Consider the following 139,562-nt stretch of genomic DNA (forward strand, 5'->3'; position numbering starts at 1 on the left):
GCAGGATAAAGTATTGGACACTGAAGTCTTTTTCCAACACTGCCAAGTGTTCAAATTCTGTAGCATAACTACACATAATGAATATCAATATTAATGAAATTTACTAGCAGATTCACCTCCAAGTGTTAAATTGTACATATTCATTCATTAAATATATAATTTTATATTCTTTTTTCTCTCTTTTCCTATTTTTCTTTTCTTTCCTTCCTTTTTTTTTCCGACAGTCAGTAGCTTACTAAACACTTGTGAGCATGCCTTCTGTGCTAAAGGGCTATTTTCCTTTTCTTCCACCTGTTCCCATTTAAATGAAACTATATCATCTTTTCAACCTGTTTTTGCCAACTTTTGATGTCATTAAATTTATTAACAGGCAGCCTAATAAACTTTAATTGTATTTAATAGTATTTTTAATTTATTAAAAAGATCCCAAATGTTGTTTAAGGTTTTATTCAGTGCACCCACTCTGCAAAATCCAGTGAGCTGGCCATATTGTTGAATGCCAAGTGAACCCTTGCCTAAAAGACTATTTTACTGAGAGCTCATACAAGGCAAGAATCCATACTGTATCTGAAGAAGAGATAGAAGGACACTTTTAAGGTGTCTCTGAAGAACTTTGGAATCAATTGTGTAACTTGGGAGAGGCTGGCAAAGGACCACCCAGAATGGCTTGCTGTATCAAAAAAGATGCTGCGTTCTGTGAGTGAAGCAGAATTGTAGTCGTTCAAAAGAAACATGATGTGTAGATCTAAAAACTTCTCTGCTCTAAATGCACATTTGGGATCTTTTTAATAAATTAAAATACTGTTAAATACAATTAAAGTTTATTAGAGAGTAAAAAAAAAGCAGAGGGAAATGTCTTAGGCCCTTTTGAGCCCCTGTTTCTTACTTTCAGACCAGAGTGAAGCAAAAGGGTAGAAGGAGAGGATCGGGTGGGGGTAGGGGATGCATTTCTCATTTTCCATCTCTGGCTCTCCACTCTCAGAAGTAACGATAATTTGTAAGAAAAACCTGTGAAAAGGGAATTTCCTGGACTTCCACTTCTTGCTCACATTCTTCCTTTCTGTTTTCTTCTCTGAGATCATGTCAGAGACAAGAATTCTTGAGATCAGATCTTCCATACCTTATTGGATTACCTCTTGGGAAATCCCAAATCCCTGCATTCCTCAGCTCCTGAGAAATTTCAGCCTCTAGTTGGCTCCAGGCCAACTAGGGGAAGATTTCTTCCATCAAAAATCTTCAATCAATCAAACAAAAAATCCTGCCTAAAAGCAGGAGGAAAGTTGCTGTGGGGATGAGAGAGGGAGTACCTGAAGCTGGAAGACCAGAACTCTATCCTATAGGGCCTGGAGGTGGAACAAGGAGTTAGGAAAGTCGGATCTTCTCAGAAAGATCCCCACCAGTTGCTTAGACTAACTGATGGTAAGGGGAGTGATGGTTCAATATTCACCCAAAAGTGGGTTTGTTTCTGTATTTAGTCATGGGCTCTGGGAAGCTTTTGTATCTTAGTTACAAAATAAGTTAAATAAAGGTTATCCCATGATGCTTTGTAGAGTCCTTGTGAAAGAATTGAAAAACCCTGTTATTCGAATTTTGGGTAACCTAGACGTGAGCCACACCTTTTATTCAGAAGATTTCACCAAAATAAAGTTCCCGGATAGGGAAGTAATATGAGTCAAAGAAGCTGAACGTTTGGGGTCAGTTCCCAGAATCACACTTAGTCTATGAGAACCTCAGTGGAACCTGGGCTAAAAATGATACCTATCGAGTATCTTCTTATTAATAAACATTTTATATTAGTGTTTACTATAGTACATGCTAAGCAAGGTGGGGTCCAAAGACAGAAAACATACAGCTTCTCTGTATCCAAGCCCCCTAACAAATGACTAAGGATACAGAAGATAGGTACAGTATAGGGTAAATGGAAGGTAACCTCAGAGGGAAGGCACCAGATGTGGGGGAGAGGGAGAGGAAATTTGGAAGGCTTCCTGCAGAAGGTAAGATTTAAACTGAAGTTGAAGAACACGGATTGGTGGAGATGAGGAGGAAGAGGATGACAAAACATAGAGCCTGGCTGGTAAAAATCCTCGGAGATGGGAGGTGCTGTGTTCTGGGTGGGAAATAGCACTTTGTGTCTTAAAAGTATAGAGAAGGAAGGAAACTGTAAGAACACTGGAAAGGTAGAAAGAGCTGGCTCATGGCTTTAAGTGCCAGAGAATTTTATATTTGATTTTGGAGGTAATAGAAAGGTATTAGAGTTTCTTAAATTGGGAACTGGGGATGGTGTTTGACATGGCCAGACCTGCCCTTTAGGAAACTCACTTTGGCTTCTAAGTGGAGGATCTATTAGAATGGGGAAAGACTTGAAGTAGGGAGAGGGAGGTCAACCAGGAAGCTAATGAGGTGATGAGCGACTCTACTATCATGGTGGCTGTGGGAGTGAAGAGAAGGGCACGTATACCAGAGACTAAGAAGGTAGAAATGACGAAATTTTGTGAAATATAGAAGGATATAGAGGATGACATCAAGGTTGTGAACACAGGCTAACAAGGGGAATGGTGATGCTCTAACAGTAGTGAGAAAGTTGGGTAAGGAAGAAAGGTTTTTTGGGGGGAGAGATAAAGACATGTTGAGTTTGAGATGTCCAGAGACCTTCCAATGTGATGTTCAAGCAGCAGCCAGTGATGGGGGAGTGGAGCTCAGCAGATATGGGAAGGAAATTTATAGAGATGATAACTGAGTCCGCAGGAGCTGACGAGATCATCAAGAGAGTATATATATATATATATATATGAAGGGGGGGCAAAGTGATTTCTGAGGTCTCAGGGATATCCAGAGGGCACTGGGGAAGGCAGACTGTGTTAAGGGAGGAACCATAAGACAGAGTTAAACAAAAAATAAAGGCAGAGGATGAAGATTGCCATAGGAAGAAGTGAGCAAAGGAGATAAGGCTTCATAAGGGATGCCAGAGTACAGATACAGGTACCTGAGATTGATTCTAGCTGTACCTGAGGGGAGGTGATTTCCTCTCTGGGGATCTGTTTTCTTACCTGTAAATGGGCATAATAACTCTTGCCTCATCATTATGGGATTTCTAGGTGTGACAACCCTTTCTTATTATATGGTACTATTCTTAGGGTGGCCCTAGGTCATATTTGAGGTTAAACACTGTGGTCCTAGCTTGTTAGATACTCGTTGGATTGGACTGACCAGGATGTTGTGGAGGAGACAGAACTTGGTTGGTCCTTGGATGGCAGGCAGAATCTGTAGGGGTGGAAGGAGGTATTTCTTCCTTAGGAGACAGTTGGAAAAAAAGGAGCCCCCCTAAAATAGGACTGCTCAGCCTTGTGTGAAGATGGAGGACGGCCGGAGTGGGCTTGGAGCTTGTAACGTCTTATCATTAAGTATTAATGATACTGATGGCCTGCTCATCCAAGGCCCTTGGGAGCCCTTGGATCCTGCCCTGATCTCTGTTCATCCAGGGGCCCCTAAAGAATTCTTCCCCAGTTTTTTGAGGTGTCCAGGCAGTTCTAAGCCTTTCTAAGCTGATTTGGGAAAGGGGGAAGGAGGCTGGCCCTCACTTCCTTGTCCTGGCACTATGGGGAAACTGGATACTCCAGGGTGGAGCCATCCCATTTCCCTTCGGATAACATTCATACCTTCTCAGTTCTGGAGCTGGGGGTGGGGTGTGATGTTGCTGGGTGTTCTCGGGGGTGGGAAAACTGAGTTAGAAAGCCGTACTAATTCCCATAACTCATTCCTTTCCCAAGGAGAAGCCACAGGTGGGGAGAGAGTTAGATCAAATCTTCCAGGGGAGCAGAATTGAGAGGGAATCTGAGGAATCAGCTAGTCCTGGGATTCTCAGCCTGAGTCTACTAAAAACAGTTTTTGATAATTATGTCAATATAATTGGTTTTCTTTGCAATCCTGTGTATTTTATGCATTAAAAATTATGCTAGATGGCATCAGAAGAGACTCTTTCTTTCCCCATCTCCTTCTCCTTTGCTTTCTTTGTCTCTCTTCTTCTCCCCTTCTCTTCTCCCTGTCTCCTTTCTGCTGTCTCTCCCCCACCCGCTTTCTTCTCTTATACCATAACACACCAAAAAATGTTAAGATCCCCTGTAATCTTTTGACTCCCGGGGCGCATGCCCTTTCCATTGCATCATGCTACACTTGGCTCTCTCCCAAGGCTTGTGGCCGTTCCCGGGCTCTGCTTGTTGGATGCTCAGGTGACCATCCTCCGTGGCAAAGCCTCTAAGCATCACTGGGCCTCCTCTCCGGCTCTTGGGCCACCGACCTTTTCCAGCTGATTCCCCTCCTCTCCCACCCTCCTTCCCTTCCCTGTCCACTCCCAGGACCCGGGGCAAACTATGTGCTTGCTGAGGAAAGGTTCAGGGGGGCTTTCAGCTCTCTCAACCCCGCCCCCTTCCCAGTTCCCTGTTGAAGCTAGAAGCAGAACAGGTCCAGCCTGGTCCTGCATGCCTGGGGCTCTTGCCATGTTCTGAGAGACCAGCTTGTCTGGGCTTGATGGAGCCCGAGGCTCTTGCAGCTGCACACCCAGCCACCTGGCCCTGCAGGTTTCACCAGCTTAAGACCCAGAGCCCTGGATCCCTTCCCCCACAAGCAGCCCTGGTGGGGCTGGAGCTAGGGACTGGGAGGCCCTTTAGCTCCTTGGAACATGAATGCCTCCACCCCTTCCCTCCCTGGTCCTGCCCCTGCCTCTCTCGTAAGAGTTTAGGATTGTATATTTGGAAGAGATCTTAAAAATCAATTAATGCATCCAACGGATTTTGTGGATAAGGAAGCTGAGTCCCAGACTGTAAACCATCTCACTCAGGGTCATACTTACAGCAAACCAGGGAACTGGTTTCCACTGAGCTCCAGAGCAGCCCCTCTTCCCACCACCCGACACCGCCTCTCACCTCTGGCCCTGCCCTGTCTCTGTTCCTGTTTCTGTCTGTCACCCTGTTCCTGTGCCCCTTATCCTGTCACAGGATCAAAGGATTATGGTATTTTAAGGTTGGAAGGGACCTTGGAAATCATCTGTTTCCTCCTTTGGAAAATGAGTGGGCTGAACTGAAAAGTCTCTGAGTCCCCTTCTGGTTCTTCATTCTATGCTCTACATTAGCCCCCATAATTTATAAATGGGAGAAATAAACTTCCAGAGGAATAAGGAAGCAATCAGCTTTCAGCCCCAACACTGCCCCATTCTCCCTCTCCTCTTGTCTCTGGTTCCGACCCTCCCCTCTTCCTCTCCCCTAAGGACCTGGCCTTCTACTTAATGAAGAATATCAAAGCTCCCTCCTTTTCCTCTGCTCCACATCTTCAAATCCTCACTACATTGTCCCCTCCATCCCCACCCTCATTTTCTCTTCCTTTCCTCCAGTTTTTGAGAAAAAGCTGACTCCCTTTTTGGGGGGAGGAGGACAAGACAAATCTCCTTTCTTTGTGCCCTTGATCCCAGTCTCTTCCTTTGAGTTTGTGCCTTAGACTCTTTTCTCTGTCTGTCTAACTATTTCTGTTTCTGGTTTTTTTTTCTTTCTCATATCTCTTCATCTCTCTCTCTCTCTTCATCTCTCTCTCTCTCTTCTCTCTCTCTCTCTCTTTCCCTTTCGCCTCTTTTTCTTTCTCTCTTTTCTCCTTTCATCTCTCACTCTCTCCATCTCTCTCCCCTGTCCCCTTCTCATTTTCTTGTTTACTATGTGTATAAACAGGCCCAGATCTCTATCCCCTTTCACTTGGCCCAGATACCTTCCTCAAGGAATCATCCTTTATGTATTCTTTTCATAGCCAAACTAGTAGAAGTTTTCTATACTTATTTCCCCTATTTCCTCCCCTCCCACTCCTCAGATTTTTGTAATCTGGTTTATGATTCCATTATTTGATTGTAACTGCTCTTGAAAAGGTTCCCGGTGATCTTTCTCAGTGATCTTTTCACTGCTAGACCTGATGGCTGATTTGTAGTCCTCATGCTACAGAACCCCTCTCCAGTCCCATCCTCCTTTGGCTTCCCTAGGACGGCTCTCTCCGGTTCTCCTCCTACATGTCTGTCTGCTCCTTTTCATACTCCCTTGTTACATCATCCAGCAAGCCCCAACCCTCATGTGTGGGTGTAACCCTGCTCTGGGGTCTCATTTATTTTCTCTACATTCTCATCAGCTCCCATGGGTCCAATTATCTTCTTAAATAGATGATTCCCAAATTTCTATAACAAGTTGGAATCTTTTTCCTAAACATCCGAACCCACATTGCCAATTGCCAATCTCTACCTTGGATTCGCCAAATCAACTCTCTCCCAGAGAAAACTCTTATTTTCATTCCCATATCTCCAAGCCAGACCCCTTCATTCTAACTTTTTTTGTTTTTTACTCTTTTTCTTGAGGGTACCTCTTCTATCCAATTGTTCAGATTTAGAACTTTAAAATCATCCTTGGCTATTCCCTATCCCTTGTATTCCATATACAATCAGCAGCTAAATCCTCCACTCCCACGTCCACGTTATAGCTCTTTTCAGATTATTTTTCCAAACCAGTGTATACTTCTTTCTTCCTCATATCCACTTCACAGACTCTTCTAGTTTCAGGAATGAACTAAAGGCAAGTCTTCCTTGGCACTTTACATCCCCCAGTTATATTCACACTCTTTTCTTTCTTAAATTATCACATTTATTTATCTGTGTATGATAGTATTACCTAATATTGTCCCTAGTGGAATGCAAACTCCTTGAGGACAGGGTCTACTTCATTTTTGCTTTTGTGTAACTTTTGGTCCAAAACAGAAGCATTGAATTTTCATAGACTAGATTCAATCTAAGTGGCTTCTCACACAATTTTTTTTTTTGGCCCTTTAGAATATCAGAATTTGTCTCATTTTGTCCTCACTTAGTGTTTCCTATGGGAATATCAAAATATGGCTTATGTCTAGCCCTCAACAACAAAAGATATTGAGAAAATAGTCCTCATCTCCTAATCAAGTACTTGGAATATTGTGGAAGATGGGCCTGCTTCTTTTTTTTTAACACATTTTTTTTCAATTGTTGACCTTTTTTTCTCTCCTTTTCCTTCTTCTCACTGGGAAAAAAAAAAACCAAATAGAAAACCTTTATAGCAAATAAACGTAAAGCAAAATCAATCCTTATATTAGCTATGCCTAAAAATATGTGCTTCATGCATCATGAGTATATTCCTTCTCTATTAGGAAGTGATTAGAATGTTTCTTCATATATTCTCAGGAATCATGATTGATCATTGTGTTGATTAAAGCCCTTGAGTTTTAAAAATTGTTCATTTTTATAATGTTGATGTTATAGGATAAATTGCTTTCCTGTTTCTTCTCACTCTACTTTGTAGGTTTCTCTGAAACCTTCTCTTTCTTTGTATCTTAAAGCCCAAGAATATTTTATTACATTCATATACCATTCTTTGTTTAGCCATTCCCCAATTAATGACTAATCCTTTACTTTCCAGTTCTTTGGATATACAAAAAGAGCTGCTATAAATATTTTTACACATACAGGACCTTTTCTTCTTTCTTTTATGTCTTTGGATTTAATAGTGATATTGCTGGTTCAAAGGACTACACTACACAGTTTATTAATTTTGGGTGCATAGCTCCAAATGGCTTTCCAGAATAAATGGACTAATTCACAACTCCACCAGCAGCGTATCACAGTGACTTTTTCTCTCACAGCCCTTCCAGCATTTGTCATTTTTTTTTGTTAGTCAACATTTTGTCAGTGGCAACAATTCTGAGATTCTGTGAGTTAGAACCTCAGAGTTTCTTTAATTTAATTTCTCTAATTATTAATGATTTGGAACATTCTAAAAATAGGGCTATAGAAAAAGGCAGATTTTTTTTTTACAACCCAACCAAAGAAAAAATTCCCAGAAGCTGAGCCTATAACATTCAAAGCATTTCCCCTTTTCTCTCTGATGAGTCTTTTTTTATCCCAGGGACCTTTACAATCATCCAGCAGCTCATATAGCATCTAATAAGTCAGGGCTAAGTAAATGTTTGTTGAATTCATTTGATTAAATTTAATTCATTTTCTTTCTGTTTCTGTTCCTATTTTCCAGGTTCTCTCCCTGAACTTGTCATGATATTGGAAAGGGCAAAAAGTGTATAGGAGACATCCTGATTGAGTTTCAGAGATCTCCTAAGTATTGACTAATTGATCTGTCAAAGACAGATTTTATTGTAGAAGGGAAGGGGCAATCCTTAATTCTTCAATACTTTCATTTTTTATCACTATTTTCCTCTGAGATTAAAGGGAAAAATAATATAAATAGCTTAGAGAGCAGCATAAGCGCAGTTACATACCTTCTCTCAAGCAAAGATTCTGCATCCTCTTCAAAGTTATATACTTACACATTTGCAAAAAAAATCATAAATATCATAAAATCTATTCAGATTTATTATCCTAACATTACAGATAATTTTTCAATGTTATTGTTTAAACCACAATCACATTAACATTACATGTACTAGATATAGCAAAATTCAAGCATCTTTTGGCATGTTGTATTATCAAAGAGTAGTTGTCCAAAGTATATGCATAATATATCACATGCATATATATTAATGGTACATAGTAATGGTACATACATGTTAATGATAGATACAAAAATAAATAAGCACAAAATATCTAAAAATGTATGGCCAATAGCAAAACAAACCATAGGCAGCAGATCTATATAAAAATAACACATGCATAATATCACTATATAAGCAAATAAAGACAAAAAAAATGGAGAGCTAACTGGAACATCTAACAATGTTACCTGTAGAACACCAACATATGAGCAAATAAATATAAATAGCCAAAAAATCTCAAAACATGCAATAATAATCGGCATATACATCAACATAGAAGTTTTATTCCAAGTATATATAGAAGATTAATCTTTATTTCCCACATTCACTGACACAGATTGATGAAATCAGAGAACAGTAACCTAGAGACAAAAATGTTAATATTTTAAAACAAAGTGCAATGATAGTGGCTGTTATCACCTACCCATCACAGATACCAACTCTACAGGAGAACAGTGTGAGCTTACCATGAGAACAGAAAAGGTCAGTGTACCTCAAAGTACCAAAAGTGTGAGTTGTCTTTGTTTCTTATGTATGTTACTCAATACAAGTATTTATCACAGAATATATTCCAGGTTTTGAAGCCACTTTTTTTTATTATGCTGTCTTAGTAAATGGTTCTGCTTTTAATGGTGTCTACTGGTTGAATATTAAAGATAAGTGTACTGATGGGGACTTGTAAGCTATAATTTTAGGAGTCTAGAATCATAGAATGCCTTAAAATTTAGGAATACTCAACTGTAATCCTTGTATATGTATAACTATATCAGATTGCTTGCTGTCTTGGGAAAGAGAAAAATAAAGGAGAGAAAGAGAAAACATTTGAAACTCAAAATCTTTCAAAAATGAATGTTGAAAACTTTCTTTACGTGTGATTAAAAAAATAAAATACTATTTAGAAAAAAAATAATCCTGTAATCCTAAAGTGTACGGTACATATATGTGTGTGGGGGGGTAGTTCCCAGAGGGAGTTATGTTACATGTAATAATCTGGCAGTAAGTGTAACCAATTCTACGGTGACATGTTATAAATTTTTCTGTTCGTTAGTCAAATGGGATTTTAGGGTGGAAAAAGACCTTAAAATTAACAGGGATATTAGAAGTCACTGAATACATCTTCATTTCATGGATAAGGGAAACTACAGGTAAATAAATGATATTTATGCTAAGTCAAAAAATCAGCAAGCTGCAATTAGGATTCAAAGTGAAATTCAATCTCCTTTGCATTTTCTCTGCTATCTACTCGCCTGCAAGAAGTTTGTTCCTGCCTTTGTTTCTCATGACTTTTGTCCTAGGCTATCCCTGGTCATTTTTCTCCTACTGCTGTCTCAGCCCTGGCCCTGTCTCTACTTTTGCCTTTCCTCTGCTCTTCTTTGTCCCTCTTCTTGTCTTTCTCCCTTTGCCTGCCCTGCTGCTGCCCTGCGCCAAATTGTTCCCGTCCTCGTCCCTGCCCGGCTCCTATTCCTGCTTCTGCCCAGTCACTGCCCTTGCTCTTCCTGGTCCTTGACAACCCCATCCTCCTGCCTTCCTTAGGCAGTCTGAGCCCGGAGTGTTTCCTAAGGATGGGTGGGAAGCTGGGTGAGGAGGATGGGAATTACTCGGAGGAGGCAATCCTGGGATCCAACTTTCTTAGGTTTCCTGTGGGGTCCCCCAGTAAGAGGGACCCCCAGGGCCTGGTTCAGGCTGCTGATTGGGAGCTGTGGGGTCAGACTGCCTAACCAGCCCTTTAAGGCTTCACTTGGAAAAGTTGAGCTCAGCCTCTGGCTGAGGGCCCCAAATTGAATGTTAGCATTAAACCAAGCCCACAGTAAGAGGGTTGGGTTGGGAGAAATTTGAGGAAGGGGAGTGGAGATCAGCCCCTGAAAAGGGCTGACTCAGCACTTTAGGAGTTAGGGGAAGGAATTTTTCTAGCCATTTCCAAGCTGGAATAGAGATGAGAGAGTTAGGAAATTAAGGAAGAGGGTGAAAGAGCCCCAGGGGCCAACTTTATAGACTCCAAGGCTGTGTTTGCAGGGGGACCTTCTTCTGGCCAGCCCAGGTCATCCCTACAATCCTGGAGCTGACCCTGGATGGACCCGCTCATGGCGGGAGGACCCCCAGGGAGAGAACTTCACACATTCAAGTCGTCCCCAAATATGTCCACCTTTCTGAAAGTCCCTTTACATATCTGATGGTGGCAAATCCATTCAATTCCTTCAGTGATTACTTCTTTTACTTGGGTTTATTAACCAAAAAGAAATTTTCTATTCATATTTTCTGTGTACTTACAGCCTGTTCTAGACCCTTTCTTAGACAATTCTTTAGTTTCCCCTTATCTTCAGTCCTTGTCTCACAGGGCTGTTACTAACGATTGAATAAAGAAATGTGGGAAAGTGCTTGGCAAAGCAACTGGCCACATGAATGGCCCAGAATTTCCCTCTCTGCTCAAGACTCTGGGGGTTTGGAGTAAAAGGGTCAGTTCTCTTTCTTTGGCTCTCGCTTTCTTCTGGAGCAGCCTCAAAAATAAGTTGGTGGTAGGGTTTGTGTCTGTTTCACCAAATGGCAGTGATGGGGTCTCCCACTTCTACATTGGCAACTCAGTGTGCCAAACGGGCCACAATAAACTCCAGTGGCTTCTCATTGCCTGTAAGAGCAAATGCAAAATATTCTGAATTTGGCATCTGAAGCCCTTCATAACCTACCCTCCTCCTAGCTCTCTTATTCCTCGCTCCCCAACATATTTTCTCCAATCTAGTAACACGATATTCCTGACTTTTCCACAGACATCTCTCTCCCTCCTCCCCTTTACTGACCTCCTGGATTCTTTTTAAGTCTCAACTAAAATTACAACTTCTACAGGAAGCCTTTCTTCAAAACCCTTAATTCCTGTGCAATCCCTCTTTTTTCCCCCTGAGGCAATTGGGGTTAAGTGACTTGCCCAGGGTCACACAGCCAGGAAGTGAGGTCATATTTGAACTCAGATCCTCCTGGCTTCAGGACTAGTGCTCTGTCCACTGCCCGGCCTAGCTGCCCCTGTAGTCCCTCTTTTAATTATTTCCTATATATCCTGTATATAGCTCGCTTTGTATATATTTGTTTGCATGTTGTCTCCTCCATTCCACTGTAAGCTCCTTGAGGGTAAGGACTGTTTTTTGCTTCTTTTTATATCCTTAGAGCTTACCACAACACCTGCACATAATAGGTACTTAATAAAAATTGACTGAGTCTTTATTTCACACACATAGATGAAGAAAAAACAAAACCCATAAAATAGAAGCTACTCACAGGAGGAACCTATGAACAAATACAGAAACCTAAAGAATTCCAAAGCAGCCCCTCAGACTCTCCCTGGAAGGGAAAGATACTCTTTTTTCCCATCCACAGTCTGAATGACTCATGATCAGGGAGGAATGACAAGAGCCAGCTCAGGGCTGGAGTCCTCCATAAGCTGAGCCCTATTGGCCATCCTCTTCCTTCTTACCTCCTTCCCACCAGCTTCCCTCTCTTCACATCTGCAGCTCCTTCCTCCTAGAAACTGGTAAGTTCCTCCTTGGAACCTCCTTTTGAGGAAGTGCTCAGCCCAACTCTTGATTCTCTGGACTGCTTTTCATCTTTTGACCCCAGGAGAGTCCCTTCAACTCCTTCCCCCTCCCCATTTACAGATCCCTTTTATCCATTATCTCTTCATTAGAAAGTAAGCTCTTTAATGTCAGGAACTATCTTTTTTTTTTTTTGCTTATATTTGTATTTTTAGAGTTTAATACAGTGCCTAGGCCATGATAAAATTTTAATAATGGTTTTATCTGATTCAATTTTACCTCCCTTCTTAGGTGAGAAGGATAGATTCTGAGATCCTACTCCCCAAGGCATTAAAAGGGTTGGGGAACACAAAGGTTTGCAAGGGTGAATGTTGAAAACTGTCTTTGCCTGTATTTTGAAAATAAAAAGCAATTATTATGGAAAAAAACAAAAGATCTTTACTGTGAATTTGAACCCCCTCACCTCTACATCCTCTCAAAACTGCCTCCTCTGCCTCCCAGTTCTTCCCTTTCTCATTCCAAACACAACCTTCTTTTCCAACACTTATCATTCCACCAAAGACCCCCACATTTTCTGTGATTACACTGCTTCAGGAGTAATTACATTTGATGCAAGACAAAGTGCTCTTTTTGGAACACATAAGGAAAGTAATTATGTCCTATTGGCAATATCCCATCTTCCTTGGTAACCTCATTCCCTTCCACTCTAAGCACACCCAAGGAATCAGGGATGAGGGACACTTAAGACAAACAGCAAATGTTTAGTGTGTATTTTCCCCAGGGACATTTCACAAAGGGGTTATATAAAAGGACTCATAAAATCATGGATATTTGATTAGAAAAGATCTCAGGGTTCACTTAGTTCCACCCTCTTAGGTCCACAGAGGGAGCATCGATCTGCTCAAAGTCCATTAGTTCAGTTTGGTCAGAAAACAGAGTAAATCAAGTTAAATGAAGCTGGAGCTAAAGATTTGAAAGACAGTTTAACACGAAGAAAGCATTTAAAGGTTTTCAAAGCACTCTCCATGTGCGATCTCATTTGATCCTCATAACAACCCTGACAAGTAAGTGCCATTATTAGATGCATTTTACAGAGGAGGAAACTTAGGTTAAATGAAACACTTACATGGCTAATAAGTGTCTGAAGTAGGATTTGAACTCAAGTCTTCTTGAGTCTATGATACCTATGTGCCAAAGTGAAGAAAATGCTGTATCTCAAGTCAGAAAATGTCTGCCTTCAAACACTCATCCTGGAAATAACTAGCCATTTCATCGTAGGTAAGTCACTTAATCTTAGAGTATATACCTTTCAAGGGGATGTTGTAAAGATAACCTGATAAAAGAGAGTTCAAAGTATCTTTGTCTTTTGTCCCCCCACAAAACAAACAATCTGATCCTCCTCCTTACTCTCTCCAGTTCCAAGTTTTCCTTTTCTTTTTCCAAGGTTGGAAACTTGAGAATTTTCTCCAATTCCACTCTCTCCCTTAACTCCACACATAGGTTCAGGCCAAACCATCTATTCAACAAGCATGTATTAAATATCTCCTAGATACTATGCAAAGCCCATATTAAGCACAATCATGAAACACTACTTATTCTTAAGGAGTTTACATATTTCCTATAAAGTCCTATTGGCAACATCCCCCCTTCCTTGGTAACCTCATTTCATCCCACTCTCAATTTTGCCTAGGATCAAGTCTCTTGCCTGGAGTTTTTATTGCAAGAATTACTTCCTTGTTGACCTTCAGTATCTCTCTGGGTCATCCATCCTGCCCAGCTCCCTCATTAATGGGTGGTACAACAGAATATAAACAAATTTATTAAACACCTACTGTGCAGCAGTGATAAGCACTAGGGGAGATGCAAAGTTCATAGAAGTCTCATAGAAGGCAGAGGCAACCACTGCTGGGACTCAGAGTGGCCCAATATATCTACCCCTCCCTCCTCTGTACCTCACCATTCTGTTGTGTCCCTGGTTCAATGCTGAGAGAGCCTGACATCTCCAGAGAAAGTAGATCCTCCAATTCTCACATTATTGGCTCATCAACAACCCCCTCTCCCCCATTCCTATCCAGGCTACTCCAGGAGCATTCTATTTGGGGCGCCAGTCTAGAGTTTCCACAGAAAAAAAGTTAACCAGATACAAACATAACATCAGTATTGACAGAACCTTTATTCCCATATATTAAAAAAGGAATGCTGAGCACAAAAGAACAATCGTGTGCATTACAGAGTGATTAGAATAGAATTTAGCAGCTTATTACTACTAGCAGAGTCAGGCTAGCATAATGGTTAAGCCTAATGGGAAATAAAATAATTTTTGAAATGCTGCTCATTAGCCAGTCCACATTTCATCCCCACTGGGCACATCTCCATCAAACGCCAAGCTCTGTCTTCTCTCTAGTGGCCAAAAAATCCCCTTGGTTTCAGCCCACGTTTTAGACCAATAGTTCTCAAAGTGTGGTCCAGAAAATCCTGGGGTCTCTGAAACCCTTTCAGAAGATCTATAAATTTAAAATTTGTTTTTATTTCTAATATGATAAATATACAGAAATATAATTCATAGAAACAAAAACTTTTGGACAGACCTTCAATAATGTTTAATAGTATAAAGATACTGAGAACAAAAGTTTGAGAACCACTGTTTTAGACATTCTCCCCTGGAGATCACTGAAGCACCAGGCACAGGCTTTCCCTCCCTTCCATCAGCCACTGCCAAATCCTGGCTGGTGAGGGATGTTTGCAGGTGTTGTGAGTTCCCCCAAGGCCCTGTCCCAGAGGAAAGACACAAAAGAGAGGGCTCTCCATCTCAGGTACCACTTACCTTATATGTGTTCATAGCTTTCAGCTAGCACCCTCCCACTCACCCTCAGGGTCTCTACACTACACTACTCCCCACCAGAGGTCATCTCCAGTTGTCCTGATCCAAATCTTGCCACTGGACCCAGATGGTTCTGGAGGAGAAAGGGAGACCGGGGACTTTGCTCAACCCTGACTCACTTTAATCCAATGCACTCGCATGGCATGACCTTCCCTTCCTGATGCCATAGTCTTTTTATGGGAAGGAAGGACACCAACAATGCATTAGTATTAGTTGTGGTGTATGAAGGTAATGGAATGTTATTGTTCTATTAAAAATAAACAGAATCATTTAAGAAAACCCTAGAAAGATTTACATGCACTGATGAGTGAAACAAGCAGAACTAGGAATACAGTGTACACAGCAACAAGAAGAATGTGGGAGGATCGACTATGAAAGACTCGGTTCTCAGTGATCCAAAGCAATCCCAGTAGATTTTGGATAGAAAATACCACCTACAACCAGAAAAAAGAACTAGAGAGATTGAATGTAAATCAGTACATCCTCTGTGCACTTTTTCTGCTTTTTTTTTCTCCCATAGTTTTTTCCTCTTGTTGCTTTTTTCTTCCAACATGATTCATAAAACAATGTTTATTAAAAATAACTAATTAATTAGTTTAAAAAGTATGAACAAATTGCTCCCCCAGGAACCCAACTTTCAATTGGACAGTGCAAATCTCCTCCTTCTCCCTCTCTTCGACATTTCTGATCAGCAGTTAATAACAGGACTTAAGTCATTGATGAGTTATACATGATCAGGAGTAGCCCCTCCTCCCCAAGTAAGAATAATGACTGAACATGCTCCAGAATGTGTGTGTGTGGGCACCTACTCTGTAAAACATCACCCCGGTCCTTATGGACTTCCCAGACTAGTAGGAGGACAGGATGCCCAGGCAGGTAATAACACACATTGCAAAACACATTGCAGCCGAGTTGCAAAAGAGAATACTTGGGTTGGGGGGGGGAGGGGTGATAATGATAATGATGGCTTACATTTATATCCTTTCATCATTATAATCATATGACAACAGTTTGTTTACATGATACAAACTCCCCTCCCCCCCCCTTTTTTTTGCAGATTAGGAAACTAAGGCTCAGAGAATTTAAGGTACTTGACCAATAATGTCCAGGACAGAATTTGAACCCAAATCTTTTTTGCCTCAAAGGTCAGGGTTCTTCTGCTCGTAGCAAAGGTCTCGCACGGTAACCACATCATGGAAGTGGTATCTGAATTGGGTTTGAAAGGATGGGGAGGAATTTACTGGATAAAAGGTCGCTTCCCTTCTCTTCTATAAATAGACAAAACAAAAATAAGCAGATCCTTCCACTCCTCCACAGTAAATAGGGAATAACTTCCAAGCTCATGAGTGGGGCATTCAAGGCCCTGCACACTGACAGCCTCCCCATCTTATCCCACACTCCTCCTGAACCTTCCGCTCCTGCCAGATTGGTCTTCCCAGAGTCCCCACCACAGGACTTTTGCGGGGAGGAGAGCTGCCGGCTGCGATGATTCATTTTGCTGTCTGCCTCCAGCTCCTGGGAGATGTTATCCCCTTGACTTGGGATGCCCCATCATTCCCTTCCACCTTACTCACCTTCCTCCTCCAGCAAGTTTCCAGGGCAGCCCTGAACGCTCAGTCCAGTTATCTACACTCCGCTGTGTTCAGTGGGAGCCAATGATTGAGGCCAGGCCAGCTGCTCTTAGAATGGAGAGTGTTGGGTCTGCAATAGAGGCAAGATTCCAAATCTAGCCTCAAGCACTTACTGGCCATGTGAGCTTAGGGAGGTTTCGCCTTCATTTTTCCCATCTGTAAAATGGGAATGATCACAGCATCTACCTCCCAGGGTTGTTGTGAGGATTAAGTGAGAAAAAAATTTTTTTCACTCTCCCTGTCCTCATAGTAGAGGGGGCAGATTCCCCCCACCCCACCCCACCCCGAGGAAATTGGGGTTAAGTGACTTGCCCAGGGTCACACAGCTGGGAAGAACTCAGGTCCTGCTGACTTCAGGGATGATGCTCTATCCATTGGGCCACCTACCTGCCGCAAGGGGGAAACTTATTTTTAACTTTTTATCCTTTTTCAAACTTAAAGACAAAATGAGAAAAGAAAAAGAAAACTTTTCATCTACACAGCAGAACATAAGATTCAATATAAACAATAAATTTCCATTTCAAGAAAAATCTATGTAATACATTGTTTTCAAAACCACTCAGCTTTTCTGTTCTTCCTTTTAAAAATTTTCCCCAGTTACACATAAAAAACAACATTGGGGGGGAGTTAAATGTGTAAAATCATTTTTATATATTTCCTTGTGAATCATGTTGGGAAAGAAAAATCAGAACAAAAGGGAAAAACCCCAAGGTGGGGGGGAACAAAAGAAAAAGAAAAAGTGAATATGTGTTCACTTGTAGCATGTGTTGATTTATATTCAATCTCCCTAGTTTTCTCTCTGGAAGTGGATAGTGTTTTCCATCTGAAGTTTATTGGGATTGCCTTGGATCACTGAATTGCTGAGAAAAACCAAATTTATCATAGTTAATCATCACAGTTTTAGTGCTACTGTGCACAATATTTTCCTGGTTCTGCTCACTTTACTCAGCATCAGTTCTTCTAAGTCTTTCCAGGCCTTTCTAAAATCAGTCTTTTCATCATCTTTTATAGAATAACAATCTTCCATTACTTTCATGTACTATAACTTATTCAGTCATTTTCCAATTGATGGGCATGTACTCATTTTCCAATTCTTTGATGTCACAAAAAGGGGTGCTACAAACATTTTTGCCCATGTGGATCCCTTTGCCTCCTTTATGATCTCCTTGAGATACAGACCCAGCAGAGACACTGCTGGATCAAAGGGCATGCAGTTTGATAGCTCTTTGGGCATAGTTCCAAATTGCTCTTGAAAATAGTTGGATTTCACAACTCCACCAACAATACGTCGATGTCTCATTTTTCCCACATCCCCTCCAACATTAATCATTATCTTTTCCTGTCATCTTAGCCAATCTGAGAGGTCTGAGGTAGTCCCTGAGTTATTTTAATTTGCATTTCTCTGATCAATAGTGATTTAGAGCATTTTTTTTTTCCAGATCACTATAGATGGCTTTAATTTCTTCTGTTCTGCAATGGCTACCAGATAGTAGGTGCTTACTGTATGTTTTCATCCTTCCTTCATCCTCTTCTGACTGTCCAATGAGATTGTGAACTCCCAGGAGATAGGGTATAAGGCAAGGGATTCACAGTCTATGGGGAGCCCTAAAGTTATTTCCACGTTTCCTTGAGCCGAGATTTAGGTAAGCACCCCCCGTTTGATAGTGTGGGCAAATTAGACAGGATATCTTAGCATCATAAAAAAAGCAAGTAAATTTTTTGTCTCACACATAGTTATGATTTTTCAAATCCAGATAATGGATTTGATTGATATAGGCAGATTCACCTTAAAGCATTTCTAAACTCAACACAACTTTTTTTAACCATCTTGTATTTTCTGAATCAGTTAATACCGAGACTGCAATTACTACTATGTGGAGCTCTGCAAATTTAATATGTGGTTTGGTAGGAGGTGAAGAGCCCTATACTGATCACTGTGATGACATTTCATTCGATGTGTATAAGTCAAGAACAAAGTGACCTGTTCCCATTCCATCTTGTATCAGGATAGCTGTACTTGTAAGTCTAGCAATTCAATTAGCAAACAGTAATTGGGCACCTGCTACATGTGTTGGACCAGGAATCAGAAAGACCACAGTACCAGAAATTTACTAACTCTGACCCAGCTGCCTCAATTTCCTCATTTGTAAAGTGAAGACAGGAATAGTAACTACCTTCTCAAGCTGTTTTGAGAAGCGAGCAAGACATTTGAAAAACACTCTTTGCCCACCTTATTGCTGTTGTATAAATGCTAGTTTTGCAAAGGAGGGAATATGGCATTGTGGGAGGAGCCAGGCAGTCCCGAGTTCTGCCTCTCTGACATACACATACTAGCTCTTGGATGCCAGGAGAGAAACCCAACTTTTCAGAATCTCAGGTAAACTCTCTCTGCTTATACACTGCAGAGGAGTTTCCCCTCCACCTTTACCAGGGGAGTTTCTCTTCCAATTTCAGGTTACAGGATGAAATCATAGATCTAGATCAGAAAAAAATTCACAGGCACTATGCCAGCTCCTGGGGGGAAAAAAAAACAATCCAAACAATCCTTGTCTTTAGGGAGCTTGCTATTTGGATGGGGGAGCAAGACATGTACATAAACAAACAAGTATAAGATCCTTTGAAGATGGAGCTAATGCTAACTAATTAGCACTAACAGTCAGGGAAGGTTTGGGGGAGGAGATGGTCCCTGAGCAGAGCCTTGAAGGAAACTCAGAGATTTAGAGAGGGATGCCTCTTCCCTACCAGCCTCCTCCCCATTTTGCAGATGAGGAAACTGAGGCTCGATTTATTTACGACACCGAGCTAGGAAGTGTCAGAAGTAAGATCTGAACTTTCCTCTTCCTGATGCTTATTTGCTGTGCCAGAAAGGCAAGATTGAGGAGAGGGCATTCTGGGCATGGAGGACAGATTGCTTTTGTACAAAGGCAAAGAGGTGGGAAATGGCTTTAGAGCCTGGGATTCAGCTAGGTATCTAGTTCTGCTGGAATGTAGGGAACTGAAGAGGAGGTGAAATTCATCTGGAAAGGTAAGTTGGAGCCACCTTGTGGGAAGCAGTTAGTTTTACCCTACAAGCAATAGGGAGCCACTGAACATTTTTGAGCAAGGAAATTGGTAAAACTTGTGTTTCCAGAGGTTACTTTGGCAGCTGGGTGGGGGATTTCTTCATAGAAGATCCTGCTCTGCTGAGTCATCATGTTATAGAGATAATTGGGCTCTTGAACTTTATGCCAGAAGAGACCGTTTGGGTAGTTTTCTATCTTGTTGAAAGGGAAGAGGAAGGGAATAAACATTTATATATCTCCTACTATGTGGCAGGTCATGTGCTAATTCGAATTTTATCCATTTGGAAATGTTCAAATGTTCTCATTTGATTCTCATAGGTTATTGAGATGTATTATTCCCATTTTACAGCTGAGGAACTGAGCAGACAAAGGTGTATGATTGGTCCATGATCACAGAGTTTATGTTTGAAGCTGGATTTGAATTCAGGAGTTTCGTCTCCAGCAGGTCCAGCACTATCCAATGTGCCACCTGGATACTTATTGGAAAAGCTTTGAGTGTGGTTCTCATTTGTACATCTAAAGTTAGGCAACTACGTGGCAGAGTGAATAGAGTATTGGGTCTAAAATTTGAACAAATCTTCTTCCTAAGTTCAAATCTGGTCTCAGATATTTATTAGCTGCGTGACTTAGGGCAAATCAATTAGCCCTGTTTCCTTCAGTTTCCTCATCTGTGAAATGAATGGAAGCAGGAAGTAGCAGCCCATTTCAGTATCTTTGCCAAGAAAACTGCCAAATGGGGGATTTTGATGATGAAGAGTTGAACATGACTGGAAAAATGACTAAACAACGGTAAATATATCTGGGGCAAGCATTCATCACCCATGAATTAGACCTAAAATCCAATAAGAGTAATGGAAGATCTGTTTGAGAAATTTCTGAATTTTAAGGATACTAACTGATCAACACAAAAGTTTCATTCCTTTTTGTATTGTATTACATACAAACATCCTCTCATTGACATCACATGACAGCCACAGTTTCCAAAGAATCAGTTGCTGCTGACCCAAAGGACCATTGAGAACTACATGGCAGGCGCATTCAGATGGGTGCATTTCCAAGAATGACCTAACCAGGAGGAGCAGAGTAAGAGATATAATAGGTTAGGAAAGGAAGTTTATGACTGGAAAGAAGCCAGTCTCTAATTCAGGTAAACAGATTGCTGTTCATCCTTTGTTCTGGAAAATCAGTGACATCACGAGGGTGATGTCTTGACTTGCAAGACATTGATCTCACTCTCTCCTACGGAGTCACAGGAGTATGTATGGTGGTAAGACATGGGGAAGGACCACTAGCGATGGCCCCCCCAGGAAAATGAATAGAGGAAGGCCTTTGAGATACTGAGTGGCCTTATGGGAAAATATGGATGGGAAGGTATGGGTGGGCTCTGTTTATTGCCCTGAAGAAGCCCACACTGGAGAGAATGCAGATTCCATTTGGTTTGAAGCAATGAAAAATGGAAATGTCAGAAGGCCATTACAGAAAAGTTCAGTGTAAGAAGGGTTATGGCCAGGTAAGTGAGAGAAGGGGGTGCAATTGATATGGTGCTTTTAGGCAAGGCAGTACAATGGAAAGAACACTGACTTGTGAGTGTCCTGGATTCAAATCTGGTCTCTGTCACTATAAATACTGAAATCTTTAGATTTCAGGCTCCTCCACTATAAAATGGGAGAGGAGGGAAGGTTGAACTAAGTGACCACTAAAGTAAAGGTGTCTTTGTCTCTATATCAAAGATCCTAAAGTTACAAAGCACTTTACCTAGTTATCATTTTGTTCTCAAAAACTCTGTTACCTAAAGGCATTTGGCAAACTTTAGAGTAATATGGTAGTTTGAATAGGCCGTAGGGATAGGACCCGAGATGCAACTCAGTCCCCTCTCTGTTATCGTGTGCCCTGAGAAGTTCCGCCCAGGGCCAGTAGGGGTCAGAGGAGGAAGCTGAAGCTGAGGTTTCCCACGGTGGGTCTTTAACAGATGTTAGTTGAAAGATTCCAAGGGACTGGAAACATTGCGATGGCTTCCCAAGTTAAGATGCTTGGATTTTATTCTGTGGGCAATGTGGGGCTCCTGAAGGTTCTGGAGCAGTGAGAGGAGCACACTGTCCTTGAGGAAGGGTTATTCATCTCCCTGCACGGGGTAGTTCAGCAGGGGAGAGAACACGGGCTCTCTGAGGCAGGTTAGGAGGAAGTTGAAATTGTCCCGATTAAGGGTAGGAAGGGCTGGCCTGGGGGAAGTGGGAACGGAGAGGACTCTGGGACGGTAGAAAATGAAGGGGCGAAGCCGCCGGGACTGGCTCGTCTCACACTCCAAGAGCGCCCCCTGCCCAGGACCGGCGCTATCCACCCCTAACGGCTTTCAGACTCTCGGGCTTTAGTTCCTGGGCGAGATTTGGCCTTGGACCCGCCCCGAGCTATCCCGGGTCCGACGGATATGTCCCTGACTCCGCTGGAGTCGGCTCCGGTGCCCGCGAGCACCAGGTCCGAGCCCGGGTCGGGGCTGGGTGCGTTGGAGCGGGACCAGGCTCTGGGGGCGCCGCGCCTGGGTTAGCTGGGTCCCCTGCTCTGGACCACTACGATATCCGGAATGAGCCCAGGTTGCCGGGCTCAGGTCCGGCCTTGGGACCCCCTAACTCGCACGGTTCCAGCACCGACCCGGGCCACAGTCCCTGATCCTCTCTTAATGTTCCCCTCCGTCTCGCAGAGACTTCCATTGACTCCAGGGTGGCACTTCAGAGCCCAGCCCCGCTCCAGCTCCGCCCCGCCTCCAGTTCGTCCCCCCCACCCGTCAGCAGCTGCTTCGCACCGAAGCCCGGCCTAGCTTCAGCTCCTCCAGACCTAGCTCCAACCTCTCCCCGCCCCCGGCCTCGCCCCGGCTCCCCTTGGCCTTGGCCCCGCTTGGGCTCCCCTTGACCTTAGTCCCAGCCCCTGAGAGTGGCCCAAGTTCCGCTTGACTCAGGTCCGCGCCCGGGGCACGGCCAAGCACGGAGCCAAGCCAGAGCCCCGCCTCGCCGCAGACTACAACGCCCCGGGGAGTCCCCAATCGCGGCCTGCCCCTCCCACCGCACTCCCAGTCGGCGGGTCAGCGGCCGGGGCAGGGCCCGGGGCGGGGCCTCGCAGGACCCGGCCTTCCGGGAGCCGAGCGGCGGCCGCTAAGATGGCGCTGGCGAGCGCAGCCGGAGCCGCCGAAGCCCCCGGAGCCAGGCCCCCCACGAGAGCCAGAGCCAGGCGCGGGGCTGCAGCGGCGGCCGGGCTGGGCTCCGAGTCCGAGTGAGCCGCGGCCGCTTCTTCCCGCTCCTGCCCCTACCGGGGCATGAGCGCCCAGGTAGAGGGGGCGGGGCGGAGCAGGCCAGCGAGGGCGGGGGAGAGCGGAGGAGGAGGGACCCCGGGACCCCGGGAATGCCCGGCAGCCCTCGGCCCCATGTCCCGGCCCTCGGCCCAGCCCCGGCTCTCCCGCCCACAGCCCTGCGGCAGCTGGGCAGAGCCGGAGCCCGAGCCGGAGCCGGACCGAGGCCCATGAATTCCGTGTCGCCCGCCGCCGTGCAGTACAGGAGCGGGAGCCAGGACGAGGTGTGCCGCCCCGAGGCCAGGAAGCCGCCGCGGGCCCCCGGAGCTCGGGGTCTGGCGCCGGCCGGAGGAGGGTCCGGGTCCGGAGGTGGTGGCGGAGGCGGAGGAGGAGGAGGTAGAGGAGGTGAAGGAGGCCACAATGGCCTAGTGGCAGCAGCCGGAGCAGCTGCTTCGGCCCCCCCAGGTCCTGCTCCCCCCAGTGAGCCGGACGAGGTGGACAAGTTCAAGAGCAAATTCCTCTCGGCCTGGAACAATATCAAGTATGGTGAGGACGGGGCTTGGGGGGCGAGGGCTTCGGCGCCCGAGAAGCAAGCGCGGGCCCCTGGGGTGAGCACGTTAGTGGGGCGGCACTAGGAGAGCTGGAGGGGGGGCGCCGTGCCCAGTGCACTGGGGGCATGCGGAGGCTGAGTCCGGGAAGGTGAGGACTGAATGGGTTGGGAGGGAGAGGTAAGGCTCCCTGGCCCCCTGAGGGCAGTCCTGCTAAGTGCTGAGACTCTGAGGGGGAGGCCCCCAGCTTTCAGGGTACCCTGCCTGCCCAGGGAGGGGGTCCACAGGCCGGCTGTCCCTCTGGGTCTCTGCTTCCCACATTTCCCCTGCAACCCGCCTATCCTTCCTTGAGGCTGGACGGTTCGAACCAAGACCAGCTTTAGCAAGCTGTCTACTGTGCACCTGTGTGGCCGCCGGTATCGCTTTGAGGGGGAAGGTGAGCATGGCAGGGCCGGGGAGGGAGCCGTCCAGACCGGTTCCCTTTGGGCAGGGATCAGGGTCCTCCGTGGCTCCTGCAAGTCGAGCTTCTCCCTAGGGGACATCCAGCGGTTTCAGAGGGACTTTGTCTCCCGCCTGTGGCTCACATACAGGAGGGACTTCCCTCCACTGGAGGGGGGCAGCTTGACCTCAGACTGTGGCTGGGGCTGTATGCTGCGCAGTGGGCAGATGCTGCTAGCCCAGGGCCTGCTTCTGCACTTCTTCTCCAGGGGTGAGTCTTAGTGGGAGATTCCGAGGGGGAAGAGAGGGATGGCCATGAGGGCTCTCGGCTGGCCTGACCCGCTGCCCTCTGACAGATTGGACTTGGTCAGAAGCTATTCTACACCCCGGCCCCAGGGAGTCTGAGCTCCTCAGAACCATGTCTCCTTCTCGGGCCGGAGCAAGCTGGCAGCGGGTTCCCTCGCCAGCCTTGGGCCTAAGTCGGGCCACCTGGACCAGCGGCGGGGCCCTGAGCCCCAGGGAGTTTGAGCAGGAGGAGCAGCACAGGCGCATTGTTTCCTGGTTTGCCGATCAGCCCGGGGCTCCCTTTGGCTTGCACCGGCTGGTAGAGTTGGGCCGAAGCTCGGGCAAGAGGGCAGGAGACTGGTATGGTCCCTCCGTGGTGGCTCACATCCTCAGGTGAAGTAGTCACTGGTCTGGGAGGCAGCGGTGGGAGCTGGGGTCGCTGCTGGAGCTCAGGGCTGCTCTCTCGTCCTCAGGAAAGCCGTGGAGAGCAGCTCAGAGGTGGCCCAGCTGGAGGTGTACGTTTCTCAGGATTGTACAGGTGAGGGGCCCCCGGAGGCCCAGGCAGACACTTCACCTATTTTCCCATTGCTCACAACCTCTCGTGGTAGGAAGAGTATGATGGTGAGAGTCAGGGACTAAGGTTTCTAGAGCTGAGGCCCTAGTCATCTTTCTGGGCCTGAACTTGCCCATCTTTAAAATAAAAATGATTTAATTCAGTTCTTTAAGCCTGATACAAGGTGCTGAGGATCCAAAGATGGAGAACAGTATTCCAGATTTGAGAGGTGATGAGGGCCTGAGCTAGGCCTGTGGAATTGTCAGGGCAAGGCCGGATAGAAGGAAGATTGGATAGGATTCAAGGGATAGGAGCTGATTGGATTCGACAAGTCAGTTTTCCAGGTTGGGCCACTGAGGAGAATGGAGCCATCCATGAGCAAAGAGGCAAGGAAGTTGTAGGGAGAGTGAAAATCTTAGAATCCCAACAATCTTAGAAGCGAGCACATTCCAGGATTGTGGTGAAAGAGGGCAGGAAATTCTTCCAAGAATCAAAAGTTCTTGGGCCTTTACCAGGACCCTGGAGGGAGCATGTCTGCGTAGGGAAACTAGAGAGCCAAGGAGATAAAACTGTCCCTTCTTCTCAGAAGAGGCCCTGACTCAGAACCTGTTATTCTCACTTTATGCACAGTCAGAGCAAGCTTGGTTATCTGGTTCCCCAGCTTCAGGCTGATTAGAAAGGGCAGGGGACATGGAGAAGGGAGGCCTGATAAGGAGGAAGGAGACAGAAAAGTCAGTCAGGGTAAGGAAGGACTGCTTACAAAACAGGGCAGCTAAAGGCTGTTCATTTGCCAGAAGCACACTCTTAGTAGTACAGAGATCTACTTTGCATACGTAATAAAACCCTAGAAATTAGCTGGACCCATCCCCTCATTTTACAGAGGAGAAAAATCTATCCAGATTCACACAGGTAAGAATGACAGAACTGACATTTGCCTGAGCTCCCATCCTGCCCCTTCCCTCATACCCCATTACTCTTGCTTCTCTAATGGTGTTCATGTTTTCTCAGTCTATAAGGCAGACGTGGCCCAGCTAGTGGCCCAGCCGGACCCGAGCACTGAATGGAAGTCCATCGTCATCCTGGTGCCAGTGAGGCTGGGTGGGGAGACTCTCAACCCTGTGTACGTGCCCTGTGTCAAGGTAGGAGTCCTTGGTAACCCTTTTAAGTGGTTTGGGAGAAGGGTACTTGGGGCTCTGGGGATCCCGCACCCTTCCAGACTCTGCTCTGTTCCTCGAGGAAAGCTGTCTCTCATTTTCTTATTTGGATTTTTTGGGAGGCAACTAGGGTTAAATGACTTGCACAGCTAATGAGTATCAGAGACTGGATTTGAACTTGGGTCCTCCCTATTTTTTTAAAACAACAAAACTGTTTCAGTACCCATCACCTGGCTTTGGATCCTCTCTCCTGGGCCATTGCATTCACCCTTGAGTCCTGATGTCCCATTTTTATTAGCATGAGACAGTGGGGCAATGGAGATAGCCAGGGGCTAAATGCGCAGCTGCCCTATTGGCTACTAGAGTGACTTTTTGGTTCTTGGTCCTTTTTCCTGCCCCATAAAAGGAGGGGACTAAAGGAGGCAATTTCTGAAGTCCCTTCCAGCTCCCAGTCTGACTCAGAGCAGCAGGAGCAGCCAGGTAGTGAAGCGGCTGGAGCACCCGGCCTGGGACACTTGTTGGCTGCCGGACATTGGGCAACTTATTTAACCCCAGTTGTCGTAAGCGTGTAGAGTTAGATCTGGAAAGGGCCTAGAGGCCGTCTCTGGAGGAATGAGAGTACTTGCTCAAGGTGAACTGACACCGCTTGCTTTTCCTGTTGCCCGTGTGCTCTCCCAGTCCCCTCTCCCGAGCTCTGAGGGGGCCACCGCCGGAGGAAGGCCGGCCCTGAGCCCCGTCTCTTCCCCTTTCCCCTTTCCCCAGGAACTCCTGCGGCTAGAACTCTGCATCGGAATCATCGGCGGGAAGCCCCGGCACTCGCTTTACTTCATTGGCTATCAGGGTGAGTGCCGCCTCCCCTCCCCGCCCTTGTCCCCTCCCCGCCCCCTACCTCACTGCCTGCTTCCTCCACAGATGACTTTCTGCTCTACCTCGACCCCCACTACTGCCAGCCCTTCGTGGATACCTCCCAAGAGAGCTTCCCCCTGGAGGTCAGTGAGGTGCTGGGCCGGGCCGGGGAGGGGCCGGGAGGTCGGGAAGCGCGGCCCAAAGGCCCAAACCCTCCCTCTGGCTTGCAGTCCTTCCACTGCACGTCTCCCCGCAAGATGGCCTTCAGTCGGATGGACCCCAGCTGCACCATTGGCTTTTATGCTGGCAACAGAAAGGAGTTTGAGCTGCTGTGCCTGGAGCTGACCCGGGTGAGCTGGCCCGGCTGGGGCTGGGGCGGGGGGTGGCGGACGCCTGCAGCCCTTCTGACCGTGGCTCTCCTGCAGGTTCTCAACTCTTCCTCGGCCACGGAGCGGTACCCCATGTTCACGCTGTCCGAGGGCCATGCCCAGGAGTACGGTCTGGAGGAGGTCTGCTCCCAGCTCACCCAGCAGAGCCTCCGGCTGCCCCAAGCCGGGAAGCTGGGCAAGGCCAAAAGGCCCAGCTCAGAGGACTTCGTGTTTTTATAGCAGGGACAAGGGGAAGCGGCGTCTGTAATATATACGTACATACATATATATATTTTTTATTTATATACATGTGATAGAGCTGCCCTGCAGATGGAGGGGGTAGCAATATTCTCAGGCTCACTGGGGGTTGGGGCTGATTACTGATCCCCAACACCTTTAAAGCACTCCGGCCCCCTCCCTCACCCCCCACCCCCCCAGTGCATGGGGGTGACCGGAGCGCAAAACTGTGATTCTGCTGTAGCAACATGTTTCCACTGGAAATCAGCCTGGGCTGGAGAGGGGGAAGTGGGGGGGCTGGGCTCTCCCTTCCCTTTGGCTGGGTTGTGGCCCAAGGATGAAATTAAAGCTCTACTTGATAAGTGTCTGAGCGCATTGAGCTGCTTCCTAGGGCAGGCTGTGGGCAGAGGGCAGGAAGTCTGCTGACAGTTGTGCCTTTTGGAGCCAGGAGAAGGAGGAAGCCTGTCCCCAAAAAGGTGACCCAGCCCCACTACCTCCCAGGCCTAGAAAACAGCATCACAGAGACTTGAGAATTTAGATCTTCGAGGCCATTTACCTCAGAATCAAGTACGAAAAGATCCTTGGAGGTCATTTAGAATGGGGCCCCCCCAAAAGAAAGGTCACACAGGGAGAAAGTGCTTGGCCCAGACTTGCTCAGCAAGTGCCCCTCAGTAGCAGTGTTATATATAAACCTACTTTTATTTGACATTCCTAGCCCTCCCCTCACCCTAAAGGCAGCTGAGGGGACAGGAAAGCTGGGAGAGTCAGGCCTGGGCCTGGGGCTGGGCTCGGGCTCGGGCCCGCTTCTTCCGTTCCCGGCCCAGCTGCCGGTAGTGCAGCCGCTTTGCATTTAGCCCATAGGCCTGCAATCTCTGGTGGCTGAACTCGAAGCCTCCCAACTTCACCCGGGGTCCCAGAAGTCTCCCTTTCTTGCTCCGAAGACTCTTCTTGGGTCTTGGAGGTGGGGCCACCTGTGGCCCAGATGATGGCCCAGTCCCATCTGGCTTCTCCTGGGTCTCTGCAGCAGCAAGAGGGGCCATGCTTTTGGCTTTGGGTACCAGGAAGTCCTCTTCCTCCTCCTCCTCAGAGGTGCCCTCCAGCTTGGGCTTCTTCCGGCTCTCATCTAGGGCCTCCGGTCCTTGGCGTTTCCTGAGTGGGTGTGCTGGATCAGAAGTCTCCTCAGTCCTGCAGAGAGCAAGAAGCCCAAGGTTGCTCTGTGGCCCTTGATCAGGAATGGGCCCACTCTGCTGGATCCCCCAAACCCATGTGACTCACAGTTGGGCAAGAGACTGCAGGATCTGCTGCTTCTTCCGAATGTTCTTTGCCTTCAGGTTGTACTGCTTCTGCTCCCGCAACTCCTCCTGCTCGGATCTGCAGAGCCCAGACCCATTGGGCCCCATCAGCCAGGGCTCCGACAGCCCCCCAGGCCTGAAGGGCTTTCAGTAATCTGCCCCCGCCCCCTCATAAGACCTATTCTCAAGCAGCTTACAATCTATTTTAGGAGGTGGCCAGCTCGTTCATAGGAGCTTCAGTCCAGGGTTTCTTAGCCCATCTCAAAATAATTTTTCTGAATGTGTAAAGCACAATACACAGAATTACAAGGGATGCTTATCCAAATGTGTTAAAGGTTCACAAACCTTAGGCTAAGAAACTGGCTCTGGACCTCAAGCACAATCAGAGAGCTAAGAGGGGGCTGGGGGGCTCGCTTTCAGCCAGGAGGCTCGTGGAAGGCTCCCTCCTCAGAAGTGGGCTTTAGAAGGTAGGATTGACTTTAGAGAGGGCTGGGGGCCCGGAGGAGTTACTCCAGCTGAGGAGAGAACCCAGCGTGAACAAAGGCCAAAGAATGAGAGCCAGACGGCGAGGCTGAAGGGCCATCCGTGCAGGGCTGGGGGCATCCCCCAGACTTCTGATGAGGGGTGTGCATGAGAGGTGGCGAGCCAAGAGACAGGACTGGTGGACAATCATGGCGGTAATCCAGGGGAGAAGAGTGGAGCCCGGCCCTGGGCTGGTCACAGGGCACAGAGGGGAGGCAAAAGTGAGGGGTGCAGCAAAGGGCTCAAAGTGGGGCGGAGGGAAGAGGAAAAAGAGCAGGAGGGGTCCACAGCCACCCCCCCCCACCAAGCGTCAGCGCCCCCGTGCGGCGGCCTCACCTGTACATGCAGGTCTTCTTGAGGGAACACCAGCGATTGAGCTCCTTGTCATCCGAGGCCAGGATCTGCACGGGCAGAAAGGAACACTCGGTGTCCCACGGCCTCCCGGAGGGTCCCATAGCCTCCCGGAGGGTCCCACGGCCTCCCTGAGGGTCCCACGGCCTCCCTGGGCCCAGGCGGATGGAGGGAGAAGGGGGTGGGCCGGGGAGCTTGGCTACCTCCTCTGTGGTCAGGCCAAAGTCGCAGGGCACGACGGAGCGATACTTGAAGCGACAGGGCAGGTCGTCGATGATGTCCTCGTAGTCCAGCCTGTAGTACTCGTCCAGGTACTCTTCAAAGGTCTTGTTCTCTAGCCAGACAGAGCAGGGGCCCTTTCAGAGGTTCGGGCCGCCTCCCCCGGAGTGGGGGATGGACAGGAGGCCTGGCCCAGGGCCCAGCTCCTCTCACTAAGCACCGGAGGCAGGTGCGGAGAGCTGGCCTCTGGGAGCTCAGGGCGGTGGGGGCTAAGCCCTCCGCCAGTGACTCTGCCGCCCAACATCAGACAATTATAGGGAAAAATTACTCTGGGTCTCACCAGGGTCAAAGACAGGCCTGTCCTGGCTGACAACTTCGGCAAAGTGGGACTTCCGCCGCCTCTTCTTGCCAGTCAGCGGTACATCCCACTTTTTTTTTTTCTTCTTCCCACTCCTGACAGATGGTTGACTGGGGTCATAATCTGCGTCCATCTGCCAGAAAGGTTCTTGTGGGTCACAAGAGGCTTGGGGGGTGGGGAGGGCCCAGACAAGCTCTCCCAAGCCAGAGGGATGGCAGCGGGGAAACGTAGGGAGGCCGGCCCAGGAGGGGGGCTCTGGGATCTCTCCAGCCATCTGCCTCTCTGCAGGAAGCACGGGCTGGCCGCTCAGACCCATGGGGTCAGGGAAAACGTACAATGAAGTCGGGGTCCTCGCAGTGGGGCTCCGCCGCCTCCTCCTCTCTCCAGGGCCCATCCTCCTCGGCCCCTGTCCACGTGTCCCAGTTCCATTCATCTGGTTTGACAGAAGAAGGGGGGAGGGTCAGCTGCTTGGTCAGCACCCACCCTCTCCAGGGTTTGGACGGAAGGGGCCGGAGACACAGGGAAAGAAGACTCACCGTCAAAGCCCTCCTCCTCCTCAAACTGCGGCTTCTCCTCCTCTCCAATGCCGTAGTACTCCTCTCCAAAGCACTTCTGCAAAAGGGGGAGGGAGAAGGTCAAAGAGCACGCTGACCATCCGGAGTAGCAGCACTGTGCCCAGCACTGTGCAGGGGCTCGGCCCATCTCCTCAACAATCACAACGCGGGGTCTGAGGGGGGAGCAGAGCTGGGACCCATCACTGAGCCCAAAGGCGAGGAGTCAGAGGGGAGGGGCCGGCCGAGCGTTTAAGCTGAGAGGGCCCGGCGAGAGCCCATCGGCCGTTCCCCGTGGCCTGGGTCAGGCTTAGCCCAGAGGCGCAGGGCCGGGCCTTACCTGCATGAGCTGGTCATGCATGGCGGGGTCAAAATCTCCCTCCAGGTCGGCCTCCTCGAAGGCCCCGGCCTGGTTGCCTGTGATCTCCCGCAGCTTCTCCAGTTTGTCTAGAATCTCTCGGCGTTTCAGATTTTTCAGCTGCTTCAATTCTTCCTGCTTCTTCAGCTTCTCCTGTTGGAGGGAGGAAAGGCTGCAGACCCCATTGTCTGCCCCGCCGCGGGGCTCCTGCTCACAGGCCTACGGGGAGGGTCTCCGAGGTCCCCTACTCCGGGGCCTCATGGGCCCTGTGCATCCGAGACATTTTTACGTGATTCAGGTACATAAAACAGGCAGACAAACCAAACAGGAATCAAGATTTCACCACTCCCACGTTGTCATGAGATCCCACCTGAGATGGTGACCCACACTTAGAGAAGCTTTGCTCTAGGCCACGCCCCTACTTTTACAAACAGGGAAAGTGAGGCCCAAGGTGCGCACTTCCGCTCCGGGCCAGGGTCCCCAAGGGCAGCCCCCGAGCTCCTTACCTTCTTCTTGCGCTCCCGGGTCGCCTCCCGCTTTTCCTTCCTCCGCTCATCCTTCCTCCGCACAGAGGAGGCGATGGTCCTGGGGTAGGTCTTTACCTGTGAAGGAGGAGGAAGGCCACTGGCCTGAGCCACGTCCAGGGGGCCGCGGCCCTCCTTGCCCCCTTCCTCCGGGAGGAGCTGGGTGGGAAGGGACAGCGCGGAGCAACAACTCGCCCTGACAGTGCTTCGCTCACAACAGCCCTGGGAGCCGGGACCACACATTACACGCTGGTTTAAGACCTAGAAAGGGAACGCCTGTCCTCCCACAGTGAAGACGAGTCTCGGGGGTTGCTTGCAGGAGGCTCTCTCCCTCGTACCCCAAGCTCCTGCCCGAGCCTCCTACTTTATAGGAAAGAAACTAGCATGTCAGGCCCTGTGCAAGTGTCCGAGAACCGGTGCTTCCCTGTCTAGTCACAGAGTGCACGCCTGTTGGGCTCCTGTGTGCGTGAAGCCCCACAGCGGGAGAGGGGAGGCCGGACAAGGGCTCCTGCCCCCCTAACGGCGGCTGACCCAAGCTCAGGGCCCTCACCTGCTCAGCATCCGGCTCCTCGAAGCGGAAGTTGTACTTCCTCTCAAAGTCCTCCTGCTTCTTCAGGAACAGCTCCCCCTCATCCGAGGAATCATCCACCACCAGCTGCCCTCCAGCACCTGGAAACCTGGGGGGAAGGAGGACGCCAGGCTCAACATGGGGGTTGAGCCCCTCTGGAGCTGGCACTGAGATCCAAGGCCCGTGCCAGCCACATTCCACAGCTTTAACGGAGGGACAGGGGAAAGCTGCTGCGCACCCTTCGTCCTCCTCCTCCTCCTCTTCCTCCTCCTCATCTTCCAGATAGCCTTTGTTCAGAATGTAGTCTCTCAAGAATTTCTCCCCATCATCCAGCTGAGGGTTGCTCCAGTACTCTCTGAGGTGGCTCTGTGGGTGGGGAGGACGGGAGCTGAACCTGCTCCTCCCCGAGAATCTTCAGGGAGAAGAAGGCCGAACCCCGCACACTAAGCACATTAGGGACAAGGTCTGGCCTCCCGTGCTGAGGCCCCGACATCCGCAGTGATTCTGTGGGGGGCAATAAGCCACACGCGCTGACCCTTAAGGGAAGCTTCCCGTAAGGGTCAGGAGGCCGTGTCTCCCTCCCAGCTTCGGGGAGCCCGGGTGAGAGCCAGCGCCAGGCAGTCGCCACCGAGGGATGAGCGGCCCTGAAGGGGGCTCGGCAACCTGAACACTCCATGCAGCCCTTCCCCCGCACAGAATAAAGGCAGGCAGTGGCTGTTGCAACTGTGCCTAGCGGAGTGCCTGACACACGGTGGGCACTTGATGCTCACTGCCCACGGGGTGCCAGGTTCCCAGGCTGAGTAACCTAGGGTCCAGCTTCTTAAGCTGTGGTTTACAGCACCATGTGGGGTCTCATAACTTAAAGTAGAGATTGTAAAATTATTACTAAATGTGTGATTTCTTACCTGTTTTACATAACACTATACCTAGGGTCACATAAAAATTTCTCAGGCAAAAGGGGTATTGAGTAGAAAACGTTTAATAAGCCCTGATCTATGAACCCCTTCATCCTCATGAATACCTTCCTTGTCACCCTTCTCCCCCTACCCCCTTTCCCTGGCGTGGAAGCCTCAGGGACCCTCTGCCCACCCAACGAGTCAGCTCCCCTACCTCCCCACCTCTGAGTCATTCCTTCCTCTCTGCTCCCGGGGCCACAATCTAGTTAAGTTACTCACTGATCCTTCCGGACCACGGGGATGCGCTGTCTCCGAGCTTCCCCACCTGCTGCCCACAATCCATCCTTCAGGGCAGCCAAAGACATCTCTAAGCACACCTCTGACCTCCTCATTTCCTGCTTAAGTGGTTTCTACTGGGTGGGGGGCTTGCAGAATAACGCACCAACTCCTGGTCTAGCATCTAACGCCCTTCAGCGTCCTACTAACCGCTTCCTCCTGGCTGATGCTCCATCTGCGCCCCCCCCAACATTTGCCCGGAGTGCCCGTATGCCTCGCTCTGCCTCTCAGACTCTGTCCTTGTCCCAGCTTCAGCTCGGGCTCCCCGCCCTCCCAGATCCCCAGCTGCTGGCCTTCGGCGCTCTTTCTCCAGGCCACCTAGCAGCCCCTCACTCTCCTTTCCTGCCCCGCTGTCTGCACTGTGCCCTCCCAGGAAGAGGACGGCTGATCAGTTTTTATCTTTTACCTTTGGTACCTTGTGCAGAGAGAATTTGCAGGTCTGTTGAACTGAACCAAATTAAAATGAAAAGCTTTCTCACCAGCTCCTTCAGGTCTTCCTTGTCTTCAGTGTCTTTCTGCCCCTTTAACCAGTCTACATAGTCAGCCTCCTCCTGAGCCTGGAAGGAGAGGCAGAAGAATGAAGGCGGACCGGAAGCTGTGCCCGCGGACAAGCTCTGCCCTCTCCAGCCGCTGCCTCCCAGGACGGGGCCCTGGCTGCGCCCTTCCCTCGGGCCCTCCCTCACCTTCTCCTCCTTGGTTTTGGTCCGTTTCTTCAGCAGACTGGAACTGCCCTCGCCTGCACTCTCCTCCTCATCGCTGTCTGCGACAAACTGCCGGAAGCTGCCCCAGAGAGAGGAGACTCAGCCCGGTGATGTGGTCTACCCAGACCCCTGACTCTGCATCTCTCCCATGGCCCACCCCACAGACCTGGCCTGCGCAGGTCAGGAGGGGTTCACAGAGGGAAGGGGCCTACCCTGGATCCCACATCTTTATCCTGCCGAGGTTCTCTGGTAATGAGCATGAAACTGAAAAATGGTTTTCTTTTTTAAATATCCTAGGGACTAAATGGTGTTTAATCAAGTGTCTTAAAACCCTTACAAAAAAAGGCTTTTTAATTCTTTGGGGCATTTCTGTTATGTGATGGGGAGGATATAAAAGGGAGCTTTGGCAGCCTGCTTCATTTAGGGCTTAAAACCAGATGTGGATGGAGAGAGCAGAACACAAGGAGGCCCTCTATGTGGCATTCGTGCCCAACAAGCCCAGAGGGGCAGAAACACTGGCTACACTCTGCAACTCAAGTCTCTGCTTGGCCTTTTCCTGGGCCCACCAGACTCCACGTGGACCTCTCCCAAAGGCTTACTTCCATCCAAACGTACCTCTCTTTGAGGCGCTTCTGTTCTTCAATGTAACTTCTGGAGGTGGTTTGCTGGGCAGGAAAGAGAACGGGGTGCTGTTAGGGCAGCAAAGGCCCCTAGGGATGCTGCTGTGAGCCCTTCCCCCTCCCAGACACACAGCTCCCCTGCTGGGACCAGGTCCCCCCTTCCACCCTGAGGAAGGAGCAGCAGGGAACTGGTTCATCTCCCACGCACATTCAGGAACAATGTTGAAAGAGACAGGACCATCCCATCACCCAAGCAAGAAGCATCTCTTACGCCCTTACTGTATGCCAGAAGCTACACTACATGCAGCAGCCACAAACATGAGGTGTTACCTGATGCTTCTGCCTTTCAGTTTCCTGGTCGGAGTCCTCCTCGTCTATGTATTTCCTGCAGGAAAATCAGGGAAACCAGTGGGTGTGCGTGAGGACAGTTTTTCCTCCCCAACTTTGTAAAAGGACCCCAGCCAAAGCCACTGAACACATATCAGGTCCTTCAGGGCTCCAGAATGGATTTACAGGACTACTCTTTTAAAACTGAAAGGAACCTAAGAAATCACTTAACTCAATTCACCCATTTCACAGATGAGGAAGTTGAAGCTTGAAAAAAATAAAATCATTTGCCAAGATTACAAGTATATTCCCATGCTGAGACCTGAGCCTGGTCCCTGAATTCCACACCTAACTGCCTCCATGGCAATAATTCCGTTCTGAGGTTATTTTATCATACCTTAAGTACTTTCTTTACAACACCTTGGGTAAATAGAAAACACAAGGATTATTTATTATACATATGGGGAAACTGAGGCTAGGAGATAGGAGATAAAGCGGCTTTCCCTAAAGTTACACAACTACCAAGTATGAGAACAAGAATTTGAAGCTGGGCTGTGCCTCAGTTTACCATTCTGTCCTCATGCCCTACAGCTGGTAGCCAATGGAGAACAGCAGTGGGCGAGTCAGGAAGACCCAAGTTCAAATCCAGCTTCAGACACGTGAATAATCTTGGCAAGTCACTTGGGCAGTCTGCCTCAGTTTCCTCAGCCGTCACATGGGGATGACACTAGCAGCAGCTCCCCGGGGTTGCTGTGAGGACCAAATGACCCTACTGTTGTAACCCTGGGCAAGTCACTTAAGCCAGTTTGCCTCAGTTTCCTCATCTGTACAACGAGCTGGAGAAGGAAAGGACAAATCGCTCCAACATCTCTGCCGAGAAAACCCCACGTGGAGTCATGAAGAATCGGGCCCAACTCAAAATGACCCAAAGCCAACCACTGCCTGTGTCCAGCCCTGTGTGTGCTGACAGAGCTCTGCCCTTGGCTCGGACCCCAAGAACTCCTTTCACCGTGTCAGAACTCACCCTTCCTTTTCCAGAATGACCTTTCTCTCATAGTCCTTTAAGTACATGGGCTTTTCTTTCTTCTTTTTCTTCTCTTTCTCCGAGGGTGTCTCCTCTTCCTCTGAAGAGGAGGATCCTAGGAGTCCCGGCCAGAAAGAGACGTTTTACAAACGAGGCAGCATGAGTCCCCGTAGCCCCCATCGCTTCTTTCCTTGGGCAGGCAAGCCCTCCAGCGGTCCCGGGTTCCTCAGCCCCCTTTAGCAGGGCCCGCCTCCCACCCCAAATCCTCACCGCAGGCTCTGGGGGAAAGAGGCCTACCCGGCTCATTGTAAAAGGTGGCACCCTGCTGGTAGATCCTGGGGTCCTTCTTCTTCAACAGGGACAAGGTTCGGTAAAAGCCCCTGTCAAGCTCTGGGTCAAACTCCTACAACGCAAATCCAGACGGAGGGATCGGGACAGGGTCCCAGGGAGTCCTCCTCTCCCACTGGGGCATCCTGCCCTAGGGTCACAGGGTTTGGGGCTGGAGAACTTCACAGGGAACCAACTCATCCATTCAGCAGTTTCTTCAGCTGTAGTGAGCAGGCAGGAGGAAGGGGCGTCCGCGTGGGGATGTCTGGGGAGACGGGGGGCTGCCCGGCTGGGGATGGTTCGGTGGGAGCGGGCTGCCAAAACCTTAGGGATTCTGGACGTCCAAATGAGGGAGTCTGGGGGAGGGGTCCCTCGTTGGGGTCCCGAGGGAGGAAGGGGAAGGAAGACAGCCCCACGTGGGGAAGGAGGCGGGACTAGGGGGCCGGTCCTAACGTGGGCTGGTCCTCACCACCCGCTCATCACTGGAGTCGGAGTCAGAGTCGGAGCCGGACTCGGCGCCGCTCCCGCGATCCCCGTACCGGTCCTTTACTGGGGGACAGGAGGGAAGAAGGTCAGCGCGGCCCCCGGCCCCCGCCGGCCCCCCGCCCTCCGAGCCGGCCGCCTGCCACTGCGCATGCCCCGCACTCACGCTTTTGCAGCTCCTCGCGCTGCCGGTAGCGTCCGTACCGCGCCGCAAAGGCCTCGTTCACCCGCAGCTCGCACTGGCCGCGCGGCTCAGGCATGGCGGCTTCCAGGAGACTCGGCAGGCTGGGGGAGGGAAGGAGTGCTCGGCACTGCGCCGGCGCGGACTCCTCCCCACCAGGAGATCTTAAAGGGGCAGACCAGCGGCAGCCCCGCCTCTCCCCTCAGCCGCACTCCCTCCCGCCCCTCCCCCCTCGCCGCCTCCTACCCATCCCGGGGGGCCTGGGAGACCCGAACCACTCCCTCGTCCTGCTGGATTAGCTGCTGGAAGATGAATGCTCTTTTGAACTGGCTGGTCCAGAGGTTCAAGATACTGGGACTTAGGTGCGGGGAAGTCCTGGCCCCTCCCCAGCGCCACTCGGAGGGCACAGCTGGGGGCTCTTGCTCCATTCGCGGTTTCCTGCCACCCTTCCGTTCCCGATGCCCAAGCCACTGCCCCACCCAACCCCAGCTGGACCCTGGGAATCACCCAGCCCTCCCCCACCGCCCTCCGGGGCTAGCCACCTCCCTTCCCCAGCACACATATTCTTTGAACTCCTTCTCTGGAGGCTGCACAAAAGACAAAACCCCCCAAATCGAAGCCCCTCCCCCCACTAATACTCTTTTCCTCGATACTAATCTCCCCCCCCAAAAAAAAACCAGGCGGCCAAAGCTAGTTCGTCAAGGAATGCTCAATATTAATTTAATGATTAAAAACATTAAATTATCACACAACATTTCTTCAGAAAGCATAATAAATAGAATCTTTTAAAAACTCTGTACAAGAGGCTGGAGGCCTTCAACGAAAGAAAATGGAACACTCCACCCGCCACCATTCATTTTGTTTCCCCCCCAATTCAATTGTGTTCCTGGGTTTGCAAAAGGAAGTAGTGCCCTTCTCTCCCCTACAGCCCCCCTGAGGTGACTTTGCCAAAAGATAGCTGCTTCTGGGAACCTAGAAATCCCCTGAGGTGTTGGGGTGGGGGTGGGGCGAAGAGAGCGGGAGGAAAAGAGGAGCTCCCAGCCGCCGCGGACCAGGCAGGGGATGGAGAGAGCCAGGGCATTGCCCTAGGTCACCATGAAGGCCCAGAGCTCGCACGAGCCGTGCCAGCTTGAAGCGAAGGGGTGGGGGCTGCAGGGGCAGAACCGAACCGTTTATCAGGCCACCTTCCGGGCTGTATCCAGGAGCTGGCTAGGGCCAGGAGTCCCGGACTGTCTCTGCTTGCTCACTTGGCTCTCTGCAGCTCTTGCTCTCCCCCGAGTTTCACATCACACCGAAGGGGGAAAATAACCACACAAATAACACCAACAAACCATAACTTGGGGTGGGGGCGGGGGCGGGGAGGAGACGGACCTTCAGCATTCGGGTAGGCATGGAATAGGAAGAGAATTGCCCACTCTCGTCCTCCCAGAGACACAGAGCCCCCCCAACCCTTCTGTTTTTCGGGGCTTCCTGGGGCTCCCCACCAGTGCCGAACGGCATTCAGCTGTCCTGGTTGCTGAAGGGCCCCCGCATTCACAACGACGGAGTAGGGAGGTGCCTCTCCAAGATCCGCCCCAACTGCCCGGCTCCACACTGCCGAGCCAGCTCAAGGGGCGTGAGGCCCCCGGCATCCCGGTGCTGCAGATCGGACTCCCCGGCCAGGAAGCTGACCACGGCGGCGTGCCCCTCCCGCACGGCCAGGTGGATAGGCAGCGCTCCGGAGCCGTCCGGCACGTTCACGTCAGCGCCGTGCTCCACCAGGATGCGAAGAGTGTCCAGGAACCCTGTGCGCGCGGCGTCGTGGGCCGGGGAGGTACCCGACCCGTCCTGGACGTTGGGGCTGGCTCCCTGCTTCAGAAGCTCCAGCGCGATGGGCGAGCTCCCGAACATCATGACCTGGGGGATCGAGGCAGCGGGAGGAGACAAGGTGTTGGATTGGGGCAAAAGAAAGGATACAGAGGCTCTGCGCATCCAGGCCCGAAGGGGGAGGAATAGAAGAAAGACCAGGATGAGGAGGTGAGTTTCCCCTTGCCTCCCACTCCCCCCCATGCGAGGCCCCCGAGCAGCCTGCCCTAGCAGCCTCCCCCCTTGATCCCCTCCGGGCAGGAACCCACCTGCAGGGCGGTCTTGCCGAAGCGGTTCAGGAGTCGGGATGCACGAATTCCTGGTGAAGGAGGCGCCGCACCTCGTTTACATCTCCCCGGGCGGCAGCCCCGCTGAGCCGGTCGCCGGCGCTTATCTCTTCCAGCAACATCTCCGACCTACAGGCCTGGCAGCCTGGATCCGACTGAGAGAGAGCGATCGCGGAGCGGGGTCAGGCCGGTGGGTACCGTGCCACGGCCTTCCCCGGCAGCGCTGGGGTCCCTCACTTCAGCCTAGACCAGCCCGGCCCAGCCTCCCAGGCTCCGGAGGCGAGCGGTGGGCCCCCGGCGCCTGGAGAGGTTCGGAAGCAGCGCAGGGGGAGCCAGAAGGCCGTCCCCTCGAGCCTGCCCGACTCAGGCTCCACAGCACCGGCTTCTCAGTCTCTCGGAAAGCCGGCGGCCTGCAACCAAACCCGGACCCCTCCCCAACGGGCTCCTCCCACCTGTCAGCCAGGATCGAGAGAGAGGGCTGGGAAGGCAGCCTGGAGGTCCAATCCTACTCCTTTTCCTACGGCTCCTCCGCCTCTGCAGCCCTGCCCGGCCCCCGCCCCTTGGGGGCCGGGCTCCCCTGGGGTCTCCCCCCGAACTCACCCTCCCTCCTCCTCCTCCTGAGCGGGCGGGGTTCACTCTGAGCTCCGGCAGCCGCGGCCTCCGGAGAAAGGACGTGAGGGGGTGGAGCTGCGGCTCCCACGTGGGTCGCTCTGAACCCCGAGTATTTGTTTTCTTACGAATTGACACTTTGTATCGGTCTCCTTTGCCCGGCTCCCGACCCTTCGGGGCCCCGCCTTGTTCTCCGTCCCGGCCAATGGTGACGCGTCTCCGAGGCGCCTTCGCAAGCAGGGGCCCATAGCGTCGCTCCTGATTGGCCGGCGACCGGCGACCGGCAGAGCACCGGTAATGGCGGGGTTTTCAGTTTCAAATGCCAGGGGCAGGCGGGAAAGAGACACCGGAGTAACTGACTGAGGGAGCAGTTGCGGGGTCAGGGTCGGAGCCGGTCCTCTTTTCGCCCTGGGGCCCGGCCCCTCACTCCAACACCACTGGAACCAGGACCGCACCCACCCCCACAGTGCTCGAATGCAGGCCCCTTCCCCAGTTCGGCTGCTTCCTGCAGAAAGACCACTACTCAGGACCCTTCCTTCCGCCCCACCAATATCCTCACTGAAGACATCCCCATTCCCCCTCCCGTACAAGGACTCAGAGCGGGGACCCTAGCCCCCCATCAGAGGCCGCTTATTTCAGACTATCCCCACCCCCAGACCCGTACTCTATCTGCCAGCACAGCATCCTTGCCTCCTCTTATCAGGTCAGCCCCAGGACCCTGCCACCCCTTTCCCCGGCTCCTTTGCCTCTCACACGTTTAACAAAATCAGATTACTCAGTGCAGTGGATTCATCAAGTCTCAACTTTCTTTAATCTTAAATCCTAAAACTAAATAGGGAGGAGAAAAACCCATTCTCAGAATCGAGGAGGGTGGAAAACTCAGGGGGGTCCAAGGCACAGCAGGCTCTCCTGGCAAGGCACTGAGGCGGCGGAGGGGGGGGGATAAATCAGTCTCCCCACTTTTACTTCATATATAAATACAAAGGAGAGAGCTCTAGGCAGACCCCTGTGTCCTAAGGGAAATCCCATCTGAGACAGGGAGGGGAAGGGGCTCCAGCTTTTTGAGGTCCTCTGCAGGCTTGCCCCCCCCATGAGAAGTGGGGACAATGAAGGGTTGGAGACTCAGACAAGAGTCACCAATGCCCACCCTTCCAAATACAGACAAGGCAGACTTCACCAACAGGGGCCCTAAAGGCCCCTCAAACAGCTAAGGGCCAAAGCGGCCCCTAAACACAGAGTTGCCTCCCATTCATAGACACAGATGAGATGTTTCTCCAAATAGAACAGGGGCCAGCCACTCTCACAAACATATACACTCTCAAAAAAAAAAAAACAAAAAAAACAACTTTGGGCAGGAAAGTCCACAGGGCAAGACTTCAGCCTCCAGGGTTCCAGGATCTGTTTCTTTTCTAGCTGGTCCGAAGCTGATAATCTACAAGGAGGGGACAGTTGCCTTAGAGTGGTAATTTGAAGTGGGGATCAAAAAAACCAAAAACCTCCTTTCCTCCCTCTTCCCTCCCCCCAATATCTTTAGTCTAGGAAGACAGGGAAACTACTATTGGTCTCAAGGGGGGAAGGGAAGCCAGACCTAGCCAGGGGTCTCATCTAAGCTTGGAGGTTAGTTACTCTCTCGTAACTATCTATTACTCTCTAGTAATCACCTATCAATCACCTATTACTCTCTAGTAATTACCTATCAATTACCTATTACTCTCTAATAATTCCCTGTCAATTACCTATTACTCTCTAGTAATTACCTATCAATTACCTATTACTCTCTAGTAATTACCTATCAATTACCTATTACTCTCTAGTAATTACCTATCAATTACCTATTACTCTCTAGTAATTACCTATCAATTACCTATTACTCTCTAATAATTCCCTGTCAATTACCTATTATTCTCTAGTAATTACCTATCAATTACCTATTACTCTCTAGTAATTACCTATCAATTACCTATTACTCTCTAATAATTCCCTGTCAATTACCTATTATTCTCTAGTAATTACCTATCAATTACCTATTACTCTCTAATAATTCCCTGTCAATTACCTATTACTCTCTAGTAATCACCTATCAATTACCTATTACTCTGTAGTAATTACCTATCAATTACCTATTACACTCTAATAATTCCCTGTTAGTTACCTATTACTCTCTAGTCTGGGTTGCCCCCCATCTCACAGGTATCCTCTTACCCCCACTTTGGGTGATGTATCGAACCCAGGGAAGGGCTTGGTAACCACTCTTCTCAATGATCTTCATGTACCGGACCTGTAAGGTAGCAGGAAAAGTGTTTCCGTGGGTATAATAACTATCCAATCACACAGGCATTCCTGCCTTCATGGTCTCCCTCCGAATCATGTTATATCCTATGTCCCTCCCTGTTCCCCAAGGATCAAGTTTAATTCATCTCTGCTTGAGAGTTAAGGTTTTCAAGGTGTCTCTCATCTTACTCTATGCAGTCAGTGCTCCAATTAGCTGCCTCTGCCTCCTGGGGACAAATTGTGCCTTCCACCTCTTAGTCTTTCTTTATTCATTGTTCTCTGTGCCTATTACATTTCTACCTATCTTGGAATTCCCGGCTCAACAGCCAACTCCACAAAGTTTTCCTTCTCTTTCTGATCAGTAACTACCTTGTCCCTCACACAAAACTAGTGTGTTTTTAGCCAGAGTTTCTTAACCTGGGGTTCCTGGGCTTTTTTTTTAACAAATTTTGATTTTAATATAATTGTTTTCCTTTGTCAGCTAGGTGGCACTATGGAGTCCCTGAATTCAGATTCAGCCTTCAAAACCATGTGGTGTGACTCTGGGCAAGTCATTTAGCTTTGGAATCATGGCAAGATCAAATAAGGTAATAGTTGATGGGTTTTGTCTGACTCTACACGACCCCTTTGGGGTTTTCTTGACAAGGATACTAGAGTGGTGTGCCGAATTTAATTCAAATCTTCCTAACTGCAGAGCTAGTAGGCAATTTATCTACTGCACCACCTAGCTGCCCCATTTTTTCTGTATTTTGGGGGGGATAGTGAATGAATATATGTTAATATATTATATTATGTAATATAAATATTAAAGTCATTGCCCCAAGATCATGTTTCCCTTTGCCCCCAGCTTCCCAGACTCTGCCTCCCTCCCTGTTACCTGAATCCCAGAGACAGTGAAATAAGGAATCTCAAATTTGACAGAGATGGGAGGTCGGCCCTCCACCTCCTCCTTCTCCACGCTGGGTAAGCCAAAGTGTGCCCTCATTAGGTACTCCTTTCCTCCCTGCAAGGCCCGACGGACGGATGGTCAGATGGACAGACAAACAAGCACGAGGATGGGTGGGATTGTGCCCTGGGGACCCCCCCAGGCTATTGGATAGAACATAGATTTTAGCATTGGACCAGACCTCAATCCCTCCATTAAAAGAAAATGAAAATGCGTCCCAGAGACTCGTTCAAGGTCACACAGATAGAAAATAGCAGAGCTGGGATTTCTACAGGCGTCCCCTGACGCTAAGCCGTGAGCTTTCCTGTCATTTCACTTGGCTGGCTGAGTGCGCCCCGGGGTTCACCTTAAAACCTGCTCACAGCACTTCCCCCCTTAGGGTCCAGCCCATCGGAGTATACCAAACCTAACTGAGCTGCTCCTTGGCTGTGCCCTGGACCCCCGCCGCCCCCTGCCCCTGCCCCCTCCAGCTCTCACGGGAAAGGACTTGATGTTCCAGATAACGACATTTTTCTCAGGCAGATACTTGGCACTGCCCACACTGGTTTTGAATCGAGGGGAGTCTGCGTCACTGGGCACGGGGACCGCAATCTCCACACTGTTGGCCACTGACTGCTTCTTAAACTGTCCCTTTGCCTGGCGGAGGTGGGGAAGGAAGGCAAGATTCATCAGCGTGGGATATTTCTCCCTCCTTTTTCTGTGCTGGTCATCTCTCCTAGCCTCCCAGTCCCACCGCCCCCTCCTCCTCGCTCCTCCTTCATCAGCACTCCGGGCAGGTCAGCGTCTTCACTGAAGTGATAGGAATAACCAGCATTTATAAAGCTCTCTTAGGGACACGATCTCGCTAGGTCGCCCCCCACTTCTGCCACCCCTGCAAGCCACCCTGTCCTTCAGGACCCTGCTCAAGCCCGACACCCTCCAGGCAACCTCCTTTCCCCAAACCCCAGAACTGGGAGTGCTCCAAGCTTGGACTCCAGCTCCCTCCCTGAAGACTCGTAGCGATGGGGAACCTACTCCCTCCTAAAAGATTTCGTTCTGCTTTTGGCAGCTCTCATTGCAAGCTTTTCCTCATGTGGAACCACAGCCTGGCTCACTGTCGCATCAATTCATTCTCATTCTGTTCTTGAAGATGGAACAGAGCAAGTCGATCCTCCTTCCCCCAGACAGCTCATCAGATCCTTGAAGGCTGCTTTGATATTCCCTCCCTTCCTCCTTGTCTTCTCTTTTCCAAGCTAATAGTTCTCTAGTTCTCTTGATGGATCCTGGCAATCAGTCCCCTGCAGTCCCCTCACCACTAAGGGTCATTCTCTTCTCAGTTTGCTCCCGTTTCCTATGTCCCCAAACGCATTCACTTCGGAATGTCACAAGCTTCGAATGTGACCTGACCAGAGGGGAGGCAAGTTTTGGGCAACATTTCTCACATTTTGAACCTGATGCCTCTTTTAATGAAGCCCAATTTGCCTTCACTTTTTTTTGGGGGGGGGGGGGGCGTCTGCCATGGTATACTGTCAAGTCACTGAGGTTGTGGTTCCCTAACGTAGCACTCCTTTTTTACAGGAACTGTTTTCTACCAGCTGATTTTTTGGACCCAACTGCAGGATTTTACACTGACATCCTAGGAGATCTAGCTTGGAGAGAGCTTTCTGGATCACGCTCTTATCAAACACGGTAGCACAGCTTCGGGGTAGACGATGGACTGGGGAAGTGCAAGGCCCTACATACCTTCACCATAATTTCTACGCGGCTGTGGGAGAACTTCTCAATGACGGACTCGATCCAGATGAGTGGTTTTACCTATAGGGAGAGAGTCCCCAAAACACAACCTTAGGGCATAGGATTAAACAACACCCTCAAAAAAACTCCAGGGCTGGGGCCAGAGCCCACTTAGATGGGGAGACCCACCTGGGTATTGAGCCGATAAGACATGAGCTCAAAGTCCCCATCGGGTGGGATGAAGGAGATGGTTCGATCATTGTCAAATCTAGAGAGCCGTACACACTGATGGAACTTCACATCTTCCAATTCGACAGACTTGTTTTTATTGCCTGAAACTCAGAGAAGAGGAGACTTGTTTTAGTTGGACCTTACACCTGGTCCTGGTTCAATTTTCCAGTCTGATCCAAGTGATGTTGGACAAGTCATATTACTCAACAGAGCCTCAGTTTTCTCCTATGTAAAATGGAGAGAGTTGGGATTAGATCAAGGTTTCTTAACTTTTTTGTGTCAGAGAGCCCTTTGGCAGGCTGGAAAAGGCTATAAACTTCTAAAATAATCCTAAAATAATGTTATCAACAGAACATGTAGGATTACAAGGAAACAAATTCTATAGAAATATCTTTAATTATTAATAATCAAAATTTTAAAAAATGTTTACAGATCCCAAGTTAGGAATCCTAAGGTCCATTCCAGCTTTAATTTTAGTGATGCAGCTTGTTAAAAGTTCATCTAGTCTAAAATCTTTGTATTATAGGTAAAGCATCTGAGACTCATAGAAAAGACATAATTTGCCCAAGTTCACATGGCCAGTCAGCAGAATTCCCAAGACTTGAACCCAGGCAGGCCTTTTTGGCTCCACATCACCTTGGCTTCTTCACTCATTGATCGCTCTAACGCCCCAGTCATCCCCAAGGCTGGTATTCCCTGTTAGAGCACTCCAGGGTCCCCCCAAAGGTCATGCTCCCCAAGTTCTCAGAGTAAGTCCCAGCCCGGACACTTGGGTCCCTCTTCCCCTGTTGTCTGGACCTCTCCAACCGTGATAGCCAGCCTAGTGACGGGCTCCCGAAGGGCTGTCTGTAATACTCCCCTCCATCCTTCCCCCTTCAAGGACGGCCCAGAAGCCTTGGGAGGAATTCCTAGGGAGGAAGCAGGAGCCCAGAAACTTACGGCCAGTCAGTTCAAAAAGCACCCTGTCATTGAGGCCCAGTCTCAGCTCCGGCATGCCCGACAGGAACACCTTCAGCTTAATGGTGCCCACGATCTCGCTCAGCAGCACGCTGCCGTTGGCGCTGACCTGAACCGATGGGGAAGGGGGTCAGCGGGGGGTGGGAGGGGACCCCAATGGGGAAGGGGAGTCAGCGGGGGATGGGAGGGGACCCCAATGGGGAAGGGGAGTCAGCGGGGGACGGGAGGGGATCCCGACGGGGAAGGGGAGTCAGCAGGGGACGGGAGGGGATCCCGACGGGGAAGGGGAGTCAGCAGGGGACGGGAGGGGATCCCGACAGGGAAGGGGAGTCAGCAGGGGACAGGAGGGGATCCTGATGGGGAAGGGGAGTCAGTGGGGGATGGGAAGGGGAAAGGACCCCAATTCTCCTGGCTCTGTTCCCTAACAGCAGCGCCACTACGGCGGGGAAAGCACCATCCCACTCCACCCGTTGATAATTCCTATCCCTATTGCACCCACCCCCACCCTTGGTGTCCCAAGGGCTTACCAGTAGATTGACAGACTCAATCACATCAATGAAAACCTCATTTTTCTTATATTTGATGCCCTCTGAACGCCAGGACACAGCATTGGTGACTGTTGGGGGCACCCGGGACTTGCCCGTCTCTAATTTGTTGCCTTGCTGGGTGATATACCTGGAGAAGGAAAGGGGAAGGGATTAGGTCCATGTTCTTGCTCTCTTCTCTCTCCTTTCCCTCCGGAAAGGCCTCCAGCGGGGTTACCAGTATGATCTCACCTGATCCTCACAACTACATCCCCATTTTACAGATGGGAAGCTGAAACAGACAAGGTGATTTACCCAGTCACACAACTAAGTACTTGGGGCTAGATTTGAACTTAGCTTCTTGACTCTAGAACCAATTATCCACTGGGCTACCTAATCATCGCACTTAATAATAATCTTTGTTTGTTTGCCCAAAATCATCAATGTAGAGACTAGCAGAGCTGGAATTTGAATATGATCCACTTCCTACAAATCCCACTTTTTTTGTATCCTTAACATGTCCCCACTTTTTCCTACACTAACTCTGTGGGGGAGGGTAGTATAATAATTATCTCCATTTTGAAGATAAATCAATAATCTCAGAGAAGTGGCTTTCAAATGCCAAAAGACAGAGGGAGAACTCCAGTGCAGGTCCGCTGATTCTATGTTCGGGGTGTTATGCCTCTCTTTTCCCCAGGAGGTAAATCATAGATTGGAAATTGAGAGGAATTTCCCATTTTACAGATAAGGAAACTAAGGCCCAGGGAGGTCAAATCACTTACCCAAGTTCCCCCAGACATTAAGTGGCCATGCTGGAGCAGTCTTTGGACCCCTAGGTTTCCCACTTGTAAAATGAGAAATGAGGAGGTTGGAACGGATGAGCTCAAATGGCCCTTCCAGGGTACTAGCCCTGGAGTTGGAAGAACCTGACTTCAAATCCAGCCTCAGACACTTACTGTGTGATCCTGGACAAGTCTCTAAACTGCCTCAGTTTCCTCATCTGTAAAATGAGCTGGAGAAGAGAACTCCATATTGCCAAGGAAACCCCCTATGGGATCCCAATAGTGGGACAGGACAGAAACGACTCGAGAACAAAAGGCCCTTCACTGGGGTATGTCTGGTAGAAAGAGCAAAGGGAGAAGTGGAGCATGTAAGGAGCTGGGGAGCAGAGGGAGCCCCGGGACCTTCTGCCAGAGTCTCAGGGAAATAACAGTTGTGTATGGAAGCCCCTAGGACCCGACGGGCCCCCAGCCCAGTTCCACTCACTCCTGGAGGATCTTGCTGTCCGTGGTCTGGGGGAAGCCAAAATCCATGAGCTCGTCCAGCAGCTCATAGACAATGACGAAATTGTCTCGGATGCTCTCCTCCTCGAGCTCCTTGAAGTACTCAGAGAACACCTGTCGGGAGGTGAAGTAGATGGGGAGGGGGGATGGTCAGCACCCTCGGGAGGACCGGAGTCAGGGGAGGGAAAGTGGGGGCAGGGCGCTCACCTCCACAGCCTTGTAGAGGAACGAGTAGACCAGGGAGGCGTTGGCATTCTTGAGCGTGGTGGCCACCACTGTTGGCAATCTGGTCAAGGAAAAGGCACCAGTACGGAGGGGTGGGGGTGGGGTGAAGCAGGAAAGCGGCCCCCCAGCGGGGTCCTGCCCCACATCACAGCCGGAGGAAGCTCCCGCCCGGCCTTGTGTAAAGTGCCCGCTCAGGCGCCTTTTGGGGTGCCAAGGCTCGGTGGAAGAAGCACTAGGCACGGGAGCCAGCCAGGGGAGCTTGGATCGAACACTAATTTGCAGCTGACTAGGGGGGCGATCCTCTCTGAGCCTTAGTTATGACCCTTCTCTGTAAAACCCAGGGAATTTGACTAGATGACCTCAAATTACTCTCAATCTTAGGAGCAAAAGCTGAGGGCTGGTTCAAAAGTAGGGAAGGAAAGTGCAATGAAAAGAGTGTTGCATTTAGAGTCCATTTAATTGTCTGCTTCCAACACTTTTGTGCGACTCTGGCCAGCCACCTAAAGTGGCTAGGTCACTTTAAACATCCCATGACAAAAATGTATGGAAAATGATTCATAATTACAAAAAGGAGTTTGAAGACCCCAAATACTTCATAACCATAAAAAGGGGTTTGACTACTCCAAATACTTCATAACCATAAAAAAAGTTTGAAGGCCCAAATAACTTCATTACCATAAAAAGGTGTTTGAAGACCCCAAATACTAAATAGCCATAAAAAGGTGTTTGAAGACCCCAAATACTAAATAGCCATAAAAAGGTGTTTGAAGACCCCAAATACTTCATAATTACAAAAAGGGGCTTGAAGACCCCAAATACTTCATAACCATAAAAAGGGGTTTGAAGACCCCAAATACTAAAAAGCCATAAAAAGGTGTTTGAAGACCCCAAATACCTCATAATTACAAAAAGGGGCTTGAAGACCCCAAATACTTCATAACCATAAAAAGGGGTTTGACTATTCCAAGTACTTTATAACCATAAAAAGGTATTTAAAGACTCCAAATACTTTATAACCATAAAAAAAGATTTGAAGGCCCAAATACTTCATAACCATAAAAAGGGATTTGACTACCCCAAATACTTCATAACCATAAAAAAAGATTTGAAGGCCCAAATACTTTATAATCATAAAAAGGGGTTTGAAGACCCCAAATACTAAATAGCCATAAAAAAGGATTTGAAGACCCCCAATACTTCATAATTACAAAAGGGCTTGAAGACCTCAAATTCTTCATAACCATAAAAAGGGGTTTGACTATTCCAAGTACTTTATAACTATAAAAAGGGATTTAAAGACCCCAAATACTTCATAACCATAAAAAGGGTTTTGACTATTCCAAATACTTCATAATGATAAAAAGGAATTTGATGACCCCAAATACTTCATAACCATAAAAAAGGATTTGACTTATCCCAAATACTTCATAAACATAAAAAGAGGTTTGAAGATCTCAAGTGCATAAGCATAAGGGGTTTGAAGACCCCAAATACCTCATATCCATAAAAGGGTTTGAAGACCCCCCAAGTACTTCATAATCATAAACAGGGGTTTGAAGACCCCAAATATTTTATAACCATAAAAAGGGTTTTTACTATCCCAAGTATTTCATAACCATAAAGATTTGAAGGCTCCCAGGTATTTCATAACAACAAAAAAGGATTTGATGACCTCATATACTTCATAACAGTAAAAAGAGGTTTGATAACCCCAACTATTTTCATAAACATAAAAAAGGGGTTTGAACACCCCAGATTAGTGGTCCCAAGTCTTGGCTAGAGGGCCAGGCAGGTTGGGCAGACAAGGGCACAATCTAGGACACTCAGAGGCAGCTCTAGCCTACTGCTTCTTCCTCCTGCTCTGTCCCTAAGGTCCTGGCAAGAGGAAGGATGCAGTAAAGGTTGCTATGTTTGATCCACAGGAAGTGCACCCTGCCATGGGTCAGCAGTGGAGTCAGGGCTCCCTCCTCTTCCTTCTGCATCAGCAGGGGCATGAAGTGGTCAATCTCTGCCATGTTCACATCCCCCTTGTAGTTCCGGGCAATCAAGGGCTGGTCAATGGGAGAGAAGAAAGGGGGTGAGGTTCTTGCCCAGTCCAACCCCTCCCCCGTTCCTTAGCAGGCTCAGAACTTTCATCCCAACTTGGGGAGAGCCTGCCTACCTGCTCACCTGGGATGGAGGGAAGGAGGACCTGAAGGCCCCCTAAGGGGGTGGAGCTGGATGGAGGAAAGCTCTCTTCCCAGGGAACTCTCCTTTCTTCCCTCTTTCCCTCAGGTGGGCCAGCCCAACTGCCCGACATCTGGGCCAGTGATGGGCCCAGGAGACTGGTCACCCAGGACACCCAGATTCTTTCCTCCAGCCAGAGAAAGGGGCGTCTGGGCCTGCAGGGACTGGACCGAGGGGGAAGCAGAAGGCAGCCTATCTGGGGATTGTCTGCACTCCTCCCCCCCACCCCGCAGGTTTTACCTGTTCGGACTCTCATGCCCCAACCCCCAGGAAAGCAACTCTTTCTCACCTTCCCCTTCATGTCCAGAATAAAGACGGCAGAGGCAGACATGGCGGGGGCAGGGTCTGGATAGAGCAGAGGCCTTGCTAGGGACAGCAGGGAGGAGACACTCAGTGCTTCCTCCTTCCTGCAAAGGCAGCGTCACCTCACCCAGGTAGGAGCCCAGATCCAGGTGAGCGGCTCTTAAAGGGGAGGTGACCCAGGTGAGCAACTTTTTCTGCCGACAGAAATTCTTCTCCTCCCTTGGGCGGGGTTAAGGAATCATCCCAGGGTCCTAGGATTTTGAGTGGGGAGGGACTTCATTTTTTTTTTTTTTTTTTTTTTTTTGCTTAGTTTAACTTTTTTTGATGGGGAAACTGAAGTCTTGAAATCGGAAAGTGACCTTCCTGAGGTCACACAGCAGTGGAGTTGGTCTTGGTAGTCTCTGATTTTGACAGATTTCGTGTCTTTTCACTCTAATACATTCCCAAGAAGGAGTTAAGCAGGCCAAGAGGTGTAATGGATGTCAGAGAAAAGTTCCTCTGGAAAGAAGCGGCCAGGCAGAGAGCTGGAGTCAGAGCCAACTTGTGGACAGCTGGCTGGCTGCCCTGATGTCCTAGGCATGTCAGAAGGGAAGTGGGTTGGGTGGACCCTTGAGTGAACATGCATTAGAACTGCCCAGAATGACCGGCTATAGATGGACTATGATGGCGTCACAGGGGGAGCCGGGGAGGGATCCATCAGAGCCTGAAATTGTCACCAGTCTCTGCCTCAGTTTTCACTTCTGGAAAATGAAAAATCTCTTAACTTTCCCCTCCCTTTCCTCTCCCCTCCTCCCCCACTAACTTGCTCCCATCCCTTTTACTGTCTTCTACCTCTTTGATGCAGGATGCACAGCCCAACTCAGTACAAGAAAGGAAAGAATGAGCTCTATGTTAGTGGAAAGTCCTTTTGAAGAGACTTCTGTCCTAGTTCTTTCCATTCTTGAGTTCCCCAGAGTCCAGGGTAATGGAGTATATTGTCCAACCTAAACTAAGGCTGTAGTTTTTGGAAAATCCATACAAAGGAAGGGGCCAGAGACCTCAGTCCAACAAGGCTTTTCAGCAGCTAGTTCTCCGTGTGTGTGTGTGTGTGTTTTGAATTTTTACAGTTAAAAATTTCCACCTTTATTTGTTTTCCTCTTTTTTCACATTTTAAATTTATTATAAACAGCTTTGCAATTATTCAGACAAAATAATTCTGTATTGGTGGGGAGATGATATCTGCTACATCCATATTAAAAAAGTCTACTTTCCTACTATTTGCTGACTTCTACGGCAGCAGAAAAATTAGTTCTGGAAAGTAGATATTTTTCAAAAGTTTTAGATTAACTTTTTAAAAAAACTTTTATAAATCTATCACTGTTTACCAACTCCTCCCCCCTTACAAATAGAAACCTTCCTGTATATCAAATATATAGTGGAATAACAAATTATGAGATACTTGACATACCTGAGGATATACATTTGATTCCCAAAACTTTTTGTTCTTTGACCACTTTTCAACATCGAAATATGTTGTGAACCCTCCAAATAATTTAATATACTACTCATTCTGCAAATATTTACTGATTAAGGCACCGTTAAAGAATTTTTTAGAGTAGAAGGAAACAAGCATTAAGTACTATGTGTCAGCTAGGCCATTGGGACAGATAGGCAGCACAGTGAAGTACCAGACCTAGAGTCAGAAGGATCTGAGTTCAAATCTTACTTCAGACACTAAATGTGTGATCATGGGCAAGTCACTTAACACTGTTTGCAGTTTCCTCACCTATATGAGAAGGAAATAGCAGACCACTTCAGTATCTTTCACGAAAACCCTAATTGGTGGTGGAATTGTGAACTACTCCAAATCATTCTGGAGAGCAAATGGAACTATGCCCAAACGGCTATCAAATTGTGCATACTCTTTGACCCAGCAGTGTTTCTACTGGGCTTATATCCCAAAGAAATCTTAAAGGTGAAAGGGACCCACATGTGCAAAAGTGTTTGTGGCAGCCCTTTTTGTAGTGGCTAGAAACTGGAAACTGAGTGGATGCCCATCAATTGGAGAATGGCTGGGTAAATTGTGGTATATGAATGTTATGGAATATTATTGTTCTGTAAGAAATGACCAACAGGATGATTTCAGAAAGGTTTGGAGAGACTTACACGAACTGATGCTGAGTGAAATGAGAAGAACCAGGTGATTGTTATACATCAAGATTATAAGACGATATACGACTCTTTACCAAAATGAGATGACTGATGCCAGTTCCAATAATCTTGTGATGAAGAGAGCCATCTACACCCAGGGAGAGGACTGTGGGAACTCGGTGTGGATCACAACATATTCACTCTGTTTTGCTTGCGTTTTGTTTTTTCTCAGTTTTTTTTTCCTTTTTGATGTGATTTTTCTTGTGTAGCAAGATAATTGTATAAATATATATACATATATTGGATTTAACATTTTAATATATTTAACATGTATTGCCTGCCATCTATGGGAAGGAGTAAGGGAAAGGAGAAAATCTGGAACATAAGGTTTTGCAAGGGTCAATGATGAAAAATTATCCATATGTTTTGTAAATAAAAAGCTTTAATAAAAAAATAAAACCCCAATTGGTGATCAGAGAAATGAAAATTAAGATAACTCTGAGGTACCAATATACATCTCTCAGATTGTCTAAAATCACAGAAAAAGATAATGATAAATGTTGGAGGGGATGTGGGAAAGGTGAGACACTAATACATTGTTGGTGGAGTTGCAAACTGAGCCAGGCACTCTGGAGAGCAATTTGGAACTATGGCCAAAGGACTCTCAAACTGTACATATCCTTTGATCCAACAGTGTTTTTACTGGGTCTGTTTTCCAAATAGATCACAAAGGAGGGAAAGGGACCCACATGTGCAAAAATATGACAGCTCTCAAGAAACTGGAAACTGAGGGGATGCTCATCAATTGGAGAATGGCTGAATAAGTTACAGTATATGAATGTTATGGAATATTATTGTTCTGTAAGAAATGATTAGGAGGATGATTTCAGAGAAGCCTGGAGAGACTTATATGACCTGATGCTGAGTGAAATGAGCAGAACCAGGAGTTATACATATGATGATTCAGGCCAGTTCCAATGATCTTGTGATGAAAAGAGCCATCTGCAATCAGAGAAAGGACTATGGGAACTGAGTATGAATCAACATATTTTCACTTTTTTATTTTCATTTTTCCCATTTTTTCCTTTTTAATCTGATTTTTTTTCTGCAGCACAATAATTGTAGAAATATGTATAGAAGAATTGTACATGTTTAACATACATTGGATGACTTGCCATCTGGGAAGTGGGTTGGGGGAAAGGGAGAAAAGTTTGGAACACAAGGTTTTGAAAGGGTCAATGTTGAAAAATTATCCTTGCATATGTTTTGAAAATCAAAAGCTTTAATTAAAAAATTGGATGTCATGAAGAGTTGGACAACAACAGCTATGTGTCACTTTGCCCTTTTACAAATATCACATTTGATACAACCCTGGAAAATAGGTGCTAAAACAACCATTTTACAGTTGAGGAAATTGAGTAAGATAGAAATTAAGTGACCCAGAATCATACAACCAATAAATATCTGATCAAATTTGGATTTGGATCTTCCTGACTTCAGGCTTCTCTTGGACCATTCTTTCAAATCCTCTTGGGGATTCTGAGCCACAACAGGGAAAACCAAAGTTCTTTTCCACCAACTCTCTGTCAAAGGGTGGAGGATATACCTCCTCATTAGTCACTGCTTCACTCACAGTTCTGCATTCTTTGGGACTTCTTTCCCCTTGTGATGTTGTTCATCCTTTTGTGTGTCTGTGAGTGTGTATGTGTGAGTGGCAGGTGACTTGCCTGAGGTTACACAGCTAGTGGCAAGTATCTGAGGCTTAAATCCAGATCCTCCTGATCCCATCCACTGCACCTTCTAATATCCCCATCCTTTGTTTCTGAAGTGGGACAATCCCCTACACTATTATGGTGATGGAATAAATTGTCCTTCTGATTCTATTCACTTTATTCCGTACTAATTCATATAGAGAACCAAATTTCTCACAATTTGTCCCATTCCTTCTTAGAGTACAATCAAACTCTGCTTCAATCATACACCCAATTATCTCCTTTTCCCCAAATAATACCCCTCCTGCCTGTGAGAACCAGCCTCTGAATGCCATTTTACAGTATATATTGCTGAGAAGTCTCCACCCTCAATTTTGGGGCGGAAGCTTGAGGTTATTGCATTCCCCACCCCCAAACCACCCAGTTTGTTGAAAGAACTGGGAGGGAGATTGATGAGGTGCTGACAATGGATAATTGCTCTGCTGGAGGTGGGGTGAGGAAATTCTGAGTATGGCCACCCAGAGCTAGAGTGTCTGGAATTCTCCCAACAGCAGCCAGCAAGCAGGATAAAGAAAAAGCTTCTGGGGGTGGGAGTCAGGACCACTTATAGGCCCTGAGGCCTTGGCAAGAGATTTCCCTTTTCTTAGCCTCCCCCCTCACCATGTCATCATGCAAAATGGGGATAAGAAGCCTTATGTTGGCTACCTCACAGGACCACTGTGAGAAAAAATTCTGTAAATCTTCATGTGCCCTAAATGAAAGTTTTGAGGGATTTTGATCTCATAGAAATAACTGCATCTTTCTGTGTCATTCCACATCTTTTTCATAAATCCTTCATAGAAGACATCCCCAAATGCATTAGAGGCTTTTCCCAAGGACGTTTAATAGCATCAGAGTTATATAGGCTTTAGGTTTTAATATGGATTTTACACACATTATTGCTTCTGGTCTTGACAATAATTCTGAGACTCTATAGTCATTGCTTCCTGGAAGGACAAGAGGCTCTGGATAGCATCGCCCATGGTGGAAGATTGGGGTTCAAGTCCCTAATCAGACACTTTCTCACTGAATGACCCCAGACAAGCCATTGGACTTCTATAATCCTGAAGGTGATTCTCTAAGATTTATTTCCAAATTTATAGATTAGTCAATAGTCAATGAATATTCATTAAGTTTCAGTTCTGTGCCCAGTTGTTGTTCAGTCATATCCTTGTGATCCTATTTGGGGTTTTCTTGGCAAAGGTACTGGAGTGATTTGTCATTTTCCAGATGAGGAAACTGAGGCAAACTAGATGTCACACAGCTTTGAACTCAGGAAGATAAGTCACTCTATCCACTGTGCTCCCTAGCTGCCCATTATATACCCTGATACTGTGCTGTTAGCTAGAGACACAAATATGTTACTCTTGCTCTCCAAGAAGCCCAGTCTAATGGGGGGAGATAACATGCAGACAACTAAGTTCAATCATGGTAAATACATCAATTGGCTAAATCACCAGATGGTAGATATTAGAATCAGAGACTAGTATGTCCAGACTACATTACTGGGTTTTATATTTTCCCAAGGAAGTCATGGATAAGAAAAAAAAAAATCACCAAAGACCACAAAATATTTGTAGCAGCACTTTTGTGATAGCTAAGAGTTGGAAACAAAATGTATACCCTTCAATTGGGATAGCTGGCCAAACATATTGTGGTGCATAAATGTAAGGGAATACTACGATGCTGTAAGAAAGGCTATTTTATGATGAACACAGAAAAGCATGGAAAGATCAGCGTATAGCTGGTGCACAGAGAAGTAAGCAGAGCCGAGAGAACAATATACACAATGACAACAATATACACAATGACCAAAACCATGTAAATGGGAAGAACAATGACAAAGATCAAAAGTAAATGTAACAAAATTATTAAAATGAGAAGAGGAGCAGTTAGAGGGCACAGTGGAAAGATGATGGATAGAGTATCAGCCCTGGAGTTAGTAGGATCTGAGTTCAAATAACTTATTAGCTGGGTGGTCCTGGGCAAGTCACTTTAATCTGACTCTCTTCTCCCCCCAATAAAAAGAAAAAGGAAGGGGGAAAAAAAGATCAAGGAGGACTCTGATGAAGAAATATGAGAAAATATCCTCAATCTATCTTTTTTGCTGAGCTGGGAGATCCATAGGTGTTATACATTGCCAATGTTTTTGAACTTTCACGATATATCAATGAGGTTGACTTTTTTTTTTTTTCCTTTTAAAAAATGTTATTTTGGGGCAGCTATATGGCTCAGTAGACTCTGAACTCAGAAGAATCCTAAGCTCAAATCTGGCCTCAGACACTTAATACTTACAAGTTGTGTGATCTTGGGCAAGTCACTTAATCCCGACTGCTTGAAAAAAAAGAATTTTAAAAATGCTATTTTCCATTTGGGATAGCTCTGGAGAGAAATATGTGGTGATATAAGAAGGAGAAACAATGAAAAAAAATTGTTTTTACAAAAGATTTTTTAAAGAATTAAAGAAGATTGGGAAAAGCTTCTTGTAAGAAATAAAATTTTAGTTGGGACTTGAAGAAAAGCCAGGGAAATGGGGGGAGGGAGGGTAGGAGGGAGGAAGAAGAGAGATGAAGAAGAGGAGAGTGGCAATTATGGTGACCATCTTTTGGGAGGAGCAGCCAGGAGGCCAATGTCACTGGAGCACAGAGGACATGGGTGTAGTGTGTAAGACTGAATTGTTATCCATCTCTCCCAAGATGACAAAATTTAAGCATATCCTCAATATATATTTACTGAATGTTTGTAGATAAGGAAACTGGGGGGGGGGTTGTAGAGGTTATATGATTTATCTATAGCCATACTGCCTGTAAAAATCAGAGGCAGGATTTGAACACAAGCCTCTTGACTTCAAGTTGCACACTTTTCCCATATATTATTAATTTATATATTTATATTTATATATATTAATTTTTTTCATATAACAAGCATTTATTCCCCCAAAAAAAAACTGAATAAAAGGAAAAAATTTATAATGAATGTGCATAATCAAGTAAAGCAAATTTCTGCCTTGACTAAACTTTTGGTGATACACTAGATAGAGGGCTGGGTCTGGACTCAGGAAGAACTGAATTCAAATCTAGCCTCAGACACTTCTTAGCTGTGTGACCTAAGGCAAGTCATGTAATCCCTGTCTCAGTTTCCTCAATTGTAAAATGGGGGTAATAAAAGCTCTTCAGGTTATTGTGAGGATCAAAAGAGAAAATATTTGTAAAAATGAGTAGAGCAGTGCCAGGAATACAACAGGTGCTATATAGATGCTTATTTTCTCCCTCCCTAGAGCAGGAAAACCTGAGTTCATATTTAGCCTTAGATATTTAAATATGTGGCCTTGCAAGTCAGTTAACTTTTTTGACTCAGTTTTCTCTGTAAAATAAGCTGGAGAAGAAAATGGCAAACCACTTCAGCATCTTTGACAAGAAAACCCCAAATGGAGTCATGAAGAGTTGGGCATGACTGAAATGACTAAACAACAAATTCTTCCTTCCCCAATGTCCTCAAATGTATATCTCATTCTACATCTTAAATCTCTCGGAAAGAGATGGGTATTATGCTTCTTGTTCATTCTTTCCACTTATAATATCTTTTTGCCCAAGAAATTTTTACATGATCTTGGGTATATAGATTCACAAATCAAACATTGATTAATAATAAATCATAAGGAAAATTATTTTAAAATGATGTTTTGATATATATATATAATCTTACCATTTATTAAAGATGAAGGCAAATTTGGATACTAATGAGATGAATGTGCTTTATTTTTACATAAATAATTAAATCTTGGCAGAATATTGGGTGCTGCAAGATACAGAGCATCTTCAATATTTTTCAGAGTTGATCAACCTTTATGATATTTTGTGACACCCCCCCCCATATTTAGTTATGCCATATGGAGTAGAGACCCACTATTTAAGAAGCTTTGGTTGGTCATGATATATTAATCAAGTTCCCCAACTCATTTTTCTTTGTCGTGTTATTATTGCATAAAGCATTCTCCTGGTTCTGCTCGATTCATTCTATATCAGTTCCTGTAAGTCTTCTCAGTTTCTCTGAAACTTCCTGTCATCTTACAATTCACTAGCATCCCATTACATCCATATTCCATAATTTGTTTAGTTGCTCTCTCTCCACTTGATGGAGACCCTTAGTTTCCTACTTTTTAGGTCCCTCATTCTTTCTATTCAGTCAGCTTCTTGAATATCACACCTCTCAGTGTCACCCTCTGGCTCAGGCTATCAGAATAGCTTGCTTCTTTTTCCATCCTACAAGTCCTAGAACATGTTTTTTAATACCCCTTGCCATTCATCCTGGATGATATTTTACAGCCTCCTTATTTCCAAGTTCTATTGCCTTTTGAGACATCTACAATTCTGCCTCCCATCTCAGGTTCACAGCCTGGAAGAGACTAAGTTGATCATAAAATCATCAAATCTTATTCAAGAGAACCTTGAGTAATGTTCTGGAAGATCTAGATCCAAAGACCTTCTCTGGCGTTTCCTAGTTGGGTGACCTTGAATATTCAATTTTTTTGTGCCTCAGATATCTCCTGTATCTGGGACTTAATCTCCTAAAAAAAAAAAAAAATCATCCATGGATTGTTCTCTGCATCCCCTAAAATGACAAAACACAAACCCATTTCATTTTTTTCAAATGAGAAAATTGAGACTCAATGATTATGTGACTTTCTGAGATGAGATTCAAACCCAATTTAATTGCACTCTAGCTGTGATGGCATTCCATGATTCATAGCAACCACTGAACATCACTGAGACAGTGCTTGGTATACTCCCCCACAAGCTTCCTTTTGTTTGTATTATCCCCCATTAGATTGTAAGTTCTTGAAGGACAGGGATTATGTTTTGTCTTTTTTTCTTATTAAAGCTTTTTATTTTCAAAACATATGCACAGATAAATTTTCAACACTGATCATTGCATAGCCTTGTGTTTCAGATTTTCTCCTCCTTCCCCCACCTTCTCCCCTAGATGGCAAGCAATCCAAAATAGGTTATACGCGTTCAAATATATATTAAATCCAATATATGTAAACATATTTATACAATTCTCTTGCTGCACAAGAAAGATCAGATCACAAAGGAAAGAAAATGAGTAAGAAAACAAAATGCAAATAAACAACAACAAAAAGAGTGAGAATGTTATGTTGTGATCCACACTCAGTTCCCACAATCCTCTCTCTGGGTGTAGATGGCTCTCTTCATCATGAGATCATTGAAGCTGGCTTGCAATCACCCATCTCATTGTTGGAAAGAGCCACTTCCATCAGAATTAATCATATAGTCTTATTGTTGCTGTGTACAATGATCTCCTGATACTGCTCATTTCACTTACCATCAGTTCATGTAAGTCTCTCCAGGCCTCTCTGTATTCATCCTGCTGGTCATTTCTTACAGAACAATAATATTCTATAACATTCATATACCATAACTTGTTCAGCCATTCTCTATGATGAGCATGAGGGGACACTAATGCATTGTTGGTGGAGTTGTGAATTATCCAGTCTTTCTGGAGAACAATTTGGAACTATGCCCAAAGAGCTATCAAACTGTGCATATCCTGTGATCCAGCATCAGTGTCACTACTAGTCTGTATCCCAAAGAAAGCATAAAAGAGGGAAAAGGACTTCACATGTGCAAAAAATGTTTGTAATAGTCTCCCCCTTTTTAGTAGACAGTTCACTTTTTAATAGAAGCTTTTAATTTTTTCCAAATATATGCAAAGATAATTTTCAACATTCACCTTAGCAAAATTTTGTGTTCCAAATTTTTCTCCCTCCCTCTCCTCCTCCCCATCTCCTCCTAGACAGCAAACAATCCACTATAGGTCAGTCATCAATCATGTGCAATTCTTCTAAACATATTTCCATATTTTTCAGGTTGTGCCAAAAAAATAAATCAGATCAAAAGAAAAAAATACGAGAGAGGAAAAAAAATGCTAACAACATTACAAAAAAGATGAAAATAGTATGCTTCCATTCACATTCAGTCTCCATAGTTGACACTTTGGGTTCATATAGCTCTCTCCATCACAAGTCTATTGGAATTTCCTTGAATCATCTCATTGTTGAAAAGAGCCAAGTCTATCACAGTTAATCATCACATAATCTTGCTGTTACTGGGTACAATGTTCTCTTGGTTCTACTAACTTGGATTAGCATCTATTCATGTAAGTCTTTCCAGGCTTTTTTGAAATCAGCCTAGCAGCCCTTTTTGTAGAGACAAGAAACTGGAAATTAAGTCAATGCTCATCAGTTGTGGAATGGTTGAATAAATTATAGTATTTGAATGGAATGGAATATTATTGTGCTATAAGAAATGATGAGCAGGCTGATTTCAGAAAAATCTGGAAAGACTAACTGATGCTAACTGAAATGAACAGAACCAAGAGAACATTATATTTCACATCTTTTCTCATGTTTTTTCCTTTTAATTGATTTTTTCTTATGCACTATGATGAATAAGGAATATTTAGAACATATTTAGAAGAACCGCACATATTTAACCTATATTGGATTGCTTGCTGTCCTGGGGAGGAGGAGGGAGGGAAAGAAGAAAATTTGGGAACATAGGGTTTTGCAAGATGATTGCAAGATTTAAAACTATCTTTGCATGTATTTGGAAAAATAAAATACTATTTCAAAAAAGTGATGCAGTCAGAAAGATCTGATCAAGTTCAAATCCTGCCTCTCAGATACTTGTAATCTCTGTGATCCTGAGCTAAATCATTTAATCTCTTTAGTGCCTCTGTTTCCTTATCTGTAAAACAGGGGGTTTATTATCCCCTATGTTACTTACTAATAATATATTTGTTCTTCTCACGGCTGTTGTAAGGATCAAATGAGGTAACATGTAAGATGATATATAAGTGTTGGTTATTACTATATTTAACCTAAGCCCCTCATTTTATATATGAGGGAACTGGGATCCAAAGAATGGAAGGATATACCAACGATCCCACAGGGTATAACCAGGGCTTTTCACTGTACTACTTGGCTGGCCAGACCAAAGTTCTTCCTTTCTCCAACCAGGGCTAAGCAAATACCTAGACTGGCAGTGGGGGAGGAAGTTCCTGCTCTTTCCAAGAACCTGCTAAAATTCCCCAGGCCTCTTGCACTGGCATTCAAGGCCCTTCACAACCAACCCTCAATCTATCTCATTTCCTGTTTCATCACTGAATTAGGGCAAAACTGAGATGAAAACAAGGACTTCTTGATTCCTGCTCAGTGATTATTTTTATGCAATACCATCTTCATTTCCCAGCTTGATTACTCTTGCATAGCTCCAGAAATATTCATAAAAATATGGACTCTAGGGGTAAAAGAGATCTTTTAATCCATTCATTTTTCAGAAAAACAGAAGGCCATATTAAAGAAGTGACTTGCCCCAAGTCACATAAATAGGAACAGGGTCAGAATTTGAGTCTGTTTTCTTAATCCAAATCTACTTGGCTGTTCTCTTATATCTACCTGGTATTTGGGGATCAATTGCTTTCAGTTAGGTAAAGATAGAGAGCAGTGGGGATCTCAAAAGTTTCAATCTTCCCATCTAGAGCTACTCACTATATCTTGATGGCCCAGGGGGTTCTGGGTGTTCTGAACACCCAGCTCTTTTCCTTAAGATTCCTGTAAACATCTATTAAATTGAAGCAAACAAAAGCTCCCATCAGACTTAGCAGTGTGGAATCTGAAACTCAGGGCTGGTTTGGTTGAAAAATTCATGAGCCGGACAGTTTCAGGGAACAGCTAGAGAACAGAGGCTCCCTGTCTGTTTAGCAGCCCCTCCTCTTCCCTTCCCAGGCTCTGGCAGGGGTATGGGGAGGGTGGTGGGAAGGACTGCCCATCTGTCTGCAGCCCGTTTTCCCTAAAAGTATTTCTACAGCCTTGAGAAGTTTTTTAACCCGGAAGTTTTGGGGAGAAGGAGTAAAGGGGGAAGAGAGAAAGGGGGGAGGTCCTGGTTCTAGACGGAAGAATTATTGCACCCGACAGGTCTGTCCCAGGGTACAGACTACCCTGAAGGCTGGCTGAGAGGACTGAAAGGCTAAAAAGCTAGGGGAAAGGGATGAGGGTGCCTGAATTTTGATTCCTAGGTTTGTTTTCCTACAATGATCTGGGGAAGTAGCTTCTCAGGCATTACCTCAGTTTCTTTCAAAGGGAAAATAATAGTTCACATCTGGATAGGATTAAGGTTTACAAAACATATTTTACATAATCATCCTGTGAGGTAAGTTAGTCATTACTGCTCCCAGAGCTCCCTGTTCCCTTCTGGATAAAATATAAACTCTTCGGTTTGGTATTTCAATCCTTTTTCAATCTGGCTCCAGCCTACCTTTACAGCTTTACTGCCTATTCTTTTTTTTCTGGCCCATTGGCTGTCACATGTTTGCAATAAATAATCTCTGTCTCTGCCTTTGTAGAGAGGCTGGACTCCCAGGCCAGGATTCATTCTCTCTTAGCCCATTTCATCAAATGCTTGGTACCCTTCAAGGCTCATTTCAAATACTGATTCCTATAGAGACCTAGCTTAACTCATCCCTCATAATTACTTTGTATCAAAAGGTTCTGTGTTTATATTGTTTCCTAGAAGTAAAGGCCTGGAGGACAGGAGCTATTTTAAGTAGTCTATGTATTCCCTATCTAGTACAATAGAATAGTGTTTGACACATAGTGGGCACTTATAATTGTAGTAAGTTTATTTATTTTTAATAGACATTGCTTTATGAATCATGTTGGGAGAAAAAAATCAGAGCAAAAAGGAAAAACCATGGGAGAGAGAAAAAAACAGAAAAAAGTGAACATATCATATGCTGATTTAGTTTCCTTAGTTCTTTTTCTGGATACAGATGGCATTTTCTGTCCAAAGTCTATTGGGATTACTTCAGATAACTGAGAAGAACCAAGGCTTTTGTAAATAATCATCACACATTCTTGCTGTCTTTGTGTACAATGTATTCCTGGTTCTGCTTGTTTCACTCAGAATCAGTTCATGTAAATCTTTCCAGGTCTTTTCTATAATCAGCTTGTTCATCATTTTTTATAGAACAATAATATTCCATTACCTTCGTATACCATAACTTGTTCAGCCATTCCCCAGTTGATGGGCATCCGCTCCTTTTCCAATTTTTTGCTAGGGCACTTATTTATAATGCTTCTTGAAATAGCCTGAATGAATTAAGTCAGGGCTAAGGAATTCACTTTCCTAGCAAGAAGAGACTGAGTTCAAATTAAGGTGACTCCAGATTCCACATGTGTCCTTCTGACTCTCAAGGAAAGCACATTTTTCTGGAGAAGACATCTCTTTATCTCCATAAATATCTATACCAGTAGCTCCAGAGCTGAAAGTGGAGGCTTTCATTCCAAGGTCTGAGGTGAGCCTTGGGCAAAGTGAATCAAAGAGAACTTTAGGCTCATTCTTCTATGATCCTATCTGGCAGAAAGATCACCTTTCTGAGACTTGGAAGGAGGGGATATAGTGGAAAGATCTGGATTTGTAATTTAGGAGACTTTTGTTATAATTCTGACTCCAATTCTTGCCTTTGAGTTCTGTGATACTGGGTCTCAGTTTCATCTGAAAAATAAGGAGACAATGTTGTTCAGTGCAAATTGCTATGGATTGGTATTCACGAGAATAATTAAGATTTTACTCCCCATTTTACTATAAGAAATAGAATCTCAGAATTGAAAGAGACTCCTTCCTTGGAGCAGAAATCCTCTCAACACTATTTCAGGACAAATCTGAAGGACCTCAAAAGGTGATGAATCTCAATCATTCAATCAGTGAGTGCCCCCTATGTGCTAAGTGAAGGCAACTAGGTGTTGAAGTGGATAGAGCTTCAGTCCTGGAGTCAGGAAGACTCATCCTTCTGAGTTCAATCTGGCCTTAGACAGTAGCTGTGTGACCCTGGGCAAGTCACTTTACCTTGCTTGCCTCAGTTTCCTCATTTGTAAAATGAATTGGAGGAGGAAATGGCAAACCACTTCAGTATCTTTAATATTATTATTATTATTATAACTTTTTATTGACAGAACCCATGCCTGGGTGATTTTTTACAGCATTATCCTTTGCACTCGCTTCTGTTCCGACTTTTCCCCTCCCTCCCTTCATCCCCTCCCCCAGATGGCAAGCAGTCCTATACATGTTGAATACGTCACCGTATATCCTAGATACAATATATGTGTGCAGAACCGAAGTTCTCTTGTTGCACAGGAACCACTCCAGTATCTTTGCCAAGAAAAGCCCCAAACAAGGTCACAAAGAGTTGGAGAGGACTGAAATGACTGAAGAACAGATGTACCAGGTGCAATGAACCTTTTAAGCTTCAATCTACCTCTCTTGTTTTCATCTATTGCGCCTAGTTTTGGCCTCTGGGATCTAGCAGCACAAACTCACCTTTTCATCACGGAATTCTTCCAAATACTTAAAGGCAGTTAGCATATCCTCCTACGCATTGTTGCATGACAGCTCGGTTGCTTCAGTCTATCCATTGGCTTCCAGACCTTCACCTCTTTAACCTCGTCAACGTTCTTTCTAAACTGTGAGTCTAGAAATGGAAAGGAAAATGCATGTGTGAACCGACCAGTTTTAATTTAATGTAAGAATATGGGCAAGAAACTTCTCTCTGGACCTCATTTTTTTTCCCCACCAATAAAATGATGTTGGACTCATGCCCTAGTGGAGATTCTTTTTTCAGCTATAAGTTGGAATTTTGAGGTCTTTTCCAACTCGGGAATTGCTCCTTCTGTGAAGATGCTCACGATCCGATCTAGTTCTGGCATTCTAAGACCGTACAATCAGGTGATTTCCAAGCCCCTTCCTCCGAGATTGTAAATTAGGGATGGGCCCCAATCCGTCCTGGGCTCCTCCCCCGCCCCCGCCCGCTATCCCTTCTCATTGGAGGGGCCGCAAGGGGCGGGCAGCATCACTTAGACTCCCGCCACCTCTTGCTCCAACTAGCCAGGTTTGCAGCAGCTTCTGGTTTTTCAGCCACTTGCCTCCCCCACCATGGAGGATGGCCGAAAGGAGTCTGAAGGACCGTACGGTAAGATTCAATCCCCTATTCTGGTCGGGCCGGAGTGTGTGTGTGTGTATGTGTGTGTACCATTTCTACTGGGCTAGAGGGGAAGCAGGGCTGTCCCTCAGAGGCACCCTGAGCTCGAGATGGAGGAAAAGGAGTCAGGAGTGCCAGGTTCTTTTCTGTCCAGTTGTCTGGGACACGTGGACAGCCGGGGGTTCCGGGATGGGCTTGCCGAGACACCCGGATCCCCAATCTCTGTCTACGATAGCGCATGCTCCGCTGCGGAAGGGGGCCCGTTATCCGCGCCGCTTGGAAACTGCCCAGCATCAGGGAGCTGAGACCCTGGACTCGTCTTAGGGCTTGGAGCCGAGGAAACTGGAATCCTGAACCCCAGGGGCTCCCTGACCGATCAGCTGATGTCATGCATTTTCTCTTGGCACGGAGAGGGAAACTGAGGCGGCGGCAGAGACAAAGGAGGCTCCAGAGCTAGGCGGTGGCTGCTAGGGTCCCCAGAGTCCTGACCCTCCGCCGAGGAACTCGGGAAGGGGGGGCGGAGCAGGATAGAGACAGGAAATAATTGGTAAACTTCCAACTCGAAGGCCCAGCACTAGGCTAGCTAAGGACCCAGGGATGGGGGAGAAAGGAGAGGGAAGAGTAGGAGGAAGTAGCAGATACTGGGTAGCCTGTAAACGCAAGGCTAGGAGGGCCTTGGCTCCCGGAACCCTCCCCTCAAACCCAGACTCCCCGGGGGACCCTCCCCGGTCGTTTATGTGCTTAAGTCTTAGCTGTGTTTCCGGCCCTGGAAGGGGGAGGGGACTGTCTCGGAGATTGGGCTGGGGGGGGGCGCGACGAACGGGTTGTGTCAGTGGATATGGGGGTGGGGCGAGATATTACTAGTGGCCTGGGGGAGGGGTGTCAGCGTCTGCTTTCAAACTCTAGATCTAGCTCTCTGGGCCCCTTTGACACACACACACACACACACACACTTCCCCCTTCCCGCCCCCCGCCCTCCGCCTCCCATCCTCGGCCGCCTTCCCCTAGCTGCTCGATTGGTCTTCTCTAGTTCTCACGGAGCCCAAGAGCGAAAACCTTAGCAGCTGTTGTATTTTTAGCATCGAGGTTCCTAGGGCCCTAAATAGGCTGGGAGAGGACTTCACCCCTTCTTGGGGCATCCAGTCCTAGGCCAGGAATAGGAAGGGAGGGGTCCGGAGTTTGGGAATAGATGTAACTAGGAATGGGTGGGAGAGGGTTGGTGGTAGAGCTGGATTGGCAGCTGTGCCCTCAAGGCCAGGGCGGTGTGACTGCGGAAATCGACCTCTGGCTATCGCTGAAAAACAGAAAGGCTGTTTTGGGAGGGGTTGAGACCTGGGCTTGGAGGATTTGGGGAAGAGACTACAGGAATTAGCCACCTATGTGTTAGGAGTGAACCATCCTCTTCCTAGGGGAAATGGATGACTAATTTGTCCTTTGGCTTCATAGGAACCCAAATTCTCTCTTTTGGGGAGAGAAATTAAGCTCCCCCCAGAATTGGGGGGGGCGCTGGGGTCTGGTTCCAGAATAGCCTGAGGCTCGAGAGGAATCTCTGGCCACACCCCTCACTCCCCTCTTCTTTCTCCCTAAGTCTGAAAACAGTTGGCTAAAGATTGGCCCTGAGTCTACTGATCTTCTGAGCAGTCTTTCCTAGAGCTCACTCTGTTTTTTTTTTTTTTTTTCCCAATGTTCTGTTCAGAATCTAAGCAAGGACTACCTCACTTTTGAATTTGAATCCCTAATATTTAACTGTGCTTGGTACACAAAAGATAGTTAATAAGTGCTTGGTGCTTGCTGATTGAAAAGATCTTTAGGAAATACATACTATTTACAGAATTCTGTGTTCCTGATCTGGTTTTATGGAGGCAAGGGTGGTTGGAGAATGAAACAACAATAAAAGCTATACTATACATTATCCTATGGTGAGATCTGAGAATATAAAGGAGTGGAAGTGAGATTAGGAAAGGCTTCTTGGAAGAGGTGGAATTTGAGATCAGTTTTAAAGGCTGGATAAGAATTTAGGAGGAGTGTAGGAAGGATATCTCTGTTGCAAGGATGGCTTGGTAACAATCTAAGAGGAAGAGGAAAATGTCAAAAATAACCCCTAAAGTTTGAAAATATGAGGCTGGGTTATTATTCTTGCCACTGACAAATAGTCATAAAAAAGAGCTGATATTTTATTTTGGTTTGGAATATGGGAATTCAGCACTCGTCTGGGGGCATTGAGAGGTTAGATGATTAGCCCAGAAGTCACACAGCCAGTAGGTGTGTCAGTGTTGAAACTTATGTTAGTTCTCTATCCACTACCCATTGCTTCTCATCTTCATGTTATAGATGAAAATGAGGAACAGAATGGTCAGAGCTTTGTCCGGAGTTACATAAGTATTTAGTGTAAGAATCACACTTTGAGTTCTTCGACCTGAGATGTGGACCAAGCTTGATCTCTGGAGCCAGTTTATGCCTTGGTTTTGGACTTGTTTGCCTTTGAGGCGTGGCTAAATATTCTGGGGGAGTTTTCTTTCCGTTAGACAGTTGGGAGATACTGGTCTGGAGCACTGGGGAGAGAGCTGGATGGGAGATTGGGATTTGGGCTGCTTCAGCCTTGGGAGGATCCAAGCTTGAGGGAGTGAATGAGATCACCCAGGGAGAGAATCTAGAGATAAAAGAGAAGGCGGAGTCTTGGGGAACACCCATTAGAAGGGAGTTGGGAAGAAGATGAGGAGACTCCGGAGGAAAGGTAAGAGGAGAATCTGGAGAGTGTGATCCTTGTTTCCCTTTGGAGGAGTCAGATCTTTGGAGAGGTCCAAGAAGATTGGGGTTGAAGAAAGAATGGCTACTGAATTCAGCTATTGGGACATTCATTACTGGTGACCTTTGAATGTGATTTCATTAGTGGAGAGTGGAAGGCATTTATTTCGAAGATGGAGACAGTAAGTTTTGAGGAGATCGGGATGTTAAATCTAGTCGACTTTTTGCAGAAGTTTGGTGGTGAAGGGGAAGAGGGACATGGTCTTGGCTGAAAAAAAAAAGGCTAGAAGAAAGCTTTTTTTAGGATGGAGGAGAGACTTGGGCTTGTTTGTAGACTGATGGAAAGAAGCCAGTTCTGGGGGAATGATTGAAGATGCATAAAAAGGGAGTGGCAGTGAAGGAGGAAGGAGTGAATGAAACCCTGGGCACAGTAAGCAAAAGAAATAGGAGGAGATAAAACTGGGCAGGTAAGTTTGAGCCTGATTATTGAAGGCCTTGAAAAGCACTCAGAAGATTTTACTTTATCTTCTGGGAAATTTTTAAATAAAGAAGGAACATGGTTAGAGTAGTGATTTTGGAAGATTATCCAAGTAGTCGAGATAATGAATTAGACAGAATGGACTGGAAATCAAATTAGGAGGCTATTAGGATAATTCAGGTGAGAGAAGAGGGCTCCCCTAAATTACCCTTGGGAGACTTAGAAGAGATGAGGAAGGGGACTGAGAGAAGAGATCTTTTGAAAACAAGATCTACTGTCTTGGATGGATATGTAAAGGTGAAGGAGGGTTCAGGGGCCTAGAGTCAGGAAGTTGTTTTTGCTATTCAGTTTTAGTCATAGCTGATCTTTGTGATCCTTTTTGGAGTTTTCTTGGCAAAACATACTAGAATGGTTTGTCTTTTCCTTCTCCAGTTCATTTTACAGATGAGGAAACTGAGGCAAACAAGATTAAGTACCTTACCTATGGCCACACAGCTAGTAAATGTGTCTGAAGCCAGATTTGATGATCAGATTCTTAAAGATGAGTCTTTCTAATTCTAAACCCAGTGGCTTTTATCCATTTTAACACCTCGTAGTCTGGAGTCAGGGAGACTCACCTCAAATCTGCTTCAGAATCTTACTAATTGAGAGACCCCAGGCAAGTCACACTGGATGTCTCAGTTTCTGTGAAATAGGGATAATAATAGCTAGCACCTGTCTCACAAGTTGTTTTGAAGATCAAATAAGATAAGGTTGTATCTTAGCATGGTGATTGGTACATAGTGTGTACTCTATAAGCGTTAGCTATTATTTTTATTATTATTGCAATTCATGTCTTTTTATTTTGATGGAAATACTCCTAGGAGAGTTAGAAACTCTAAAAGTCAAGATAGATTTTGAATATTTGACAGAAATACTCTGTCCTGGGATTCCTTCTGTAGAAAAAAGGGAACTTTAGTGTGCTTATACCTCCTTTTCATGTGGACCAACATAAGTATTAACTATTATTATCTTAAAAGTTTCAAGTTTACATGGCAGTGCCAATAACAAAAATGGAAAAGCCATTGGGAGGGGCAGGTTTAGAGGTGATGGTGACAAATTCTGCTTTCCACACTTCCAGATAGAAGTGCCACTCAGGCAGTTGGAATTCAGGGAGAGGTTGGCATGTTGGTAATACATTTGGAAATCATCTGCATGGTTTATGATAATTGAAGCCATGGAAGTCAGTGAGATCACTAAGGGAGAAAACTATATGTAGCCTCTTTCATCTGGTTTTAATGGCCATTATCAAGTCTGGGACATTGTCATAGCAATCTTGTTATGGTCTACTCTCCCTTTGACATGCGCTTGTTCTCTGAGGTGGGGAGAGTTGACCACAATAAGCACAAATCAATACATCATGAAAATGTTCATTCAGCCATAATTGTTTATGAGGGTAGTGTTGGGGCTACTATAAAGACAAAACAGTGCTATTGAAAAACTTGTTCTTGGTGGATACAGCATGGAACAACATGGATACAGATAAGTGTATACAAAGTAATTGTTGGAAAAGGAGAAGATAATAGAAACTGAACAGGAAGCAAGATAAACTGCCTGTGGGAAGCCCTGTTTAACACGAGCCTGGATGTAAGGGTGTTTGGTATTTTATGAAGTGGAAGAAAGGAGAGGGACAATCTGAACCAAGTCAGATTAAGAGCTGTTGGAATAGTGTATGTGAGGAACAGGCTGGTTTGGTGAAAAAAAGATAATATACAAGAGGAGAAGCTGAAGTAAGCAAAAAAGAGTAGGCTAGGGTCTGGTTGCAAAGGGCTTTAAATACCAGATCAAGGAACTTGTATTTTGTCCTGGAGGTCAGAGGGAGCTAGCTAATGGGGCTTCTTGTTCAGGAAGAGTGATGACAGGGCAAAACTTAACCATGTTTTAGGGAAATCACTTTGGAGAGAGGGAGAGACTGGTGCTAGGTGGTAGAAGGCCTTGTATTCCAGTGGAAGTTTTTACTTTTTTCTCCAGGCAATGAGATAATAAGGGGCCTAAACTAGAGTGCTGGCTATTTGATCTAGAGAAAAGCAAGAGCAATTAGGAAAAATAGGGGAGGATTTGGGGTAAAGATAATTAGTTCTACTGTAGTCATGTTGAATTGGAAAGGTCTCAACAAATCCCAACTGCAAAAGGTAGTAGGAGAAAGGAGCTAATAAGACTTGAGAGGAGGGGCCAGGACATTTATAGAGGGTATATCCATACATAGAAGGCCATACATGAATAAGGACGATCCATTAAAGGCAAATAAAAAGGATTGCTCAAACTAGTAGGAAAAGATCCAAGAGAATCATCTGCCAAATCACCTGGATTTGACAAATAATAGATCACTGGTGATTTTATGGAGAGACATTTCAATTGTGAGTGATGAGAGAGAAAGCTAGTTTGGGAGGGATTGAAAAGTCAGTAAGAGGGACAGAGAGGTCTTTCTAGGAGTTTCCTTTCAAAGAGGGAAGATCTAGTATGATAATTTGAAAGAATGGTACCATGGAGAGAAGGTTTTTTTTTTTTTTTTTAAGAGGATGGAAGAGATTTGGGCATGTTTATAGACAGCAAGAAAGAAGCCAAAATGGAGAGATTGAAAACTAGAAAGGGGATAATTGCCAGAGCAAGCTGCCAGAGAAGATGAAAGGAGATGAGCTAGGAAGAGGATAGGATCCAGGGTATAAGTGGGGTTGGCCTTGGAGAAAAAAGCTACTTAAAACTTCTAAATTCCCAGACTAGATCAAGTTCTTAACCTGGAAGTTTGTGAACTAGTTTTTTCTTTCTTTAAAAAAAAAATTATTGTTGATTACAGTTTATTATTATGTTGAAATACCTATTTCAATATAATTGGTTTCCTTTGTAATTCTGTACATTTTATTTTATGCATTTGAAACAGTCTAAAGAGTCCCCAGATCTCACTGGATTGCCCTTGGGCAGCCAAAAAAAAAAAATCTTTGTACTATGGCTATAGAGAAGATAATGGGGGATAAATCAAGGAACGTTAAGATGTAAATTAGGGAAAGAAAGGCAGCTTCTGGCCTTTAGCCTTAATTTCCCACCTACCCCCCAAAAAAATAGGAAATGAGACCCTCTCCTGAGGGGAAGGAAGTAGTATAGGATTTTTAGCCCCTGCTGCAGGCATGCGGAGTTGTAGTCATCCAATTTAGTCAATACCTACTTGGGAATATAGCGGAAAGATGTCTCTTCAGGTCTTCTTTTAGGGTCAAGTCCTGCTCAATAGGATAATTATCTAGAAGTCCTGGGCTCCATGTAGGGCTGGACTCCTCATCTCAATGGACACTATATCCTTGGAGTGAGTGGCCACCCACAGCAATGTAAACTGACTATTTAGAGAAACCTCGGCTTGGCTATTTCGGGGTGAGTTATAATATTACTATTTGTACCTTTCCTAACTAGCCAGGGAGACTCACAGTCACAGTCCTGGATCCACAGCCATGGTTTTCATTGCCCTTCTCTTCCCCCACTGTTCAGCCAGCCACAGAGCCCTTTTGTCCTGCCCCCGCCTAAGCATTCCTTATGCTGCCAGCCAGTGGGGTATGGGTCTTTCTTTCACCCCTTACATATCTCAGCTTAAAGCAGTCATAGCTAGTTCAGCAAAGTGTCTGTGTTTGAGGGGGGAAGAGGGATGGTTAGGACTGCTGAATTCCTCCATAACCCCATTAATACTGTGTGTGGCCATATGCTTGCATGACTTCCCCTCCCCTTAGTATCTGAAGACTAGGAAGTGTGGGAACCAGGACTAGGACTCAACATTCACTCAACAAGCATTTAGTAAGTGCCTGCTAAATACCAGAAGAGAGGAGGAGTGAGTAGGGCGAGGTGTCAGTGAAGTCAGAACCAGATTAAAATGTAATTGGGAAGTATTTAACAAAATTAAATATTATATATACACACACAGAGAGATAATGTAAATTTGAGATTTTCTAAATCAATATGCATCTTGAATTGGATTTGATATCATTGCTATAGTGATAGAGTTGCTTAGAAGTCCCATTCTTTGAGACCCGATTTAGGATTTTCTAGGTAAAGATACTATGTGGTTTGCCATTTCCTTCTTTAGCTTATTTTAGAAAAGGAAACTGAAGCAAATAGAATTAAGTTGCATAGGGTCATTAAGGTAGTAAGTATTTGAGCCTTCGATTTGAACTCAGGTCTTCCTGACTGGGTCAAAACACTGTCTATCCACTGAGCTACCTAACTGCCTACTGGATAATAGAGAGCCTTTCTCAAAGCCAGGAAGATTTGGGTTCAAATCCTGCTTTTGAAATATTGGCTGTGTGACTCTCAATAAATTACTTAAGTAATTTCCCACTTACCTCAGTGCTTTCAAGTTATTCTTCTCAGAATTGAAGAGAAGATACTCGTAAACTGTAGAGAAAGTACTGACCCTTGTTCCAGTAGTTCCTTATACTGATGAGGTCAGGGATCCCATCCCACTCATATCCACTCATATGTTCCTTCTGGTTCTCTCTTGGGAACTAGAGATATACAAAGACAAAAATGAACTGATCCTTATCAAATACATTCTGTTGGGAAGAGATCTGATATCTCCTTGATGTTCAACTGATTCCAGTGAAGTCTCTCAAGGACCCTGAGGACTAGAGATCTTTCCTATTTCTTTTCTCAAACCCAAGAGTCAATCAATAATCAAAAAAAAATTGTTAAGCATCTGTTATGTTCCAAGCACTGGGAAGAAGGGGAAGAAAGATCTTATCTAAAGTAGGAATATTTAGCTAGAAAAATAGTCCCACTTAAAGTGTGATCTTCATTGAATCTCATCTCTTTGCTTTAGTTTTCTTGGCAAAATGAAAAGGCCAAATTAGGGTCCTTTCTGTCTCTAAAGTGAAGGGTTAAGAAGTATCTCACCTGTAGTATCTACAAATAAACCATTGGGAGGAGAGCTTTGAAGTGGAAAAGCCAGTTATAATGGAAGATTGATTATTCAGTAGGCTAGGTCCCCACCAGGAGGAGTTGGGTCACCAGAAATCTATCTCTCTTTAGAGATCTGCAAGTTTATTGTGGTTTAAGTTCCCAATGACCAATCAGCTGTTGACTTAATAGTCACAGAAAGGATGTGACCTCTGTCCATGCTCTGGCCTGTCTGTGATTTCCCATCCTTATCCTGTAGATAGGCTTTGCATCTGATGCTGTTGTCAGAACATATAGGATCATTAGGGACCAGTGAGTCCAACCCCTATTTTTTTCCTTTCCCAATTAGGAAATAGGCAGGTTGCAGAGGCTTGACTTGAACTAAGGTCTTTGATCCAGATTCCATCTGTAGTTTCATGGAAACTAGCCCCATTTGTGGTTCCCTGTCCCACCCAGCTTTCAAAAGCGGTATCTCTGCTCTGATCTAGAGTCACAGATTATATGATCTGTCTAAGGTCACATAGCTAACCAGTGTCCAAGGGAAGGCCCATATCCAAGTCTCCTTATGCTAAGAGCAGGACTCTTTTTATTACGTTCTCAATTTCTCACTGAGGTCTTTTGGACAGGTAGAGAGAAAAAGAGAATTTAGGGCAGCTGTGTGGTGCAGTGAACAGGGTACTGGTCTTGGAGTCAGGAGGACTTGACTGTGTGATCCTGAGTAAGCCATTTAATTCTGACTGCCTCTAAGAATCAAAAAGGAGAATTCCAGTCTGAGGGCTTAGGTGCAAATCCTGATTCTGCTGCTTACTCCATGGAACACTGGGCAAATCATTTAACCTCTCTGGGCCTCAGTTTCCTCCTGTATAAAATGAGGGAGTCTCTGAAGTCCCTTCTGGCTTTTAATCTGTGATCTCCTGATTTTCCTTTCATAGGATTCTGCTACCGCTATTTATTAAATGTTTATCGTGTGCAGTGAGACACCGAGAGATAAGGAGCTAAGGTAGTATAGATATGTATAGGATCACCTAATAGTGGTACTCGGCAGAATGGGGTGAGTACCTGAGAGATATAAAAACAAAAGTGAAGAGCATTTATTTCTCCATTGGCTGAGAAAGCTCCCAGGAGACATTCTGAGTTGGGGTTTAAAAATGAGTAAGATTCAAGAAATGGGAGAAAAATTTTCAGATGGTTCTTAGATATAGGTGGGAAAAGGTGAAATTTTTTTGGGGGGGTGGGGTGGGGAGCCAAGATCTTGTACAGTTTTATTTAAATGTAGATTTTAGGGTGGGAGACAGTGGATAAATGAAAGTTAAAACTGGAAAAAGGTAGTGATTAGTGGCGGAAGAATTTGGATTTTAGCCTGTAGGCATTCAACAGTCACTTAAGATTTTTGAATAGGAGAGTAAGTGTATTGATTCACCGTAGAGAAATGAGTGTAGGATGGATTAAAGAGGGAGAGAGAGATGAATTTAAGATTGGAAGGTGGAGATTTTAATCTTAGCTCTGCACCTCGTGACTCGTGTGATCAGTCACTACACTCTTGGATTTTCATTCTCTCCTTTTTGCAAAAAGAATTTCACTCGATGACCTTCGACTTTGCAGTCTTGCAACTTTAAATTCTGTGATCCTGCTAGAAGTAAGGCGGAGAGAATCTAGGTTTAGAAACGAACGCAGTGGGAACGAGAGACAAGATGGAAGGAGGTGGGAGACAAAGTCCGGTGGAGTAACCACAGATACTTGGAGATCAAAGAGCAGGAGAGCATGGGCACCTCGTTTTACACAAGCCCCGCCCTTCTCCGTTTACTGAGTACTTTCCCTGGTCTTGCCTCCGCCTTCGCTTCAGCCTAGAGCGGGCACGTTCTGGTCCGGCAGAGGCGGGGAGGGGGTGGGGGGAAGAGGAAGGACTATTGAAGCAAGTTGGCTCCAGGGAGCTCTGGCGGTCTCCAGCCTTCTCGGGGGAAGGTAGGGGGAGTCTGCCTGGAGCTGAGGGGTGCATTTGGAGATTGGTGCATGACCCTCGAGAAGCCAGAGTGTCGCCCCTCCCCTACCTTTCCCCCCTCGTGGGAAGTTAAGATTTGGAAGGGTACTTAGGCAGTGATTATCACTACAAACCATGAGATATGTGACCTTGCTCAAGTCCCTTTCCCTCTCTGAGCCTCAGTTTCCCCACAAGCAAAACGACGGTAGAACTGGGTGATCCTCAAGGGCCCTTTTAGCTCTGACCTTCTCGGAGGCTCCAAGCTGCCGCCCGCCCCCGCGTGTCTCGCCTTAAGTGACAGGAGCAGCTGCCCCCTCTGCTCCCCCGCCCCGCCTCCTCCTCCCCCCCCCGGCCCCGCCCCGAGAGGCCCCCTCTCTCAGCTCGGCCACCGCCCCGGCCCCACCCGACCCTTTCCACTGGGCCGCCGCTACCTCCCTAGAGAGTTTAGGGGGTGGGGGCACTAGCCACCTAGCCAAGCTCGGCGGGGCGGGGGTAACTGAAGGCAGTCGCTAATCGGGACCGGTTAGACCGGTCAGATCCCCTGGGTAGAGTCTCATTGGACTGTCTCCGCCCAGCTGACCGGCCAGGGCCCGGGATCCCGGGACGGGGCCTCGGACCAGAGGCAGAAGCAGGATGGGGGGTGAGCGGCAGCACTACTACGGCCAGCATGGTAGGTGGGCATCTCCCTTGGCCCTCTCCACCCACAGCCTCTGTCCCTGCCCTGCAGGCAGCTGGCGGGGCTTCCACTGAGAATCCCCAGTGCTCTCCAGCGCCTGTGGGTCCTGGAATGCAGGACGGAATGTGCTGCGGGGTGCGCTAATCTCTGGGCTGTTCTGAACCCCTTTCTCATTGTGCAGCTCCGGGTGGTTGTGTGTGTGTGTGAGTGTTAATGTTATGGTGGGAGTGGGCTTGGAGATGCTTAGAGGAGCCCCTTGACTTAAGCCCAGCCTCGTGCTCTCAGTCAGCTTCCCCTTTCTGGATCCCCACATGCAGCGGGACGGCACTGGGGCCAAGGCGCGGGGGCGGTGATGCTGCTGCCTGTTTGAGCCCTTCCCGGCTCGCCTTGGTCCCTTCCTCTCCTTCTGCTGCTCCCCCGCCTGTTCCTTTCCCTCCCCTCAGAAGCTCGCTGAGCATATCGTGAAGTGCTCCTTACGAGTCCAATACTGGCAGAGGGGCTAGCAGACCCCGGGTAGGTGGGTAGGGATTCTCATTGCCCCGGCTCCAGATTCAACCCAGCCCAATTGGTCCTTTCCTGGGCTGCACTCCCCTCCCCCAACTTCCTTGATTTGTTTAGCTCTGCGGGTGGGGGGGAGATTGTGTTAATTAAGATAATGTTAGTAAATTAATGTCCTTTGAATCCCTAAGGCGGCTGGCCAGGCCCTGGAGATCTTAGCGTGGGAGGCAGTCTAACAATGTGCTTCTGTTTTGGCTGCTCCTGTTACTCTCATGGGACACCGGCCTCCCCTCTCTCCCCCCCCCCCCCCCCCATTTCTCCCCAACCAGGTTCATTTTCCCATTCCTTTGGGAGTAACCCCAGCGACTTCCCTAATGAGAATTTTAAGGAGAAATCTTAGAGAAGGGGTATCATTAGGATGTAGTTAGGAATTTTTGGCCAGGCTCTGAGTGGCCAAAATTCTGGGTCACTCAAGGCCAGAAGGGGGGAGGGGCTGAGGCCACTGCTTCCCTGACTGGGCTTTGGGGTGTGTTTCTCAGGAACGCCTCAGAAATATGACCCAACATTCAAGGGCCCTATTTACAACAGGTGAGATTGGGTCTGATGGGGGAAGGGAAAGGGTCCCTAGCTCCCTTCTGCTTAACCCCTCCCTGGTCCTCAGTCCACCTGACTTCCAGCCTCTGTACTCTGCTCATTTCCCAGCACCCTAGTTCCCTTGGGTCCTGCTCAGTGCTTCCCTACTTCTGGTTTTTCATCCAATGGTTTTTTTTATCTTGTGTTCTGGTCCACATTCCTCTTCTCATGCTCTGCTGGTTCCATAGCTCTCTTGCTTCATCCTTATTTTTCCAAAGCTCTCTTGCTTCATCCTTGTCCCATTATTTTTGGGGGGAGAGGGAGTGGAGTTTCCCACAGGGTTGTTTGGGACTGATCTGCTTTTTCCTTTTCAGAGGCTGCACCGATGTTATTTGCTGTGTGGCCCTATTCCTAGCCATTGTGGGGTATGTGGCTGTGGGCATTATAGGTATGTGGGGGGCTACTTTTTTATGTTTTTTGTATTTGACCCTTAGGGATAAAAATGATTTACCATTTAATTCAACAGACATTTAAGTACTTACTATGTGCTTGTGAGTCTCCCATTTTCAGTGGGAAGCAGTATAAAGATGAAAAATTCTCAGGCAAATCACACTTCAAAGAGATGGGTATAGATGAACTAGTCAGGCAACATTTTTAGGTGCCTACTCTGTGCCAAGCACTGTACTAAGAAAGGCAAAAGACAGTTATTTCTTGTTCTCAAGGGACTTGTGTACAGGGGACTCTCCTTTGGTCAAATAGGGGTATGTATGTGTGTTGTTGGGGTTTGTCCTTCATAATGGAGGCGAATCATGACATCAGGAAGGTAATATCATGACTTACAAGTGCATTGAATTTGAGTGAGACAGGGCTGTGCAAAGTCACCAGCTTCATTCTATCTTCTGGAGCTATCTCGGTCCAGTGGCAAGATAAACAGAACCTTGGAGAAGACCCCCAAGTGTATGTTAAAGGTAAAACGGTAGTCGCAGTTAGGATTCATGAAAATTGAGAGATCACTTGCAGCTGAAGTGAGCAGAGAAGACTTCATGAAAGAGATGGCACCAGATTTGGGCCTTGAAGAACAATTGGAAGTATTTCAGGAGTAGAGCTGAAGAAGAAAGATAATGTAGAGCCTGTGGAATACATAAAGACACAATGTAACTTGGAAACAGCAAAGGGCAATTTGAGAGAAAGAGAGAGAGACTGAGAGATTGCTAAAGTGCTTTGAGGTTCACTAAGTACTTTTCTTCACATTAACCCCTGAGAGGGAGGCAGTGAGAAACAGTGGTGAGATCACTGGCTTCCAAGTCACAAAACCTTGGATTTGAATTTTGTCTCTGCTATTACTATTATGCATGTGACCTTGGCCAATCCACCTTTAAAATTGATACGGTTACAATGTTAAATGGCCCTTCTAACTCATTTCTATGATTCTATCTCCATTTTATCGATGGAGATACTGGGACCTAAAAGAGAATAAGTCATTTAGCTCTTGTATTTTGAAGTGTTCACCACCCTTCCCCTTGGTGTATAAGGAGCACATATTCAGGTCCCTTGATTCCAAAGCCAGTGCCTGAGCATTTTGGGGATTATGGTGGTGGTATGACAATTGAGGAGGAAGGGATAGGATATATTGAACTCAATAATTTTGACTTATCTGCAGCCTGGACTCATGGAGATCCTCGAAAGGTGATTTATCCTACAGACAGCCGTGGGCAGTTCTGTGGGCAGAAGGGGACACCTAACGAGTAAGTCATTTTCCCTGCTCCCCACTGCGTCCCATGCTAGCTCCCCATTTCCCCCGACCTTGGCTCCTAGGCCAGTTCCAGCCGTTGGCTTTAGCAGGCTGGCTTATGAAGGGCAGGGAAGTTCTGGGTCCTGTGCCATTTATAGGGAGGCATGAGATGGAGGGACCTAGCATGGGCACTGAGACTGATACCCTCCCCCATTCTTTACAATGCCTTCCAGGAACAAGCCTTTCTTGTTTTACTTCAACATCCTGAAATGTGCTAGTCCCTTGGTGCTACTTGAGTTTCAGTGCCCAACCATGCAGGTGAGTGACCCACACATAGCCAGATTCAGGCCCTCTTTCCTGGCCCTTCTGATGTGGGGAGGGGCGGGAACCAGGAGGACTCTGGGCCAGGCCTGTGGGTGGTGCCCACAGTGTCTGGTACAGACTGGAGGGAAAGCCAGACCTCAGTGCCAGCTGAGCCCTGTTCTCTTATTCCCTCTCTTCTCCCAGATCTGTGTGAAGAACTGTCCTTCTAGATATCTCACCTATCTCCAAGCCTCTGGTCAAGCCCAGGAGCTGGAGTATTATAAACAATTCTGCGTTCCAGGCTTTGGCCAAGGCAAAAAAAAGGTATTTGGGGCAGAGGGAGGTGAAAACCTAACAGGAACATTACTTTGTTGCATAGGGTGAGGAAAAAAGGGTCACAGCCTGAGAGGCCGGGGAGTGAAATGGGAAAGAGCCCCTGGAATTGAATCTAGGTTTGTTGATCACTACCAGTGTGTTCCTGGCTCTCAGTTCATTATTTTACTGCCTTGTCCCTCGTCTATGTAAAAAGAAAACAAGAAAGGGTTAAAGCCCCTTCTAGCTCTATCTAAGCTTCCTGTGACCTGGGTGAACTTGGTAATCCACTTCCTTTCCCTGGGCCTGAGTTCCCTTATCTATGAAATGTAGGCTGGGATAGGGAAAGGGAGGAGTCAGACTGAATAAATATGAATAAGCTGTATCTACATTGTGAATGTTTGAGGTTAGCAAGTTTTCCTTACCCCTCCCCTCCATCTTATGATGTAGGTGTTTAAGTATTCTCATTTTTTGTAAGTCTCTAGACCTTATGACTTCTCTGGTATCAGGAAACTGTGGGAAGCTCTCCTCTGCTAATGGAGCTCATCCTTCCTTCTTCAATTTCTAGTCTGAGAGTGTAGCCCTGAGGCACTGAGATTAAATGATAGTCCAGGGTCCCAAGGCCAGTATTTCCCCAGGTGAGCCTTGACAGCCAGGTTTCCTAATTCTGAGACTGGCTTTCCAGCAGCCCCCTCTACCTTCACCCCACCCCTCAGTTTCATTTTACAGATGAGGAAACAGACTCACAGGTCAATGATTTGTTTAGACTTATACAAAGTGGTGAGACCAGAATCTGAGCCTGAGGTCGCAAGACCTGACATTGAGTTCCCTCTAAGTGCTATCTAAGGTGTCTCAACTTTAAGCGACTTAGTACCTGGTGCTGAGGGCTGCTGACCATAGGGGTTGAAAGAGGCTGAGCCTGGGGGGGAACGGGGCTCCCCTGCAGCCTGACCCCTTTCATCTCTCCTTCCCCGCAGAGTCCTGCTGAAGTTCTTAGGGATGGAGACTGCCCTGCGGTGCTCACACCCAGCAAACCTTGTGAGTGTTGGAACTAGGGAGGGGAGGGGGGGACTTCTGGGGAAGAGGTCAGGGTGGACTCTTGACTTCTGACCATCGTCCCCAACAGTGGCTCGGCGATGCCTCCCAGCCATTGAGACCCACAAAGGCGTGATCACTGTGGGCAATGAGACCACGTTTGATGATGGACATGGCCAGAAGAGAAATGTGTCAGAACTGGTGGAGGGAGCCAAGTAAGGAGAGGGTTCCCTGAACTTCTCTTTTCTCTAAGACTGTTTCTCCTTTTTCTTTTACTGGGAAAGAAGGGAGAGCTCCCTGGATCAGAGCAGATTCACTTTCCCAGGGTCTTTGGGAGGGGATGAAGGGGCCAGGCTGAGTTGGAACCACCCTCCTCCAAAATACTCTCTTTTTTTTCTCTTTAATCTTTCTAAATCCCTCCAGGAAGGCGAATGTGGTGCTGGAGGCACGGCAGCTGGCCATGCGTGTGTTTGAGGATTACACTGTATCCTGGTATTGGATTCTCATGTGAGTCTGGACCCCAAATTCTTGGGGAATGGCCACAGGATTGAGGATCTGGCATTTCTCTTCTTTTCTCTTATTGTCCCTGTGCCTCTCATTCCTTTGGAAGGAAAAAGTCTAGATCTATCTGGGGCTTGGTCTCTGTGTCTCCAGCTCTCTTTTATTTTTGGCTTCCTTTGGGGGAGGGGGTGGAGTTGGTGCAGGCAAAGTGCCTAGGGAGGGGGAGTGGTGGCCTGACTCACTCCTCTTCCTCCTCTCTTCCTGCCTGCCACAGTGGTCTGGTGATTGCCATGGCTCTGAGCCTCATCTTCATCATCCTCCTCCGCTTCCTGGCCGGGATCATGATCTGGATTATGATAGTCATGGTCATCTTGGTGCTGGGTTACGGTGAGAATCCAGGACTCCCAGACCACACCTTTTCCACATCTCAAAGAGCCCTGCAGTTCCAGATCTCTCTGCTGACCCCCAGAGACTCTGAGGTCCCTCAGTTCTCCCTACTTCTCTCCTGCTCCCTGAAATTCCCCATTCTGGTTCCTCTGAAGACTCTCAGATTCTGTGAGACTTCCAGTCTCTACCTTGTGCCTCCAATTCTGTAAAATGCTCTTAAGATCCCTCCCCCCAAACCTCCACTACCTTCCAGCAGGCCCATTTCTGAGATATTCCTGGTGAGGTATCTTCCCTTAGTTTACAGCATCCTTTAAACTGGAGCTCAAGGGCCCAGAATCACCTTCTTTCCTCCTCCCCAGGAATCTTTCACTGTTACATGGAATATTCCCGACTCCGAGGTGAAGCTGGCTCTGATGTTTCCATTGGGGACCTGGGCTTCCAGACTGACTTTCGGGTATATCTGCACCTGAGACAAACCTGGCTGGCTTTCAGTGAGTGCGGACATCTGGTTCCCCAATCCCAGTCATCCAATCTGGACCCTCCCCACCTCCCCATACCCACTTACCCTAGATCTGCTCATTGAGATTTCCTGTTGAAGAAAGGGAAAAAGCATTTTAGCACCCCTTATCTGCTATGTACTGGGCTAGTGCTTTACAAATACTTCATAAAATAATATACCCTTGGAAGTTGGTGTTTTTATCCCCATTTTAGACTTGAGGAAACTGAGGCAAATAGGGTAACTGACTTATGCAGAGCCACACTGCTAGTAAGTACTTGAGACTGGATTTGAAGTCAGGACTTCCTGGCTCTAGGCCCTCCTAGCCGAGCCCAGACATGGCTGAGAGCCAGGAGAGCTAAATAAAGAACATCCCTCTGTCCCTACCCCCATCTACCTCACCATTGGCTTCTGAGCTACAAAGACCCTGGCCAACTTTACCCTGCTTGTCTTTATGACTGTGGGCATCTCTCTAAGCCTCTATTTCCCCTTATCTGTAAAGGGAAGGAGAAGGAGTTAGGCTCCCTCCTTATGTCAGTGGCCCCTTCCAGCCCTGTCCTAAAGCACTGTGTTTCTATGCTCCTTTCCCTGGGGGGATGGGATGGGGTGGGCTGGCTTATCCTCCTTCCTCCCCCATCCAAAGTGATCATCCTGTGTGTGCTGGAGCTCATCATAATCCTCCTGCTCATATTCCTGAGAAAGCGCATCCTTATTGCCATTGCCCTCATCAAGGAAGCCAGCAGGTGACAGAGCTGGTGGTGAATGGGGAACTGGGGGTTGCAGAGAGAGGAGCTGGGCAGGATACTGGGAGGGACTGGGATTGGAGCTAGCCTGGGGACTGAAGGGGATTGGGGAGGGAGCTGGGCAGGATACTGCAAGGGATTGGGGATGGAGCTAGGCTGGGGACTGAAGGGGATTGGGGAGGGAGCTGGGCAGGATACTGCAAGGGATTGGGGATGGAGCTAGGCTGGGGACTGAAGGGGATTGGGGAGGGAGATGGGCAGGATACTGCAAGGGATTGGGGATGGAGCTAGGCTGGGGACTGAAGGGGATTGGGGAGGGAGATGGGCAGAGGGCTGGGCAAGTTTGGGGAGGGAGTTGAGCAGAAGACTAGAGGGGATTGGGGAGGGAGCTGGGACTGGGAGCTAAAGAAAAGACAAGGAGAAGCAGAAGAGATTGAAGGGAGGTTAGACTTGGGGGAAGCTCAGTGGCAAAAACATCTCAACCTTAATCCCCTCTTTTGTTTCCTCAGGGCTGTAGGCTATGTCATGACCTCCCTGCTATACCCACTTTTTACCTTTTTCCTCCTCTGCCTCTGTATTGCCTATTGGGCCAGCACTGCTGTGTATCCATTTGCTAATTCCCAGACTTCCACTCTTCCCTTTGTCCAGTTGTCCATTTTCCCTAGCCCCTCATTAGTCCTTGCCCTCCCTCCTTTCCCTTTCCTTGGGACCTTGGTGAAGGAAGGGGTCTGGAGTCTCTTACCCTTAGCCATGATCCTCAGGGATGGGGTTGGGGCTGGAGACCCTTCCTTCTCAACCATGTACTTGGAGTTAAGAGCCTTTATCGAACACTTAGCTTCCTGTCTACTTCCAATGAGGCTATCTACAAGGTCTTCAATGACACTGCCTGTGTAGCTGCTGGACAGACATGTAATCCAGAGGTGAGAGGCCAGTAAACCAGGACTGGGGTCAGGGAAAAGCCTTCTAGGGAGTCATCTGCAGTCTTTCTCCATGGGCATCCTGGCTAATTCCGATGTTCCCTTCAGGTCCCCACACCAATCACAGCCCCTCGTCCCTTCTGACCTTGCCTCTGTCTATCTCCCTACAGACTTTCCATAACTCAAATGTGACCCGTTTGTGCCCTGACGCTCGATGCCAGTTTGCCTTCTATGGTGGGGAGACTGGCTATCACCGGGCACTGCTCGGCCTGCAGATCTACAATGTCTTCATGTTCTTCTGGCTGGCAAACTTTGCACTGGCTTTGGGCCAGGTGACACTGGCTGGCGCCTTTGCCTCCTACTATTGGGCCATAAACAAGCCAGATGACCTTCCTGCCTTTCCTCTCTTCTCCTCCTTCGGCAGGGCACTCAGGTCTGTAAGGGTTAGGGCTGGGGCTAGAACCTTGGGCACCAACTCCGGGGAATAGGGATTGGCATTGGGGGGGAAACTGAGGTGGGGGAATTCCTGCTGATACTTCCTTTCCTTCTACCCTAGTCCCACCTTCTCCCAGGTTGTATCCAATTTATAGAAGGGAAAATCAAAGTCCATTTGGAAGGGAAAGGGCCTCATCCTCCCCTGTTTACATCAGGCTGGTAAGTAATTAATCAATCACCTGTTCCCTGTTCAGGTACCACACAGGCTCCTTAGCCTTCGGCTCCCTCATTCTCGCCATCGTGCAGGTAATCCGTGTGATACTCGAGTACCTGGACCAGCGGCTCAAAGGTGAGAGGGTTAGTAGGGGGAAGGGGGTGATAAGTCCAGAGGACACTTGGTTTGTCCTGGGCTCTGAGTTAGGCATCAGGAAGTGGAAGGGGCCACTTCATACATTCTGTATTCCCCCCTCCAGCTGCAGAGAACAGATTTGCCAAATTCCTCATGACCTGTCTCAAGTGCTGCTTTTGGTGCCTGGAAAAATTCCTCAAATTCCTCAATAGGAATGCCTATATCATGGTGGGTGCCTCAGGAAGCCCCAACCTTCTTTACTATTGCCCCATATGATGGTGGTTCTCCCACATTGCTCCAAGGAAAGTACCTTCAAATTCCCTCTGAGTGAGCTCCTTGCTACCGTCTTTTAGCACTCCAAGTAACCCTGGAGACCCTGAACTTGGTATTTCTTTCCCACTTCTGCCCCCTCCCAGCTATTTCCTCCACATATCCCCTAGCTTCTTAAACTGTGGGTCTCAATCCTAAGCGAGGCCTCGTAATTTAATATGGAGCTTGCCAAATGATTAGTTTTCAGTAAATGTTTAATTTATATACCTATTTTATATACTTGGGGATAACCAAATTGCTTGGGTGAAAAGTGGTCGAGAATGAAAAAAATTTATGAAGGCCTCATTCATCTCAATTGGACAACATGATGAGCTCTTTTGAGAATCTGCACTTTCCCTACAGCCTTCCTTCTCCCCTTACGATATATCTATATACACACACACAGATTGCCATCTATGGTACCAACTTCTGTACGTCTGCCAAAAATGCCTTCTTCTTGCTCATGCGGAACATTATTAGGTAAGAGCAGAAAATGTCCTCTCCTCCCCCTCCTTTATGTTTTTTCCTGGTTCCCCTAGTACTCCCATTTCTAGGTTTCTTTTCCCTCCCTCTAGTCTGACTCTCAGCTTCTCTCCTGCACCCCAGGGTAGCTGTCTTGGACAAGGTCACTGATTTCCTTTTCCTCTTGGGAAAGCTTCTAGTGGTGGGGAGTGTTGGTAAGTCATGCTTGCCCTTCTCCCGGTGCCCAGGGGCGAGCCCCAAGCTTCTCTAGCCTTGATTCTCCATCCTCCACAGGGAAGAGGAGTACAGTGTGATGGGGGCTAGAGTGGGCCCTTTGGCCTCAGTGAAGCCTGATTTCACTCTGGTTCTCTGGATCCTGGAGTGGGGAAGGCTCTTGAGGTGAGTGGGTATTTTGGAAGTGCTATTACTGAATTCATGCCTCTGGGCTTCCTTATTTCTTCAGGAATTCTGGCATTCTTCTTCTTCACCCACCGAATCAAGATTGTACAGGACACAGCACCTTCCCTCAACTACTACTGGGTTCCCATCTGGTATGGAACTTCCTGAGGCCGGGACAAGGGCTTAGATCTCAAAGGATTCTAGATTGAGAGCTAAGAGGGAGCTTAGTGGTCAGCCAGCCAACTCACTCATTTTACTGATTAGCATAGTGAAACCCAGAAGTAAAGGGTCCAAGATCACAGTTGTAGTCCACAGTCAACAAGAATTGATTAAAGTGATAGATAAGGAATCGGGGGCAGGGCTTGTAGTTCCAGTGTCTGCTAAGGCAGATGTTTAGTGGCCCAGACTAGCCTATGTCATCCTCAGCACCATGCTGGGGACAGCGCCGAAGACAAAGTCAGAAAAACCCTGGCCAGTGCTACACTGCTGTGTGTGTTAAATACACACACAAACACATTCCAGAGCTGGAAGACATTTACTCAGCTTGGTCAGGGTCACAAAGGAGGTAGAACTTGAACTAAGTATTTTCTATTAGGGATTGAAGTGGTACCATTGGTGTAGGGGGAGTTCGCAAGAGAAGAAACTCCTTCACCAATACAGTCTTAGAGAGTTGCTTAGAGGAAGGCTAGGTTAATTGACTTGCCCAAGTAATGTTGTTAGAGGCAAAATTAGAACTTGGTGGTCTTTTTAGCTTTGAGGAGGTCACTTTCCAGTTGGCCATGTAGGGACCACAAGGTTATAAAGGTAGACTGGGCTTTGGCCAGAGCCCCTTTCATTTTGTGTCCAGCTAATGAGTCTGGCTGGGATCAGGAGCGAGATATAGTGAGGAGGAGGCTGGCTAGGAGAAAGTTTCTTTTAGGAAGCTGCATCTGGCAGCCTGTGCAGGTGGAGGTGGGAAGATGACTTGGAAGGAAGCCAGGGACCAGAACTGGGGCGGGGACAGTGACCGGGCTGTTTTTCCCTTGGACAGACGGTGATCATCGGCTCCTACCTGATCGCCCACGGCTTCTTCAGTGTCTATGGAATGTGTGTGGACACGCTCTTCCTCTGTTTCTGTGAGTACCCAGGGGGCCTGGGTGACAGCTCTCCCACAGGGTCGTGCTGCCCCAGCCCCACCCTCTTGGAAGGCTTGGTTTGTGTTCTTGCTTTTCCCCTCCAAGAGGGAATGCACAGGGACTGGCTTCCCCGCCTTCCCACCCTGCTTCCTTCTCCCCTACTTCACACTCACTCCCTGTTCCGCTGCTGCCGCCCCTGTGCCCCTCTACTCCGCACTGCAGCTCTGACCATCTTCTCCCTGATTGCCCAACTCCCCCCTGGGGGGATGTCACCCTGAGGGACTGAGTGCTTGGTGTTTCTGGCCTTGGTTGGGAAATCTGTAGCTGCCACTAACTGGTTTCTCCGTCTTTGTTTCTCTCTCTCTCCCATGTCCCTGACCCTTTTCTGCTCCTCTGCTGCCTGGCTCCCCATGTCCCCTTGTCTTTTTCTCCCTGCCTGTCCCCCTCCTTGCCCTACCCCCCAATTCCTGGGGGTGGGGGGGAGCTCAGGTGAGGACCTGGAGCGTAACGATGGCTCCCCCGAGCGTCCGTACTTCATGTCCCCTGAGCTGAGAGACATCCTGCTGAAGGGGAATGCTGAGGCCGGGAAGAGTGAAGCACAGGAGGAATAGGGTGTTCTTGGGTGTGGGGGTGTTCTGGGCCCCTTGCTGACACACGGAGTGCCAGGGAGATGTAATGTGTTTGCAGACTGGGAACCAGGCAAGGGCCCAAGATTCTTTTCTCACTGGGGATGTGGCAGGATGTGGGCACAAAGACATGACGCCTCCATGGCAAAGTAAAAGGGAGAAGGCTGGATTCTGTTTGTGTCTAGGGTAAAGTGTCACCCCCTAGGTCCCTGTCCTGCTCCATGAGCTTGTCTCCCTCCTGCTGGCCAAAGCCTTCCCCATCTTCCCTGCCTTTTCCTTCTGCCCCTATCCCCTAAGGTCTGTGCCCTCTCATGGACCCCCTCTCCTGGGCCCTCTCTCTGCAGTGGAGGACCTGGAGCGGAATGATGGCTCCGTGGAGCGGCCATACTTCATGTCTTCCAACCTGAAGAAGCTCTTAAACAAGACCAACAAGAAGCTAGCTGAAGCCTAGAACTCCTCCCAGGCCTCCATGGAAGGGAGGGGAGGAAGTGGTTTACATTAGGGTCAGCATACGCCATGGCCCCCGGAGGGCTTCAGCCCCCACTAACTCTGCCAACTCCATACCCTCCACGGGCTCTTTGATGAGGGGGCCTCCTTTAGTGCACTATGGTTTACACTCTTAGGGTAGGGCAGCCAGTCCACCAACCCCTCCCCATCCTGGATCCCTTCTTCAGTGGACTCTTCATCTACAAGACTGCCAGTCACAGGCCCTCAAGTTATTTTGGGGAGGGAGGGAATAGTCTTGTACTGAGAGATCTCGAAGAAAGATGTTCTCTTCATTCTTCTCTTGGTTCCCTAATCAAGAAAGTTTTTTTTCCTTCTCAGTCCTTTGGGCTTGAGGCTAGGCTCTTTTTCTCTGACCCTGAGAAGGGTGAGGAAGGGACAGGCTCAGCTGCCTGGATTGAATTCTGGGATCCACCTGGCCCAGGAGGTCATTTTGCAAGAGTGGGTGAAGGGGAATGTTAATAACTTACTCTGCTGCTTTAAAGATGACTTTTTTTAACCAACTCCTGGCCAATGTGTCTCTACCTGAAAAGGGTCTATTTTTCTGACTCATTTCATACTTGTGGGAGACAAAACTCTATTGAATTTTGCATATGTATTCCTGTTCTTAGGCTCTAAGGCCGAGGTTGGATGTGGGTCGTGAATGGACCTGCCAATTGCTGTGAGTGTGGGGGCATGTGTGTGTGTATGTGTCTGTCTGACAGAGACAAGGCGAGAGTGAGAGCAAGCGCACTATACCTCCCTTGTATCCGTACTACATCTGCTTTTAGCTTGTTTCAGGCTGGTTTGCAGGGGGGTACTGAGTGGTGGGAGGCCCTTTGTTTTCCATCTTCTCTCCCATCAGGGAAAAGGGGAGAGGGGAAAGGAGGGGAGGCAAGGGCCTGATGGAATGAGGCAGGCATAGGAAATGTTAGTCTGGGGAGGAGAATGAAAACTAATAGCCTTTTAATGGAAACCTGATGGAAGGGCTGGGAAGGTTCTCCTCCCTTCTTTGTTGATATGGCTGAGATCCCAAGGGCATTCTCGTCATATGAAAGGAGGAAGGCTTAGCAAAAAAAAAAAAAAAAAAAAGATAACCAGGAGGTGGTACTGGGCAAATGAGCCTTCTCTTTCTTCTTAGGCCCTAGGGCCAGACTCAGCTAATCAAGACTGTTTTGTTTCACTTGCTTATATGGATGTAGGCCATCGAGCCTAATAGTTTAATGTCCTGAAATTTTATCCAGTAAGCTTTATTTCATTTTCCCAAAGAGGGAGTACTTCCTAACTTGGGGCCTCCCACATCCTGTGCCTGCTCTAAGACTCCTGTCCTCCCCCGGGGCCCTGAGCCCCATTGTGTGTCCCCCCGATTTCTCACTCCCTATGTCTAACTGCATTCCGACCATTAATAAAAGTGCCTATTTGTACCAGGAGCCAGGCCCTGTGGTGCTTTGTTCTAAGAAGGGCTGGGAGGGAAGAGAGAACCTGCCTCCAGATCTGGGACCAGTGTCCCAGATCAATCCCAGGTTTGTGTAAGCTGAGTCCAGCAGAGACAAGAGTTCTGGGCAGAAGAATTGTCTTGCTCAGGTTTCTTCCTTCCCCCCAACCCCTCCAAGGAGTTGGGAACAATTGTCCCTTTTCAGCTTTGAGTCCCACAACCAAAAGAAAATGCCAGGGACCAGCGTCACACTCCAATGCAAAGAGCTTAGCCAGTTCTGTGTAAGACTCATGTTGGGTACTAAGGGAAAGAGAGAAGGTGAATTTATGATTAGGTGAGGTCTTAGATAATGTATATATCCACCCAGATAGAGATAAAAGTAAGCAATCTCTTGATGCCCCATTTAGATCTTAATTCCTCACCTAAATCAGCCACCTTCATTCCTCACCGAGGTCAGCCTGCTACTACATGATGATTTCCTTTGTCAGGATGGTTCATGGACTAACTGTAGAACTTGCCTCAAAGACAGGAAATCCTGGGTTCAAGACTTCCCTCTAATATGTCCTAAAATGTACTTATCGAATCTCTTACTGCTTTAGTCAACTCCTAAGTGAAAAAGGTTTGTGGATAGTTTCCTTGATAGGAGTTTCTTAGGTTGATGAAATCGCAGGTCCAGACTGAAAAACAAAAATTTTAACCTAATTATATACATACAAGAAAAACCAAATGGAGAATACATATAGTCTAGGATGATTATGTAATGCAGTTAAATGGATAGCTCATATGTTGGTCAGTCAGCAGAAGTGTGTTCTAAATGGATCGAAGATGGGCAATAAATTGAACCTAAGTTCAATAGAAAAGTGGGCTTAATAGAATTTAGAGAACTGCATGTTACTTCTTAAAAATGGAAAATTTCCCCACCTCTATCTTTATACATTGAAGGTTTTTTATAAATACCCAGCTGAGCAAAACAAAAGCCACCATTGACTTTGTCCAAAAATTCCACATTGCCATCTGCCTCAAGTCCATTACCTATCAGAAGGTGAGTAGCATGCTTCATCCTGAGACTTGGGATCATGGTTGATCACACATGGAAACTGGTTTGAACATTGTTCTTAAATCTTTTAGAGTTTGTCTATAAATTTTTTTCTCTTGCTCACTTCACTTGGCATCGGTTCTTACAAGTCTCAAGGTTTCTCTGAAAACTCGCCCTTTTCATTTGCTATTGCATGATAGTATTCCTTGGCATTCATGTACCATAATCTGTTCACCATCTCCTGAGAACCAGTTCTTTGTCACCAGGAAGAGCACTGCAGTGCCTTTAATGACCCATATCTTTTAACAATAGTATTCTCCGAACTCTTGGTTCTCAGTAATAAAAGGCTACAGTCTTTAAAGGATTGTTACAATCACTCATAGGAAAATGAAGAGGCATATGGTGAACTGGAGGTGTCTGTAGCCAATGTAGGATGAACTATTCTTAAGGGGTTTAATGATTGGGGGGGATGTATGGTAGGAAGAAGAAGTGGGCTGGTCATGAAGGAAAGCCTGGGATAACATACTCAACTGCCAGCTTGAATTTTCTATACAAAGGCAAGAGATCATAGGAAAGCCGCTTCTCCCCAACCCCCCTCCCCCCCAAAAAAAAGTGCTGGGTAAATCGCTTTAAGTGAACTTGCAAGAGAATGTAGATAATCTGCACTGTGTGTGCATATTTAGGAGATCATTCATTTATGAGAATTGTTCACAATTATCGAATAGGCAACAATGTCAGACAGTTGGGCAAGGTAAAAACAAGCCCCTCAAGGAGCCCATAACATCTAAATAACTGAAAAATACAGGGCAAACCTGATGAGGTGAGATTTGGACTGAATTCTGGGGGAAGTCGGGGAAGATATTTCAGACATGAGGGATTGTCAATAAATGAACATGTTGGGAGACAGGAGTGTCTCATACAAGGAACAAAAAAGAGCCCAGTGTCGCTATTTTTAAAGAATATCTGAAAAGGAAAGTGTAGTAAGACTGCAAAGATAGGAAAGGGTCATGAAGGTCTTTAAATACCAAACAGGACTTCCTCTCAGATACTGGAGGTAATAGGGAGCCACTGGAATTTATTGATTGGGGTGAGTGAAGGTCAGACCTGTGTGTGATCTAGGAAATCGCTTTGAATGCAAAACGAGGGTAGATTGCAATGAGAGACATGAAGCTGGGAAGACTTGCAGTAATCTGGGTAAGAGGGAGGAGGGCCTTGAGGAGGTATTTACTGTGAGTAGAGAAGGGGCTGTAAGAGAGACATGAAGGTAGACAATAGAAAGGTTTGGGAGCAAAGAGAATAAATTTTGTTTTGGGTGTGCTAAGTTTGGGATGCCTCTGGGACCTCCATTCTGAGATGTCTAAAAGGCAGCAGCTATTAATGAGGGAACTGGAGTTAAGGAAAAAGACTAGGAGAAAAGACCTGGGACAAAATCTTGGGGGACACTCACAGTTAAGGGGCATGTCCTAGATGAAGATCCAGCAAAGGAAACTTTGAAAGAGCATTCAGAAAAGTAGGAGAATTCAGAAGAGAGCTGTCACAAAAATATAGAAAGTATTTAAGATGATGTTCACTAATGTCAGCAGTTGGGTAGAGCAGCGGATAGCGACCTAAGCCTAACTTCAGGAAGACAAGTTTAAATCTAAATCTAGACATTTCTCGTGTAGATCCTGGGCAAATCGCTTCTTTGCCTGTTACTCATCTGTAAAATGGGGATAATAACATCTACCCCCAGGGATTATGAATTTCAAATAAGACATTTGTAAAGCATTATATAGATGCTAGTTACTAAAGGCTGAAGAAAGGTCAAGCAGGATGAGGATGGTAAATTGGGCAAGTACAATTTCATGTGAATAATGAGGTCAGCAGCCAGACTGCAGAAGTTTTGCAAGTGGACTGGAGAGGAAGTGGCCCCTAATATAGTTTTCTCAAGTAATTTTTTTTTTTTTTAAGAAAGGAGAAATATCAAATAACAGCTACCAGGGATGATCAGATCAGGGAATTTTAAGGATGGAAAACAGTAACAGGGAACTAACCAGAAGATAGGAAGAGACTTAAATTTAGAAAATAGGAATGACTATGGAGACATTTACCAAAAATGGGAAGGGAAAGGATTAAGGATGCCTAAAGGGGAGTTGCTTTGGCAAGAAGGATTGCCTCTTTATAAGAGACAGGTGTGATGGAGGAAAACAGTGGAGGAAGATGTCTGAATTGATATGAAAAGGAAAGAAGAGAACACTTTTTTTTTTTTAAATGAAGTAGGAAATAAAGAACTCAGCTAAGAGGATAAGAAAAGGAAGTACCTTAGGAGGTTTGCAAAAGAATGAGGACTGGAACAGCTGCTGAGGTGAGTGGGTTGGTGAACTGATTATAAGAGTGCCTTGTTGCAGTGAGGGCCTAGCTAAAATCATGTTACATAAATTTGTGGTGGACCCAGTCAGCAGGGTTTAATGATAAATTGAAGGGAGTAGATCAGCTGTCTTTCTCCAATTCTATTCAGTGGCATTTGAATCAGGGTGAAGAATGGTGGGAGTTTGTTGAGCTGCATTTAGCCATAGGATAACAAATACAAGAGTATGGAGAATAGTGTAAAGTTGAAGTAGTTCATCAAGATGTTTAGATTGAGGAGGAAGTGAGTGAATGTAGAGGTGATTAGAAAAGAATTGAAGAGGATAGATAGTATGGAGGTCATGACAGGTTAGGAGTTTAAAACAATGATGGAATGATAAACAATTTTAAGAACAATTGAGGGTGATAGTAATATGAGAAACATTATCGTCTTTTTATTCATCAGAGGTGGACTTTAAGGAATAGATCACAGAAACTGTGAAAATAGATAATGTGTATGTTGAAATGTGACAGAGAAACAGGAATTATGATAGAGAGGAAAGCTGTGAGTCAGACAGTAAACTCATTTACTCTCCTGGACACCTGTACAGTTTATAGCTGATAAAGGTGCTTTTGCTACAGATACCTGAAATAGATAGGATGTGAATTTTTTTTTTACAGAACATTTTTTTTTTTTAAACAGAAATACAAACCAGGGGAGAGAATTCAAGAGCTAAAAGGGATTTCTATTGGCTGAGGAAGGCTTTTTGGAAGTGGCATCATATGTGCCATCACTGATAGTTTCTAGAACCCCTTTATGTGATTCTCACATTTATCTGTCAAGCCCTGAATTTTTCCTCCCTCCTTCAGTTCTGCATCAATTAAACTCAACATGTTTAAAACTGAACAAATTACTTTTTACCCCAAACGGTTTCCTCTTCAAACTCCTAATAATATGGATGATACCCCCATTCTCCTAGTAATCCAGGTGTGAAACCAAGCTGTCCAAGTCAAGTCTACATTCTCTGTCATTCCCTGTAACCAATTTGTTGGCAAATCCCATCAATTCTACTGCCACATCTCCATGAGCACTTCTCTTTTCCCTCAAAACCCTTCCTTTGATACTGTCATTCATCCTGGCATAGGCCCTTATTCACATATGGACTATTGAAATAGCCTTTAAGTTAAAGGTCTTCACACATACACGTATACCTTTGTATGTAAATATGTGTGTATACACACAAATTTCCAGTCTTATACTACTTCCTCCCATGAACTCTAGGATCCATTGAGTCTACCTTTCTATTTCTTTTCTAAGACACTTCACTTCTTGATTCTGTGCATTTTCATTGGATTGCTCTTCACTTCCACTTCTACTCCTGGTTTCTTCAAGTCCCAGTTAAAATTCCATTTTCTACAAAAAGCTTTTTCTAATCCTCTTAAATCTAAGGCCTTCCCTCTGACACTACCTCCTATGCACCTTATATTTTTTGCACATACAGAACTGTTTGCATGTTGTGTCCTCCAGTATAATGTAAACTCCTGGAGGGCAGGGACTATTCTTTTTTCCCTTGTATTATTAAAGGCATTAGAATATTAGATCTATAATACACAAACCCTTTGAGGTTTGCAAAATGTATGTACTAACTCATATTTCCAGCACTTAGCAAAGTGCTGAATACAAGGTAAATTCTTAAATGCTTGTTGACTAGCCTCCTGGAACACTCTCCCAAACATTACACATCACAGCACTGCCCACCCCTCCTCCCCTTCTCTTCAATCCAAGACTAAGGCTGAAGATTTTTGGAAGCTCATTGATGCCCTCTGGTGGCAAGCAGTTTTATTTCAACATCAATTATGATTTGTGCTTCCCATTTGTGCTCTGGATAATCTAATAAATCTTTACCATTGATGCGGATGTGATCCCTTTAAGATTCCTTTCTTTCTGACTCCCAACCCCCCCAGTTAATGTAATTACCTTTTGACTCACAAATCCTGGTCCATTTGTATTCCAATAGAAGATCCGGACCTGTCCCAGCCCCCATACGGTCTGAGCCAATTCGGGGCTACACCCAAAGACCCCTCTAACTAAATCTCCCATTATAAAAGGGCCACGTTGGGACACCCTCTTTGCAGAGGTCCCAAACATGCTAGCCATGTCAGGACCCTCTGTCCACTGGACCCTCTGTCTGGCGCCCTTCTTATCTCTACTTTTGCCTATACTTTAACCTTGCTTCCAAACCCAATAATAAACCTCTTTTATCAATCTAGCTTTTCAGGCCGATAAATACTTTTATTGGGGACTCGCACCGCTACTAGGCCTCATTTACCGCCGTATCCTTGCGCTGACTCCAAGGGAGTTGCAGGGGAGCTCTGTTAGACTCCCTGTACCCCAAACCTGCCACTAGACCTCAACTAAACCCTAATTTCATTTAGGTACCCCATATCTAGACCTCATCACTATCACCTTACTCTGAATATTTCTACCTTTCCTTAATTCCTGAAGAATTATCTTGTTTACCCCTATTTTTTCTGTCTTTATTCATCTTTCCTCCCCAATCCCCAAATATTTTCCTTTGATCTGCAGTGTTACTTAACTTTCCCTAATGAAATGAAAAGTACAGGGGAATATATACAAAGATAAATACAAACTAGTCCTTGCCTTCAACAAGACTATATTCTAATGGGAGGAAACAACACACAGAAGTTTCTGTTCCAACGCACTGAAAGATCCTGCAGTCCTTAGAGTTACAAGTAGGCAAGATGATGGTAACAGATTTTCTTTAATGTTATGTTTCTTTTTTCCCCTCAATAGTATTTTATTTTTCCAAATACATGTAAAAATGATGTTCAACGTTCATTTTGGTAAAACTTTTGTGTTCCAAATTTTTTTCCCTCCCTAAGACAGCAATCTGAAATAGGTTAAATATGTGCAATCCTTTTAAACATATTTCCGTATTTATCATGTTGTTCAAGAAAAATAAGACCAAAAGGGCGGGGGGGGGGGGGAAATCACAAGAAAAAAGGTGAAAATATGCTTCAATCCACCTTCAGTCTCCATACTTCTCTCTACATGTGACTGGAATTTTCCCTCCCAAATCTACTGAAATTGCCAGTTTGAATCACCAGATTGTTGAGAAGAGTCAAGTCCATCACAGTTCATCATGACATAAAACTGTTGTTACTATATACAACATTCTCCTGGTTCTGCTCAATTCACTCAGCATCAGTTCATGTAAGTCTTTTGTCAGTTTTTCTGAAATCAGCCTGCCCATTTCTTATAGAATAGTCCATTACCTTCATATATCATAACTTATTCCACCCATTTCCCAACTTGTAAAGGGCTGAAATTCTGGAGAAATATACTTGAAGTATATTTCAGGGTGTTAACTCAGTGTGACTGATGAGATGATTATTCTCTAGTTCACATATACTTAATACTTAGTAAAGGGCTGAAACTCTTAAAAGATGTGCTTGAATCAGACAATGGAGCACTCAAGGCTAATTACCTGTTCAACAATGACTCTATTAGCATATGTTTAGAAAAATGGCCCTTTTCTCACTGTTTGGTGCTGGCTCAATGTTTAATGTATTCAGATAATCGTAGGCAAGGATTAGGGGGTGGGGTGAGAGAAGCCAGACTCACTTTTTGGCAGGATGAGGAGAGAAGACGGTGGCCAGCCTTGTGGTACTTTGTCTGTCTCTTTCACTTCTCCTCCTAAAGACCAAGGACTTTTACTTATCCTGATTCTGGCTGATTGTGAGGCCTCCAGAGAGCTAGCCTGGACTTTACAATGATGATGTAATGGTTCTCTAGTTCACATATACTTAGTGTGCTGTAATGATGTAGTCATACTGAGATATATAAGGGCTGAGAGGACTGGAAATGAGACATTCCATTTTTGACCACCCTCCTGGTGGTTCTCCTGCTTCCTTCACTCCTCTACTAAGACCCAAGGCTGGTCCCAAGATCCTCCAGAGAGCTAGCCCAGTCATTACACCAAGTGATGGGCATCCACTCAATTTCTTGTTCCTTGTCACTACAAAAATTTTTGCATGTCTGGTGTCTTTCCCCTTTTTTATATCATCTTTGGGATATCACCCAGTAATGATATTGTTGGATCAAAGGACATGCACAGTATGATAGGCCTTTGGGCATAGTTCCAAATTGCTCTCCAGAATGGCTGGATTGTTTCACAACTCCACCAATAATGTATTAGTGTCCTCATTATCCCACATCCCCTCCATACATATCATTACTTTTCTTGTCATCTTAGCCAATCAAAATAGATATTGACACTGAAATTCTCTTCTTTGGGTCTTCAATAGTTTTGGCTGATGAGGGGAGAGTCAAGAGCTGCATTGCTAGGTTTCATTCCCACAAAAGTTGTTTTATCTGTGTCTCACCAGGGACAGTGATTTGGAACAGCTAGATATTTTTGTTTCTACCATCCCCAGGTCTCTTTGGCTTATCTGCCTTTTGGTGGCCATTGGTCAGTAACTGGTGTTGGGACTGGCTGTGGTAAGCCTCTTTTCCACAAAGGTTTCCCTCCAGGATTCAGAATTGGAAGTAGTTTGATTCAATTGGCATATGTTGCCATTTTGCCTCTTCCTCTAGGTGTCTTGCTGCTTTAGGCAGATTGGCTTGCCTTGTTGAAAAGGAGGCAAATAAGTTCAGAGTAAAAACCTCTCTAGTGATTTTACCCTATAGAGTTGAGAAGAGAACCATGTTGAAGTGAAAGAGGTTGGATATTCCAAAACTTCTTAGGCTCTAATCCTGACATTATGTGGGGGAAAAAGGCTTCACTTTTCTCTGCTATAAAACCGGGATCATATCCATAGTACTTACCTTACCAGGGTTGTTATGAAAATCAAATGAGAGAATTATTGTAGAATACCATGTGAAGTGAACAAATGCCAAGTATCATTAAGCAGAATTGGAAGGGACCTCTAGCCCACTGCTTTGTTTATCAAATCAGGCTACTGATGCAGAAAAGCTTTCTGGCCAAAGATCACATCAGTAATAAGAAGCAGAGCCAGCAGGATTCAGAGTTAGGCAATATGACTCAATTATGTTTGAACTAGTCCAGATCATCTGCATTCTATTCCAACTTTCATCCTGGGTCTCCCAAGTTCCTCTGCAAGGACTAGGAAGGGACATTTTCTCCTAGAACCAAAGCAGGATAAGCTGTTTAAGGAATCTCCAGGCACTTGCCTAGATTACTGCAGCACTACTTTGGAAATGAAGAGAGTTCTCTTAGAACTTTCACCTGTCCTTACACATTTTACAAAGAATAATGGAAACTGTCTCTATCAGGCCTGTAAATGGATACTATTAGCAAGTTAAGGAAAAATACTAGGTAGGAATCATTTCATAATTAAATCAAATCAACCCCTCTGTTTGAGGTAAGGAAGACCTGAGATGGCAATCCTTTCCCACACTGGAAGATAACACATTCCATGGTTTTAGCTGTGCTAAAATTTGGGTATTTAGTGAAAACTGAAGAAGGCAAAACAAAATTGTGGTTTTTATTTTTCTTTAGGCTTTTCATTAATAATTCAATGAAGTGGAAAGTGGCTCTATAACCATAGCAGATAAAAGAAAAAAAAAAAAAACACAACAATAGAAAAATCCCAGGCTGAGTTCATTGAAGAATGTCTTTTATTGCCCTTTGCTAAGCACAAAAGTGACTATGAACATTATGGATTTGGGCTAAAAAAAAGTTAAGGCCCTAAAAGCTTGCATCTTTTTGCAATTGCTATTGCAAATTTAATGTCAAAGTCACAGTTAATGAAAGGCAGAAGCGTTGGCAAACTATTGTTCTAGTACTACATGTGTTTGGAAAAATGAAACTTCTCTAGGGTACTATGTAGGACAACATTAACAGAGATTTCTCTATATAGCCAACTCTCCTCCATTGCGCCTGGTCCCTCTTCTCCCCCATGCCTTCCCCTTTTAGGGTGCCTTCCATTTACTCAGTGCTTTTTTCTGTTGTAGGCATCTCTCTCCCACTAAAAGGAGAATTCTTTGAAGGCTGGCACTGGGTTTTTTTTTTTTTTGTCTTTCTTTGAAACAGTGCCTACACATAATGATCAAGTAATAAAGGCTTAACTTGTCTTAATGTCTAAATTCTTTAGCTTATACTCTAGATCTGCCCTTCCATCCTCAGCTGTTCTATTTATGAGTAACACCACAGAACATTACAATTAGATAGGACCTTAGAGCTGGTGTTAGGAGCTCTAGAGAAAAAGATCTGGATCAACCAAATGGAACTGATAAGAAACGGGTGGGATTGTCAAGCAGTTAAGTAGTGAGAGGTTAATGCGGGGCATGCACCTTTAATCAGGTAAATATTGCATTTCTCTAGCTCAAATAACAACAAAAAGATGGGAACTGCTAGGTCAGGAGGGCAATGGATGAGTGGCAAGTACATCATTAAAACAGTGGATTATTGTACAGAGAAACCGATGCAGGGAAGAGGCAGTAGGAAAAGGGAGGAGAGGTTGAGAGAAGCTTGACAAAGAGCTTGACTAAGTCGGAGCCGCTACTCCGCTCGGGGTCTGAGCTGTGTAACGAGTAATTAACCAACATAGGACTTTCGGGTTGATAAACCACAGTGTCCGGCGTACTCCAGAGGAGTCTCACCGCCGCTGGGAAAGCTGGAATCACAAAGGCGCCACAAACGGTCCCAGAGGACACCTCCTCGTTAGAGAGACCCGCCCCTCCCCCGCAGTTTAGTCTTAGGAATCTGCCTGCAGGGCCGAGAGGTTACGCGATGCTAATCAGAGGCAAAATCTGCACCCAGGGTCTGAGGACCTCTAGGCTGGCTCTTCCCACAATGCCTCCAGCTTCGCAAAGCCTGCAAGTGTCAGAGGCAGAATTTAAACTCAGAGCTTCCCGAGTCAGGCGAGAAGCAAAATTTGAAGGTGAACAGCCCAGGCTGGCCCTCCCCGAGGCGTTCTCCACCCAACCCCATCAGCTTTCCTTCCCCTTTTCTTCTCTCCCTCCCTGACAGGGGCTCCTCACCCTCTTCTGAATAAGCAGACTGGGAATCACGGGAATCGTTTAAAATTCTTGCTCTGCTGCTTCCTGGCTGTGTGTCCCTGGACAAGTCGCTGGCCCTCACTGGGCCTCGATTTCCCCATCTGTAAAAAGGAGGAACTAGATGTGACAATCACTCCCGATTTCGGGAGCAGTCCCTCCATTCAAAGGCCGCCGTAAAGTCGAGAGCTGAGAATTAGAACTTGAGCTGGGGTGGAGTGTCACGCCCCCTTCTCCACAGTCTCCAGACTGCTTCTCCCGTGGATGCGTCTGCAAATACGTATGCGTTTGCGTCTGCGCAGCTCTGAATCCAGGATGGCGGCCCCACTCGAACTTATGCCCCCTTGTCACGTGACGACAGCAACTCCCGGCAACCAGCCGACTATAGGGTAGAGAGAAAACGCACCACTAACATGTGACCAGGAACGCACGGGACATCATAGGCTCTAGCCACTGTCACGTGTTACGAACTACGGTCTCCGCTCTCCCCACCCCCGCCCTCACCTCTAAGAAGGGTCCCGGCGGAGGAGCCTGCGCGGAGAGAAGAGAGAAAAGGGGGCGGGGCGCCATTGGTCACGTGCCCTCATCTTTCCGGCGCGCGCTCCCGCCCGCCTGCCCGCCCGCTCGCCCCCGGCCCCGGCTCCTCCTCCTCCTCTCGCCATTGCAGTCGGACCGAGCAGCCCAGCGCACCGCGTGGTTGGGGGACCCGGGGGCTGTCGCTGGAGGAGGCAGCGGCGGCGGCGGCTGCTGCTGCTGGCGAGGGGGTGCCGACAAGGTAAGGGCGGGCCCCGGCGGGGCTCTCCTCCGTCCCCCTCCCCCCTGCGCACGGCGGCCCAGCGGCCTCCCCCGGGCCCGATCTCCCGCGGGCGTGAGGCAGGGAACCGGGGTCTCTGACGCGCCGTGCGGCGCTCTCGGGAGAGCGGTGCGGCCGCTGCCTCTGGGCTCTGGCGCCGGCCCCTGTCCCCGCCCGCCTCTTGCTGCCGAGCCCCCTCCCCCATCCCCGGCCTCGCTCCCGCGCTCGGCCGTTACTCTCCCCCATTGTGCCGAGGAAACAAAATGGCGGCGGTGAGGCCCCGGTGCGCGCGCATGTTCCCTTCATCCTCACGCCCCCCAGCCCCGTGCCCAGCGGAGCTTCGCGCCGGTGTTGGCGGCATGCGCGTGCTGGCCCCGCATCCTGCCTCCCCTCACGGGCCCGGCTCGGCCCCGTCTGGGAGGGCGTGTGTGCTTGCGTGCTAGCTGCTTACCTCTTGCCTGCCGGCGCGGCCTCCGGCTTTGTCCTCCGTCCACGCCCCCCCTCCCCAGGCCGCTCCTCCGGGACCCGCGGGCACGGCGGGGATCCTGCCCACCCCCCACCCCCGGGCGGCGGCTGAGTCTCTCTCTTAAGCTAGGTTTCTGTGCTCGGGACAGCCGGCGCGGGCCCTCGGCACACGCCCCTTTTTGGTACAGCATCCCCACCGGGGACTCCCTTTATACTCGATCTCCGCTCGCGGCCCGGCCCTGCCCTGCCCTGCGTCTGGACACTGGGTCCAGGAGGCACGGGCGGGTGGGCCTCCGGAGGAGGCGAGCCTCGGTTGGGTCCCTGTGCGAATTGTGACGAGCTAGGGTTGCCTTTGGCCTGGCTTTCTCGTTGCTTATTTTGAGGTGATGGAAAGGCTGCGTTTTTGTCTTTTTGGAAACTGCCACTGGTCTTTTTGGTGAACGCCGCTGCCTCCTTTGTCCTCTTCGGGCGCGTGGGTGCTCCTTTAGGTGCTCAGAGCGGAGCCCGGGCTAGCCTGTAGTCTTCCATCTCTGTACGGGCATTAGGCTTGCTTATCTTTTCCTTGCTGCTTCGGAAAAGGGAGAAGGGATGGGGAATGACTTGAGTTTATGTAGCTAAGGATTATTTTCTGTAAAAGAAAAGGGAGATTTAATAATTGGCTTTAGGGAAACTTTTCCATACCCTACTGGAATCTTTCCCTGTTCCACCCCCCAAAAAAGGAAAAGAAAAATCATTAGTAATGAGTGCTTGAGATTGTTAAGCAAGTCATCTCCCAGACTGAACTGGGGATTTGATTAAACCTTTCATTGTTCCCTCTAGATTTCACTGATTTGAATTTTTCTTAACATTTGTAAATTTAGATCGGTGACAAGTTGTTTGCTACATCTTTGAAATCTCATATTCAGTTGAGTTAGGATGCTAAGGTACCAAATTTGGTCTTGCAGCAGCCCTGATGATGAAGTGCGGAAATTAAGAATAGTAAAACGGTGAATTCAGAGGTGGGAAGAGGAAGAGATTCTCATGCCACTTTTCTATTACTTTGTAGGCCTGCGTTATTTTCTTTGTCCATCTTTAATGTGCAAAAGTAATCTCAGATTTTAACCAGCTATTAACATTTTGCAGAGATTGTGAGTGAAATTTGGTTGTCTTTTTTTCTGCACATAAATGCTGGCCGAAAGTCTGTGCTGAATGTAGAACCTGGTCTCCTTTACGTTAGGGTCAGGTTCTTGGCCCTTAAGCTTGGGATCTAAGGACATCACTGTGCAACTGAATCAGGTGGAAGCCTTTTCACTGAAGGAAAATGGTCCAAGGGAACAATTTCTTTAATTGTTTCCAGTGTGCTCACAGTTTTACAGGCTCCTTTTCTCTGAACTGTTGGAATCAGATTATTTTTTCTCACATTTGAGAATTTATTTTCAAGTGGTATATTGGGACTAGTGTTAATATTTTGATTTTTCAGAGTCTCAAAATGTGGTGCTTTTTTGTACATTCCATCTAAACATCATTCAAGATAGAATAGAAGAGGTATCAAAGGAAGAGCAAGTGTTAGGAGAGAGTTTCCTAAGAATGGCATCTTCCTTATTTATGGTAGCATCATCTAGTCTGTCCATCTCTTGGTTGTTCTTTAGCAGAACTTGTATGTTGAGAATGAAATCTGCTTTTAAAGTTTAGTTTAAGTGGGTACCTAACATCTATATGGACTTTGTATCCTTATGTAATTTGTTTCAAATTGCATCTTTAATTGCTTCAGAAAGAAAAAATGTTTTTTTTTTTTTTGTGATATGTGGCATGCAAACCTATGTCTTTTGACCCCAAGGCTAGTTTTTTTCCTTCTAAACAAAACTTCTGCCTCTCAGCTGATGGTGTGGGCGTCATATTTCTTGCTACAGTTTTTGGTTGCTTAGGCTACAATAACTTTAGCTTATCTTTTTTTTTTTTTTTTTTTTTAAAGGTAAGTGGATGTCTGTTTCTGCCAGACATAAAAATGTTAGCAGAAATAATGCTTCTAAACATGAGTTAGATGTATTTGTTTTGTTCATCCTCATCAGTTTATTAATTTTATGTCTCCTAGGGTATATGATCTGTTAAACATCCAGAGATTCTTCCAAGACAGTACTTGACAGGTATAACAATATAGTTGACAAGTGAACCACTTAAGTTAAAATAGAATTAGAATGGTTGCTATTCTTAAATGTACATGAAAAGGAATGACCAGTTGAATTTCTCCTTTCCCATCCTAATGGCTTAATTTACCAAACTTTTAACAATTTTGAATTGCAGCTTTTAGTTACCAAGATTGCATTAGAAACTGACTTTTATTGCATATTATTGATACATTTTTAGGGAAATATGTAATGGTACTAGTTGAAATGAATCATTCTTATTATTTTAACATGTGTACAATGCCTTCACATTCAAATTTGGACTCTGGACATTTGAGATGTTGAATCATTTCATCTGAGCTAGTCCCATTGGAAATACGAATTTAAACATTTTTTGAAAAACGCTTATTCTTAGGCTTACTTTAAATGATTTTGGTTAAAAGTAATGTTCTCAGTCAGCAAGCATTAAGGGCCTATGTGGCCTTTAGAACTGTTGCTAAGCAACAGGACTACATAAAAAGGCATAGGTCCCTGTTCTCAACAAACTCATATTTTAGTGGAGGAGTCAATAAACGATATTATGTATACAAGAAAAATGTACAGTATGAATGGGAGGCTAAAGCTGAAGAGTCAATTCCTGATTATTCCATAATGGATTATTAGACTATTTGCTCTCCTTCTCTCTCTCCCCTCCACCCCCCCCTCGACTTTTTCTGCCATTTCACTTTTTTTTCCCTACAACTGTCACAAGTGGCTTGGATAAATTAAATGAGATAAAGCCCATAGAGCTTACTTTTGCTGCTTGTTAGTTTAATAGTGTTGTGGTCCAAGATGGGAACTACTGCTTTAAAGGGTATTTTTCCTTTTTCCATGGGTTTTCATAATCCCATACTTTTACAGTGACTTTGACCTTTAGTCAAAAACTTAGCTTGGTACTTGAGTATAGTGAGAGGTGAGTGAAAGATTGCTGATTAGTTGTTAACTCCATCATAGACAATTCCTTCTTATAAATGGAAGGTTACCAATGGTTTTTAAATGTTCTACACAGAATTAGTTCTGTGAAAACATTTATGTAAGGGTTTCATTTTATATCATAATCTTAATGCCTGTATTTTGTATTAGATCTTGTTTATAACTAAGTGGCATTGATACTCATGTTGACATCTTCAGATTTATGTTAAGTCAATTAAATTATTTTCTTCATGATTCCTGAAGATGAAAAACAATTGCCACTTCATTTTACTGATGAATCAGAGTGGTCAGAAATGGAAATAGGATATACATGGGATAATATAAGTCCAGGTCTTAGTGCCCTTTGAATGGAAACTTATTCCCTCTGGAATTTGTATTGACTCCTAGGCTCTTATTAAGATTTGATTGATACATTATTTCATAAGTATGGGAATTCTAGTCACTGATGTATAAATAGAGCTAATATTGGTAGAAGCACGTTTAAGAGTCGCTGTAAGGGGAAAAGTCACTTCATCGAATTATTTTTAATTAGGTCGGTTCTTGGACAGCCTATTTTTAAGTTACCACCAAACCCCCTACCCAAAGCCTTACTAGCTTTGGTGTAGAGCTTAGCTTAACAAAGATTATGCCCAATTGATATAAGGCTGAAGAATCTAGGGCCAAAACCCTTTCCTCTTCCCATCCCAAATCTTAACCACCTAGGATTGGCCTCATACCATAGTGAAGCATTAGAGAGAAACTTATTAGATGTAACTTGATTTTTACTAGCTAGTATAACAATTTACATTTGTATGGCTCTGTGGTTTACAAAGTACTTTCCTTGCAGTGATGTTAGATGGGTAGTGTAACTTTGAAAAAGTTATTTTCATTTTGTGTTTTATTTTCATTTCATCTACAAAATGAAGAAACAGGTTTGGAGGACTTGCCTGGGGTCACACAATTATGAAGTGTTGGAGCCCTGATGATGCTAATCTAGTTCTTCTTGACCTCAAATTCACTATTATTCCTTAAACTGATTTTTGTTTTGAATGTTGTCAGGTGGCCCTGGCTTTTGTACAGGGCAGGATGACTATAAGAAACTTGTGAGGTGAGATTACAAGAACAAATTCCATTTGAAGGAATAGGAATCTTTTTTTAATGTCAAGTTGAAAGAATCTCATTCTGGTAATTGGGAGAGATTGTCAAATGGCATTTTGAATTTTTTTTTGTATTATACATATATTTCAGGGCTGGTGAAGTAGACTAGTGATTGGAAAAAAAACTTGATCCCCTCCATCATTAAAATGCTTTTAATATTTTTTCTTGTTAGGATGCTTTTTCTCTAGTTGAATATTTAGAAACAGAACCTCAGATTTTAATAAGACTCATCATCAAGTTGGCTTGTTTTTGCCTTTTTTTAAAATCACATACATGGAATTAGGATTCTAGGTATACTAGAATCTAGGCCTACCATTTTTGTTAGTCTCTAGAAACTTTGCGCTAGCAAAGGTCTATGGGTAGAAGGGCTACTACTATCCTGAAGTACTATGGGAAAATACTTTATAGTGGAAAACATGCCTTCGAGGAGAACAATAGAAATGCATACTTAACTTGATGTAATCAATTTTCGGTTAATATTTTACACCTTTTCCTTCAGACTATTCCAAGCCCTTTTAGCTCTACTTTTTATATTTATATAGTACCTCATTTAGCTCTCAAGTTTGTAATGTTATTTATCTCCCAGCATTATACTTCCTCCCAAAGGGTTTGTTTGTTTGTTTGTTTTTTTAATCAAAGATTGTATGTTCAGCTTTGTGCAGCTTGGAGAATTTTTTTAGGGTATATGAAAACTGTGTTCATTGCTTTCTCTCAGCTGAATAAAGGAGAATTCAATGCCTTGATCAGAGCAAGAGTTTGAACTGGATTGAGTTAATTGTGCAACATATGGCTTAGTTGTATTTCACAGCTTTATTATTTCCTTACAAAATTAGAATCACAAAGACAGTTGTGTTGTAGAAGTTTTGGGGACTGTGTGCCAGAAATCATATGCGCTACTTAAAAACTTTTTGGAAAGGTATTGCCTTTTACAAAGAATAGAATCAAATTAATGAGATGTATTCCACAATTATTTATTACCAAGGGATTTTTAAATTGATTTAGATTGCATATATGAAATAAATAGAACAGCATATCAGTTTATTAGGCTATAAAGGACTCTAGCTTTTTAAAATAACTCTGATAATTACCCCTTGATTCTATCCATAAAAACATACATCATCTATTGCCATGTAATTGCATGTGGCCTGATGCTAGAGGAATAGCTGGTAAGGTGATTTATCAAAACTAGCTATTATGGTATTAAATATTAGACATTAAATTACTAAGACTTTTCATATGCTACTTGCTTTCATTCATTGGTCCTATTGACTTGGAGGCAATAATGAGAGTACAGTAAATAAAGGTATCCTACTTTTTATACTTCAGTACTCATAATTGGTACTTTTTCTTTTTAAGTCATTACATATTTTATTTCATATTACTTTCATTTCTTCATACAGTCTTTTTACTATACCAGAAAGCTATCCCTTATAACATTATAAGACCAAAAACCAGGGAAAAAAGTAGTTTACAAAAACTAAACACATCAAATATATCTTTTGGTATATGCAGTATCCTACATCCATAGTTCCCCACCTTTGCAAATAAGATAGAAAGGTGCAGTCTTCTCATCTGTCTACTTCCCCCCCCCCCTTTTTTTTTTTTTTTTTTTTTTTTGGTAACCAGGCCTGTGAGAGATATCATTGGTTGAAGAACTCCCAAGGAAGAACCCTATCTTCCAATGCAAATCTGCTTTATATTGGTACTATGGCTTTAGAGAGTTTCCTGGGACAGAGATGAATGCTTGCTCAGGGTCACACAATTTAGGCTTTGGAGCCTAAATTGATTGTCATAAATTTGGCACAATATCATTTTCATTTCCAAATATATCCCTCTCCCCTCTCTTAGCTAGAGCTATCTCATAATGAAGAAGAAAATGAAAAAAAAAAAAGCACTTCAGTAAAATTTGCCAATGAATCAGTTGAGTTTGATAATATATGCGATATTCTGCACCTCTATCTTTGCAAAAAAAGAGAGGGACATTAATTTTATTAGCTCTTTTTTGGACTATGCTTGATCGTTATAATTACATAGTGTAATTTAAAAAAAAAGTTATTCTTTCCATTTATATTATTTTTATTTTGCATGTTTTCCTGTTTCTTCCTTTCCTCTGCATCATTTCATATATCTTCCCAATTTTCTATGTATTCTTTGTTTTTGTTTCTTATGATGCACTTATATTTCATTAACATTCACATATATCACAATTTGTTCAGCCGTTTGTCAGTTGATGGGCATCTATTTTGTTTATAGTTGTTTGCTTCTACAAAAAAATGCTGTTATAAATATTTTGATGTGTATGGGACTTTTTCTCTCTTTGGAGGGCCTAGTGGTGGGAACTCTTGAATTAGAGAGTATGAATATTTGAGGTTCTGTTAACATAATTTCAAATTGCTTTTCAGAATAATTGAAACAATACCAATATGACCTTTGTGTGCCAGTCATGTTTATTTCATATATATTGTCACTCTAGAGTATTTCTAGATTTTAAAAAAATGTTGAATATAAACAGTATTTTAGCCTAAATAATATAAATAAGTTCGTTATTGATGAAAAGGACTTGCTACAACTCTTGTTTTATGGAATTAGAGTTTGAAATGAAAAGAATTCTTTTTTTTCCTGTGTTTGGGAGATAGGCCACATAATGAAGCATCAGTAGTGTTGGAAAGTGTTTTGGTTGGAAATTTTTACTATATATGCTTTGTGAACATTAAGGTCCATTATTGACATCTGTAGTTCAACCTTCAACCTTTATTTTGTGGTCCAAGCTAGTTTATACTATGGTTGTAACCTCTTAAGTAAAAACCATCCCAGATTGAGCCATGTATCTGAGTTTTGCAAAATACCTGATGATTTTTAAAGTTAGTAATCTGGTGGGTAGCTATTATCTTTATATTTTATTCCAATGCAGCAAGTTAGAAACCTGAGGTATTGAGCGATTGTGGCGTCTGTTGATCTTATATTTATGTGCATGTCATGGCACCATGATGGTTGAATTTAAAAATAGGTAATTTTGTGTAGTTCCTTGAAGTGAATTCTCATGCACATCTGTATAAAATGTAAAGCCTTTGAACTTAGAATTGGAACTTTTATGTAGTTCCTAGACATTGTGGGATGATGTTCATTCAACCAGAATTATGTATGTAAAACTTTTCTCCTACAGTGTTGGTCTAGTACCGTGATGCTCATGTTTTTGAAGTATAAGAGTCAGCAATTATATAGAATGAATGATTTGTTAGGAGCTTATCTTTATCAATTGTTCTGTTTTCTTCATTGGAAGATTGTTCTCCTGTAGACTGGATTATTTGAATGGAATAGAAATTTGTAGGTTGTAGTCAGGTTGTACTGACTATATTATAATCTTAACTGTGTATTTAAGATGTTAGTCTGGTATACATTTAAGTTGTAAATGATAACTGAGATTTGAGGGCTTATCTTGATTGATGATGTTGTCATATGTTAACATATTTGACATTTGTTATTTTGAGTAGGTGTGTTCTTCTCCGAAGATTTAAGGATCTTTCTCTCCATTGCTGTTCTGTTCTAATCTTCACACCAACTCCACTGCTTTGCCATATCTTTTCTATGTCTATCTTCAGTACCAATTTAGTGATATCACTTGAAGGCAATTTGTAATTGGTTTTTGAAACCCTTAACTCCTCAATGAATTGTTTGAAAATACAGTAAAGCACTGTCCTACTATGTGCTCTTGCTTCATCAGTATGACAAATGACTACTTATTAATATTTTAGTAACTACTGATGGAACCTACATTTTACTGGACTGAATACCTTTTCTGATTTTTTTAGATAAAAGTTGCAGAATTGATACATCCAAGTACAACTGTCATACGGTTTGAAAAATTAGCAGAAATTTAATTCTCAGACACTACAAAAGAAATCGCAAGAGATAAAAATGGTAAGCTACTAATATTCTTAGCTCTTGCATTTATTTGATAATCTATTTCTCTTTAAGATTTATAACCTTGAATTGTTTGTATTTTCCAGCGGCCAATGCGTATTTTTGTGAATGATGACCGCCATGTGATGGCAAAGCACTCTGCTGTTTATCCAACTCAGGAAGAATTGGAAGCTGTTCAGAACATGGTATCCCATACAGAACGAGCACTTAAAGCTGTGTCTGATTGGATAGATGAACAGGAAAAAGTCAGTGGAGAGCAGCCTGAACCTGAGGCTATGGATGTGGTAGCTGAAGAAGAAAACAAGGAAGGGGGGTAAGTTTCTTTTGTGTATTAAAAAAAAAAAAGTGGCCAATTGGCAGAAGAATGGCTGAGTTTCCAACCAAAGTGAGTCTTTCTTCATAACATTTACTTGTTTGGCTCTCAGGGAACAGAAGACTGAGCACTTAACCAGGACTCTGCGAGGAGTGATGCGGGTTGGCTTGGTAGCAAAGGGTCTCCTGCTCAAGGGGGATTTGGATCTGGAATTAGTCCTTTTGTGTAAGGAGAAACCCACAACTGCCCTTTTGGACAAAGTGGCGGACAACTTGGGAGTCCAGCTTGCTGTGAGTATAGCTCTTTTGAGGCTGTAACCCTGTTCACTATCTCTGTCACAGACTAAGAATCATTTTTGGAGAACCATTTTGTAAAATTTTACAACTTGCTTTCTTCATTTTAGATGCATATTTTACATTATGCTAAACTGAATATTTTCATCTGTATGGTATTAACCTGGTCTTTTAATTATTAATGTTTTCTACTTCATTGTAAACCTATTAAGCAATATATTTTGTGTCTGTGATAGTGCCAAAAGCAAAACTAATTTGTTTGATACCAGAATTATTAAAATGTAGATTCTTCCCCCCCCCCCCCTCCCATTAGTCAATTTTTGCTAGGACACAGAAAACAAAATTGAAGTTCAGATAATCTAAGAAATACAATTTAACTTCTATTGCTCAGTGTTGCTTCACGTAGTAAATGTGTTCTTAGAAAGTTGCAGATAAATAGATACATTTTTTTAAAATGGGCTCAAGATGCATTTATTACTTAACATATTAAATACTTTTGTAAAGCATAAGATTTAGCATCTCTTACCATATCTTTTTTTAAGTTCAGTTTTTATTTGAATGACATTTTCCTTAAGTAAGCTACCATCTTACTATGAAATGTAAATGAAAAAGGTAATAAACAAATCCTAAATAATTCTGTCTTAATATAGGGTACTAGATTGAGATAGTAATTACAATTTGGGGTGAAAAGTGTTTTGAATTTTTTTTTTAATTCTGTTTTGCAGGCTATTACAGAAGACAAATATGAAATAATCCAATCCATTGGTGAAGCAGCAATTGTAATAAAAAATACAAAAGAACCTCCATTGTCCTTGACCATTCATTTGACATCACCTGTTGTCAGGGAAGAAATGGAAAAACTTTTAGCTGGAGGTATGGAAGGCTGAATACAGTCAGCAGTCGTCTGGATACTTGAAAATATTGGTGTTAACTCACTATTCAAATGTGCTATTCAGTTTTAGATTGTATTGATCAAATTATGCCTAAATAGATGTCATCACCTTGTCTTAAAATCAAATCTTGTGTTCACCTTTGTGAAACTTAAGGGGATTGACAGTGGTTGTGCTAAAATTGAGTAGCACTTTTCATTTGGGACTTCACCATTTTCATTTGGGGCCTTTAGTGTGTTCATGTAAATGTTGTGAAATTGTTTTTGTGTCGATCCATTATGTGGCCCTTTGAAACAGTGAAAACATGGTAATTTTAAACTCTTCAAAAATTGTTGAAGACTACTGAATGAATTCTGCATGTTCATGAAGTTGGAGATAATGCAGTTTGTGTTGCCGCAAAAATGACAGGTGCTTCATTTGGTCTCTTCATCTGGCCATTTTTAGTGGTTGAAGTTTACAAAATCTCCAAAGGTGTGATGTGGAGTTTTGGATAAAGTTAGGCTCTCATCTAAATATATTTTTGAAATTATAAGTTGACTTATTTGAATTTTTTTTGTTTTACTCCGATAAACAAACAAATTCTGTATCATAAACATCACACAAATGCTCATAAGTTTGTAAAATAAAGCTTTTGAACTAGCCTTATCTAAAACCCTGATCTACAGATTAAAAGAAAAAAAAATTAACTTCAATTTTGCTGCAGCACAGTCTGAAGATGCTTTTTTTTTCTGTGATCTGTTGATTGCCTTTGGTTCTGATATCTGACTTCGTCTACCAAGCCTTCTAGTTTGTCGACTTTAGGGACGCTGGACCTTTGACCAACAGGACTCTCTCTGTCACAGGCTGGGGCCAAGGCAGTCAAGCCTTGTGGGCGGAAGTGGTTCCCTTCGTTCTAGAAATTTTAAAATGACATTGAAAGCAGAGAGGGATTTTATTTTAATACTCCCTTTTTCTTAGTTATTATTGGTTTGTGGATCAGGTAGTTTTGGGGAAAAAAAAACCCAGAAAGTAATAACATGTAAAGAAAGGATAGAATTTATAAACCTGCCCTTTAAATAGGACTTTTCCTTTTGCAGTAACTTCCCTTTTTGCAGTTTTTAAGTTTTCCTCTTAGGGAAGAGTCAAGTACACTCTAGGTTCTCCTTCCCTGGTAAAGGGTAGAGATCAACATCTTTTGGGAGCCTCAGCTGCCCTTTAGGAAGCTGCCACATCCCCTTTCCACCTGACAGAAACCCCTTGGTCAAACTGTACCTTGTCTTCTTATTCCATCCATGAATAGAAACGCTATCAGTCAACGACCCCCCGGACGTTCTGGACAGGCAGAAATGCCTTGCTGCCTTGGCGTCACTCCGACACGCCAAGTGGTTCCAGGTTTGCATCTTGTTCTTATATTTGTCTTTAAGTAGCAAATTCATAAACTTTAACTGGCTAACTTTATATTAAAGTACTTAACATGGGATGACAGCTGTGCTGAATTTAGTGCCTGTTGAGTACAGGCGCTAAAAGGAGCACTTGAATGAATTTAACATCCCAAAAGGGGACTTGTTAAGGAGTAGAAGCATAGTTGCTGCTTTGTGTTAAGAGTAATGTTGCTTTTCTACATCATAATGACTCAACTATAAACTTTAATGTTGTTCCTCTACATTGTTTACCCTTGACAAAGTAGCACTGCAAGACATTCTTTGCCTTTGGTGTGTGGGGGTGCTTTGATTTAAAGTGCCTGTGCTTTGTTACTCTAGGCCAGAGCTAATGGGCTGAAGTCGTGTGTCATAGTCATCAGGGTTCTGAGAGACCTATGCACCCGTGTTCCTACTTGGGCTCCCCTTAGAGGATGGGTAAGGGTATCTTTTGATGGCCATTTCTACAATTTTTTGTACTTTCTTTGTGTGATTTTCTATGTGAATGGCAAAAAATTTCCTGTAACCTGAAACCATTTCTAGCTTCACAGAAATTGTCATTTTGGAGATTTTATTATTTTATTATTTCGTTATATATATTTTTACAATCATATCTTTACCTAAACCCCATAACTCCCCATACCCAGCATAGTACTTGTAAATAGTAGTTCTCTAATTAATGTTTGTTGAATTCAATTTAATCAGCTAAAGGGCTTTGATATATCAGACTCAAAAATTTCTTTTACATGAGCTTAAGTCCTTGTTTTAGGAAGAATTGTTGAGCATGCAGAGGCCATAAACACAGACAGACAGACAGACACACAAACAGACACACACACACACACACACACACAGAAATAATCTCTTAGGAATCTTTTGGCATTTTTTTCCTTTATCTTTTTTTTTTTTTAAATTAACTATTATTTTTCAGCCCCTGGAGCTTCTCTGTGAGAAGTCAATTGGAACAGCAAATCGACCAATGGGAGCTGGCGAGGCCCTCAGAAGAGTGTTGGAGTGCCTGGCATCTGGAATCGTTATGCCAGGTTGGGTGACTTCTCAGCTTTAAAACTTGCAGGGAAAGGAAAGGGACTGAGGCTTGTTCCTCAGTGGTGCATTGACTGGGTTAGGGCAACAATACCTTGTCCACTACTTAGGTTATAAGCATGTGACTACCCTCTTGCACCATCATATCCAGCCCTGTGCCGGAATCCGCAGCTGTGAAATCAGTGCTTTAGCGGACCGATTCAAGGGCAGTGGTGACCCACTCCCACGTGACTTAACATGCTCTGAAATACATGTGGATTATTTCTTAAAAGGGCTGGACGCTGAGTGGGTCACCTCGCTCAGTGTGTTTCCAGAGCTGGGTGTGGATGGGGCGGGAGGGGGAGCACCTGATTCCCTCTACCAACACAACCTCTTCAGAGACGCTAAAAGATAATCCTCTGCATATCTTCCTTGTTTCCTGCCTTCAGATGGTTCTGGCATTTATGACCCTTGTGAAAAAGAAGCCACTGATGCTATTGGGCATCTAGACAGACAGCAACGGGAAGATATCACACAGAGTGCTCAGGTATAGTTATCTCCATTACAAATGTGAACCCTTACCCAGTCTTTAATAACTGGCCTCCAGTTCTATTACTGGGTATTTTTAGTGTAGCTCTTTGAAACTTAGTCAGATATGGGACCAAAGGTAAATGGATTTTATACTAATACAGGGGACCCCAATCTGGTTTTCTTTTTCCCCATGGTGCCATAGGTGGTTGTTTTCTATCCCTAATTATGCTCGAGTGCTGTTTTAGACACCGAGATCAATGGGAATTTATTCAGTTACTGTTGCTGTTAATAGGGCTTGTTTCCCTACATAGTTATGACACAACTTCATGTGGCACATGGGCCCTAGGTTGGGAACCCCTGTACTCAAGAGAGGGCAAGGGGGACAATCACAGGCTGGTCTTCCACCACAGCAAGGTTGGGGACCCTAACAGTCAGGATTGAATTCTGACTTGTTGGGGGCCACCTTGCTGTTGTAGGGGAGAAGTCAGCATTGACACTCAACTTTTGGGGTCGGGAGGGTCAGAGACCCCTCGTGAGTAGTAGTGAACACACACCATAATTGCGGTCAATGTAGAGTAGACAAGTAAAACTCCTCTTCCCATTTTAGCATGCCCTGCGACTTGCTGCTTTTGGCCAGCTTCACAAAGTCCTTGGTATGGATCCTCTCCCTTCTAAGATGCCCAAGAAACCAAAGAACGAAAACCCAGTTGATTATACTAGTAAGTATCCAACCTTAAATTCCATTGTTTGACTTGAATTGTCAACTTGCTGTCAACTCACTGATTTCTTGTCAATCTTAGGTTTCAATCTTCATCTTTTTTTGTATTTATTTTTATAGTCCAGATTCCTCCTAGTACCACTTATGCCATTACCCCAATGAAACGTCCCATGGAGGAGGATGGAGAAGAAAAATCTCCTAGCAAGAAGAAAAAAAAGATTCAAAAAAAAGGTACTGAATTCCTATCAGATGGCGGAATTAGCAGTAAGATGATTGAAAGTTTCAGTTTGGAATTTGTTGTTAAAAATACATGATTATATATTCTGTGGTAATGAATAGCAGAAAAAACTAAGGATAGTTATTTTCCTGATTTAGAAAATGATACATATACTGTTAGGTCAATTGGGTAATAAGTAAGCTGATCTATCAGATTCCTAAAAAGAAAAATATCTGTGTTCTTATTTAGAGGAAAAGACAGAACCCCCACAAGCTATGAATGCACTGATGAGACTGAATCAGCTGAAACCTGGGCTACAGTATAAACTGGTCTCCCAAACTGGCCCAGTCCATGCTCCTATTTTTACTATGTCTGTTGAAGTGGATGGAAGTTCATTTGAGGCTTCTGGACCATCCAAAAAGACTGCCAAGTTGCACGTGGCTGTAAAGGTAAGTGTGGCTCATGATTTGTAGTTTCTGATTTTATTGACAATCATAGTAAATCAAGTCCAGTTCATGTTCAGCTCTCCTTGAACTGTTGACACTATTTGACTATCATTTGTGAAAAACAAGAATTTTGAACAACCTAATTAGCACCAAAATGTTTGTGTTTTTGAACAAAAACTGCTTCTTGTAGAAACATTTGTTGATAGATTTTGGGGGGGGGGCTCTTTCCTTTATAGGTGTTACAGGACATGGGTTTGCCTACAGGAGCAGAAGGTAAAGAATCAAATAAAGGGGAGGATTCTGCTGAGGAAACAGAGCAGAAACCTGTGGTTGTTGCTCCTCCACCTGTAGTGGAAACTGTTGCTACTCCCAGCGCTGCTTTTCCTTCTCCAGACCAGACGTCAGAGGTAAGTGCATAGAGGGGCTCTGGCCAGAAAGCTGTGGAATTCCTTGCCTGGCTTTTGATTGATTTGTCAGCTAAAGGGCAGCAATAGACCTTTCTGTTTAGGCTTTTCCTTAGGAAGTTTAATATTTAAAAGCCATGGGTCTCTAAAGCTCCAATTGCTATTCCCCTTTTATTTCATATTTGACAAAATCTGCCTTAAATCAGAGCCCTGGATGAAGACATGGTCCATACAGTTTATAGTGACTGGGGGTTATGGAGTACTCAATTGGTAGCATGGCTCTTTGTGCAACAAGACTGCCGCTCATTTGGACTTGGTGAGGTTAGCATAGGAAGAACCCTGACCAGGTGTGGAGTCTGGAAAAACCTAAGTGGAATCTTAAGTTTTGTACCTTGTCTCTCTCTAATTTGAGATGAGTCATTCCCTCCTGAGCCTGTTTTCCTTATCTAGGAAATGAGGGTAGTAATATTAGTAATAATTGATAATACAGATAGTAACACAAATGGGGACTATACTGAATTTCCTTTACAGGATTGTTATGAGAAAACCTCTATTTAATCTTAGTGAGAAATATGCATTCTTACTGGTTTGGACTAATTTTAGAGAACTCTTAAATTTTTAGTGAGTGAGTTTGGACATCCTTGAAAGAAAAGAAAAGAAATAAATGGTTAGGCTGATGTTAATGTTCTGGACCATGGGAGCACTTAAGACAGTGACTTTTCAATGTAATTGATCCAAGAGAGATCAATTGGCAGATTACATGTAGTTAATGTACCTTGAAGAACAATGTATAGTGGGGAAGAGAATGAAAATAATTTAACAGATTTTTAAAAAATTGTTGTGAGGTCCTGTATAAACTGCTGGGAGGATCAGGGTATGAACTTGGTTAGAAAATGAGAATGAGACACAGAAAATGTCTGAAATTCTAATCAGGATTCACATTTGTTTTTAGAATGTAAAACAACAGGGTCCAATTTTGACCAAACATGGCAAGAATCCTGTCATGGAATTGAATGAGAAGAGGCGTGGCCTCAAGTATGAGCTTATCTCTGAAACTGGAGGAAGTCATGATAAACGCTTTGTCATGGAGGTGAGTGAAACATGTGCTCCAAAAGAACAGGTTTAAGTTATCTTTGTATTATTTGGAGTAAATGGAGTTAGTCATAATTCTCAGGATATATCTGAAAATTGGTATTTTCCAATTTATGCCTTATTGAAATATTTTAAATGCTGTTGTATCCTGAGGCCTAGCATTTTTCCTGAGATGACTTAGCTCTTGATCAGGCACTGAAGAAATTGTTGCTTTCTCTGTCTGATCATATTGATTTCATGATCCTCTCCATATACTTGTTTTCTTATAGGTTGAAGTGGATGGGCAAAAGTTTCAAGGAGCTGGTTCAAATAAAAAGGTTGCAAAGGCATTTGCTGCTCTCACTGCATTAGAAAAGTTGTTCCCTGATGCTCCTGTTGCCTTGGAGCCCAATAAAAAGAAGAGAGCACCAGTACCTGTGAGAGGAGGACCGAAGTTTGCTGCAAAGGTGAGTATCTTTGATGGACAGTGGTAATACAGTGTGAAGAAGTTTTCATTCTTTCATTTGGTCTTTTCAACAACCTTATAAGGCAGCTGCTACCACTATTATCCCTGACTTTTGGTTAAAAGGTCTTGACTATTCAGTTCAGTCACACACTTAATCATTAACTAAAGCAAGTTGAGTCCTGCACTTCTTACTCCAAGTCCACTGTTTTATTCTCTGCCTCATGTAGGAAATATTTCAGTGTGGATTTCTGGCCCCCCAATCATCTATCTATTTATTTATTGCTTCCTGTCTATCTATTTATTTATTTTTCTAGTGTGGATTTCTTAATCTGACTTCAAGTTGCCCATATGTTTCTCTGTGGGAATATAGAAAGAGTACATTGCATGTTCTACTATTAGAAGTATTGTAAATTATTTGTGTGAGTTTAACCAGGCTATGTTTTTAAATTTTCTCTTAAAGCAACACAACCCAGGCTTTGGAATGGGAGGCCCTATGCACAATGAGGTTCCTCCTCCCCCAAATATTCGTGGTCGAGGTAGAGGTGGGAACATCCGAGGTCGGGGTAGAGGCCGAGGTGGATTTGGTGGTGCCAACCATGGTGGCTACATGAATGCTGGTAAGAGTGCAGATTTTGTTCCCCTCTGCTTCTAAACTTGTTTAAGATTTTGGATTGTTTAATGTGTAGAATTCAAAATTCACAAATGAGTACTTTTTTGTCACCAATGTTCCCTGTTGAAGTCTTTTCAGAGGTTAATTTGAAAGCTGTGAAGAGAAGCTGTCCCTCCTGGCTGCCCTCATTGAGGCCTAACCAACAGTCAAGTAATTTTATTCTGTCCTATTCTAGGAGCTGGCTATGGAAGCTATGGCTACGGTGGCAATTCTGCAACAGCAGGATATAGTAAGTGTTAGTTTGTGTTCTATCAGTTAAAAGTTAAAAAGAAACCCACAAACACTACTTGTCTTAGAACAGTTGAAACCTGGCCTACTTGTACCTAAGACTTAATAGCACAGCCCTTTTTTGGCAGATGGGGCAAGTTGTTGAGCGAGAGATTAATATTGTTTAACCTTTAAAGTGCAAAACCCATGTGACTTGACAATTCCTTTTTAGTATGTAAATATTTTAAATTTCTCTGCTTTAAGCCATGTGAAGCAATACACCACTCTTGTGAATATGCTTTCCTGACAATGCCCAGCTATTTGTATTCAGAAGAAGCCTTCATTGGGGGGTTACAGGAGCAGAGAAATCTAAAACATGAGTTTCATATGTGGCGCTCTGTGCCATCTTCAAAACAATTCTAATTTTTTTTCTCTGCTCTGTCTCCCCCTTTTGTAGGTGACTTTTTCACAGACTGCTACGGCTATCATGATTTTGGGTCTTCCTAGATCATCTAAAAGTATTGCACAAAAAACAGCTTTTTACTCCAATTTTCTCGAACTCCAAAACCCAAAGTGTCCGTGCTGTGTCCCTGTGCTTCACTGGGTTTCTCAACCGTGGCTTTTCACCGCAGCTTGTCTGAAACTCTTAGCCTGCAGAACTTAAGACAGTGGCAGTTTTTATTGTGATTTGCCTTTGAACTTGGTCGTATTGATGTTCACAATAAGCGGAAAGTAATTTTCAGAGAATGTTTTTTGTGCCAAGTTGCACAAAATTCTAGAGCCAGCTTTGTTCAGCATAAAGGCAAAAGCCCACCTTTGCTTTTTATGGAAAGCATTACTTTATTTAAGGGACAGATACAGAAGCATTTTAATCTACCTTTGTCTTAATTTACAGCAGGTTTTGTATGAATTTTAAACCTTTTAACAAACTCCCAAACCTGGTTGATACCTTTGATGGTAATAAGAAAGACTTCACCATGTCTGAATCTAGTGCAGCCCGACTCTTTTTTAAGCATGCACAATGTTAAATTGTATGTGGAATCGTAAGATGTGCTAAGTTAACTTCTCCATCCTTTTGTAATACACTGGTGGGTTATTGCTTGAGGGATGGGATTAATTGTGGCTGATAGCTAGTTAGTGTACTTTCAAAGGAATTGTAACTGTGCTTCCAATACTGGTACAATAAATATCCAGGCATTAAGGAGTTGATGTAAAATTTTGCAAGTCCTGATCACAGCTGAAAATGCATGGATTCAGATTTTTTTATGGGCTTTTTTTATAATCAAGTATAAAGGGCCTTAAGCACTTGACATTGGTTAGCAAACCAGCAGCAGGGATTTCTGTTGCTGGGACTTTTGCTATAATGACTTTTGGCCAAGACCTGGAAGCTTATCATGACTTCTTATACAGAAGTATGTGGAGTCATTTGGTCATTCCATCTAGATTCTCTTTCACTTGTAAGCGTATGGCCCTTTATTCTTGCTGTAATACTATGTTTTAAATTTGTATGGTCCTCTTCTGTCTTGTTTCGGTCAGCGGTTCTTATCGCACAAAGCCTGCATCTTTGCATTGACTTGCAAGATTTTGAGTTTGTTCAGACACAGAAATTGGTCAAAAATGATTACTCACCACTTGTTCAAAGAGGTTTGAAACATTCAGTGAATACTTTTTAAAACTTTTAATGCATGATGTATTTTTTTTAGAAAGTTATTGTTTGAGAATAATGTCTTTTTATACCAGGGAATAGATGTTGTCCTGAATGAGGTGGAAAACTGCCACCCCCTCCCTTTTTTTTTTTTTTTTTTTTTTTAAATCAATACATGTTAAAGTAAATCATTGGATACTTTGGTGTCTTCATTCATGTTCTTGATTGAGGGAAGAGACTGAACATAGGTGTTCAAGTGTATGTTAAGCTTAGTGCTGATGTTATTAAACCCTTCTTCTTGAAACCTAGATTTGGGGAGGCCATGGAAATATTTGTTTGTAATCTTCCTGAAGGAGAAATTTCTGCTTTCCCCATCTCTCCACAATCTCTTCACTGAGCATTGCATGTTTGCTTTGCTGCATTGTTGGACGTGTCTCCTTTCTTGGCGTTTTGGCTTTGTTACTTGAAAATGAGCTTGGTCTAATTGTTCCTCAAGCTGCCCAGGACTCAGTGATAGTGGTCTGGTGGGGGCCGGGGTGGGATGAAGGCTCAATTCCATAAGTCCAATAACAAAAGGCCACAAAATAAATATCTAGTTATTAGAATGTGAAGGCCAAGCTGTATTGTTCACCTCTCCTATCCTTTGCCACGGGCTAGGCTTGCCCCTTTGCCATAAGGGGCTGATACTTACCCTTTCTGTTCCAGTTACCTGTTAGCAAAGCCAGCATCAGCTTGTCAAGGAAAGCACACTCCACGCTGTGTCCATTCACAGAGAGCTTAGGTGCTCTTGCTTTCTGCTTGGGTTTACTGGACTGAATTGGAAAGTGTCATTCCCTGTATCCCTCAACCCCCACCCCCTCAAGTCACTTTGGTTTGGGGGCTTGAACTGTCTTGTCTGTCTCTCTCTCTCTCTCTCTCTCTCTCTCTCTCTCTCTCTCTCTCTCTCTCTCTCTTTCACACACACACACACACACACACCCTTTACCATCCATAAATCTACTATTGAAAAGCTTGAGGTGGTTCACATAATAGATTGACTTTGAATAGTCTCTTTAAAGCTGATTTGCCTCTTTGGTCATATGAAGCCCGAGGTTACTTGTGCAAGCCAAAGAAAAAATACATAAGGTATCTAAACTGAAGAGCACCTTGCCACCATGCCTTACATACATTGTAGGCATTTGGTGTTGCATTTTGTTAAAGAAGGGGATCATGTCCCAGAGCTGGATGTGAGGGTCTGATGGAGGTCACAGTCTCACCTTCAGTTCCTGAGAACATGGCAGCTACATCCATCCCATGCTTTGCAATCCCACTGCATGTTCCTGCCTCTCTGGGGCTGTGACCCAGAGCTGAGCTCTAAACTTGGCTCCCAAGCATGGTGCTAGTGGCCTATTGAAAAGACCTGCCTGGTCAGGGTAAGGGCATTTCCTAGGTCCCCTATCCCGGGGATATCTGAGAGAAGCAGTGCTTGCCTTTTGGCCTTAATTTGGCCTAAGTATATATTCTGGCCTCATCAGCTCTCTTGCACTGTGGGTTTCTGGGATGAGCCTGAGGGGCACATCTTCACTTGTAAGGGATTGCTGGTCATTTTACTAGGAATGATCCTGCAATGAAACAGCTTATTTTGCCAAGTCTGCATTTGGGGCCTTCTAACCAGCAGGCAATCTCAGAATAATTGTCTGATTTGGCAGCTTCAATCCAGGCATTCCTTCTTGCTGATACTGCCCCTGGTCAAAGGAGGTTTGTGACTGTAATGAAGACTTGCCTGTCCTTCCAGGGAGATGAGCATGGGCCTGTGCTGGCCTTATCACAGTGAAGTACAGGGGCAGAGAGGTTTCCATATAACAGTCCCAGACTGGCTGCTTCTCCTCGGACCCTGGGGTTAAAGTCAGCCTTGCTTTTCTTTTCCTTTCTTTTGGGGAGGGGGGTGTGGCTGGTGGGGGAAAAGGTGGTTTTAGTGTGATTTTATCAGTGTAGGGAACTCCCAGAGTAGAAACTCCCTTCACTGATGCAGATTGGCAACTTGTCTGAAACTTGATGGCCATAGCCTGGTTGCCTGGGGCATTAAGGATTGTGTTGACTTGCCCTGAAAATAAGCAGTGTGTGTGAGAGACAGGCCTGGGAATCCCAGACTGGCTTTCTGCCATGCCATGCTGCCTCAGCCCTGCTTTTTTCTTGGGTGCTTTGGGGAGGTGTGGGTGTGTTAAGTGGTCATAAGTCATCAGCTAAACCAGCCCATCTACGATCTTTTAAAACATTAATAGCCACTGCAAGAGCTAACATCTTCCCTGCTTACACCTGAGCATCTCCTGAAGGAGGATTAGTTCTTAACATCAGCTGATAAGGGGTTGGAGAGGATTTGGGAGCAAACCCAGACCACTTTTCTTCTTGAATGGATGGGTGATTGCTCAGATTTCTCTGGACCTCAGAATAAGTCCCTAAAACCTTAGCATTAGCTTCTGTGAATACATGGAGTAGAAGTCCTAAGGGAAATAGATGTCAGGTATATCCTCAAAATGGGGTTTAACGTGAGTTACTTTTACTTTCTTGAAGATAGAATGTTCCTCCTTCTGCTACCTAATTGATGCCATCCCTTCCATTTAGGTCAGTTCTACAGCAACGGTGGGCATTCTGGGAATGCTGGTGGAGGCGGGGGTGGCGGTGGAGGCGGCTCTTCTGGCTATGGGTCCTACTACCAAGGCGACAACTACAATTCACCAGTACCCCCAAAGCACGGCGGGAAGAAGCAGCAGCATGGGGGCCAGCAGAAGCCTTCTTACGGTTCTGGGTACCAGTCACACCAAGGCCAACAACAGTCATCATACAGCCAAAACCAGTACAGCAATTATGGCCCACCCCAAGGCAAACAAAAGGGCTATAATCATGGACAAGGCAACTATTCCTCCTATTCGAATTCTTACAACTCTCCAGGTGGTGGAGGTGGATCAGACTATAACTACGAGAGCAAATTCAGTGAGTTAACTTTGGGTGACCCATGTCCTCATAGTACCTCTATTGAAATCAGGGCATTTGGGGGGGGGGTAGCAAACCCCATGGAAATATTGAAGTTCCTTCTAGTCTGTTAGCTGGTGAAGGCAAGTTGGCCTGTTGGGCTTACAAGCTCAGGCCTCCTCTGCCTCAGCTCTGTTCTGCTCTGCTCAACACCTGGTTAGGACTTAAGAAGATGGGGCACAAAGTGGCAATACAAAAAGAGTGTACTTGAGAATTTGCAGGATTTTTAAACTCCCAAATTAGATTCCCTAGCACCTAATTCCCTGATTGTTTTACTTAAACTCAATCCTATTATGTAGCTGGATCCCAGATGAGTTTTAGACTTTTCTATGTCCAGAAACATGAGCTTCCCATTGACCCTGGGTAGGAGTGAGGGAGTGGTTTGATTTATTGGTTTGAAGTCAGGCCTTGCCATGAAACAATTGACTTTGCTTAATGTCCTTAGTTATTGCCTAAAAAGAATACATGTCAAAATAATGATTATTCCTTAATAATGTGACTTCCTTGTTCCTCATAGTGATTTATTTATCCTCTCAAATTGAACCTAAGTATATTTAGTGGATCTGAGTGGTTCTTCCCCATTGCTGAGCCATGATTGTTTTTTCATTGCCTTCCTATAAAGGTAGGCTTAGATGAATTGATCAGTTGACCTGGATATAGGAGTAATATCTGGATTTTTTCTGAAACAGTAAATTAGCTGACATAAATGCTGACCTTTTAAGAAACCACACTGGAGGGGGGAGTAGCAGGATGAGAAACATGTAAGGAATTGTCAAGGGAAACTATCCCAGAAATAAAACTTGGGTTAATGTTGTAAATAGTAAATTCAGCAGCGCTGATCTTTTGAGATTTTTTTATTTTAAGAGAGCAACTTAGTCCCTGGACTGATGTCATTGAAGGGAGATTGCATAGACAGGAACTTGGTCAGCTTAATGTGGACACAACAAAGTATCACTTAAGGATCAGCCACCCTTCTTTAGGAGTATAGTTCATCTATCAGCAGGTGCAGAGCCTGACCCTTGGTGTAGGCTGCAGAGTTCCAGGCTTCTTTGCCTGCCTTGATAGGGGTCGGGACTTCCCTTGCTAGGGAAAGTTGAAGGGGAAGTTAACAGTGCTTTGTTCTGCCCTCCACTCCAGATTACAGTGGCAGCGGGGGCCGAGGTGGTGGTGGGAACAGCTACGGGTCAGGTGGATCGTCCTATAACACAGGGTCACATGGCGGCTATGGAGGCAGCTCTGGTGGTGGCTCCTCCTACCAAGGCAAACAAGGTTGGTGTCTGTTCTATCTGGGTTTGGGGTCTTGGGCTCTTGGAAAGGGTGGTGGGAAAGAGCATAACTGGAACCTTCTCACCCTAACTCCAATTTATATTTTCTGTCCTTCTCTCCCTAGGTGGCTACTCTTCACAGTCCAATTACAATTCCCCAGGCTCAGGCCAGAATTACAGTGGGCCTCCCAGTTCCTACCAGTCTTCGCAAGGTGGCTATGGCAGAAATGATCACAGCATGAATTACCAGTACAGATAAACTACCTTTACTCCCCAGGGGTGAAGTTTTGTTACCTTCTGCACTCGCCCCCCATTTGAATATTCAGTTTTATTGCATCACAGTTAACATGTCAACCCTTCCCCCCAGGTTTCATGTTGCCGTGTTCTGTGTGATATGCAGGCGGCTACTCTGATGGTGGCATCTCCCTGTAATTCCATACTTAGCTGTGTTTGGGACATCTGTGTATTTAATGGTTTGTTAGTTACCATTACAACTTTGTCTGAATAGAGTTTTTGAGTTAATACAACTCAGTATCCCTTCGTCTATTTAACATTGGTGTTAGTGTTAACTAAGTTCGTCTTTAAATAGTTACGTGAGGGATACGTCATCTGTTAATGCTTTTGTGAAGTGAGTTAAACAAGCTTTCTGTATTTTAATGCTTTAGTGTTTCAGTTTTATAAGTGAAGATTTTATTTTAAAAACCAGTGGGAAAGAGTGGGTTTTTTTTTTTTTTTTTTTTTTTTTTTTTTTTTTGTATGTCTGGGTCATTCAGGCAGGATATCTGAATTAAGCTGAATGTAGACAAATAAAGATGAAGAAAACTCTTTGGGCCGATGTCTGGCCTGCGTGTCTGTCCCACCAACCCTGGAAAAGCTGCCCCCTCACCTGGTTCAAAGCCAGGGAGAGAGCAGGTACAGGGTGGCAGGTGGGGAAAGACAGGTTGGAGGGGGCAGGATTTTCTTGGGGCTTCTTAATTCCCTGAGCTTTTGGAAACAAGCACCTTTGGTAGGTAAAGTCTTCCTGTCCGTGAAGAGCCATTAAAACATCCCCCCAAAATGACAGGGGCAGGAGGTAGAGGGACACCATCAAGATAGGCTGAGGTGAGGTGGGATGAGGAAAGCTTTCTCCATAGGGAGGAGGAGTGTTAGATTTTTCTATGCATATATGGGCTAGGCTAGGATCCTTGAGAAGGCAAGGCCCAGAAGCACAGAGCTATTGTTTGGGTAAAGCCTCCATTTCCTTTAGCCTAGGGGTTGGTGTTTATAGCTACTCCAGAAGCAGGCTTAAGTACAGAAGGCATATGGAGGACCAGCCATTTGCTTGGCATCTCTCCTTGCTTTGATTAGAATACCGATCCTGCCTTTATTTCCTGTCATGGCTTTAAGACTGCCTTGCCAAAATGACTTGTAATTAAGGTTGTTGGAGGGGGAGCAATTGAGTAAATGGATATCAACAGCTGAAGGGAGCTGAATGCCAGGACTTGGGCTTTTTCCTTAAGTTCCTCGGTTTAGGCCAGGATCTGAAGGCCTGAGAAGATGCTCTGCTTGGGGGCCAATTAACCCTTTTTCAAGGCTAAATGGTGATGAGAGGGGAGTCGACTTAGGCTGTCTCCTTGACTTCCTTGGAGATTTCAGTGGACTTGCAAGCTTAATATACGCCAATTGTGTAATGACAGTAAAAAAGAGTAGTTGTGGTCATTTGCATTGAGAAAAGCAGTGTCCAAGCTGGGGATGGCAGCAGTCCTACTGTGCCTCCCCTGGAGAGATGCCATGAGTAAGACAGGATAAGCCTTGATGATTAGAGAGGAGGAGGTGGGGGAGGGCCAGGCTGCCAAATGGTCTTGAAAGAAAGGTCAGTTAAAAGAACTGGGGATATTGAGCCTAGCAGAAACTCTGGGTCATGATGGCTCTTTGCAGGTATCTGAAGGGGTGGAAGAGGGAGAAGTCTTGGCTTCTTTTTGCCCCAGAGGACAGGGTTAGGAGCAGTGAACAAGCAGGGCACAGTTAATGAGAAAAGCTGCTGTGGCAGATGGCTTGTTTTTCAGTTGAGGTTTGAAGTAGGGGTTGGAAGAGCTTGGTGAGATTCTGGGTCAGGTATTGGTCAGGTTAGAATGCCTCTGAGTGCTAAGGACCTTGGAGTCCTTTCTTGTTTGACTGGAGAAGCTATGTCTGAAAGAATGGCCTCTCTCGTACAACCTGCATGACCTTGGCAAAGTCATTTCACCTCTGGACCTTAATGAAAGAGGATAGGATAGTGATCAAAGGTGGCGTGTGTCAGATGGAGCATGAAGTCAGAAGGACTTGGCTTTGAATCTTGCCTCAGTTGTTTTACAATCACTGTGATGTTGAACAAAAAACTTTAAGGTTTCTGAGCCTGTTTTCTCATTATAAAATGAAGTCAGACTAGGTAGTTGCCAAGGTCCCTTCAAATTCTCCATCATGTGACCCTAATGGAATTGATTTAGCCAAGGATAAGGAGGTGGGAAGATGCTCCTCAAGTGGCAGGGAAATAAAGAGGGATGAAAAGGGCCATAGTCTTGGTTCAGGGGACTTCAGCCCCAGAAGTCAGCAGCGAGAGCTAGAGAAAGAGAGAAAGCTGATATCTCACAGGAACATCAGTATGTAAAAGGATTGGAAATGATAACTGGTCCTGTACTGGGAAGAATCCACAGATCAGAGGTCAAGTGTGATGCCTAGTATAGTAGTTTTCCTTCTTTCACCAGAAATTGAACAGAAAAGGAGATTTGGTAAGTAATACTCATTTTGTATATATAAAGCCACTGACTGACATAGCTGGAAGGGATTTCTGGGTCACCTGATCTACTTCTTTGGGTCTCCTCTGTGAGAGAACGAGGAATGTCTGAGTGATTTGTCCAAAGTTTTAGGCAGTAAGTTAAGTCAAAGCTCCACCCTAAGTCTTTTGCCTACACGTTCACTGCATTTAAAGTTTCCAGTTAACATGTTTGACGTGTAGTAGTTTTGTAAATACTTGCTGATAGTAGGCTCATAAATGCTTATTGATATTGCACTGCTCTCAGGAGGCCTGACCCTGAGCAGAGGTATGTACAATAGTCTGGGTGGTCCCAGGGTTTGGACTTGGTTCAGAAATCATTTCTATTTCATTCCCTCATTTTACAGGTGAGGAAACTAAGGCCCAGGAAAGGAGAAGTGACTTGAATGAATGAAAAAGCATTTATTAAATGTTTATTATTTCCCAACCACTGGATACAAATAGAAGAGTGAGACAGCCCCTTTTGTTAGGAAACTCATGTTCTAATTGGGGGAGACAGCATAGATAAGCGAGGTGAGCTGCGTGTCAGAAGGGCCAGGACTGTAAGGGTGTGACTGAAGGGTGGATGGCAAGACCCAGTTCTTAGGAATTATTGGCAGGTCAGATGGCAGTGCCCTGAGAGTCAGGAGGGAATTGTGATGGGGCAAAGAGCAAGAGCCACAATGGTCCTCCATTTTGCTGGAATGATTATAGTTGGTGACTGCTCATTTAAGTGGTGTGAGCAGCCCTATCATAACTTGACCCAAGTCTGCTGACTCTCCAAACCCAGCACTCTTTCCACTACACCACAATGCCTTATCTTTCACCTGTTCCCTTTACCTGGTGGACAGTTAAGTGTACTTTTTAGTCACCTACATGCAGGTCTCCTATTTAGAGGGACTTGGTTGGAAAATGGAGTATAGCTGTGTTTCATGAGAGGATCACCCCAGAAGACACCATAAGGTTTTACATGGTTTTAGGGACACCTTGGGTGACCTAGAGTTCAATTTGCAGTTGTAAATTAATGTCCCAGGTCAGGTCTTAAATCAAACTCATCATGATCTTCCTGGAACTCTATACTGTTCCTTAACATTAGGCCTTGGTTACAATTTTAAATAATTTTTCCAAGGTTTATTAAGCTATAAAAGCAAAAATTTAGTTAAAACTGCACTATGTCTTTTGGGACACCCTATTAAATGAATACTGTATCCTTTGGATGCTTCTTCCTCCTCTCCCATGCCATCACGGCCAGAGGAAAGTTCATTTTTGTCACTTCATTTTGTCACTGCCTTTAACGATTATATTGCTAGTCCAGAGAGTAAAGTAAGAAAGAAACTCACGGTGTTGGCCCTGAGGAGAGGATCATGATTGCTAAATAGATAATACTGGGAAACATGTATTGCCTCTTGGAAGGTAGGCCAGTACCCCAGCAGTTCCTGGGGAAGAAAGCCATTGACAAAGGCAAATTGAAGACAGCTACATTGATGAAACTTAATTTGGTACTGCTGGAAAGAGTTAGGAAGCTGTGTATGGATGCTTCTCCAAGCAGTTGGAAGCATGGCTCTTAAAGCTTCCAAGTAGATATTCTTTACATTTGGGGCAGCAACCAAGACCCTGATGAATAGATTAGTGGATATCACATAGTGAAATCCACTGTAGTAGAGAGGGTACTTGGTTAGGGGGCTGATTTTCTTAGGTATTTCTCTACTTCCTTGTGATCCTAATGGAGTCCACATTCCTATAAATGTGTCCTTTAATGAAATTCTTGACCTGGGGTTCCTTGAAAGGCAGCACGTACTGCATAAGGAAACTGGGGCTCACAAACACATTGCCATCTATCTTGAGCACAGGGCAGGTAGTGGGACAGTAGGGAGCTACCCATTCTGGTCCTTTGAGGGTCTTAAAAGTCAGATTGTGATATGTATCTAGGAAACCTCCCTGGAGGAAATCTTGGTGCTTTCTGCCCTTATCTACCAACAAATCCCATAGATGTCTAGGAAAGAGGAATGGAAGCGGGCCCATCAGGAAGACAAGGTGAATGTCCACTTCAGAGACCACAGCTTTGTGGCCCCATGTGCGTCGGATGACCTGGTTTCTGCTGCCTTCCTGGGGTTTGGTCATGACCAACATCAAAAGGAAGGGGCCGGCAGGATTTGCCATGCACTTGTTTGGATGGTTGAACAGGAAAGGGGTAGGTGTGGGCTTGCACCTTCTCCACAGGGTACTGCATCTGCCTCTGTACTCTCTCATTGAAGTGTGGATGACCTTCCAGTAGTATTGAAAAGTTCCTCTCCTTCCATTTCTCTCCCCGCTACTCTGGACAGCACCTGAAAAACCTGAGCACCGATGTCCCTATGTTAGTCTTATGGTGTCAGTAGTATACTGAGAGGGAAGGAACAAAAGACCAGATCAGGGTTAGCGAGCCTAGGTTACAAACAGATTCTGTCCTCACTCCTTCCTATCCCCTCTGGCATGCTAGATGATGTTTTCCTTGTGGAGAGTTTGGTTGATATAGATTTGGGAGCAGCAAAGGAGATAAAAAGACACAATGGTGAATGTCTGCCTGCCTTTCCCTTGATGTGGCAGGAACTTGGATGGGGCCCTAGAAATTGGCCAGTAAAACTGTTAGGGGGTATCCTTTGCAGGGCCTTGTGTTCTGCTCCCACCTCTGAAATCTTCCTCCCCATTGGGGAACTCATTATAGCTTACAGGGAATTAAGGAGCTTTAGTGTGCCCTTCAACTTGATTAAAATGGGGACAAGAGATGATTGGATCAGTTAAGAATTCCAGTGATACTGATGTGGGACTGAGGCCAGGTAGAGGTGGGGAGTGTGGATATTGAACTGGGCAAAGTTCTCAGGTTTTATCCATAAGAGTCTTAGAGCTGGAAAGGATTTTAAAGATCATCTTGCCCATCCCTTTCATTTTGCAAATGGAGAAACTTGAGTTTCAGAGGGGGAACAGTGATTTGCCCGATGAATGAGTTGTTATATGGACACAATTCGAACTTAAAGTCTTCCAAACCAAGGGCCCTTCCCACTGTTTCAGGCTGCCTTCCCTTCTAACCTGGATTTTTTTTTTCCCTCCTTTTAGCAGCCCTCCATAGGAGCCGCCTTCCAGCCCAAACTCAGCTCTCAGGGATAGTGTCAGGATTACAGGGGATCTTCTACCAGCTAGCTATCTTTGCTCTACCCAAGTCACTCTAGGAATCCTCAACACAGATTACATCTTGATTCCCTAAGTGAAGGTGGATCTTAGTTTTCCCATCTTCATTATTGCTGCCTGCCATCCCCTCATTTTAAAAATCAATTTTATTGTATCACAGTTAAGATGTTATCCAGACCCATCTTCCTTGTTGCTGTGTTCTGTGTGGTCAGCTGATCACTCAGGCTTAGTGTCCCTTCATTTCACAACTGGTTGTCTGCCTGGGATGTCACTGTGGTCCTGATCTTTTCATCAGCATTAGGGCTTCTTTTGGATAGAGAAAAGGCAGTTGATAGCTCTTGTGGGGGATATGAGATAATCATTATTAACATAGGGTGTTAAAAGTTTGATTTAGGAGGTGACATTGAACCAGAAAGCTGTTCTTCTGCAGATACGACAAATTCAAAAGCCCCCTATGGGTTCTGAAATTTCCCAGGAATTTTTTTTATTACAGAATTTGTGGTGGGGGACTAAGCCCCAAAGTTTCCTGCCACAGGTATTCCATTCTAATGGCTGTCATCCAGTCTCCTGGACAATTCTTGTATGCATCAGCTTTCATCACAACAGAATTTCTGGGACAATTTAAATACCAGACTGGAAGAGGTTCTCCGGTGTTCAGTGTGAGTCCAACAAACTTTAAAGGGCCTGAATTCACTTGAAGATGGCACAGGATAGTTTCTGAGATGGCAGTCTCATAACTCCTCAGATTCAAGGTCTCCAACCCTGTGGTCTGGTCCAGTGCCTGTTCTGAGGCACCTGATCTTCTTTGCCTACCAACTGCCCTCCATAGAATTGAAGATTTGTAAAAAGCTATTCTATCTTGTTCTGGAACTAACCCAGTGGACAGTGAGATGAAAAGGATTCTGTAGTTATGAGCTCACATTCTAGATCATTAACAGGCTCCTTTTATCCTGGATCTTTTAATCTTTTTATTCTCATGGCAAACTGCCTCTCAGAAAGATGCCTTAGATCCCTTGTCACCATTTCCAGTGTTGTTTGTTGTTGTTCTTGGGATGGACACACACACACACACACACACTCTCTCTCTCTCTCTCTCTCTCTCTCTCTCTCTCTCTCTCTGTGTCTCAGTAAATCTTTGCTACCATCATATTCCTTGTTCCCTTCAAGTGACTAAACGTTCCCCATCACTGCAGCCTTTTGAAGTTCATGCTATCCATTTTTAGACACAGTTCTGATATTTGGCTGTAATCATACCAGTTTCTGATTACTTTACCTGCTTTGTCAAGAAGTTTAATACTTGGCTTAAAGCTTTTCTTTCCACCCAAACCCTTGCTTTTGTACTTGTGGACTTTTACATGTTGATGTCTTCCTTGTATACCTTGGCCTTCCAGTTAAAATCAAATCCCATGAGCTTCATCTTCACAAAACTTTAGCCTCCTACAGGGGTGGTGAGAAATGCTTGTGAAAGCATTTTGTATATCTTGTCCTAGTTAGACCTCTTCTGGAGTACTGAATTTAGTTCTGGGATGCATGTTTTAGGAAATCACATTGAGAAACTACAATATGTTGAGAGGATGGTGAGGGCTCTGGACACAGCCATGTGAAGATTGACCGAACAAGTGGGGGATATTTGACTTAGGATAATCTGGGGGGAGGGGAAGAGATAGCCTGTAAATTTTTGAAGGGCTGCTTATGAAAAAAGAAATTAAACTTTGTACTTCTTGGTCCCAGAGGTTAGGACTAGGAACCATTTGATAGGTGAAAAGAGGCAGGTTTCAAGTAGGGGGAAAAATTCCCTGCAAGTACAAAGATCCCACTGGACTGCTTCAGGAATTGGTGATTTTCCCTCTCTGGAGGTCTTCAAGCAGTGATCAGATGATTTGGTTGGGCTGTTGTTACGGAGATTTCTATTCAGCTATGGGTTGGACTAGACACCCTTTGAGGTACCCTTAAGCCCTCAGCTTTAGTGATTCTATCATTTAAATCTCTTGTACCTACCTCACAGGGTTGTTAGGAGGATCAAATGAACTATTGTATGTAAAGTGCTTTACAAACCTTAAGGCACTTATAAATGTCAGCTTTTATAATTATTCTGTGATACAAAGCACTGTAAAAATGGGAAGTTATTTTTTTCCTATTATGTTATTGACGGTGGCTGCTCTGTGTGTCTAGCTGCTAATGACTCTCTCTGTGGACACTCCAGTCTAGGTGACCACACTGTTTTGAACACTGCCCCATTAACCCCTTGTGTCTTACTTCCAGTCCTAGAGTTTTGTGCTGGGGGCCTGGGGTTTGTGGGGTCAGGAAGCTTCTTGTAACTGAAGTGTATGCCTGGATCATTCCAGCACCCTGAATCAAGATGAATGTAAATGAATAGGGATGTGGGGGGGAACGTCCCCACTGCCAACTCTATCCCTGACAGATGATGTTACCCCACATCGACTGCTTAGAGGGGAGAATTTGCAGCCTTCTTCGTGAGAGGCTGGGCACAAACTTTCTCCAGAGACAGGATGAAGGAATATTCAAGCAGGGCACCGGAAGAGAGAAGAGAAAAAAATCGAAAATGGAGTCAGAAGCCATCTGATTCTGAGGGCTGATAACAGGAGGCTTGTCCCCTTCTGTGCCTGCAGACTTTCTCCCAGCTGCGGTTTACTCTGAGAGGCCAGAATATCAAGACTTCACATCTCTGTTGTCCTGAGATGTGATTCTTTTCAGAATCTTAAGTTCCCAGGTTCAGTTGCTGGGCAAGTTGCTAATAGACCTTTAGGGTCTAGGTTGTCGTAGCATGTTGATACACAGCTCAGGAAAGGGCCCAGAAAGTGAACTCAAGAGCCTTTTTTTATCCTGTTCGACCAGCTTACAGTGCCCAGCTGCTAAGCCATCAGGGAAGCTGAGACAGGAGGACTCAAAATCTACATTCCCTAGAAGTTTGGGAGACTGTAGTTGGGGAAACGGGTGGTGAGGAGGTTTGCTGCTTGATTCTTCTCTCCTGTTATATATTTTTTGTTTTAAGTAAATGTCCTCTTGCATTGCTATGATGTCATGTGATTAATTCTGACTGGTGGGGTTTAGAAGGGGAAAAAATGGCGTGCTAGCAGAAGTTCATAGGATCATTGATTAAGAGCTGGAAGTAATCTTAGGGGCAGTCTAGTTCAATCCTCTCATTTTGCAGGAGACTGAAACTGGGAGAGGTTGTGACTTGCCTCAAATCACAGGTAGGGCACAAACTAGGACAGAGCTGGGGTTTGAACCCAGGTCTTCTACCTCCAGAATTTTCCCCACCACATGCTGTTGACTGGATGATGAACCTAGGAACCTGAATGTATGGTCCTCTACACAAATAAAGGAAAATGGGTCTGCCCTGATGGATGTGTGTTTTATGTGTCACCCTGTAATGGAGAAATTTCGATGTCTTCTCGGCTGTGGTCTCCCATGGGAGTGAATGGCCCAAGTCCTGTCTCTCCCCATCTGTGGTTTTGAGCCAGACAATATGATATTCAGAGACTGGGAGGGGTTTGGTAAGTTCACAGGGTTTTTGGACCATGGAATCCAACCCGATTTTATGGATGGGCAGACTGATGCTCTAGAGAGGAGGGGCCAAGTGAGTTAGCCTGGTTTCTCTACCACAGATCCATTTTTTTCAACACCACAGGCTCCCTGGGAGCCCTGAGTTGGAGCAAGCAGAATTTTGGCTGTGGTTCAGATGAAGGGGGTGGGGTGGGGAGGGTGTGCCAAGTTTTTGAGACCCACTCACCTGATCTTGTCTTGCTCCATCAGACTGTGCATGGCTAAGACTACTGGAAAGCATTGGTTTTGGTGGCACAGGAGCAACATTGGTGGTTCTCAGATAAATTGGGAAGTGGGGTGTGTTGTAGCTACCTGGAAAATGTCTAGAAAAGAGTTTTCATTGCATCTTAACCATGGAGCCCAAGAAGATCTTTTCACAGTGTGTGTCCCAGCTTCATCCTATCATTCCCTATTCCCAACCCCAGAGAGGCAAGGGAATAGGTGCTTCCTGGGAATAATCAGTTTGCAGCCAGAATGCTGCATTAAAAATAGTTTGGTCCAGCACCCCCTCATTCTACAGTTGTAGAAATAGGTTCAAGACAATGACATGCCACCAATGATGACTCCTTGGTCAAAGCCTTTTCATTTACATGGGGGGGGTGGAGTGGGGGGTATTATTAAATTTGTTCCTCCTTCTTCCCTCCATTTCCCTACCTTCTCCCTTTATCTTCTCTGGGTGAAGGCATTTTTGATAGCACTTTTATTGGAGATATCCAAATTTATGAGAAAGGAGGTGGGGGATGGACTGGGGTGATTCAGTCTGCCTTGCAGTATAGAAGATGCCTGCTGGAAGGCAGGAGGAGGAAGTAGGTTAGTCCAGCAGAGAAAGGTTTCGTTCACTCTGCCACCAGAGTGGTGGTGCTTTTCTGAAAGTCGGGCCAGACTTAAAAGAAGCTCCTGGTGCTTGAAGGGATGGACGAGGGCAAAACTGTAAGTCACAGGGGTTATATGATAGGGCAAAGACCAGAAAGGTGTTGAGGGGACTGGGGGTGGGCTCCATCCCTCTCTGGCGCAGGCACAGCCCCACAAAGACATTCTCTAGGTGGACAGCTGGTATTTTCCAGTTGATGGGAAGCACTTTGAAGGCCTGGCTCTGGAGAGCATGTCCAAGGGCACATACTGAGGATGGATCTGCCTTCGAATGGGGATTCTGTTTCTGTGATAGAGCCAGTGATGAAGTCTGGCAGGGCTGGCTGCTTAGGCTTCAGTATTTGCTGCACCAGGAAACCAGGGTTCAGGAAGACATTTCCATTCACCTAAGCACATAGTTCTGGGGCAGAATTGCGCTACCCACTCCAGGCCCATGAGGGTTCTGGTTGTGGTAGGTATCCAGGAAAGCCACTTGGAGGAGATCCCTGTGCTTATCATCATCATCTAGCAGACGATGGGAGGAGAAATGAGAGGACAGGTCCATTAGGAAGAGGCGTCAGATGGTCACAGCAGGTACTGTGCTTTCATTCCTCCATGTAAGTCAAATGGTGTTCCTCAGAACCTGGTCCTGGGCCCGAGTCATCACCAACATCAGCAAGAAGGGGACCCCCTGAAACTTGGCACTTGCCTGGGTGGTTGAGAAGGAAGGGGAAGATCTGGGTGGGTTCTCTGTTCTGGGGGAGCAGAAACTGGGCTTGCCATGTGAACTCTAAGGTGGGTGGGAGGCAGTGTCTCTGGTGCCGGGGCTGTGTTTTGGTGCTCCCAAAGGCTTCCAGCCACCTCAAGACCACCCTGCTAGTAGCTACCAGCAGCCCCTCACAGCCTGCACCCAGGAGGACTGCCAGTACTGGTTTCTATCTGAGCAGCCTCATGACAGGGTTCTGGGGCAGAGCAGGGGGAGAATGGGTTAGTACAGGGAGCCAGGGAGGAACCTTGGCCTTTCTCCGCCCTGTGAGAGACAGGATTACTCTCTGATGGCTGGGGGTGCAGAAGAGCTGGGCTGGTGGAAAGGAGAGCAGGGTCGGGGAATGGTGCTTCCTAGAAATGTGGAATTGCCAGCATGCTTCTTTCTTCACCCTGATTGTACAGATCTCAGTGGGTGGGAGTGATGAGTAGTAGTTCTCCACAAAGTTTGGGGGTGTTGCCTAGGAGCTGGATGGGTAATTAAAGGGAGAATTTGATGAGAAACTGAGCAAGGGAATTGAGTATTTGTATAGTCTAATAAGGACCTGAAGTCCTAACTACTAGAATCTTATAGGCTGAAAAAAATGCCTTAGAATTCATTCTAATCCCTTCATCATACAGGATTAAAGAATCAGACTGAGGTGTCTAGAGTGTCTTATCTTCCAAACTATTTTACAGAGGGAAATAAATCTGAGAGAAAGGAGTTGCTTGTATTTGCATAATGACTTAGAGTCAGAGCCAGGACAAGAAGCAGGTGTCCTGGCTCCCAGAGTAGGGACACAACCTGGAACTTAATGGTCACATTCCTCTATTTTTCTTTTCTCTTTCCTCTCCCTTCCCATGTCATTTCTCCAGAGAATCTAATATTCTCAAGAGATTTTAGGGCGTAAGCCAAGGTTATAACAGCCTTCCCACCTCATCATTTTCACCCTGGTCAGGTCATAGCAGGAATTCTCGCTCACTTCCTGGAGGAACAAGAACCTTGGCTTAGCCTCTACACTGACCTCCATCCACTTGACTATTTAGCTTTATTGCATCACAATCAACCTGTCACTCCCCAACCTACCTGCAGCTTGTGAAGCAGGCCACTTCAGCAGTGGTATCTGCAAAGGGGATGCCGCTGCTCTGGTGAGCTCCACAAGGCTTTAATAGCACAGTTGACCAAGCATGGGGCATTTATAGGTTTTCTTAGCAGGAGAATTTCTACTGGGTTTATAGAAAGTGTGTGAGCTTGCTTCATCTCCCCTATTTCAATGTGAACCACCCACTCCCAGAGCATCATGGTGAGAGTGGGGGCTGAAGCCGCTTCTGCTTGTCAGCTCTGAGGGGAGATGGGAGAGGGAAAAGAGAAATGGGTCATTACTCAGCATCTTGACCCCACCTGTCCCTCCTTAGTTCCAAAACTCTCCACCTGACTTCAGCCACCTATTGACCTTTGGCTTCACTCTTATTTTGAAGCAGCATCACTTCCAAGCCTCAAAATTGTGAAATTGGGCATGCCAACCTCTTCTCCCTCCTTCACACTTAACCTGACCTTTTTCATTTTACAAATGGGAAAATTGAGGCTGACAAATAAATTGTCACACAAGCAATGAGTGGGAGAGCCAAGATTTGAACTTGTTTCTTTTTACTCCAGATCTATTTCTCTTCCCCACCTGTCACTACCTGTCCTTTGCCTTAATTTCCATCAAGTTCTGACTTCCATGGGACACCTTTTTTGATTTCTCCAGATGTTGCTGCCTTTCCTCTATGTTACCTTATATCTTTTATATGTATTCATAGATAGTATGCATGTATCATTTCCCTTAACAAACGTGGAAGTTCCTTAAGCTCCAGAAACTTTTTAATTTTAATCTTTGAATCCTGAGATTTTAACATGATACCTGCCCCATAGTAAACCCTTAATAAATGCCTGCTTATTGATTCATTCCTCTCTTCTCATTCCCCCCTTTTTAAAAAAAAATTTTTTTTGGCTGAGGCAATTGGGATTAAATGACTTGCCCAGGGTCACACAGCTAGAAAGTGTGACGTGTCTGAGGTCAGATTTAACTCAGGTCCTTCTGACTTCAGAGCTAGTGTTCTAACCACGATGCCATCTAGCTGCCCCTCATTTTTATTTTTTTATAAGGTGCTTGTATTTTTCTTTTTAATATATATTTTGTTTCCCCCCAATTACACGTTAGAACAAAATTTTGACATTAAAAGTCAGATTCTAAATTTTTTCACTTCCTTCCCTTCCCTCTCCAAGACAGTGAGCTATTAGAGATACCTATACCATGTGCAATCATGTAAAACATTGCCATATTAGTGTTTTTCTATATAAGAAGGCTCATATAAAATGAAAAATTGAAAGAAACTAAAAAATAGCCTGTTTCAGTTTGTATCTAAACATGTCAGTTTTTTTTTTTAATGCAAGTCCAGATAGTATATTTCATCATTAGTTCTTCCATATTCTCTCAGATCCTTTCTGACATTCCTAATACTGATTCCCAGGATAGAATTTAAATCAGCAGATTTTTCTTTTGCTGAAACAAGATACAAATTCAAAGTGATTTCATCCATTTCATGATACATAACCTCAAGGGGGGGGACCCTCACTGCTGGGCAACCATCCACTCTACAAAATCTTCTCATTTGTCACAGGAAATGTGCCAAATCAGTTTCTTAATTCTTAAGCCTAGAGGAAGGCTTGGGGAAGCCTGCCAGAGTCTACTCCTGATGTCATATTGTCCAAAAAGAAGGTAGCAGTTTTGTAGACTGGACTCAAGGTGTCACTATAAGGTAAGTGAACACATTTACAGGTCTCATCCGAGGTCTCCTCGTCAATTATGTACTGAGATCATCATCAATGTACCTTTGGAGATGACCCACTTATATCTGAATCTTCCATTTATTTATTATATCTATAGTTTTTGGGGTGGTTGTTCATTCATATTTTATTCCATTTGGGATTTTCTTAGCACTGGAGTGGTTTACCATTTTCTTCTCCATTTTATAGATGAGGAAATTGAGGCAGTCAGGACAGTGACTTGCCCAAGTTCACACAGCTAGTAAGTACTGAAGCTGAATTGGAACTTGGGATGATGAATTTTCATAAATTCAGACCTCCACTATGCCTGTATTCTTTGGGAAATGTCTCCCAATCCAGTTTATAAACTACATAGGAAGATCAACCTTGATTACATTGGCTCCAAATAATCAATAGTTAATCTATAAAATCCCTTCTGTTTTTGAATCTTGTGATTCTTTTTTTTTTTTTTTTAACTTGGGCCTTTTCCCAAATCAAAACAAACCTTGAGAAATAGCTAGGTTAGTATAGTGAATAGATTGTTGGGCTCAGGAAAACTTGAGTTCAAATACTATCTCAGGCATTTCCTAGCTATGTGACCTTGGCCAAGGCATTTAACCTTTCTTAATCTCAGTTTCTTCATCTATCAGGTGAGGGTAATTCAGTGGCCTCTAGGTTCCCTTCTACCTCTTAATCAAGGATTCTTGTATCTTGTAAGATATTTTACAATATGTTCAGAAAAGTAGAAGTTATAACACCGTAAATGCAAATAAGTATTTCCTTTCAAGGTCATATCTAGATAGATAAATAGGTAAAGCATTTATTAAATTATTTACTATGGGCCCATATGATACTAAGTGCTAAGGATACTGATGTAAGCTTGAACCAGACAATTTTTACCTTAAAGAAGTTTACCTTGTAACACATCAAAGGAACCCAGAAAATGGGGGCGGGGGAAGGTAAACATGCATGGCTATAAATGTCCAGGAATTTTTCTTGAGGTCTGCAATGAAGCAAGATAAAGCCAAGAATGGCCTATTGAAACTTAGTTGTATGAATTTCTCCTGGAACCCATGTTGACAGTAGGGATTGAAGGCTAGATTAGTGATAATGGCTCAGAGGTGAGCAGAGGGCAAAGGATAACCAAGATTTGGGATTAGTTGAATAACTGGACTTTACAAGTATTCTTTATAGATCAATCTCATTGTAGAAGGAAGTCCTAGTCCACTAGGATCTTATCCTTGACTCTGTGCTGTTTAACATTTTTTGATCAATAGTATTTTGATACCTTGATATTTTGTTTTTTACCCTTCACTTTTCAGAAAGAAAGCAGTGTTTTTCTTTGTTTGGACTACTGTTTCTTTAGTTCATCCTACTGTTGATTAACAAAATATTAAAATATTGTAACTTTTACAATTATCTTGACTCAGTCTTTTTTGTCCTTTGGGAATATTTCCTCTCTCAATTTCTCCCTATACTCAATGGATTCAAGCATATATTATATACATTGTAGCAGTTTTAATACTCAAAATTAAAATGAAAGTAAAATACATTTTACTTCTCTAAGAAAGACATTATGATCTTTCTTTTCTTTCCTCTTCACCCTTCAAAATCTTTAGTGCTAGGAAATTTCCTATATATTCACAAGGCTCCTTACAGAAAGAGAGAAAGACTTTTAGTATTCACAGTAAGACATTCTTACTCCTCCTCCTCAGTAGCCCCCTCACCCTCTCCCCCCCCCCCCCCAAGTATCTAGGGTAAAAATCAAAGCAGTTTAAGATTCTGGTTGACAACTGATGCTAATGTGGCAATTTTCTTCTCAATTAGTCCACTAAATATAGTCTCAGTACATCCCTTTTTTCCTTATCATAGCCTTAGGATAAGCCTTTTAAGATTAAAAAGGTCCCAGGATCTGTTCAGCCTTACCCCGACAATGCCTAGTCTCTGGAGAGATTTGAGGGGGAGACTTTGGTTCCTTCATCTTATATACATTGAGAAGAATACCTTTCATGTGGGCA

At 45.1% G+C, this 139,562-nt stretch overlaps 6 protein-coding genes and 3 long non-coding RNA genes across 13 annotated transcripts; 4 read left to right on the forward strand and 5 right to left on the reverse strand.

Annotated features, from left to right (window-relative positions):
* Positions 1–22,806: 22,806 nt before the first annotated feature.
* ATG4D (autophagy related 4D cysteine peptidase) lies at positions 22,807–27,754 on the forward strand. The gene is made up of 11 exons (XM_051971516.1): positions 22,807–22,997; positions 23,136–23,504; positions 23,859–23,942; positions 24,042–24,215; positions 24,301–24,622; positions 24,703–24,767; positions 25,791–25,921; positions 26,699–26,777; positions 26,849–26,925; positions 27,013–27,132; positions 27,208–27,754. Exons 2-11 carry the CDS (start codon positions 23,189–23,191, stop codon positions 27,388–27,390), a joined length of 1,551 nt encoding a protein of 516 aa, XP_051827476.1. The 5' UTR covers positions 22,807–22,997; positions 23,136–23,188; the 3' UTR covers positions 27,391–27,754.
* Positions 27,431–37,663, reverse strand: KRI1 (KRI1 homolog). Its single transcript, XM_051971515.1, has 20 exons — positions 37,272–37,663; positions 37,011–37,129; positions 36,831–36,910; positions 36,332–36,437; positions 36,035–36,149; positions 35,014–35,068; positions 34,679–34,728; positions 34,046–34,142; positions 33,842–33,919; positions 32,369–32,496; positions 32,113–32,239; positions 31,545–31,640; positions 31,021–31,191; positions 30,666–30,741; positions 30,465–30,562; positions 30,112–30,262; positions 29,756–29,886; positions 29,538–29,602; positions 28,663–28,758; positions 27,431–28,572 (listed from the first exon to the last, which is right to left on the reverse strand). The coding sequence occupies exons 1-20, from the start codon at positions 37,451–37,453 to the stop codon at positions 28,152–28,154; spliced, it is 2,442 nt and encodes an 813-aa protein (XP_051827475.1). The 5' UTR covers positions 37,454–37,663; the 3' UTR covers positions 27,431–28,151.
* Positions 37,664–37,723: 60 nt separating this feature from the next.
* Positions 37,724–39,953, reverse strand: CDKN2D (cyclin dependent kinase inhibitor 2D). The gene is given in 4 exon segments (XM_051971517.1): positions 37,724–38,921; positions 39,140–39,171; positions 39,174–39,312; positions 39,758–39,953. Coding segments are annotated over 3 exon segments (501 nt in total). The 5' UTR covers positions 39,280–39,312; positions 39,758–39,953; the 3' UTR covers positions 37,724–38,558.
* A 592-nt stretch (positions 39,954–40,545) lies between these two features.
* On the reverse strand, positions 40,546–50,590 carry AP1M2 (adaptor related protein complex 1 subunit mu 2). 2 transcript variants are annotated; one of them, XM_051971518.1, is made up of 12 exons: positions 50,432–50,590; positions 49,811–49,967; positions 47,899–47,966; positions 47,675–47,805; positions 46,412–46,559; positions 45,867–45,993; positions 44,886–45,034; positions 44,706–44,777; positions 43,461–43,619; positions 42,915–43,040; positions 41,969–42,044; positions 40,546–41,198 (listed from the first exon to the last, which is right to left on the reverse strand). In XM_051971518.1, the coding sequence occupies exons 1-12, from the start codon at positions 50,471–50,473 to the stop codon at positions 41,176–41,178; spliced, it is 1,278 nt and encodes a 425-aa protein (XP_051827478.1). In that variant the 5' UTR covers positions 50,474–50,590; the 3' UTR covers positions 40,546–41,175. The 2 variants fall into 2 exon arrangements, with proteins under 2 accessions (XP_051827478.1, XP_051827479.1); XM_051971519.1 differs by having other exon boundaries at positions 44,886–45,028; positions 50,432–50,588.
* On the forward strand, positions 42,472–44,695 carry LOC127544738 (uncharacterized). The gene is made up of 3 exons (XR_007949519.1): positions 42,472–42,624; positions 42,885–43,000; positions 44,541–44,695. It is a non-coding gene; the product is annotated as an uncharacterized LOC127544738 (long non-coding RNA).
* A 12,421-nt stretch (positions 50,591–63,011) lies between the features above and the next one.
* Positions 63,012–75,401, reverse strand: LOC127544740 (uncharacterized). Its single transcript, XR_007949521.1, has 3 exons — positions 72,966–75,401; positions 64,727–64,877; positions 63,012–63,904 (listed from the first exon to the last, which is right to left on the reverse strand). It is a non-coding gene; the product is annotated as an uncharacterized LOC127544740 (long non-coding RNA).
* On the forward strand, positions 65,260–85,925 carry SLC44A2 (solute carrier family 44 member 2). 2 transcript variants are annotated; one of them, XM_051971521.1, is made up of 20 exons: positions 65,260–65,375; positions 77,210–77,258; positions 77,618–77,691; positions 78,904–78,988; positions 79,209–79,293; positions 79,483–79,602; positions 80,568–80,628; positions 80,717–80,840; positions 81,049–81,132; positions 81,401–81,513; positions 81,873–82,004; positions 82,653–82,752; positions 83,262–83,354; positions 83,588–83,672; positions 83,840–84,102; positions 84,359–84,453; positions 84,578–84,681; positions 85,169–85,242; positions 85,369–85,439; positions 85,688–85,925. In XM_051971521.1, exons 1-20 carry the CDS (start codon positions 65,339–65,341, stop codon positions 85,789–85,791), a joined length of 1,953 nt encoding a protein of 650 aa, XP_051827481.1. In that variant the 5' UTR covers positions 65,260–65,338; the 3' UTR covers positions 85,792–85,925. The 2 variants fall into 2 exon arrangements, with proteins under 2 accessions (XP_051827481.1, XP_051827480.1); XM_051971520.1 differs by lacking the exon at positions 65,260–65,375 and adding an exon at positions 76,038–76,166.
* A 12,362-nt stretch (positions 85,926–98,287) lies between these two features.
* On the reverse strand, positions 98,288–100,286 carry LOC127544742 (uncharacterized). The gene is made up of 2 exons (XR_007949522.1): positions 100,190–100,286; positions 98,288–100,067 (listed from the first exon to the last, which is right to left on the reverse strand). It is a non-coding gene; the product is annotated as an uncharacterized LOC127544742 (long non-coding RNA).
* Positions 100,287–100,360: 74 nt separating this feature from the next.
* Positions 100,361–132,940, forward strand: ILF3 (interleukin enhancer binding factor 3). Of its 3 annotated transcripts, none has more exons than XM_051971522.1 (20): positions 100,361–100,460; positions 108,964–109,072; positions 109,162–109,388; positions 109,501–109,678; positions 110,407–110,554; positions 111,851–111,942; positions 112,311–112,406; positions 112,900–113,011; positions 113,441–113,538; positions 114,130–114,241; positions 114,361–114,471; positions 114,707–114,906; positions 115,140–115,310; positions 116,260–116,397; positions 116,669–116,845; positions 117,305–117,461; positions 117,690–117,743; positions 121,968–122,336; positions 123,513–123,644; positions 123,766–132,940. In XM_051971522.1, exons 2-20 carry the CDS (start codon positions 109,070–109,072, stop codon positions 123,897–123,899), a joined length of 2,709 nt encoding a protein of 902 aa, XP_051827482.1. In that variant the 5' UTR covers positions 100,361–100,460; positions 108,964–109,069; the 3' UTR covers positions 123,900–132,940. The 3 variants fall into 3 exon arrangements, with proteins under 3 accessions (XP_051827482.1, XP_051827484.1, XP_051827483.1); XM_051971523.1 differs by lacking the exon at positions 100,361–100,460 and adding an exon at positions 103,015–103,066; XM_051971524.1 differs by lacking the exons at positions 121,968–122,336; positions 123,513–123,644; positions 123,766–132,940 and adding an exon at positions 118,179–119,674.
* The last annotated feature ends 6,622 nt before the right edge of the window (positions 132,941–139,562 follow it).

The sequence above is a fragment of the Antechinus flavipes genome, chromosome 1 (genome assembly GCF_016432865.1).
Source record: "Antechinus flavipes isolate AdamAnt ecotype Samford, QLD, Australia chromosome 1, AdamAnt_v2, whole genome shotgun sequence".
In the NCBI taxonomy this organism is placed as follows: domain Eukaryota; kingdom Metazoa; phylum Chordata; class Mammalia; order Dasyuromorphia; family Dasyuridae; genus Antechinus; species Antechinus flavipes.

What these genes read in the sequence shown, in the direction of transcription:
- AP1M2 (XM_051971518.1), bottom strand. Translation starts at nt 50,473, where the DNA reads ATGTCTGCCTCTGCCGTCTTTATTCTGGACATGAAGGGGAAG. An exon ending in TCCTCTACAAGGCTGTGGAG is followed by an intron (nt 47,806 to 47,898) that starts GTGAGCGCCCTG and finishes ACCTCCCGACAG; the next exon opens with GTGTTCTCTGAGTACTTCAA. An exon ending in CTTATCGGCTCAATACCCAG is followed by an intron (nt 44,778 to 44,885) that starts GTGGGTCTCCCC and finishes CTCTCCCTATAG; the next exon opens with GTAAAACCACTCATCTGGAT.
- ILF3 (XM_051971522.1), top strand. An exon ending in AAACCCAGTTGATTATACTA is followed by an intron (nt 114,242 to 114,360) that starts GTAAGTATCCAA and finishes TTATTTTTATAG; the next exon opens with TCCAGATTCCTCCTAGTACC. An exon ending in ATAAACGCTTTGTCATGGAG is followed by an intron (nt 116,398 to 116,668) that starts GTGAGTGAAACA and finishes GTTTTCTTATAG; the next exon opens with GTTGAAGTGGATGGGCAAAA.
- ATG4D (XM_051971516.1), top strand. Translation starts at nt 23,189, where the DNA reads ATGAATTCCGTGTCGCCCGCCGCCGTGCAGTACAGGAGCGGGAGCCAG. An exon ending in CTGGAACAATATCAAGTATG is followed by an intron (nt 23,505 to 23,858) that starts GTGAGGACGGGG and finishes TCCTTCCTTGAG; the next exon opens with GCTGGACGGTTCGAACCAAG. An exon ending in CGTTTCTCAGGATTGTACAG is followed by an intron (nt 24,768 to 25,790) that starts GTGAGGGGCCCC and finishes ATGTTTTCTCAG; the next exon opens with TCTATAAGGCAGACGTGGCC.
- SLC44A2 (XM_051971521.1), top strand. Translation starts at nt 65,339, where the DNA reads ATGGAGGATGGCCGAAAGGAGTCTGAAGGACCGTACG. An exon ending in CCTGGACCAGCGGCTCAAAG is followed by an intron (nt 84,454 to 84,577) that starts GTGAGAGGGTTA and finishes TCCCCCCTCCAG; the next exon opens with CTGCAGAGAACAGATTTGCC. An exon ending in TCTAGTGGTGGGGAGTGTTG is followed by an intron (nt 85,440 to 85,687) that starts GTAAGTCATGCT and finishes TTATTTCTTCAG; the next exon opens with GAATTCTGGCATTCTTCTTC.
- KRI1 (XM_051971515.1), bottom strand. Translation starts at nt 37,453, where the DNA reads ATGGAGCAAGAGCCCCCAGCTGTGCCCTCCGAGTGGCGCTGGGGAGGG. An exon ending in TCCCAGGCCCCCCGGGATGG is followed by an intron (nt 37,130 to 37,271) that starts GTAGGAGGCGGC and finishes TCCCTCCCCCAG; the next exon opens with CCTGCCGAGTCTCCTGGAAG. An exon ending in CAGAAGCGCCTCAAAGAGAG is followed by an intron (nt 34,143 to 34,678) that starts GTACGTTTGGAT and finishes TCTCTGGGGCAG; the next exon opens with CTTCCGGCAGTTTGTCGCAG.